At 43.8% G+C, this 144,179-nt stretch overlaps 1 long non-coding RNA gene across 2 annotated transcripts; it reads right to left on the bottom strand.

Annotated features, from left to right (window-relative positions):
* Positions 1-27,716: 27,716 nt before the first annotated feature.
* LOC135316170 (uncharacterized) lies at positions 27,717-107,624 on the bottom strand. Of its 2 annotated transcripts, none has more exons than XR_010375605.1 (4): positions 107,360-107,624; positions 103,831-104,057; positions 98,488-98,586; positions 27,717-29,521 (listed from the first exon to the last, which is right to left on the bottom strand). It is a non-coding gene; the product is annotated as an uncharacterized LOC135316170 (long non-coding RNA). The 2 variants fall into 2 exon arrangements; XR_010375606.1 differs by lacking the exon at positions 27,717-29,521 and adding an exon at positions 92,701-94,414.
* Between the last annotated feature and the right edge of the window lie 36,555 nt (positions 107,625-144,179).

The raw sequence follows: 144,179 nt of genomic DNA on the forward strand, positions 1-144,179 counted from the left end.
CCTTGCCAGCTGTTCCCAACATGAACCTTGTGTAATTAACAGGTGCTGTAAATGAAGGAAAGCCAACATGACAGCCACAGCTGGATTGTCTTCTTTGCTCAGCTTTGTCTCCTTCTGACCAAGTGCAGACATCAGCATCCCTTCCCTTTCTGGGTGCCAGATGCATCTCTCAAACTCCCCTGACTAGCCCAGCTCAGGCCTGGCCTCTTTTACATGATAACCAGCCTTTTGCAAAACAGACGTCTCTGCCCATTTGTGGTGACCTTTGCTGAGTCACATTGGCACTAGCAGCCACAGGCTTCTGCTGACCTTGGGTGACTGCTTCTCCTTTCCAGTCCTGTTATTGTTCTCTGCTGGATTGCTTGCTGCTGCTGAGCTCCCTTAATGTCAAGCAGAAAAAAATGGACCAGGTGGAAATGTGGGGAAATTAACTCACAGGCTATTATGATGGCAATAGTTTAGCCTCAGTCAACTCTACCATTAAGCCCATTACAGAAGCTTGTGGTGTCTAGGGTGCCTCCTCACTGCTCCACCTCACAGAGCTGAGAACTGGTAACGCTCTGCACACCTTCTGTTCACATGGCCAGTTTCCTAGTTCATCCAGCGAAAAGAAGGGTGACTGGGAAAGCCAAGTTTGACTGCTGAGTTCTCCTTTCCGGATGCATGCAGAGTGCTAACAACCCTTGCAGTGGCATGATGCATCTCCCCCTTCCTCCTACACCTTCTCCGTACATCTTCCTTTGTCCCAAAACCTTCCTGTATCTCTCCTTGTGCCAAGCATTCCTGATTTCATCTCTGCTCCACACAGCTTTCTGTTCCCTGCCAAACTTCTGTGTAGGAATTTCAAGCCATTCCCTGTACGAAATCACTCCAACCTGGGGGTGTCCTTCCTCCAATCTGCAGACGTGCCAATCTCAGGATGTCAACGGTCTAATTCAATGTTATTCCTTCACCCACCTGCTGCTGTGGAGGAGTTTGCTGTAGGCCAGTGGTTCTCCTTCCCTTTGCTGGAGGTGGTGGTGTCTGACATGGTCTCTGGGCAGCGGAGGGATGACATGTGCCTGAATGTGACCTCTAGCTGAGAAACACACTGGATGCACAACCGCAGAGAGGGAGAGGGAAAGCATGAAACCAAACCGAAAAACTGCATTTGGGACAACTGAAGGAATTGCTCAGAGTGATGGCAATAACTGGAGCTTAGGATGTTCAGTACAGTCCCATCTGTGCTGATTTCTTCCCTTCATTTTCATGCTTTCCTGCTTTGCCCTTGATCTGCCCTATGAAGTCTGTGTGTGTCCCCTGAGTTGCCAACCCGACAGCCCCTGATGACGGGTTGCTGATCCCATGAATCACAGAGCTCTTAAGCCCTTTCTCATCTTTTCCTAACACATCCCTTCACTCTGGATGACGCAGTGAGCTTCTTACATATCTCTCAGTTGCCTGGTTACCAGGTTAACACTGATAACAAATGCTGGATGACAGTTTGTTTAACACTGCTTGCTCCGTGATCTGGGCTCCAGCCTTCTCCGCTCCTCACCTCCTGCAGTGTCAAGTCTTCAGATGCTCTTGTTCATAGCGTCTCTTTCCAGTAACTAGCCTCCTGCATCCTGTGTTTAGCCTAGTCTATCCTGTACTCTTCAATGTCCTCTGATTGAATTACCTTGTCACATTGTCACAGAGCAGCTTCCCCGGGATCCCTCAAAAAAAATTCTATGATTTAATGCCTTCCTTCTCAAGAAGGCAGTTGCAGGGAAGATCAATGCTTTTCCTGTCCCCCTGCACTAGAAAGAAGATATGTCCATATATCATTGATCCCCTCTCAGCCTTGAGGAGACATGCCGATCCTTATATGTTCACACATGACCTCATATAATAGGATATAGCCTTACTGTTGCAACTGTATTATAAAGGAATAATGTTACTAATAATGTACGTATATGCCAAATGCCTCCTTCCATCACTCGTATGCAGATGACGCCCTTTAAAACATAGGCCACCTCTCTTTAATATATTCATAATGTTGAGCACAATGTAGTTCCTATGTGTGCCTATAATGCAAATAAAATATATCTTTAAACCCAGGTATCCTTCTATCTTGAAAATGAGGAAGGGCTTTCATATTCCTTAGTTTTGGCCTCTGAGTTTTTGTCCTTTGTAGCATCATTGGAGCTGTTGAGTGAATGCATCTGATTTTCTAGGCCCAGAACTCCTTCTCAGAGAAGACAACTCCAATCATTCAAATCTCCCGTAGCCTGGCCCACTGTGATCCTATTGTACCTCCGACATTCCTCCTCTAAGCTAAAATGGGACATCAGTCATCACAGCCAAAAGCGCTCTACAACTGAGCAGTCTTTTGGAGAGAGGTGTCTCAGAGGCTGTATGAGAGGCATTTGTCCAGCTGGCAAAAATACTGACCAAAATATATTTTATTTTTCCAGTGCTGAAGCCCCGAGCCTTTGGATGAATATGTGCTTAACTATTTATAATTGACCTTTGTACAAAAGAACATGAAATTTTTATAGCCTAAAGCCTCATTTATTAACTTTACTGGAGTGTAAAATATTGCTGTTTGCTATAAATTTGTACCAGGACAAACAATATATATGCTAATTAGTGGCTGTGCAGCCATTCAGGGGCGTATGTGCTCACCAGTCATTTCCAACAGGCAACAGAGAAGAATGGAATAGACAAATGACAGTTGAGTAGTTTGATACTCTCTGTTCAAACAGTGAAGTCTGAACAGGTGAATTAATGGTGATCATTATAACAAGTCCATTTCCTTTTCATTTCCTTTATAAATTAGTCCAGGTAACATGCTGTGTCCCTGAGAGAGCCGATCAGAGGCAACCTGCTGAGATGCACCTGCAAAACCGATCACTCCGGAGTTCTTTCATCACTCCTTACTCAGCTTTCCCCTTCCTTTGCCTTCCTTCAACCCACCCATTCATCTTCTCCATTTTGTCCCCTCCATCTGCACTTTTTCCTTTATCCTTTCCCCTATTTTAGTTTCTGCATTACTTTCATTTTTTCCCTTTTTGCTCCCGTCCCTCTTTTCTTTCTTGGTGTTTTTTTTTTTCCCTTTCTTCCCTCACCTTCTCTTCATATTGTCTCTGGGTTCTTTTTTCTCCCCAGTACGTTTTTCTCACCATATATTATCCTATTAGTACTTTCTGGATCTCATTGTTATTTTATTAACTTTGGCTCATACAAGGGCACATATCCCTAAGGCTCATCAAAACTCAGTATGAAATACAACCACAGGGGGAAAAAAAGAGAGTGAGATGTGTTCAGTTTCATGTGACTGAACCAGCTATTTCATGGTTGGTTGGCTTTTGGTAGCAAAGAAGTAAGGTTGTAGAGATAATAAAAGGAGCCTGTTGGAAGCATCTCAAATGGTCCAGGATCTGCAGCTGCAGCTGAAGATCTTCTGTTCCTGCGTTTGTCACAGGTATATCAATACATAGAGGCTGGGAAGATGAGTGGCAACCCGCTAGCAATGAATATGACTGCTCTCGATAGTCGTCCGGGGACGGGGAAATGGGAGACAAAAGTCATTTCAAGGCTGGGTGGTCACAAACTTTTGCATGGATCTGGAATGATGCTCCTCAGAAGGCATCCTCCACTTTCTCCCATTTCCTTGCACCCCTGCAGGTCGCTGTCTACGGGATGTAACGAGCGGGCAGGACCCTCAATGGGGAGCACCCAAAATTACAAACGTGCTCAGTCATCTGTGGGAACAGCAGGAATCAGAAGGGGCACAGAGACACAACCAAGGAAGATCTAAACATCATAAAACCACTATAAAAACATATATATATTTCCCTTGGACGGAGATTCAGGATGCTGGATTTCATGGAATTTGGACGGTTTAAGGAATCTAATAGAGTTCATTGAATTGTGGGAAATTGTTAGGGAATTTTCATCAAAATAATTGCAAAGAAGTATTTGGCTTCTATCAAAATAAAAATAAAATCATCTGTAAAATATCAGCATCACAGAAATTCCTCCAACATTTTCTTTGAAGTAGCCAGGTACAAGCCCTACTCTGAAGCCCATGGCAGAGAATAATGTGCCCCAAAATATCATTATCATGAGGGAAGTTGACATATCTGGAGGACTTTAACTTAAAATTTGTAGCATTTTCAAACTATCCTTTAAGTATTCTGCAACAACATTACATTTATGTTTAACTTTTTCTGCTATCAATCCTATTGATATATTGAAATATCTTAGTGGGACAAGATTCTGCATGTGAATCAGATCTGTATTCTGGTACAAATGTTAAATAAAAACATTTCCCTAAACCCACAAGCTTTCTGCTTCCTGGGGAATAACATAAACCCTGCTGTGAAGCTGTCCTTGGATATTTGTAAAGGTAAATAAACAACAAAATACTTCATTAACAAAACAGTTGTGAAAAAAATAAGTTCAATCTCTTTGAGTTTATACTCAAAGAAAAAGCTTCCTTTAATGATTTTTGTTTTCTTATTTTCCCCATTAATTTTGTCAAATTTTAAATGAATTCAATAATGTACCCAAAGCTCCACAGCTTTCCAGTGCTAACAGAGACCCTGTGCTGAAACTACAGGTTTTGCTTTCTTCTCATGGAAAGACAGACTTTTAGTTAAAATATAAGATTGGGTTTAAGAAGAAAATTACTCTGATGAGCAGGAGATGTGGTTTGGGGTTGAAATCTCTATTGTTATTATAGATTTCTTTTTTTTTTTATGTACAGGTGTCTCCTCCATACCTCAGTTTACCCATAGAAGGGACGATGTGGCATTGCTGTGACATACCTGAAGCAGAGGCAACTTTGGATGGATTTTCTTTCAGACGTCAGTTGTTTGAGGAAGTGAGAGGACAGGCTGGGAGAGGTTTATTCCTATTGTAGTCTAGTCTCATCCTAGCTCAGCAGAAATGTGGCCTGGGTGGTTTGACAAGGTGGAGGGCCACTCCATCTCCATCTCCGGGCTGCACTATTGCCAAGGCCTCAAACAGCACGCACTGCTTGGTTCGGGATATAGCAGTAAGGGAAAGTGTCAGCATGAGCAGAGATAACAGTGTTCAAACACCCACTGCCTTCAGAGATTATTTTTTAAATTGCTGATCGTGAGAAAAATTATGGGCCAAATTGTCTGCTTATGTAGCTCATCTCAACTCCAACAGAGTTATAGCAGGAGATACGTCAACTGCATCCAGAGTATGCCCAGCTTTCGGTGTTCAAACAGCATGAGAATAGCTAAAAAATTGCATGAGGTTTTTGCAAACACATTTTGAATTCTTGTTTATGTGTCTTCTCTATTTTAAATCTTTAGGATATGCTGGGATCATGGTGGGGGGGGGAGTTGTAGGTTGGGGGTTTTTTTGCAACTGCATCTACAGAGAAAAAGCACTGCATGTTTTCTTACACACACACACAAAAAATAGTATTGCTTAATGCATGTCTCCAAGAACTGGGGATTTACCTGAAAACCAAAGAAAGGTGGTAGCTTTGGACAGTGGGATGAAGGAGGAGATGCCTGGGATTTTTGTATACAGGGCGGTGATATGTAAGTACGTTCCTATTAGTCCTCAGTATCATGGATGCTTTCGCCAGCTTCCTCCCAGTGGCACTCTGTTTTACATGAAAGTAAGCTGGAGATCTCTGTGACCTTATTGGCACTTCTTTTCACAGCCTTAGAAGGGAGATTAATATTTAATGACCCAAATTCTAACTTCTATCAACCATTGGACTGGCCCAAATCAGAGATGTGGACCTGGCAACCCCAGCCCCTTCATCGTGTCATCAACTTGGTATTGTCTGCTACATTAAGTTCTTCAATAAAGAATTTAAAAGATCTCCCTCCCATCCTTTTTATTGTCATATGGGAACTGCATTATTCATGTGTCCATATGTTTGAGCATAAACTGAACTTCATGATCAATTCCGTTCCATTTTTTAGGCAAACAGTGTATCAGTGAAGGCATTATTATAAAAACATTGACCCAGTTCATACCTGGCATAACATGCCATTGATTTCAGTGGGGTTGTGGAATTTGGCTCACTGCTATAAACATTTCCCATGAAGTCCTGTTCAACAAATCATCTGGAAAATCTCCTTACTCGTACCTTACATAATTATGGTGCAGTGGCAAAGCCATTAAGACATTTTCCCGTGGTGTCGAAGCTGCTGATTCAAACCTTTCTCCAGCCTTATGCAACCCTCCTGCTTCACCTCTTCCTGGGATGACATGGCTGGAACTGGTGAAGGGGAGGGTGCAATGAACCTGGTATGCAGACATGAGAAAGCTCCTTCAGCACAGCTCCCTCAGTCCTGCTCCTGCACCAGTTTTATCCCCAGTCAAATTAATAATGGAGCGGCTCAGCCAGCTTCAGAGCTGGACGGCTTTTCTGGATCATATTCAGTGCCTAACATGCCTGGCAACAGCATCCAGGTTTTAGCTGTTGTGAGTGAAGGGACCGCTTGCCTTGACTAGTCCTGCACAATGGTTTCGCTGCCACTGCTAATATTTGAACAATGTGTTTGCCAATTACGTTCATACAAACAAGTCCCCTGGATCCCGAGGAAAAGGCTGTGCAAACCCAAAGTGAAAGAGATACTGGCGGTCTGACTGCTCTGCAGAGACTCGTGCTACAAGGCAGGCAGAGGCAAGACAAGGACAAGACAGAGTAGCGAGTTTTCTGCCAGAAGGGACGGCGTGGCTTAGCCAGGCTTAGCTTGGCTGAGTGATGGGCGACTCCCAGAACTCAGGCTGGGATGCAGATAGATGGATGGCATATCAGAGATGTCTGGCTTGTCAGGTGCATCCCAGGAGTCAAATATTGACTGCATTCCTTTGATTTCTCCAGACATAATGTTTCTCAAATTGAATTTGTCCAGGTGAAACATGAAGATAATTTATACTTATTTTCCATCTTTAAGTGATCTGCTCTAGTGTCAAAGGTTGACGTCCTCTTGCTTCTCCTAGCTGCTTTCTTGATTGACCTGTCTCATAACCACTCATCTATGCCTGGTTTCCCCCACTACAATCTGCCATAAGGCCCTGCTGATCTGCTCACCTCTAGTCTGGATAATCAGGAAATCCTTTTCCAGGAGGCAAATATCATCCATGAGTGCTGAGACTGTGAGCTCAGGGGAAAAAAAGTTCCTCCAGGACACGGGGAAGCAGTTGGAGTGTCTGGGATGGAGAGAGGGCAGAATGAACTAGGGAATGAGGCAGTGCACGGCAAGCTGGCAGATGGCAATATCTCCCTTTTTTACCTCAGTGTCCCCATCTCTGTGGACCAGGTCAGCGGGAGTTATGCTCCTCTTTCAAAGGACATTGTGTTTCCATGTCCCTTCCCCTCGGATCAGACCTGAAGTCAGAAAGTAGCCTTGGGAAGCAGGGAGTGCTTTAGTGCACTGCAATCCTTCCAGTTTTCGCACACACACATGCATGCCCACATGCACGTCCTCCCACTGAAAATTGGCACAGACCTTGCCACTGCTGTTGTTCTGAAACAGAAAATACTGCACAGCTGGTTTAATACCCTTTAAAAGTCCCATTTGGAGCTGTTCAGGAGCTAAGCTTCATCGTTACAGATATGCTCATAAAGCTGTCATCATCAATTGCCACCCACTGCCACCACGGTGCCGAGGTCATGTCGCCAGGAAAGGGAAGGCCAGTTTCACCTGGGCTCCATCCCACAGCTGGGGATGTTGTTAGCACCCTTTTTATCCCCAGGGCAGCACTGTTGGCTTCTTTGAACTAGCAGAAAATCCTCCTGCTGCCCCAAAGTTCATGGTCTTCCTGTTCTTGTTTCAGGTCCAAATGCCCATTTGTCTCCAGCCATTTCCTAAATTATGCCTGAGCAGCCTCCATTTGTTTCCTTCTGAACTTGCTCCAATATTATGGGTTTGAAAGTTCACCTCCAACCTGGCCGTTATTGGCTTTGCCTTCCATTTAGGAGCAAATGTGAAAAACAGGAGCAGAGAGAGGCAAACAAGAGTCCTGAGAAAGAATAAACAAATTAAATGCCAGCTGAGCTCTGAAAGGCATTTTCTAGGCCAAACAGAAAACACAGCTTGCCCTTTCATTTTAGATCAGAAATAGGTGGCTATTACTTTTTGGGTTTTTTTCCCTTTTTTTTTTTCCTTTTAATGAGTCATCCTTAAGAAACTCAGCAAGGTGGCTGTGGAAGGGCTAGATGGAGGTGAAATTACAACAAAGTGAGAAACTCAAATGAAGAGAGTATCAAGATCTGGCAGGCTGTCCCTGTCCATGGCATTACTCCTCCCCCAAGTGAATTCTTGCCAGTGTTTCCCCTTGGCTGTCGCCTTCTCCCAAGCTCTCCTCTCTCCATAAATCAGTCTTGCATCTCTGTGCATTTGTCCTACATCCTTTATCCCTCTTCTCTGCCTCAGGCCAATGTTTTGGGTTTTCTCTAGCATATCTGTGCAGCTTTTCTTTCTTCAAAATCTTCAGCTCCAGTCCTTCTCTCAGTCCTTGCGATGCCCCATTCCTTCCCTACACTATTCATGTTTATCAGCAACATGACAGATTTGTCAGTTTTGCCTTTGCATTAAGGCCCTTAAGACGTTGCCTCTGATTGCTCATCTAATCCCCTAATTCTCTTTTCTGTCATTACAATGGTTTCTTCCCCATTGTCATCTCACACAGGCTCCCCTTTACCTTTAGCCCATGGTCCTCCATGCTCCTCCCTCCATGAGCTGCCCTTTGCAGTAGCTTTCCCCTTTTTAGCCATTCAATCTCAGTCTTTTCTATATTCCAGAGTAACACCAGCTTGGAGACACTCTTGTGCTTCAGGGTCCAGTGGTTTGCTGGTATTATACGCACCATCACGCCACGCTTTTCTCTCTGGAACTCACTAAAGGCTTCTCCTGGGTGACCTCCAGTCAGCTTTGCTCTCCATGCTGTGTTTTGAAATCCCAGCACATACATAAGGGAGTTTCTTCCCTCACGTGATCTCTCTCCCAGCGGCCAGCTCCTGAAGCATGAGATTGGAGGTAGTGAAAGTTGTAAAAACTCACTTGCAGGAGAAATGCAGGCAAAACCCAGCCCAGGTCAGGAAACGACCGGCATTTGCCCAGCTGTTGTACGAGTGAGCGCCAGGACCAGCTGTACAAGGAGGGGAAGCGCTTCACTGCTGCGGAAGGACAGAAGTCAGAGGAGTGTCCAGAGGACTGCAAAGAGGCGCACTGATAGATAGTTAGGCAGGCAGATATGGATATATAGATGTATTGATAGATAATATATATTATATATTCTCTTCCTTTCTCCCACCTCTTTGCATGAACACCGTCCTTGGGGTCCAAGAACAGCAGTTCATCCGCAACCAGAGCTGTAACCAGATCTCAACAGCCCAAGCGACAGTGGTCTCTGGGGACTTAAAAATCTGCCTATGTCTTGGGAGACCTTATTTCCACCCTTATTTCCTATGGGTCTTTAAACTCCTACGGGCAATGGGATGCTATATAGAAAGGTGTTTCTATTGATGTTGCTTTAAAGATATGTTAAACGCCAATAATGAGACCAGTATGAAAGTCTACAGTGGAGAGAATGCATTCACACTGATATGATATTGGGAGCAGCTTGTTTGAGAGCTTGAGCAGTGTAAATGGAAAGAGATCAAGCTTTCCTGTAGGTCTAATTAGGAGATCTTCTGATTAAACCCTGATTTATATTTCTTCAACAAAGCATTTCCTCAAGGGGTGAATAACTTGCCAGGATTTCCTTACTTTGAGTTTACTCGTAGCCATTGGCAACCCAGGGGAGGAAGGGATATATCCCCTCTCCCCGCTTAAGGCTTGAGAACAGGGAAAGTAAGTAAAGTATTAGATGAGGCAGTTCCTTGCACTCTCTTGCTGCTGGTATGAGACCGGCTGGGCAGCTCTGTGAATTAGTGGGGCTCATTACTGCATCCTTTAGCATTCAGAGCCTTGCAGACATCTGTGAACCTGCTCAAGAGCCCAGTGGAACATTTAAAAGAGAAGCTGCAGCATTTTCGTTTAAAGAGCTGTTGTTCTGTCTCCAGCTGAAGTGCTGTTGTAGCTCACTTCTGGACGGGAGAAGCCTGCTATGGCTGTGTGACTATGCTACTTCAGCCTGGAGTCCCTGGGGAGCCATCATAGCTGTTGAGACAGCCTAATAACCCAGGCAGCGTTTCAGCAATCCTCCTGCTGCATGGGAAGGGGATGGCCCTGGCACAGCCAGGATACAACCCACCGTGTCCCAGCGACAGTGCCCCGAGGGATGGTCACTTCATGTCTTCCCCTTCGGGAGATCTCTGTATTGGACACCAGCAGAAAGTTATTTCTCTTCCCCCAGAGCATCACATTAGTGAGCACTCGAGCGGCGTCAGCGTACAGGTATTTTCATTCAAGTAGCAGCTAAGGGAGCTTCGCTGCCCTGTGTTGCTCTTTGGTTTGGTAGCATCTAAAGAGACTCCTGTCACTCTGGCTCCTCGGCTTTGCATTCATTACCCACAGCCTCTTTACATGCCCTGCAGACCCCTCTGGCCAGCTCCTCTCATGCATGCAATGATTCTGCCAGGTCTCAGCAGCAGTGAAGGTCTCCTGAAAAAACAGACTGGGTGTCTCTCTAGACATTTTAGATGCCTACTATTAAAAACACCCACTTATTAAATTTCACCCTGGATTTATTATCTACTGTATGACAGTCATCTTTGAGAGCCCATTCCTGACCTCCTTCAAGCCAATAACCAAAACAGAAGTCTGTCTTACGAGAACTGTAATCCTGGGTTTCCCTGTGCAGTAATGCTAGCACGTAGACAGGAGGGGGCGGGGAGAGAAGAAGAAAAAAGTCCTCAGGTCTTGCACACTACTAACCATAACAACAACATGATCTTAACTCTGCAACCTCTGTCCTGCACTTTCTTCAGATCCCTCACCATGTTGTGTATTAACTCAGGGACCAAGAATGTGCCAATGCATTATGGTGGCTGCTTCTAACTTTGGAGGGACTTTCATGATATTTCTTGGCATTTCAAAAAATCCCAGCCCTCGCAGTCATGATATCTTGTGTGAATCCAATCAAGTTTTCTCATTCTCTCTTTAAAATATATTAATATTTTATTTCTTGTAAAGATGATTCTCATGGGTCTGCAATTTTAAAAACTTAGTAAGAAGCTTTAAACAGTTGAAGAGACAAAGCAGAAATGTAGACAAATGCTCATTTTTTTACTAGTTTTTCCCTAAAATATCATAATCCTTACAATGCGCTCTTGATTTTTTGTGAATCTGATGGCTTATTATTGGGGTTGGAAGTGCAACTACCTATTCTGAACAGTTCAGCTTACTCCAACAGTAAACACTAGCTGCAGGAATAAAGATTAATTGGTAGGATGGTACCATAGCCCACACAGTGGGCTCATTCAAGGTACCATCCAGAACTTCTAGATCTCCGTGGGTCTGGCAATGAACCTGAGGGCCAGGGGATCATCAGGCAGGGATCCCACTCAGGAGCATCGTCTACAGACAGGGCTGGTGGGATTGAGACACGGCAGTTTCAGAAGCCAATACCCCTGGAGAGAGCAATGGAGATGCCATGGTATCAAGCCACCTTTCACTCTCTGGTAATGATTAATTTTTCACTTAAAACTAGGTTTCACCTCCTGGCTTTGTGTGCATAGGAAGCCACTATGTGAGCCCTATTTCTGTGCTCATCGTCACACCCTAATCCTGAACAAACATGCAGGTAAATGATAACATCCATCAAATGACCACACAATGTGAAAATCCATTGCAGGGTGTATTTTTTTTTAACCGCGTTATTCAATAAATTAACCAGGTAGCAGAGCAGTAACCTTGAGATAAATGATTAGGTGGTTTTATTTCTTATTTGGGAAAAAAAAAGGTGACACAGTTTTATCATATTTATAATAAAAGTCATTGACATAATAAAACACTCCCATCACATCAGTATTCATTTCTGCAAATAGAGCGCTGACGTTTTATAATATTAACATGTGTTATAAATGTCACTGATATATTAAGATTTTCAGTCTCTCTAACCAAAAATATAGAGAGATGACTGAGGAAGAGATGACTAATTCTAAGAGACTAAAGAGAACATTTTCTCATGCAATTAAATCATCTTCTGGTGATTGTGAGCTGAGGGAAACATACAAAAGTCCAGTTCTGTGACTGCAATTTTCACGACCAGCACAGAATGACCTGGGACACTGAGTAATTAGAGTATTAGGAAAACTTAGGCATGTTGGGAAAGGCATGAGCTGGTGAGCTACTGGGCAGCCTGTGTGTTGCATGGTAGGATGGCTACACCTACTGGGGCACTCTGGACTGCTCAAAACCTTGAACAGAGCCTTTGGGACACGGCCTGGACGGGGGCTGGAGGTCTCCCTCCCATCCCCTGCCATGTAGTGCCAACATTCAAGAAAAGATCCTGGGCTTCCTCCTTTACTGCAGGAATATGAACAGCTGCAGGGAGCTGAGCCCTGAACAGGACATTTGCTGGCTGTGCTCTGCTCCTGGGAACGCCAACCTGTTGGCACAAGCTGTCCCTCTGGCTGTGTGGAAGAGTTTAGCTGACAAAGAGGAATATGACTAGAACATGACAGGGAGATCCGGGGCCAGGACATGGCCTATACTGCAACAAAAACCCAAGGGATGAATTGTCAACAGGGCTAGATCCAGGAATGGGAGCTTCAGTCAATGACTAAGTAATAAACAATGAGCAAGGAGTGGAGTGTCTTGACACTGTGAGTAATTCTTTCTAAGAAAACCTTGGTAAAGTTCCTGGGTCTCATCAAGCTCTCACTGAATTTACAGATCCAGTCAGGCATTGGGCTTACAACAGAGTTCTGGGCTAACCAACAGGTAAGTCTAGGTTTCAAACCCAGCAGCCTCTGGGAGGAAATCCAGAATAAAAGACACTTATGAGCTCTTCTGGTCTTCAAGTCTGAACTTCCTACGTAATCCAATCTGAGAATTTCATTCCATGATTTTGGTATTACATCTGTAATTTCTTTCTGTCTTACTATTTTTATCAGAGGGAGCTATTTGTGTTTCGTACAAGGTCAATACAGAATTTTTACACCAGCAGTTTGTGAGTCAGTTATGGGGACTTTTCTTCTTTTAACCAACAGTTAAAGCAGTGCAGCACCTTAAATGCATTCCCTCCCAGCTGTTTAAATGACATGTACATCAGTATTAATTATTTTTCCTCCTACATGGAAATAACATATATTTATGCAGTAGGTCATTTCCCTAAAAAGCTTACAATCTGATCAGGCAAAAGAAAAAAGAAATAAAAAGCCAGGAGCCAGCAGTTAAAGGGCTGACCCCAAGTCACATAGCTTGGCATTGCAAATAAGGTGTCCTGAGGCACAGGCTGAACTTAAAGATCGTTGTTGCTTTGGCTGTCAGGATCTGATTACAGCAATGCACTGCAGTTCCCCAAAAAGGTACGGACTGCAAAAGGGTGGGAGAAAGGAAGTGAATTGTAGATAATTTTTTTTATATCTATATCTATATATCAATCTATCTGCCTGTCTATCAATCTTTCTTAACCTCCTCTTTTCCACTGAGATGCAGACATCTTCAAAATGTTTTCATCAGCTTCCCAAACAAATGTCACAGACATTGCCAAATTTCAGTTCACAGGAGAGAAAATGTGTGTACTTTTTATTATTCATTTATATTCAGGGAAACGGTGCAGCTGAAATTATGGCTGAGTAGCTACAGGGATATGGAAGGCCTAAATAAATGCATTCCTTGACAATCGGAGCAACTACTTTTAATTAGGTTTGCAGCTTCTTCCAGTTCCATTTTGCCAGTGTTGCAACTCATGGTCTTTGAATGGGAGCAGGCAATGGGAAATAAACCTAGTAAATATGTGCTACAAACACCTTGTTGACCTTCAGCAGTTACATCCTTAGTTACTGCAGAGCATTTGTTTAAGGGTAATTTGATCATGGGAATCCTCCTGGGGTTACTGCTGCTACAGGTCTTGAGAGGGGTCTGGCAGGGTTTATTTGTGTCACTTGTCAGGGTTTCCTCTCCTGGGAGTCCCAATTACAGCGGCATCAGGGAGGTATAAATTTAAATCTTCAGGCTCCGCACGTCTCTGCAGATGAACTCATTGGTGCCTACGAGAACCGCTCCCATTATAAAATATCATGTGAAACGACAGAGACCTTGGACCACTGAGAGCAGAAAAAACAATAAACATCCCACAGAGAGGAAATGAATTTCCCCCCCACACCACCACCATCCGCCTTTCCTTTTCGCTCCACTGCATAACCACAGTGAGTGTTTGGATTGCAGGGGGCTGCCGGGGCCACGGGTGAGAAAAGGAGGGAGAAGTGAAGGCAGCAGAAATGGAGATTTTGTACTTACTAAAGCAAGTTATTTTTCAACCTGCGCTCAGCTCTAAAGTCCACTACCAAATTATTAGGTGTGGCAGGCTTAGAATCTGCTTCAGCAAATAACAGCTATACGTCTTTGGGAAAGCATGGAAGCCCAAAACTTGAGACTGTGGGAAAAGCAGAGCAACTCAAGTGTATGGGCTGGCGCCAGCCACCTTTACACCATCCACAGGAGGTGGTCCATGGCCTAGAGTTCTTCATTCTGTTACTGTCCTTCACCCATGGCAGGCTGCTTGGCTCTTCTCTCAGCCTAGCTGCCATGCGGCGCTGGGGAAGAAGAGATAATCTTGGAGTAGGCAGCCAGAGAAGCAGACAGAATGGATCCTAGGATCTGGAGTCATGTGGAGATTCCTCTTCTAAAGCAAAGGTCAGGATTAATGGACTGATGGGGGGGAAAAAAGTGACATAGCTAATCTTGCACTTACCTAGGTGTTGCCAAAAAAATCCCATTTTTTCAAACCATTAGAAAACACCCAAATGTGCATACACCTGTGCAAACGACTGAGGGGCAGAAATATCGTTTTTTCACTCTTATCCACAAACTGCAACCAGGTTAAACAAGTCACTGTAATAACAGACCCTACTGATCTCTACAGTCAGCTCTCTGTTTATTCTTTGACTGCAGGTGAAATACTTACCATTGCTGACTTGCAAGAGTAAGATCTTGAGGTTTCAGTGTGGTTACGCCACTGGAATGGGGGGAAAAAATCAGAGCTGCTCTTCCAGACAAGCTGTAGACTCGGGCCAGCACCACTGAGAAGATGGTGTTTGATTCACACTGTGAAGATTCCTCCTGCTACTGAAGTGCTGAAGACTTAATTATGTTTTTAGATGATAGCTTAGATTCAGAAGCACAAGCTGTATTGTACAAACAAGGAAGCTGACTCAACGAGACACCCAAGACAACCCAGCCCAACCCCTTCAAATGCGTTGCGTAGAAGATTGCTTTTCCTACAAGATTAAAAACTGAAGCAACATGACGGGTTAGTATGTTTCACAATGAATTCTGATTTATCAAACATGATCAGTGGATTATGAATATGGATGCGATTTCTAAAAACAAAAGAAAGTTCATGTGGTTCATCCTTCTTTAAAAGATTAATTTAAACTCAAGGACCAGTAACAGCAACACAAATATATTGTGTGTAAAGTCAGGAAATACAGAAAAGGAGTGAGGAAAGAGAAAAATTGGAAAAATCAGGTGAGCTCAAGCAGGACTGACTATGTCGAGGGATTTACTTGAGTCTTGTACAGTAAATGAAGTTTTAGGATGGAACAGAGTTGTCTAGAAGCTATTTTGGCGTTTATTATTAACCCTTGTGCTTTAACTGACTTCCAGAATGAGCAGCTCAGATTTGATCGGCCACGCTATTTGTCTTTTTTCTTTTTTCCCCAGACACAGCCCTCAAGGTCTGGCATAAGTGCCCATCTGCAGGAACCATACTGGAGGTTCTTTATCACAGCAGGATTCCCAGAGGCCAACAATATCCTACCAGCTGGTTAAGCCTGCTTTATAGCTGTGTTACATCAGAGGAAGTGCATAAAGGAGTAATTAGGGGACAAGGGAAGGCCCAGTGCAGTTCTAGCAGGACTGCCTGGAGATGAAAAGATGGTGTTTTCAGAGTGTGGAGCTGGATGCAAAGAATAAAGTTTCACACTGGAGGCTGGGGATAATGAAAGCATCTGAGAGCTGGTAGCAAATCTACCGAGGGCGTACTAGAACGGTTAGGATCTGGGACGCTGTAGCTAAGCCAGCCATAGCGAAGGCCAAAACTCCAGGTTTTCTGCCTGAAAGGACAATGAGTCCTGTCTCAGAACAGCTTTCAAGTGCTGCTGATAAGGCAGCACAAACACAGCCAGTGACCATGTTTCTGTGCTGTGGACAAGAGAGAAGGGCTACTCCTCTGTTGTGAGGGTCTTATACCTCTGAGCAATATCATATTTATCAAGATAGCACTCTGCCTAAGCATACAAGGTCTCCTATGCTCATCACCATGGTATCCGAGTGTCTCATTTATTATAGAAACAAACAACTCACTTCAGAAACAAGTTAAGGTTGCTAAGTGACAACAATGTACTTACTTATCACATCATTTGCAAAACCCTCACACTTAAAAGCAAGGAAATGAATGATTAAGGACTCCTAAACCCCTGTACTGCCCACATAATAAATATATATTTTTGAGTTGAGTATGAAGAAATGCACTTTTTATTTTGACAAAACAAGCTTATGCTTAACCTGTGGATTGTTTTCTTTTCTGTTTCCTCTTTTATGTGATATTTTATTGCACTGAATTTGGTGTACAAATATTTTCTTTGAAGGAATATTCATAAGTGGCAAATACAATTAGTTAGATGAAGTATTTCCAAGTACCATGCTGCATTTGTAATAGTGAATATGTATGTGCCCATTTTTATATTAAAAAAAAAAAAGATTTCCACAATATTGTTCTTCTTCAAATCAACATTCATTTTGTAGGTGTGTTTCACATTTTTATAAAGGCTTTATTTTCTGTTTATATTCTAGGAATGATCATAGAAAAGTCTCTCTTTTGGGTTAGAACTAAGACTATTGTGTCTTATGACACACATTTCATTTCATTTGCAAAAATAATTTAGGTAAAATCCAAGTTCATCTAAAGTCAGAAAGAACTTTGACATTGCCTTCAGATGGGTCAGAATTTCACCCTTTATATGTTTTATGTAGGCGATAAAAGATGTATGGTGTTCTTAATTATTTATCTCCTGGCTTTTAAGCACTTGGGGTTTGTACCTAATGCAACAGGAACAAGTGGTGCTGAGGGAGTAACGATGGTCCTTAATTGTAACTTGTTTGAGGAACAAAACTGCTGTTTGTTTCAGGGTTTCCCAGATCTCCCAGAAGTTTATTTTCACTTTTCTGTCTTTTATTTTTGTGTGGATAAATTAAGATCATTTGCAGTAGACCAGAGCTGTGTGACTTAGAAAGAGGTGCATCTACATCATACGAGGAACCTCCCACATGCTGGCACCTTGTACCTGAATAGGCTGGAATAGGTTATCAATTAGTTAAACTCAAGCTGTGACCAGCCCTGATCAAGCTGATAATAACAGCAACACCACATCCCTCTTCTGCCACTGTCTTTGAAATTGCTGAGGAAGATACCTCCATCAGGGACATGAAAATGTCCAGGTCCTTGGCTGGTGACAGTTTCCTGGGCTGCTCTCTGAGCCACGCAGTGGTCCAGATTTCCAAGCAGTCGGGACGTAAAAGGGGGCAGATTTTCAACAGCGGTCTCCTTCCCTCATCCCCACCATTACAGTACTCACAAGAAGAGTTTTGAAAGGACTCAGTACTCTTTGAGCTGTGCTCTTTTGACAAATATGGCCACTCGCTTTGAGGCCTAAATGGGAGCTGGGTAATGTCACTTCAGTTGCTGGAAGAATTAGTCAATGACTGTCGTGGTTTAACCCAGCAGGCAGCTGAACACCACACAGCCGTTCGCTCGCTTGCCTGCAGTGGGATGTGGGAGAGACTCAGAAAAAAGGTAAAACTTGTGGGTTGAGATAAAGACAATATAATAGGACAGAAAAGGAAGGGAAAATAATAATAACGATAAAAGAATATACAGAACAAGTGATGTACAACACAATTGCTCACCACCTGCTCACTGACGCCCAGCCAGCTTCCGAGCAGCAGCCATGCCCCCCTGGACAACTCCCCCAGTTTTTTGTTCAGCATGATGTCGTATGGTACGGAATATCCCTTTGGCCAGTTGGGGCCAGCTGTCCTGGCTGTGTCCGCTCCCAGCTTCTTGTGCACCTCCAGCCTCCTCGCTGGCGGGGCAGTGTGAGAAGCTGAAAAGTCCTTGACGGTGCAAGCACTGCTCAGCAACAACTAAAACATCAGTCTGTTTTCAACATTTTTCTCATCCTAAATCCAAAACATGGTACTATACCAGCTACTAGGAAGAAAATTAACTCTATCCCAGCTGAAACCAGGACAATGACAAAAGGGCAGTCATGGCAGCTCTTCTCCATCAGCTTCCTCTTTTCTCCAACAATATCAATTACGGAAGCTGTATCCCAAGGTTTCAAATAATAGCTATTTCTCCACAATGTTACTATTTTTGCACATAAAAATGCTTTTTGCATGAACCACTGTCAAGGTCTAATCTAATCTATTTAGCTGTATTTACAAGGCACTTATCTTCTGTAGCATCTAAGTGCTCCACATGGATTAATAGAAAACACTGTCATCCAAATATCACATTGTTTCAGTGCTTTGCAACCCTCTGAAAAATCTCCTCTTGAATCCCATGTAAAAAGGAAAGCATGATGAAGACCAGGGCCATGCAGGGATCAAGAAAAACTCTACGGGCCAAAACCTGCTGTCAAAATTCTTGTTGATGTCAGTGGATTTGACACCAGCAGAGGATTTTAGGTTGTGTCACTCCTTGGTGCAGCAGAGGTTTGTGCCCAGCCCAGCACCACTGTTTACATCACCCGTATTAAGGAAGGACCTGGCCTCCCTTGGCATCACCTACTCAGCGTTGTAGCGTCCCCAGCTTCCCCATGCTGTCCCCTCTGGGTGCAAGCACATTTACAAGACAGCTGCTTCTTGAGAGGGGTCCTGGGCTCCCTCCAGCTGTGGGTTTTCTATAGCCGAGAAAGAAATTCTGATCACAAATCTGCCCTACAGCTGCCCTGAAGCTGTCCTGAAGCTGCTCTACAGCTCTTGGTGTTCACAGCGCAAACCTGGCATGGATTTGGTCTAGCCAAATGGCACCTTCCCCTAAAAGAGAAAGCACCTTCTGGAAATAGTTCTCAAGGAAACCATGACCTTTTGACTGCATCTCAGACAGGGAGGTAGGAAAGGAGATCAGGAAAGATCCCTGTTCCTCTGCTCAGGGACAACTGGAACAGCAGGCTCTGAACCGCTGCCTGTGGAAGAGACTCCAGGACTCTGCTGCACACTTCAGGGTTTGCTCCTGGTTTGCTTAGCCCTGCTGTGATTCAAAAGACTCAATATCCAAACAAACAAGGATTTAGCAGACTCATAAATAAAGCCAGCACCCGCAAATTCCCCTTTCTCATTCCAAAGGATTTGTCTAGTTTGTATTTTTAGGATTAGATTTGCCTCTGATGAGTAGTTATGAGACAAAACGGAGAGAGAAGTGTCTTCTTGTTCAACATCTTGTCCTATTCACTCCTCTATCATAGCCAGCATTTTCAAGCCAGCAATGGGCACTATGCCCCTTTCTCCTGAATTCTGTCTCTGGGCTATGTGATATGCTTGGACAGAGAAAGAGAAGGGAAAAGTGGAGAGAAAATATGAACCTTTAACACAGCAGTATATATATATATATTTTTAACACTATAACAGAATAAATTTCTAGTGCTCTCTTTCCTTCATCCTTAATTTCCCTAAATGAGACACCTTCTGTGATGAATTCTCTCCAGGCAAAATAAAACCAGGTTTTCCTCTAGTTTTGGCTGGGTGGGTGAGGCTAAAACTGTCTGACACAGCCCATACACCACAGGTCAGGCAGAGGTAACGGGGGAACAGGGAAAGGGGGAGCTGGACAGCACAACAGGAAAATTAAGTCCTGCATATAGAAAGGAGAAAATGAATGGCTTTTGGTAAGAGAGATAAGGATGATTCTACTGCCAAACTCCTCATGAGAGGTGGCATTGTGTGGGAGAGGAAGAATTGCTTAGCAAGGGTTGGAAGAAAAAGAGGTTATAAAAACTAATGCTGAGATCTCCAGTGTTAGAAATGCAGGTATCTGAACCCAGCTAAAAGTGCAGGCAGGTTTCTCAGCTGCAAGAGAAGGCCCTGTTCAGAGCAGCTGTCACTACAGTCTCCTAATTGGAAATAATTGGGATTCTGTCTCAAACCACAAAGCCCTGAATTAACCAGCACAGCCTCCACCAGGAAAGCATCTGTTGCCATCTCCAATGGCAACAGTTCAACCCCCACCACATCCAGCCCGCTCCCTCCACCCACCAACTGCAGGAGATGCCCGTTCCACCCCGAGCATCCTGCACCTGTGGGCGGCTGAGGGTGCAGAGGGAGCCCAGGGACAGGCAGGAGGAAGGCGAGGGCTACCAGTGGCCTTGAGAGCCGAGGCCGCCCTGGGATGCTGGGGAGAGTCATGGTGGGAGGTGGCCAGGGGGCTGCAGGGGACAGTGGGAGGATGGGGGAGAGATGGCTTGGAGAAGCAGCCCCACTCCCAAGCACTGCTTCACAGTGGCTGTTCCAACATCACACGCCACGAAGGGCTCTGGGAAAGACTGTTGGAATTCATGCTTTTTGCTGACTATGTTAATGGCTCCTTTGTGCTGTTCATATGCTTGTGTATAATTAAGATGTGTTTTATTTATTTGTAGTTGGTTTTGCTTGACAAGGGACAGCGGGGAAAATGGTGACAATAGTAAAGAAAGATGAAAAGAGCACATGAGCCATCTGGGGTGTTTTTTGTGGGGTGGGGAATCAGGAACACATGAGAATCGAAAATATTTGGAACAGGAAAGGGTCACTCCCCTTTGAGCCTTGGCGGGTGATAATGCAATGCAGTGTTTGCTTGCTGAAGGACAGGCCTTTCAAGAAAGCTGGGGGACCAGGCCACCTAGCCAGTCTGGTTGTTTTCCTTCCTCACATCTCCCTGTGGATTGAATGTGCCACCTGTAACCCCTTAGGGTTGCAGCTCCACATCACCAATGACATCGCGGTTCCCCTCCATGCCTGCTTGCGCCACTCAGCCGGCGGAGCTGAGACGCAGAGCTGCTGGCCAGCTGCACCTCCCCTGGTCCCTGAGAGTCCTCAGCCACTGCAAAGCAGGCAGAGCCAGCTGGAAAACTAAGGGTGGGATGGGGAGGCAGCCCATCAGGGAAGTGGGAACTTGGCAAGGCTTCTGTGGGGAATGCACCACAAGCAAATCCTCCCAGAAGTCCTGGTCTATATTTTGTAAGCAAGCATGGGATGGGTGATGTTTTGAAATCCACATGTGCAGACTTTTGCATAGACATCACCCTGTAGGGAAAAGTCTAAAAAGATCATCAAATTAATAGATTGCTACAAAATAGGCTATGCACAGTGCTATGCACTGCCTTCCCTTCTGCATGCTCCAGGCTTCCTTCCTCCCATCCACCAAAGTACTGAAGCCCTATAAATGGGGATTGCAGACAGTGTGTGAAGTAATTTTTATTGCTGAAAAGAGATACAGAGTTAACAGATGCTTTTAAAGCACTTTCATTCTAACCTGGGTGCCTTGGAGCCGTTTTTGCTCTAATATTGCACTTAGAGTTTTTTCATCCTGGAACTTGGGAGACTAAAGAGACTGTGGAGAAGTCTGATGCATCTTGATAACAAATTGGATCAAATTGTCTGGGTACTCTGTGCCTGGGGCAGATGCCAGATGAAGCTGGAAAACACTTGGAAAAACCTGGTTCCCCTCTCTGTAATATCTGCATGATGCCGGGCTGTGAGATGGAGCAAAGGGGGACTTTTCCTCCAGAAATCATACTTTACTGACATTTCTTTGGCTTAAAGAATTTAATAACTGGTTGAGATATTCTAGCTTTCCTGGGGAAGTTCCACTGGCACGCATTTTGCTTCCTACCTTGGATGTTAATTAGCTGAGCAGGTTCTCCTATTTGCTTGCCTGTTTTGTAGTATGTGAAGTTCAGCACTTAACAAATACAAAAGTGATTTGTTTTTCAAGCCTCTTAAAGACTCTAACTTACTCCTCTCTCAGCCTCAGACAAGAGGAGGGGGGATGGAGAGCCTCTCCTTTCCTTTCCAGGATTATATTAGCACCTTCATACCTCTCTTGAGATCTAGGCTGCTTTGTGCTTAGCACTGCAGACCCATGACCAAAGAGATGGTCCCTGTCCTAAAATGTTTACTCAGCAGGGAACAGCTGAGATGGGAAATGAAAAGCCAAAAGCAGCAGAGGAAGGCTTTAGCTAAAGTCAGAGAGGCTGCCATCACAAGGAAATGTGTCCCCTGAGGCACAGGCTGATTTTTAAGCCTTCAGAGACCACTGTCTCTTAGGCTGTCAAGATCTGCTTAGAGCAATGCACTCCAGGTTTCCCCTGTCTAAGAGCGGCACTGACTGCAAAAGGGTGGGAGAAAGGAAGAGAATCTGTAAATCATTTTACTGTGCTTTGTCTATACTTGTATGTAAACCTCACTTTTTTTCCACTGAGATATTTTCAAAACATTCTTATCAGCTCCCCAAGTAAATATCAAATACATTGCTCAATTTTGGTTCACAAGGGAGGAAATTCATGCCTGCCCCAAGTGCCAGATATCCCCCCACAGGGCACCGCTGCGAGAACGCTCTTATAGTTAGTGTTCTAGATCAGTGAAACATGCACACTGGGGATATTTGGGGTTAATTTATGGGAGCAGAGGGGAAGACAATTACAGCTCTGTACGTGAACCTTCTCTCCATCTACCTGATCTCAAACTGTCATCATGAGGTTGTGTATTTAGGCTCTTGAGAACTGAATACAAAGCAGCACAGTCCAGATAGAAGAGCTCTTAAGAGGAGAACTCTTCTTTTTCTCACTACACTGGAATTCAGGTGAATTTACATTTTGTCTTTCACTTAGGGCACCTACAGTTTCTCTTTTTTTTCCTTCCCCTAAATCCTAATCCAGTCTCCAGTTCATGTAGTTCAGGGTACTACTTTCTGTTCCTGACCTCTGTTCTGTAGATCACGCTAATCCCATCTATAAATTAGCTCATTTACTGAACATCAAGCACAAAACAAACAGCGTGATGGCATCTTTATCTAGCCATAATCCCGAATCAATACCGTTTCATTCTTCTGTCTAAATCAGCAGTGACGGTCTGAACCACTGTTTAAAGTGCTAATGGTCCACCTGCTACGTACTTTAAAGATGGGGTCTTGACGTGGGATTGGGGCATCTTTCTGCCTGTATATGTGATACTATCGATATGCCAACAGCCCACCCATTAGGGTCCTGTACACTACAGACATTGCAATCCATCATATGGCCTGAAAGTCCACATTGTTTGGAAGTTGAGCTTTTCAGTCCCTGCTAATAAAAGCTTAAGAAGGAACCGTGTTTAGGAAAAGCCTGAAACAAATCTTGATAACTAGAGCTGGGTATAATGTTGGAGGTCAATTTTTTGTTTGCTAAAAAAGTAAGTTCAGGGTGCAGGAAGCTTTTGACAAATTTGTTTTGACCACCTCAAATAGCTAATCTGAAAACAAGAGCAAATAAAAAAGATAATATCCCATTTTGGCATTTTATAAATGAAGATTGTCTTCAAAAGAAAGCAGGGGTTTCTGTTATCCAAATAGTACTTATTTAAGCTTAAGGATTCCTAAAGATGAAAAGAACTTTTCTGTTTCAGTTGAGCCTAAGAGAAATCACCCTTTCCTTTTATTTTCACAAGGAAAGGCAAACGGGGAAAAAATACATAATCTATATTGGTTCATGTGAATCCTGAGCATTTGTTTTACCCCTTGGTTTGCCCAGGAAAGCAACAAGAAAACTGCAGCTTTGCAGAGAGACACTACTCCTAAAGGATATCCTACTGCAAGGAATCATATTGAGTTTTGAGATATAAGGCTCCATTTTTTTCTACTTTATCCCTTCACAAGCACACTGAAAACAAGCTTTATAAATCAATCAGACACCAAGGACAAAATTGTTTGGCAAGGTACACATGCTTTGTTCTTAGGACAAGGCCTCAGTGTTTGCGATTCTGGCTGGGTGGGACTCATACCTAGAAGGGATGTGGCAGAGAAATCACTTTCCATTTGTTAAGACACTTACTTAACTACACTTGACAGGCGTGTGAGGACAGAGCTAGCAGCCCTGAGCTTCTTGTTAGTCTAAGAAGTCTCCAGAATGCTACAGTGTTATGAGCATCAGCAGAGGCAGCAGAGAACTGGCAAGTCCTGGAGGTAGTGCAGCAGCCCAGGCCAGTCATTCCCAGCATGGCTGCTTCTCAGACATTTTCTGGGGAGGAAAATTACAAAGTGGGAAGACATATTTTTGTACATATTTCCTTCCTCCTCCCTGTCTGGTCTTGTTCTATACCAAAATGAAGTGTACCAGGAGGTGTTCACTTTTAAGGAGGTCTTGTGTTCAGTTATGCAAAATGAGAAGCGATAGCTACTTACTTCCGTTATCCATAATTATTTCTCTTTGCTATCAATCAAACTGTAAGGCCTCCCTTACTGCTACTACTACTACTAATAATAACAAAAATAAATAAAGAATATCAATGTTCTTCATCATAACTAGCTACCAACATCTCCCTGTTTATTTTAAGAAGTGCTAGAGAAGGCAAAGGTGATTTGAGACTTACATATGTACAGCGTCCCATGCTCAGGAGGTAGGAACACCACAGGCTTTTATTATTTTTATTAAGTCTCTTAAGCTACTGTACCAGTCCAAAGATTCTGTCAAAGCATACAGCATCCTAAGCATAACTTAGTGCAACATTCCCCACCTGCATGCAGTCACAGATGGGCTCCATCAGTGAGTAGAAATGCCCAGACTCCATAGCCAGGGAGAAAAATTGGTGAAAAGATAAAGAAACCAGGAAGAAGCTGACTTGCAAAGCCATGCTGAGCCATTGGTCATTTGGTCGTCTTGTGTCTGTCAACATTTTTGGAAATAGGGGAGCTTGCAGGAAATTCTAGTAGCCACCTTGAAGCTGAGACCTCCTGAGAAGAACTGAGTACACAACTGGGAAGGAGTCCAACACCGAGCCATGACAGATTGCATGAAACTCTGATGGCAGCAATCCTGCACAACGGACATACCAGTGCAATGCAGGGTAGCAAAGGCACCTTGGTTTCATCCCTACCACATATGAAGCCCTGAAGGATGCTGAAGGAGTCAGTGGGGCTGCCAGAAACACCCAGGCAGAATATCTACGGGGAAGCAGAGCCCTGTGTCATGGCTTCTTTGGTACAGTACAGAAAGAGGCTGGCTTATAAACTCAGTCATCTACTTGTTTGAATTACTGCTGTAGGCCTGGATTTCCTTAGAACACCCTTTCATGGCACACAGTTCTCAGCTATTTTATGTAGCAAACCCTTCTGTTTGGCCTGGCCGCTCTTCCTTCACAACTCAAGCTTACACAAAACTTGTCCTTGAAGAAATGAACAAGTGACCACCTTTGCTGTGTTCCCAGAGACGAATGAAAAGAAAATCTCAGCAATCCAGCATCCTTTCAGAGTCCCTCAGCTGGAGCTTGTCATGGGTCTGACCAAGGTGGAACAAACCTGACAGTCTTCTGGCTTCCTATCGCCTCCTCTGCCTGATGGCCCCCTCCACTGCAGGCTCAGGAATACCCCACCGCCACCACTCCAGTGCTACCCTAGATTCTGGTCTCCTGGATACCTGGAGATGCTTTTTGGATTCCCCTTCTTGTAAAAGTTCTCCATTGGAGGCACAGACATGGGGAGGAACACAAAGGGCTCTGACTCTATTCAGCCATTATCCACCCTGATTAATTTTACAGCTAATGACTCTCCAGACATGGTGATGTATGGGGCTCTGTCGGTGACAAAAAAAATTGAACTTTTACTAATTAAGTAGAACATCTTCATAGGGTGAAAGGTTTTGCTAACGAAAGTAACTCACAAAGAATTATGTTGGTTAGAGACTGCTGCCGAGATCAGACAGAGAAGGGAGGGGGAGAGACGTATAAAATATTCACTGCAGCTACCAGTCCAAGATTTCACTCCCAGGCTGTCTCTGCACAGGGGCTACTCGCTGACACATTTCCTGGGCTGCAGCCCACCTCTCTCTTAGAAGAACAAGTCTGACACTCTAGACATGCACCCCCTGTCTGCGTGATGAGCACTGTTTAATGAAATAGCCTTGGTCCAGCACCAGGAATCTGTGTTATTTGTTGCCATCACCGTGCAAGGATGTACAGGATGGAGTGAGGTCTATTGTGGTGCAAGAATGTGATTCTCTGGATTCTCTTCCTATGGATGTCACTGGAGGGCAGCCATAGGTAAGGCCATGTTGGAGCAGGTTTACTTCTGAAGGGGCTGTGGCCATCGGTAAGGCCACGCAGGAGCAGGTATATCCCTGAAAACATTGTGACTCATGGAGAAGGCCATGCTGGAACAGGTGCGCTTCAAAGCGAATGTGGCTGTGGATAAGCCTATGCCACAGCCGGTACGCTCCTGAAGAGACTGCGGCTCATAGATAAGCTCCATTCGGAGCAGGTACAACCTTAAGGGACTGCAGTCTGTGGGTAAGTCTAAGCTGGAGCAGGGGCAAGGTGAGGAGTTCATTGCAATGTTAAACATGATGGTCTGGTCCAAAGGGACCAGGGGTCGAAACAGTAATGGAAATACCTTTAAATTGTTGAAACACAGGATTTGAGTTGCATGTTCTAGGAATTACTATAGCAGGAACCATCTGAACCAAAGGAGGGCAAGCCTTACAAGAAGCAGCGCAAGTGCAGCAGTGACCCGACCTGAGCTGGCTTTGGTGCTCAGTAACTCCACCCAACACACCACCTCTCCTGTTCTGAGAGACCACTATAATGGATGAAGCCCAAAGTCATGGACTAAATTAACTCTGTGGCCATTTTACAGACATTTTACGGGGCGGTCTATAAAATAGAGGAATGATATCTGTGTATTGTTTCAAAGCATGGGAAGAGAGGTGGTTAATGAGGATGTATTGGATAGTGTGGGACCCAAGCATGATGTAAATGGTATGGAATATAGGGTGGAGAATGTGATGGTTTATGCTGGGGTGGGATGAAAGATGGAAAAAAGGTGGTAGTAGATACGTGCAGGTGTACAATGGCCCCATCATATGTTGAGAGTGGAGAAGCACCACTGCAGGCTGCACAGTGAAAGGGCAATGGGTCCCTTATGGCTCTTCCTCATGTGCCCACAGCAGTGTGGGGACTCTTGATCCTGGGGAGCTGGAAAGCTGAACCATAAGCTGTGTTTGCTCCACTGAGCTTCTCTGGCTAACGACTCACTCTGAACTGCTAGAGCCCTGTTGTAGCATGCACGGGGATCTTGATCAAAGTAGCATAGCCTGGCCAAGCTATGGAGGAGCGAAACTCTGCTGTGCTTTTATACAAAGGATTGGCGAAGGGTAAACCAGGAACCTGTCTGCGTCTTTCCTCCCCAGTAAGCTCTGGAAAGGAGCACTTGAAATGAGTCAACATTGACATCATGGAGCAGTGGTGATTTCCACCTGATAAAGATATGCCCCCATGTTCTGCAGCCTTGCCGCTTTTCTTTCCCCTCCCTCCCTTTCTAACAAACTTCCCACTTGCTGCAACGCTCATTACTTTATAATTTTATTGTTGCCCTTTCGTGGAGAGATTTGTGGTGTTTTAACCAAGAAACCTACATTAAAATATTTAAATAGGTCATTAAATATTTATTTTCCTTGAGCTACTTGTGAAGATAGAAGGAAATCGGGGAAAAAACTGTCAGAAAGGAGCATAATATTCACATTTTTTTGAAAAGACTGTTTATGGTTATGTTGCCTGAGGGACCTGCAAAGACAGAATCACAGAGGCCATGGTGTTAGCTTTTCCTCCTTGCACTCTGTCTCCCTATCCAGTGGCCTTTTTCTATTCTAGGATTCAGCTTGTTGTGCTCAATTCTCCCCTCTCCTTCTCCAGTGTAAATCAAGGTTAACTCCATTCAGGTCAGTCAGTGAGGCAGCCAAAGACAGATTCTCAGCCAGATGGAAATGTGGGGATTGACCCCCACCTGTCTGCCCCTGAACAGTTCTCCTGCGACAGGCCCTGCTTCTCCTCTCACGTGCGTTGATAGAAACCACGAGCAGCTCCGCCAGAGGCACTGGGGCTGCGCTGACATAAAACTAGTGTGACACCTGTGTCGAGCCCAAGGTCTACACTTTTCCAGCTTCTGCACAGGCTGCTCATTCCTTTTCCAGCTGCACATGAAGGAAACACGGAGATTGTGAAAGATGGAGGAATTACCTTCACAGGTAGCAGGCAGCAAATCCTCATTAGACAACACTTAACTCTCCTAGGATGAAGCTACCAAAGGATCTCTAATAATGCTACGTGCTGGGATCTCTGATAATGCCAAGTGCCAGGTAAGAGGCTGCTGTGACCGTAGCTGGCGGCTTCTTCATAGATTTGCCCCTTAGCATGGCTTTAAGGATTTTCCCTGGAATTCTGAATTCTTATATCCACATTAACAACTTCATCTTCCACAGACCTCCTGCATGACAAGGCTGAGAACTGCAGTCAAATTGCTTCTCTTTAGCCCAATAACTAATCTTTATTATCAGAAAGACCCACGCATGCTGCCACTGTGCATGCAGTAGAGACAGACTCAGTGTGCTGCAAGCCCTGGCCACTGAAGAATTAAACTTCCGCCTTCAAGGGGATGTGGTCTCCAGTTATAAATAGTCCAAGAACATTTGATTGCGTTTCTCCACTTCTCTAATAAACACACTTTCTCTCTCCAGTGTCGGGCGCTGCTTTTCTAGGGTGCTTAACAATTTACTTATGCAGCCTGCTTCGCTCTGTGCTCACACACACACACGCACACTCCTGGACATGCTGGATTGTTGTCACCTGATTGTCAAGGCTGTTCATTTTCATCTGCATGCGACAGATAGCACCAAAGGAGCCAAATGATTGTGGCAACAAAACTAAAATAACCCAACAGTTTGTGAAGCAGCTGGTCGGCACAAACAGCAAATAAATATCCACTGGAGCTTGTTCTGCATGAATTCACTGGGCAGCCTGGCTTGTGGGTTAAAGGGCAGGGAAGGCTGGAGCTCCTGCTTGGTTCATCTATCTCAACACACCTGTGCATGAAGGTCAGGGAAATTTTCTGGGTGAGGAGCTGGAGCACAAAGCAGCAGCACTGATATCAGACACTTTGCATTCAACATCTCAAAATTCAGGACGTGCAGAGCTGTTCACAGAGGCCAGTCAGAGGAAGGGAGGACATCTCACGTGTAGGATGCTATTGCAGAGACTGTTGCAGATTCTGGGTCCCAGTGTTGCATCTTTTTACTCTGTTACCTGGTTAAAATGCATCCCTCCTCTTGAGAAAATACCAAAAGGTGCTTACATCTATCAAGGGTTGATCAATGAAGAAACTGAAAGAGAAGGAAAAATAGTGATCCCCAGAATCATCTCAGCTGCAGAAGATTTAAAAACATGCATTCATATATAAGGTGTGAAAGTTTTTTGACAGCCTTGGTAGCTGCCTGGACAGGGACCCTCACTGTGGGGAAGCCTGCCCATGGTCATGCTAGGCAAGTATGCAGGCAGCGGGTAGTGCCAGGGCAAGAGCTATGCTGCAGTTTGGGGTGGGGGAAGCACCCCAGAAAACATTGAGCCCTATGGCAGAGATGGAGTTATTTTGATTTTCCACCACATTATATCAAGTGCCTTTTTCCCTCTCCATCAGTCCCTAAATGTGCTTATAATACGTAATTTGCCTTTAGAAAATTAATCATCATTGCCCAGTAGTTCCTTTTCATTGAATCCCCACTCAGGTATGACTGTATTTTGACATGCAGAAATTAAATATTTCACCCCCCAGTCCGTAGACCTCAGTTTCAAAAGAGGATTTTTTTTCTTTTTTCTTCTTTTTTAGGACTTCTTTTCAGTGCTCATTTTTTTTTGACAAAACAAATGAGCACAGAAACAATACCAAGCTGGCACTCCCTATGACATTTTGTAATAATAATTAAATGAATTGTTTTGAACTGCTCGGTACTTTGATGTGTTTCAAGTGCTTTTTCCCTTGTCTGTCTGGAAAATGGGGGAGGCTATGCCAGGTGTTGGCCCAGGTACAGGGGAATAGGAAAAGGAAGATTTCTTTGAGACACAAATAAGATCCACATTATGCATGACTCAGCACCTCATGTCAAAATTTGGCCCATATCAAAAGGAACACAAAAGGCTGATCACAATGAGCAATAATCCAAAAATACGCTGGCGAGAGGAGCGTACTGTGGATTTCGGAGCGGGGCATGACAATTAGAGCTGTGCAAGATAGTCACAGGGACAAAAATAGATCCAATTCCAAGTGGAAGGTGCCTTTGAAATTTGGGATTTGTATTTTTTGTGTGCATGCTTTCAACTCAAAAATAGCAACTTGGTTAAATAGAAAAGGCAAAGTGTGAGGATAAAAAAATATTACTTTATTTTAACAATAATATATCTAAATCTGGAAGAAACCCAGGAGTATTACTTGTGCAAGATTTAACACAAAGGATTGTGCTCTGTTTTGTTTTGCTTTAACAAATCCATTTCTAATTCTAATCACTATAAGAGAAATACCGTGGCTCCTTTCCTTTCAGCAGTCAGAGAAAAGACCTATTAGATTAAGAGGATGGCCAATGATATCAGGAACCCATGTGCATGTTCTTGATCTTCCACTGACTTCTGGGGGAATCAAATGGCCTCAGTTTTTTATATGTAGTTAAGTAGCTAGTGGGATTCTCAGATGCACTTCAGAGCCTGACAGCCACACACGTATTTCTTTGCATGTTTCGCTCTCTCTTCACCACAGGTGATGGGGATGGCAGGCTTTCCTCAACTCCCATGAAAAAGACAGTGAAATGCTTAGGTAGTGCATTGATGAAAATCAGAGAAGATTTAAAGACAGGTATAACCACCAGCTTTGAAAGAGCTTGGTTAAAAAAAAATAAATTCTCCACTTTTCACCCATGACAATCCAGCCTTTTGACTTTCTCCTACTGGCACTCATCCAGGGAGGGAGACAGGCGCTGCCTGGAACAGGGTGTCCACCCAAAGCAATTCAAAGACCTTATTTGCAGTTCTCATTATCAATATTTTAAACTGGATTTTAAAGATGCTTCCTGCAGCTACTATTTTGACTCTTTCAGCCCTATTCTGAGCACTGAGCTCTTTTGAAGCTACTAGCCTTTGCTCTGCTGTGAGAGCCCCAAAGGTTCAACACATTAATCAGCTTTCCCTCTGCTTTCTCTCAGTATAGGGATAGGAAATTTCCTTCCTAATGTCTCTTAGGAAGTGGCCTATATGTGGGCACCGTCCCCACCCAGCTGCTGGAGTCCTTGCCTGCATCCCTTTTTCAGCCCTCCAGCTCTTGGCAGATAGGTTCTGCCTCACATCGAAATGACTTCATGCTTCTCCTGTGTTTATTCTGTTTCTTGCCTCTAACAACATTTCCCAGGGTATTTCAGGTGGCTAATACACCATTAGGACGCACAGCTGATGCTTGAAATTCTAACATTTTCCACATTTTGTAAAAAAGCTCATTACCGAAAGGGTGTTCCTATGCTGACATTTCTCTTGTAACTTTTTCTCGTTCTCACACTTTTGTCCCAGACCTCCAGATATATCTTGATACCTTATTGGTGCTTTAACATCTCTCACTGCTGGTTCCTTTTCTACATGGAGGGGGTGAAACAGAAGAACTTGTTCATAAGCAGAAAGGGATTTGGTGTCTATTGCTCTTGGGACCATCCAATCAGTCATACTTTTACTGGACTCTGTCAGCCCAGTGATCTATTCAGTCTTAGACACCATTAGATACAAAAATCCTTAAACCAAATCCCAGGGCAGCAGTAAGGAAGACCACACAGGCAAATCCTAATGCTGACAACATTCATCAGTTTATCAGCTTTCTGGTAAAACAGAGGAGAACTGGAGCCCACACTTTCCATCACCTTTCACTGAAAAAGAAAATCCTGCTCTTATCAGAGTTTTGATTTGATTTCATCTATTGGAGTGGGTGGGGAGGCTGTGTCTTATTCTGATTAAGATGAACAGGTCTTCTCTTTCCCCACCCTGGCTCTCTCACATGCTGACGTTTATTTGGAGAAATGAGGTCATTCTGGGGTATTTTGGAACGAGGTAGCTGGCACATTTCACAGCTGAAAGGAAGCTCTGGCTGGGGCCATGTCCAGTGGTGATGGATTTTTGCAGAGACCCCAGGTCATTACCAAAAATTTGGCCACATGTGCCAAGGTCAGCCTACAAAAGGTCACTGTGATAAACAAACCTGATCGGAGTATTATTTGATGGGGCCTGCAAAACAATCCCCCTCTAAAGTAACTGTTTTCAGGCCAATCAAATGACAATGCTGCCGAGCTCAAAAGCATGCCCAGCTCATTGCGGTACTGCCTGCCTTGCCAGCCTTATTAACGCCCTCAGAGCTCTGGATAGGGATAAGAGAGGAAAGAGAAAGGGTTGAACAGAGCCCATGAAAGCATCACTGACCAGCCCAGAGCTCTCTTTTGCCCTCACCTGTTTCCCATTTTTCTCCTTCCCATGTTCCTGGGGTTGTGAACGAGTCTCAAAAGCAAAGAGTTGGCCACCCTGAGGTAGATGAGGGAGAGTACTCCCAAACTGCCTCCCGCACGGATTCTTGCATTTAATTGCATACAAGATTGGATATCTCACCCATGCTGAAGACAAGCTGAAGTCCATCCCACCCACAATGTAAAAGGCAGTTGCTTTGGGCAGTGTTTCTCCCAGGGATGCAGAAATCTCAAGACAGATGCTCCTTGTGAGCATCTCCAATGACAACTTCTATCAGACACCTCTGATCTGAAGAACAACTGACCACAACACCGCAGAAAACCTCTCCTCTGCCTCTCCATACCCCATAAACAGACAGACACACTAGTCATGTTATTTAACACCTCTTTTTTTTTCATCTTTCTTGGGTGACAAATTGCATGAGACAAACAGAGGAAGGGTGCGGTGGTTAGAGCTCAAATCTGAGACAAGAAAAATGTCAGTGGTTATTTTTACCTCTGCCTCAGACAAAACACATGCCTCAGAGTGGCCATTCGCACATTGGTTTTTTTTTTCTTCAGCTCCCTCTGTAGCACTTTGGAACTGCTTAGGTAAAAAGGTGAATTGTCATCACTTTCTACACTCCTACACTCATCTCTGGGGAACTGGACCACCTGCACCTCAGGAAGTTTAGCTTTTCTTATGTGACCCCCCAGAAGTTCTGTTCTGAATATCAGGAAGCTCAGATAACCCAGCTGACTTCTTTTCCTAAGTCTGTCTTTAATTTAATTGTCCATACTGAGAAACTCTGTCCTAAAGGATCCCTAATATTTCAACCATCAGACTCTCTCTAAGCCAAGGGGCAGTGGGAAGTCCCTAAATCCTTGTGTATTCTGGAAGTGTGACGGCAATTATGGACCATTTTTCGAAAGAATGAAAGATGTCCATTGATATAGTGAAAGATAGAATTGGAGTTAGAGTTAACCTTGAATTGAGTTATCTAGGAGAATAAACCCAAAGGTAAAGCTACCCTTACTCTGTGAGCCACCACTATTTTTCTCCCTCTTTCCTTTTCCCTTCCAAAAGGCATGAACTTGACAGAATGGCAAGGAAAAAAAAAAAAAGAAGAAAAAACAAGCTACCACTACTACTACCACAACCCGCTACTGCAAAAGCCAGCCCTGAAAGTTTGTTGCGATGTCAGCAGGAAAAGCAATTTTGTCCTCTGAAAAATTAATATGATGCTCACTTGCTGTCTAGTTCCTCCTCTGCTTGTCAATAATCCTGTTCATTCCACGAATATTAAACCTGTTTGCCAGAGCCCTTAATGTGACAAGAAGCTGATGCCTGAAAGCACGATTACTTTCAACTACACATCATATTTAATTTATTACATAACCGGGTGTTATTGCTTTTATTGATGAACTGTACAGTGTAAAATGATTATTTGTTAAAGATTTCACTGTAGTAAAGGAAAAGGAAAAAGGAAGAAAAAGCCAAAAATCTTTACTGCTCAAAAAAAGCTACTTGTAAATGTTTTTCTGAAAAGATTCAGGAATGGGAGTTATTATTATTACCTGATTTTTAGCTTCACACATTCTTTGCAGAATAGACCCACTTTCCTCCATCACTTAATTCAATCCCCTTACTGAGACAAGAACAAGCAGCAGAAGAGCAGAGTGACCATCTTCTTGATCAGATGATGTGTATGTAACTCTTCCATGCTCTTTGTCATTAAACCTAGGTGGTTTGTTTGGGCAGGACAACCTAAGTCCAGCATCTAAGCTTAAGCTCCATTGGTTCCTTTCTGTTACTGTAATGTGATAAGAGCTTATTGATATCAGTCATTTTTCTCTGAGAGACCATCTTTTTGGCCCAGCTATGATGTAAGTGTGTCATGATACTGCAGATGGGCAAAATGAAAGATGAGTTTCCCGCCTTGAAAGAACATATACTGTGATTTGAAAAGGTAGGAATAAAAAGGGAGTTTGTTTTATGTATATGAGAAACCAAGGACGAGAAACGTGTTGGAAGTAGCTCATATTGCAACTTAACTTCAATAAAGGTACCATTTCTCTGGCTTACAAGCTGTCCACTGCAGTGGCCTGTATTTTTATGGACTCTGAAGGAAGTAAATATCTTACTTGACTACTGTAAATGCCATATGGTTGAGTCACTGGATAATCCCAACTGTCTATTTCCCATTTTAGGCTTTCATTTTGGAGGCATAAATGACAAGCCTGAAAAATGCATAGTCTCATTTGGGCAAGTTAATGCTGAGAGGCTGTGGTCCTCCTCTGACTTTTCAGGTCTGAGGACAGGACACTGACTTGCAGCTCTCAATAGCCATCTGGACCTTTCATTGAACTTCTATGGGTCTTGTCTTCCTAGTTCTAGACCCCAAACCGGTGACTGTGAATATCCTATACAAAACTGATCACAGCAGGAGACTGCACAGAAGCCAAGACATCCCCAGTATAGTATTTTAGTCTTAACGCCATCCTCTTCCAGACTTACATGGTTTCAGTTTATTAAGAGGGGGGGAGGGGGTGAAGTTCAATTTATAAGCAAATGGATAAAAAAACAAAACACAAAGGAAATGCATTACTCAGTCCCAATTTTTAGAAATTAATTTTCTGCCAAATCCTGAAACCATGATATCAGCTGGAGTTTTATCTCTGGTTACATTCAGGTAATAATACAGCATTTTGAACAGAAGAAATTTTGAAGTCTGCAACCTAAATAGAGATGTCCTCCCTGATTAAAAGGTGCACTGCATTTCCAGAATACACTGGGAGAAAAGCAGTCTCAGAAGAATTCTTGGAATGGTTTGATACTGAAACAGATGTAATGAAGAATTCAGCCTGCTGCTGAGAGACATCTCTCTTGCTAATTGGTTATAAACAATACTACTGATGGCATCAATATATGAAAGAAGAATTAAGAAATAAGGAAGCCTGGGCTTGGATCCCTTTCTGTCTCATGGCTGATTGCAAATACCAGTTGAAAACCTTGTTGTTTGGACTTTTCTAAAAGAGCTATTTCTCTGTAGAGTTTTTCTTTTCTGAAAGTCTTGGACCTCATGCTGCAGCTTCCCTCTTCACCAGGAACTTCACAGAATCTCCTGATTCCATCCAGCTGTCCGACTCCAAAAAACAGAAGCCAAAAATATGATCATTTTCTTTGCAGGGTTTTGACCCAAGTTCTATTTCTCTAGGTGAAAGGAAATTTCAGGGGTAAAAAACAGAAATACAAACCCAAATGGTCTGCATTTCCCAGAAAGACTTAATAGGAATGATTCGACTTGCTGTTTCATTGCCTTCACGACCTCTGCCTCTTTCTGCCTCCCAGACGCCAACAATCCCTTAACTGGGATTCTGGGAAACACAAGAGACCTGCAGCCTCTGATCACATAAAAGGAACAGAACAAGAAAAAGAAAAGAAGGAGGAAGGGGAAAGCAAGATAGAATAAAGCAGGTGAGCAAAAAAAAAAAGAGCTACAGAGCTGATAAGATTTCTAGATGGCCAAAGGAGTTTTGTTCATACCCAAGACATTGGTGTCCCTCTGAGTAAGGAACTTCCTGCTCTGTCACATGAGCACAATTTTCCCTCCTTCCCATCCCCTGGCTCCATTCCCTCTTTTTCTTTTCCCTTCCAATTCCCTTCAATAGCAATGTCTTCAAAATGAGGTCTCCTGCTTTCCAGAGAAAGTACTGAGTCATGCAGGCCACTGAGGTGAACGGGAGATACAGTGGTTCACAATCAACTTTGCCAAGCAGGCTCTGGATTGTGATTAGTTTTACCCCAAATACGCTGCCCCTCCTGGCAGCCCAGCCAGTCCCTCCCACACACGTGCTTAGGTACGAATGCAGGTCTCTGCCTGGCACAGCCAGTCTGCTTTCCGTTCATATTCTGAAGGACGTGAAAGATGCCTCACCGTTACCTGTTTTTCTTTCCTACATACCCATCCCTGATTCTAGCCATCCAAACTGAACTCTTGGGTAATTAAAAGGAAAACAGATATGGAAGTTCGGGGTTTTTGGTATGGATTTTTTTTTTTTAAAAAAACCAAAACTCTCCCTAATCTCTGAGGAATTTACCCGAGTTGATTTCTCAATTGTTGTTTTGACTTCTGTGACGGCGCTCTTTGTGTCTGGGATGCAGCATCGACCTCCAGCAGCAGAACTTTCGCTTTGTTCCCAGCACTGTCCTGAAGCGCTATGCAACTCATTGAAAATCCATTAATTCTGTCTGTGCCCTATCAGATTAAAACTTCTCTTCAAATAACATTTCAAATATCAGTTGCTTCACCTTAATATCTTTCTTCCATAACATTTCTCACAGCTCCACACACACACTCCACTCCCCTGGGTAATTCCCTTTTCTATGAGTATTGTTTATTCTTTAAGAACACACACTCTCTGCTCCCTCTTTTTGCTGACGTTCTCTGCTGCATATTGCTCTCTCCTACCTCATCCCCACTTTCTCTTGTCCTTATTCTATTTTCCTTATATGATCAGAAGCAGCAGGTCTTTTCTACAGTTCCCAGAGTCCCAAATTACAGCCCCAGTAGAGACTTGCTGTTACCAGAGACTTTCTACCTGGTCAGCCTGCAAAACTTACTCAGCTGCATGTTTGTCAGAACAGCAGCCACTGAATTTGCTGGGGCCATGTATGTGAATACACCAAAACGTGTTTCTGAGTACCCCTGGAAGACCGACCCCGGTGATTTCCCTACCAACAGAGACATCCCCATTTCCACTGGACTGACTTCCAATCCATTATGGCCAGGCTTCAGCTCCAGGGAACGGGGAGGCTGTGAGGTGTTTCACACCCCGCCAACCTCACAGACAGGCCTGGGCTATGACTCCACAGCCTCAGTCACAAGGCTTTTGTGGGTGGTAGCTCGTTTTCATTTCCATCACTGAGCCCCAGAAGTTATGGATGCAGCATGGAGATCATGACTCAGTACATCCTCCCCTTCCTCAGCCAACACCCTCCAGATTTGGAACAGCTAGGCTTGGATGTAGGTTTGGTGTCAGTAGGCATGGGCTTGTGTAGGAGAGAGGCAAAAAGAGATGACAAACACTTGATGCCGTTAGAAACTCTCTCCTGACATCATCGACGACCTTCCAGCCTCTGCCCAGAGGCAGAAATTATCCTGGGCCCAGTGGAGTTTGTTATGGTTTCTCCTTTCTGTGTTAACACTTGTCAAAGTGCTTATCTCAACTTCCCCACTCCCTTAATCCTCCTGCTGCTTGGCTGGCAGAGATCTGTATCTGCTTTGGTCCAGGTGGCAGGAGGCTGGGGCAGTGCTGATTGATAGACAGTCAGGCTTCATCCCAGGGAAATATAATAAAGCAGAAGTCAGTGAGAAGGAGCCTTGTAGGCAGCAGGTTTCTCTGCAGAGGAAATGGTGATAACCCATAATAATCATCTCCCACACAGGCAATAAGTATGTTTACCCAGGAAAAGAGAGTAGAAACGTGGTTTAGAGGAACTACATATCACGGGGGTCGTAGAATATAAGGGCTGGACCTTGGTGAGATTGCCACCTCCTTGCAGTTCCCCCCCCCGCCCCAGCAGGGAACTGGACAGCACCCTTGGCCTCATGGCAAAGGTTGGGTGGGACACGGACATCTCGAGCGAGCCTTAGGAGCTGGTTTGGGGGATCCAAGCAGTGTCAAACGTGGGGCACAAAAGCTGCTGATGAAGAGATCACTCTCAGCTCTCCTTCCCCAACCTTTCACTTTTGCTAGAGCAACAAGCCATAACAGTAGAGCCAGAAAACACACCAGTCCTTTTGCTTCATTTATGTGCTCAGGGTACTTTTATCCCCACGTGGAGTGAGACTCAGCTAACCTCCATGCCGATTTCCAACTGTCATCTCTCCAATAAGTGAAACTACCACAGGTTGCAATCCCTGCTGATTCTACAGGATTTTAGGATATGGTGCATCCAAACATTAACGCAGCTGATTATTTTTTTGCTGGGTGACTATGGCAGGGGAGTTTGGTGGGTCAGAATTATCTAACATGGTCTGAAACATTCAAGAGAAACAGCACAGATCTCTGCATATATTTCATTCAGCGTATTTGGGAAGAGATTCCCCACAGAGAGAAGGAATATCCATATGGATGTAAACTCGCACAAGGTGGAATGGACTCAGCTGAGTGAGTAGTTTACAATATAGTATTTATCAGATGAGTTTCTCTTCTGTTTTTGCTTATGGTATTCCTCAGATCATGATTTTTTCTTACAGTCCTTCATTATTCTAGCATATTTTTGTGTATATATACATATATATGTACGTATCCATAAAATCTCCCAGGATTTCTCAGAAGAGGTTTCAGTTGGTCTTGGTGTTTCAATTGCAGTGGATGAGTTGAGTCATATGCCCCTGGTCTTATTATTCATAATAGGAGGAAGCTGCAATCACTGCTGAATAGCCACGCACATTAATTTTGAAATTCACGTTCATCTGGAAAAATTCTGTGGTACAAATGTTTATTGCTGTTGTTGTTATTATTGCTTATTTTATAATAACAGGAGGAGCTCCATTGTCCCTGGCCTCCTGGTGGACACAGAGGGGTGCGAGACAACTGAAGGAACTTCATTATATGTTTGGAGGATGTATTAATACCAACATTACCATTATATTCTTTCTGCCTGATATTTTTTCCTGAACTGAATACTGAATTCTTCTTCAAGGACCAGCTTTAGCATATGCAGGGCCCTGTGTGAAATCAACACAGCATACTCATAGAGGGAAATTATATTGAGGGGAGTATTGGAGGCTGGAATTATGAAAGCTATATATAAAAAAAATTTGGACCCATGCTGACTTTTTTCTACTTCTAGGCATTTACCTAGACCTCGTCTAGTGGCACAAACAAAGAAAGAATTAGTTGGATCTGCTCCATCACAAAGTGATCTTAAAAGAATTTCTTTTGCAATTTCTTAATCATTCCATCATTAGTAGCTCAGTCAATAGTCAGTTTGTACAATCTGCTTTCACGTGGTTTTGAAATTTGAAACAGGTAGAAGGTTCTTTCACACTAAAACTGCTCCCAAAGGCTGGTGATGCCCTGAAGTGAGGTGTTTTAGAGGGAAGGATAGCACCCTTGAAATTGGCTTGCCTTATCCTTCACCACTCAGAGAATCAGGACACAGGAAAATATTTCTCTGTGCTTCTCCTAGAGCATAGACCCGTGATTTTCACTGTTTTTGGTCTAGGGACTGAAATCTTAGCCCTGTTAAAAGCAAGGCATTTCTGAGTTTTGCCATATCTCCTAATGATGTCTATAGTTTCAGAAGGACAAAAAATAAGGGGGGGGTGGGGGGGTGGGGAAAAGGCAGAAGGACTTCCTGCTATGACTAATAAAGCAGCCACAGACTGGAAATCAAGTCCTCTTTGAATGAAAGCTGGGATCTCCAAAATCTAAGGTATACTTCTTCATTAGTCTCTTCTGCAAAATATAGGCAACGATGTTATCTTAAGGCAGATCTTGGGTTTTGTTTGCTTGTTTGTTTCTGAGCAGCCAAAGAAAACTTCTCCAGGGACCTGTTTGATTCCTCTCTGCAGTCTGGGCCGGAATATTGATCCTGGAGAAGAGATGTGTGCCTTCTAGATGTGTGTATGTGAGGACACACAAGCTTGTAGGAATGCAGAAGAGATGAGACAAGCTTGGATTTCACCTAACAGCCCCATCCCCTCCCCACAGCACATCTTGTCCTCCTCTCTCAGGGAAGCTCATGTATTGCCATTGCTTCAAAACCCAGATGCAATTTTCTGGCTAATAGAAGACGTATTGATAAAAGTTGGCATTAAGTGGAACTAATTACACTGTAACTGCTAAATAACTAAGAAATAACTACCTTGTAATTTATGGTGTAGCACGGACTCTGTGTAGCAACTTTCAGAGCCATTGTACGTGCACAGAGCTCACTGGTGCATGTGCTGCAGAACTTTTCCCCTGCCAGTAGGATCCAGTCGATGTGAAACTGCTGGCTCTGCAAACACGCATTGCCATGATTAGAGCATGAAGCCAGTCAGGCTTCCCACAACCCACTACAGCCCTCTTCCAGAGCAACAGGATAAATGACTCCTAGGATGCCATTAATTTTATCAGTGATTTTCATTTAGAGTCCTAATCCCATCTGGGACGTCCTCCCTCCCTGCAAGTCAGGAGTCCATGCCACCTCCTGAAACCCTGGACTGGTGGCTCTCCATTGTGGATACCAAGGGCTGGGGTACATAAAGAGGCTGGTGTCTGGTCAGGTTTGCTGCCTGTTGCAGTTGTGGCAACCAGCATCTTTCCTCTACTGAAATAATTTGTCGAATGACCCATTAACCATACAGCTGGGAGGAGGGGAAGGCATGATTCACATTTTCACTGGGGTATGCCAAGGGACAGGGGGAACCTCTTCCATACATCACTGTCACACAGCAATATCATCAGCCAATTCAGAAGATACGTCTGAATGTGCCTTGTTCCATCTGATCAAACTCAGGATTTCGTAGGACTCATCATTAAAGTTGATGAGAAAACAGGCGTTCTGTCTCCAGAGAAATCTAGCAACTAAACATTTGTTTATATCTCAGATAAGACCAAATCAGAAAATATGTTTTTCAAACATTTCTCTTCAGAAGTTATGCCACCACCTACTGAAATGCTTCATTTTGATACTATTGAAACACAGTTTAGTACTGCAATACTGGATGGTATAGAGAAATGTAACAGAATAAAATTAAGATTCTAATATAGAAGTGAAAACAAGTGGGAAATGGAGCAGGAAAGAGATGAAATAATAAAAAATTTAAAATCCATTTTGATTTCAAATTGATTCAATATTTTGCCTTTGAAACATCATTGGAATTAGAGTACTCCAATGAAGCATTCACGTTTTACCTATTACCCAAAGAACAGGCTTTTCCCAGGAGGAAAATGTTCCCACAGACCAATTTGCAGCCAAATGCAAACCACAAAATTTTTAGAGTGGAAACTCTTCACTGCAGAAGTCAGCACTTTGTGCTTTGGTTGTACAGCACCAAGCACAGCAGGGCAGGTCTCCAGACAGCACCTCAGCAGAAAGCACAAATAATAGAGCTGTTGGTCAGGGGGTTTGCTGAGGAGTCCCAGAGGATGTTATATTGTGCACAAGAAAAATGGAGAATTTGTAGGCAATGAGAGAAGGGAGAGAAAAATCACCCTGCGTTGGAGATGGGAAGACAGAGAAAAGAGAGAGAGATTGCAACGATAGACAGTTGGGGAGAAAGAGGGAGAGGTGCAATTCAGCACCTGCTTCTGCCTGATTCGTTCCACCTCCATTATCATGCACCAGAACAACTCATTCTTCTTTTTTCCAGAAAGTGTAATAATGCTCCACAGGTGAAGGAGTTATCTTAGCTTTTCTTTTTTTCAGCAAAGCTAACACTCAGTACATGAAATAAAGGTTATCTTGAAAAATAGATGCTGCAACTCGCATACAAAGGAGCCCTTTCCTGTGACAGGGAGTCTTTTTTGAAGGGGTATGCTAGGTTTCGTGCTCGGAAGAAGAAGGAGAAGAAAATGGAATTGACTGCTTAGTCCGTCTACCAGGTTTCCAAATTAACTTTTGACGAGGACCTGGGAGACTCTCTCCCATGCCAAGACGTGCAGGTTACCCCTGGGGAGACAGCAAGGATGGGGATGGAGCAGAAGGCAACACTGCTGGCCACACCAGGGATCAGAACAAAATTCACCTTTCACATCTCTCCCAAATCAACAAGGTCAGGCATGCTCTGAGGGGCGAAGACCCTGTGTGCTTGCAGAACTCCAAATGCACAATAAGGGGAAAGGAAAACCAAATTTCATGTGTGTCATATGTCAACATGGCTATGAAACAACCCCCAGCTGCCCACTGAGGGGAGCAGGGCATCAGCGCTGGCGGTCCAGCCTGTGTGTTCACCTGCGCGGTGCTGCTCGTCGTCCCAGTGCAGCTGCCCATGCCGGCAGAACGGTGTGCCTTTACGCCTTTTGCTGCTCCCTGTGTATGGCATTCAGCATGACAGGGCCGTGACTGTGGCGGCGGAGTCTTCTAGCTATTACTGTTACTGAAATAACAACATAATGTGTGTTTTGATACATTTGCTTTGCAGCTGAATCTGGGCATTTTTTAAAACAAACCTTCTAAGGATATCTGAAGAGAAGCAGCCCATTTAAATGACTAAATAAAAGGTCTGGCTGTAGTTTTTAATGAAAGACCTGTGTGAACTAATACACTTTGCATTGTGCCCTGCAGCTCATTAAATAATGGGCTAAGCCATGCAAAGTGATCTACAGAACACTGCACTGGTATTTTTCCTTTTAAGTGTCACTGTGCTGATCAGAAGTAAAGAGGACAGCTTCTGGGCGGCATCATCAGGGATCTCAGGTGTTTATTTAGTATGCAGCTGGAATAGGTCTGGGCGTGTTCATACCTAATTTCCTTGCAACAACCTCCTGTCACTTCTGTGTTCTTGGATACCTACAGAAATACTTACAGAAGGGATGTATTTATTTTACTAGCAGTTCCTGTCATTGTGGTCAGTCCTTGGGTGTAATATGGATTTTTATTTTTATTGAATTTTGTTCTATTTTTAAATAACTGTCAATAATTTTACAAATCTCCAGAAGTTTGTCTGTCTTTACATCAAAATTGTTGGAAGTTTCTGAATAGCTCTAATGCTACTAAAACCCTTGAAGTGTTGACATAGCACAGAGTGATATCACACACCTTGGGCTCAGTCATGCAGCTTTTGTCAGTCAAATATTCTCTTGTTTCAAAGGCCCTGGGCACCAGTGTGGATGTTGGTGAAACGCTGCCATTTCTGGACTAAAAAATGGGGCTCTTTCAAAATCCTTTCCACCCCTCTAAGGATCCCTTCCCATTGTCTGCAGTGATCTGCAGTTCAAAGACTGTCAGAGCACATAAACATGACACAGTAACTGAGAACATCAAAGAGCATTATGTTTTCCATACATAAAGAGTGACAAGCTGCCTAACTCTTTATATTAAAAATTCAGACAAAAAACAATTCAAGAAAAATCAAAGTAATGTCTCCAAGAGAGAGTCAGATGCCACACATTTCAGTTACATAGTCTTATCATTTTTGCCTAGCAAAGTGGCCTTTAAACTCTGCTCCTAAAATATATATATATAAAACCTAATTTGCAGCAGTTATCTTGCTGTCTACAGAGGAAAGGAAAGGTACATGAGGAGTGTAATATTTGGAGAGTCAGCTTCTGGAATGGAAACCTCTGCCAACCCAGTAGATAAAGTTGAAAGAAAGCCTCGGAGACAGTGAAGTCCATCAGCACGCCCAACATTCATGACTGAGTCCCTTAAAGCTGGATCTATGGACTTAGTTCTGGTGCTATAAAGAGATGATTCAGGCACCACGGAAAAAAGGAAAGAGGAGTGTCAGGACAGAAGACATGAGACCCTCTGGCAAAATAACTGAATAAATTATTTGTAGAAACAATGGGAAGCAAAGAAGCAAATGTGTTGGTGGAAGGTAGAATCATACAATCATTAAGGTTGGAAAAGACCTCTAGAATCATCAAGTCCAACCCCCAACCCAACACTACCATGTCACCTAAGCCATGCCCTGAAGAACCACATCTACACATCTTTTAAATACCCCCAGGGACGGTGACTCCCCCACCTCTCTGAGCAGCCTGTGCCAGGGCCTGACCACTCTTTCAGTAAAGGCATTTTCCCTCATCTCCAACCCAAACCTCCCCTGGCGCAGCTTGAGGCCGTTCCCTCTCGTCCCATCACTGGTGACTTGGGAGCAGAGACCGACCCCCCCTCACTCCAGCCCCTCTCAGGCAGCTGCAGAGAGCGAGAAGGGCTCCCCTCAGCCCCCTCTGCTCCAGGCTAAACCCCCCCAGCCCCCTCAGCCGCCCCCCAGCACACTTGTGCTCCAGACCCTGCCCCAGCCCCGCTGCCCTTCTCTGGACACGCTCCAGCCCCTCACGGCCCTTCTTGTCCCGAGGGGCCCAAACCTGAGCCCAGCATTCGAGGTGGGGCCTCCCCAGGGCCGAGCACAGGGGCCCCATCCCTGCCCGGCTCCTGCTGGCCACACCAGTGCTGACACAAGCCCGGGCGCTGGTGGCCTCCTTGGCCACCCGGGCACTGCTGGCTCATGCCCAGCCGGCTGTCAGCCAGCACCCCCAGGGCCTTCTCCGCCGGGCACTTCCCAGCCCCTCTGCCCCGGGCCTGGAGCGAGCGTCAAGGCGGCTCAGCAGGTCATAAACTGCTTCCTCCTGGATTATGGGGTGTTTATTCTGTGATCTGTCCCTGCCTTCCAGCTCCAGGGGCTGAATACCACAGGGTTAACTGGTCTGGTGGTTAAAGGCTGAGGCAAAGAAGGCATCTAGTACCTCAGCCTTTTCCTCACCCTCAGTGGCAATGTTCCCCTCCGTGTCCAATAGAGGATGGAGATTCTCCTTGGTTCTCTTTTTGTTGTTAATGTATTTGTAAAAACAGTTTTTGTTATCCCTTAGATCACTGGCAAAGGTAGATGCGTGTTAAAAATGCAGAGGCAGAATATAGCTGGTTCTTTGCCACAGAAGGCCTTGGCATGAGCTGGGCACACTTCAAGATATGATGGAAACATTAATGGAAACATTTAGTTTCAAAGAACTGAAAATCATAGAGAATTGGGATCAAATTTAGTCAGGAGTTTTGGACCAAAAAAGGGAATGGAAAGGATTTTGTAAATCTTTAACCATTTCAAAACTTTGTTAAAAGATTTATTTTAAGTCTTTCTTACTAAGCTTTTCTTTGTTTTGCATCAGCATTTTCATTTCAAAAATCAGCCTAAAGGACAAATAGGTGAAGAGAGTAAATATCTTTGAGAAGAGAACTTAATTTCTTAAGCAAATGTAGCACTCTAGATTAAACACGGGTTTGGACTTTCCTTTAAATTGTTTCCTTTCCTTTCATTCTCCTTTAAAACATATTTTCTAACTCCAAATTATTTTAAGTCTATTTTCACTTTAACAATTTTTTAACTTCTTTTTCATATACACATTAAAAAAAAATTCTTAACTTAGCTTTAACCACTGATAACTCCTGGAAAAATACGTAGTACTAACCATTGTTTATACAATACTTGAAAGAACTTCAATAAGACACCATTAATGAAATGGCCAAAAGGACTGGGTAAGGCTCAGGAGCAAACTATTATGTGAGCTTCCACTGGAGCATTGCAACTGGTTCATCGTATCACTCAATTTTCTACCTTCTCTGCACATCTTCCCTCCCAATCTTCTAAATGCCAGCGCAGATTTAAATATCACCTACTGCCTCTTTAGTAAAGAAATGAAGCCCCAGGTAGCATTTCTGTGCATAAAATGACTACCTGGTGATGGCCTCAAGCTTTCTCCTTTTGCAGCTTGTACTCCTCCCTCCGAATCCAGCTGCAACAGCTTTTCCGGAGATTATTGAGTTTTCTCCATCCTTCATGCCCTCTAAGCTGTGCCCAGAAAATCAAGGCCTTTGGGGACTGGCACTGGAGCAACTAAAGCTTGTGCACAGAATATACCCAGCTAATCCAAACCAGTGGCACCCGGCCAGTGATTTGACTTGATTTGATTCTTTTTTTTGTTCTTCTGTGCGTGGGGCTCTTCTATCTGTTCCTATTTACAAGCTAGTGGGTATTTGAAGTGGGTTATTTATTTATTTATGTACTTCTATTATCACAAAAACCAAATTGCAACCTTCAAGGAAACGTGTTTGTGAAGGATGGGGGTGGGGGTGAGGCAACAGTTTGAAGCCAGAGAAAGGGGGCTACATCTTTATCAAAAGACAACATCAAATTAATTTCTCTCTGGTCTCAGGAACTCATGTAAAATTTATAGGCTGTTTGTTAATTTTCCTGTAGTGCCAGCAGCACGGGTGTTTGTGATTCAGAGGGAAAGGATGGGAAGGAAAGAGAGAGGCGGGGAAAGGGGAGGCAGAGTAGAAGTGCAGCAGCCTTGGCCGGGCTGACACAGTTCCGTACATGAAGCGACCTTGCTCACGTGCCAAACCTCACATGCAACACGAACAGGGAGGCAGCAGGATGACAGGGTTTGGATGGGGGCCCGCTCACTCCCCTCCCTGGTGCAGCCTGGCTACTTAAAATTCAAGTGGTGTCCCCAGCTCTCCGTACAAGGCTGCCCTTTCAACACCAACACAATGACTTCTCTTACATAACCCAACAGGCAATTTAGCAGGTTCACAAACCAAAATAGAAGGAGAATTAGTTTTGTATTAACACACCTTCTTTCTCCTCTCCCCACCCTCCCCTGCCATCATCTTTATTTTTTGTTAGGTTCTGGACCACCTCTGTGAAAGTGTCCAGAAGATTTGTGCCCTTTCCACCCCCTCGGCAAGACTGGACAGCAAAAGGGGCCATGGTCTAAGGCAGCTGGAAAAAGACCGGGAGGTATTCCCAGTGTCTTCACTGAGCTGAGAGAGCGTGGTCCCAACACTGGTCTACAACGGCAGGGTCATTTTTATTAATGTTCTCAGAATTCTCTTCTGGAATTAGGGACTTACAGCTTTCAGGAGCTTTTCTGGCTTTGACAAAGCCCATGTTTGTGCTGGAGCCACCAGGAGCAGCAGAGCCAGGGGGGGATCAGCAGCAGGGATGGCCTGAGGTCTGTACAATTCCTGCATCTTAGGCCCAGACAGAAATGCTTTCGGAAACACTGAGAGATTTTACCTTTAAAATCCCAGTATAATCTTGTACGTCTCATAACTTAGCAAAGGTTAGTATTTTCCCCAGCAATGCTTAAAAGCTGAAGCCTAATACTACATTAGCAGCACAAAACAAACAAACAGAAAGATCTGCAGGAATCATGTGAATTTCAGTTTCATGCCGAACTTTCGAGCTCTCACAGAAACATAAAGCATCTGGTTCTTCATTTTAAAGACATGAGCTGGCAATACTGCAAAAATTCCCAGCTGAATGAGAATACATCTTTTTAAAAAAGGCCTCTAGCCTTGATTTAAAGACTTCAGCAGCCCACCACTTCCCTTGTTAGCTGTCCTAACATTTTAAGAGCCCTGCTAAGCAAGCATGTGGCTTACTTAATTTTTCTTGTCTTTTTTCCTTCTTTTCTTCCCTTTCTCAGTACCAGAGTGTGTAACTTCAGCTGCCAGCCCAGGATGCTCACCTGGCAGTGAACCCTCCTGGACTTGTATTCTGATACCCCGTCTCCCATTTCCTCACCAGCTACAAAACAGGTGCACAAAACCCAACCTATAGATGTACTGGAAATGTTCAAACCAACACAAGGTCGAGGTTAGCTATGATGGCATGATTGGCTGGGTAGATGAAAGGAGAGCAGCGGATGTTGCTTACCTCGACTTCAGCAAGGCTTTTGATGCTGTCTCCCATAAATCCTTCACAGACAAGCTACAGAAGTGTGGATTAGATGAGAGGACAGTGAGGTGGATCGAGAACTGGCTGAACAGCAGAGCTTAGAGGGCCGTGATCAACAAGGCAGAGTCTGGTTGGAGGCCCATAAAAAGCGGTGTTCCCCAGGGGTCTGTGCTGGGTCCGGTCCTGTTCAACATATTCATCGGTGACCTGGCTGAAGGGATAGAGTGTAACCTCAGCAAGTTCGCTGATGATACCAAGCTGGGAGGAGCGGCTGATACACCAGAAATCTGTGCTGCCATCCCACGAGAGCTGGACAGGCTGGAATTCAACAAAAGCAAGTGTAGGGTCTTGCACCTGGGGAGGAACAACCCCACGCACCAGTACAGGTTGGGGGTGACCTGCTGGAAGGTAGCTCTGCTGAGAAGGACCTGGGAGTGACCCTGAGCCAGCACCGTGCCCTTGGGGCCAAGAAGGCCGATGGTATCCTTGGGTGCATCAAAAGGAATGTGGCCAGCAGGGCGAGAGAGGTTGTCCTCCCCCTCTACTCTGCCCCAGTGAGACCACATTTGGAGTGCTGTGTCCAGTTCTGGGGCCCCCAGTTTAAGAAGGACGTGGAACTGCTTGAGCAAGTCCAGCGCAGAGCTGCCAAGATGATCAGGGGCTGGAGCATCTCCCTGATGAGGAAAGTCTGAAAGACCTGGGTTTGTTCAGCCTGGAGAAGAGAAGGCTAAGGGGGGATCTCATCAATACCTATAAATATCTGAAGGGCGGGTGTCAAAAGGATGGGAGTGGACTCTTTCCAGTGGTGCCCAAACACAGTCCAAGGGGCAATGGGCACAAGTTGGAACACGGGAAGTTCCCCCTGAACATGAGGACAAACCCCTTCCCTGTGCGGGTGCCAGAGCAGGGGCACAGGCTGCCCAGAGAGGCTGTGGGGTCGCTTCCCTGGAGACATCCACCCCCCGCCTGGACGCGGCCCTGTGCCCCTGCTCAAGCAGGGGGTGGGGTGATTTCCAGAGGTCTCTTCCAACCCCCACTATTCTGTGATTCTGTGATTAGATTAGGTTAGAGATTAGTTTAAGAAATCATCCGTTGTTCTCCCCAGGGTATTGATTTTACATGTGCTTCTATCAAGCTACTTTATCATTAGACATAAAGAAGGAATGTCCCTGCCTGGGATTTAGCGTGTTCCTTTCTCCACTCCTTCCTGCCAGGAGAGGTGTGTAGTCATCCTCACAGTAGCCCACGGAGGGGAGGAAGAGTATGCCTGCCAACCAGGGGCAATTTCTTTCCTCCACAGCTATGGAGAGGAACACTGTTTTTTATAAACACACTTCAAAGATGCCAAATAATTAAAAATACATGGACATCATGTGGATCTAAGCTAAATACATATGGCCTTTGATTGCCTGGCATTTTCAATTCATACAGGAACATTACTGCTATGCAATATTTATGATCAGTAGAATTTCAGTCTCAAACTAAGGACATCTCTTCCCACTTTTCCCTTGCATGCAGCACCCTTTGCTCAGAGACTGAACAGTTTAATTAACCTGTGATTAACTGTATACCAACTCTGACTGTCACTGATTTAGTTCTGGAAATGCTACTGCTGTGAGTTGAGCACTGCACTGCTGTGCTGGTTTAGGCTGAGGTAGAATTAATATTCTTCATAGTAGCTAGTAGAGGGCTGTGGTTTGGATTTGTGCTAGAAACAGTGTTGATAACAGAGATTTTTCCTTACGGCTGAGCAGGGCTTACAAAAAATTGCTGGGGATGCACAAGGGGTTGGGAGGGGACACGGCTGGGACAGTGACCCCAACTGACCCCAAGGATGTCCCCCACTATATGACATCATGCTCAGGATAAAGCGCTGGGGGAAGGGGAGGATATTTGGAGTGATGGCATTTGTCTTCCAAGTAACCATTACAGGTAACAAAGACCTGCTTTCCTGGAGATGGCTGAACACCTGCCTGCCAATGGGGAGGGGTGAATATATTACTTGTTTTGCTTTGCTTGCATGTACGGCTTTTGCTTTACCTCTTAAACTGCCTTTATCTTAACCCCCAAGTTTTCTCATTTTTACACTTCCAACTCTCTCTCCCGTCCCACCAGAGGGGAGTGAGCAAGCAGTTGGGTGGGACTTAGTTACCGACTGGGGCTAAACCACAACAGCTGTCAGAGAAGGGGCCCCACTATCAGGGTAGCTCCCCTCTGGGTGTCTCAGCTGCTCACCACACATGCCAGAGCATGTCTGTCCATCTGAGTTTAGCTGGTGGGTGCCATGGCACAGCTAAAGCCATTTGCTGGATCAATGCACCCACATGATGCTCCACAGGGGAGAGCAAGGATGAGGCATGCAGCAAAAGAAAAGCAGGGAAGGGGACGCATTTTTAAGCTTGAAAGGACTTGAATCTGTGGGGAGAGGAGGTGGGCTGGGCCACCAGCTGTGGGCTCAGGCTAGAAGGGCAGCAATAGGAAAAAGCCTCCCTGGCTCAGTCCTGTCATGGAGGTTGGTGTTCACACAACTGTGAGCTTCCCAGCTTGCAGTCCTGCGGGGACATCACACTCCCTGGGCACTGCTGTGGGCTGCAGCTCAGCTGGGCTGGCCCTCACCAGATACCCTGAGTTTTCCTGGACAAGCTCACATCCTTCCTCTCTATTCTGCTTCAGAAAGCTCAGGTATCTTTCCTGTTCTCTCCCTTGCCACCTTCACCAGCTGTTGCTTCCCTCCTTCTTGGCCAAAAGTAGTTTGACCCTGTGTTGTGTGTTGCACATCCCCTGCGTGCTGGGTACATCACGCCTGCTGCTGACATGCCGTCCCCGCACACATTCCTGGCTGCTTTGGGGAAACTCCACACAAAAATGCTTGTGTCTCTCTGGCTGTCATTTTATTAGCAATTGCTCACTCTGACTCAGTCTCCCTCCCCCTTTTATTCCTTTAAAAAAGGAATTCTCCAGAAGCAAGAATTTGGAAGGAGGAGAAGAAGATTTGGAAAGAAAAAAGCAGAATCATTACAGCTGAGAAACAGCTCTTGAAACTTATTAGCTCATGACTCATCTCTCTGAAAGGAGCTAATACCTTAATTTCATATTTCTCTGCTCAAATGGAGACCAAAGCATAAACTGAAATGAAACTTTACACTAATGGCTTCTTAATTACACCCATCTAAAAGCAATTACCTGAGGATTAACAGATACAAAGTTAGGGTTGATGCGACCACTAGAAGGGAATTGTGCTGCAAGTTTGTCTGGGATGAGATGGGCTATGGAGAGGTGTAATGGCAAGGTACCGCAGCCTGGCTGCCTCTCCTTCCTCCTCGCTGCTTGCCCTCGCTGCGCCCTGACGCTGCACAGCGGCTCAGCCGTACTCTCTTGCAACCTCCCTGCGAGCATGTGGGTAGCACCAGCCAAGTATCCACAGAGAAGAATATTCCTCAGGAATTCACTTGCTTTTACCATATTGGAATTGAAACTCAGATCCTAAAATTCCAGCATGAAGGACCTGGCAAATGTGGTGCCAGCAATATGTGGTAGATAGGGTAAGGGAAAGGGCAAGTCTCTAGGAAACCAGAGCTCCTGCATCCTAACTCCTGCCCAATAACCCTTCTTTCTGCCACTTTGGTACCTGCAGGAGGAGAATCATTCCTACCAGTCTCACAGTGCATTTTAAGAACTTCTTAATACTTATTGAAGGTTTTGAAACTATCAACAAGAAGTCACCACAGGAGATGAAGGTAGTGGCATTGCTTTTATTATTAGGACTATTATTACTACTACTGTGGGTAGAATTCAGCTGTGTTTTGTTCACAGTTTAATGGTTTGGCACTAACAAAGGGACTTCAGCAAGCTGGCAGAGTCCTTGACACCACGGTAGCTGTGTAGCTTTCCTGTACAACGTCTGGGAGGAATTAGCTGCCAGGAATGGGATTGAGCATGGGCAGTACACAGTGCTGAACCACGTTAGCTGCGCAGTAATAACTGCCGTGGAGGTAGACTTTAAATCCCAATTGTCTCTAGAGCTTTAGCTGATCTGCAATGAAACAGTCCCCTCCCTTCACGGTTTACAGCCCAGAAGCCTTAAGTAGATTTAGGTACCTTCTTTCCCTTGGAAAAAAGCCTGGGGACGACCTATTCCTTTCCTTCAGAACACTAGAAATGGAGTGCTAGGTGGTGCATCCCACCTCAAAGGCGGGTATATATTTTCTTTAGTAAGTGTTTAATATCAAAAAGAAAAATAATCTTTGCAGCAGGAACTCAAAGCTGTATCCCCTTTCCCACAGGTGCTCCAGTCACCACAGACATACAATCTATGTCCTTGTTCTTTTATTGCCATGCTACTACTGAACACAAGTCTCAGTGATACCTGCCAAAATTAGTGCTACAGGACTCCCAGGCCAGCCAGGCTTGTGAGCTGGACACCTCTTTCTTTTCCTGAAGGAGCAAGCAAAATCTTCTCCTCACTGTTATGCCCTGGTAGGACCATATCCTAGGAGGCAAAGGAGAATTATTTAACTTCCTGCAGGAAAAAGTAATAACAAAACCCAGTCTTCTGTGTATCAGGAAGATGCAGCAATTATTGAACTACTGGCTAAAAAGGAGGGGGTGAAGCTGTTTTCTTCCTTGGCCACAATTTTGTTTAGAGCATACAATGTATTTGGAGCAGTCCTGATGGCTTAGGCCTCTCTAGCAACCTCAGAAGAGATCTGCCCACGTTACCAGCACCAGCAGAACTTGGCATTGCTAGATCCCTGGCAGGAGCCAGCACTGCTGAGACTGATCAAACTCAGGACATGTGATGTGTGACCATCAGCAGGAGAGAGGTTTTGAAGCTCATTATTTTTGTTTTGGATACACAGGGTGGGGCAAGATAGCCGTTCTTAAGTTGTCTCCTGATCCTGTCACTATACATGTGGAGGAAATGACCCTAAAGGTACTAATTAAGACCTAAAGATGCCAGTTAAGACATGCATAGCAAAGGCAGGGTTCAGGCGGCAGTTTTGCAGTTCACATACAAGCAGCAATGACAGCCACAGACCAACCCCTCCAGCTTCGCAGAGGTCTTGCACCAGCACTGTGAGGAACAGCTCTGCTTGCTGCCATGTAGCCTCCTTGGTGCGAAGGGTTCCCCATGCCTGCCCAGCACCATCGGGTCACATGGAGACCCACAAACAGCTGTAGACATCAAGTTGCCTGCCAAAGACTCAAGGACCCACATCATTTTTGCGAGGCCTTGCACTGTGTCTCACCACTGAATGAGATAATACAATTATTGGATAATTAGAGTCATCAGAAAGCATTCTGTAATGGCAGGCTTTTAATTGACTTCCCCATTAACAGATAATGATCAGGCTCTGCCTCCTGCCAGGATGACCCCCCACTTCTCTTCCCCCCAGGGACACGTGGTTGACCTGAAAGGAAAAAAGCACAGCTGTCCTGAGTTCATTCATGGCTAACATATCCTTCCAGTTTGGTCAAGGAAGCAGCAAACAGACTAATAGAAAGGATAGAGGAGGTTTCTTAAACTGGCTGCCAGCTGCAGGGTGGGAAGACAGTCCATCCAGAGGAGTCTGATTTTGCAGAGTCGGATGAGGCTTGCAGCCCCCCTCTGCACCAGCGCAGCCCCTGCACCGGGGCCGGTACAGCAGTACGCGTAGCAGCAGATGTAATTGCACAGCCTCATCCGTCTCCCGTCAGCTCAAAGCTCTCCCCAGCGCTAGCCCAGGAGCCTGATGCTTTCCTCCCCTCCGGTCTGTTTAGTAAAGAAGTCAGGGAACATGAATTCAATTTCACAGCTTCTTTCAGGGTGCCAAACACCTGGTGTTCCTTTGCACTGGAACTAAAGCTAAACATTTCCATCATATTTCATGAAACATAACTGGGCTGAAAGCTCTTGTTTTGGAAAAAAATAGTTGAATTCCCTTTTTGAGTTGGTTTCTCTCCAGTTAGGAGTGATTTTCTAGCCTCACAAAGACCACCAGATACCCTTCTGTTGAAAACTTTCTCAAAATAACACATGCTGTGATGCCTTGGTGTAATGGGATCTTATCATAAGAAATATTTAATCCACATGCTAAGCTCTCATTTGGGTACTGAGCACCTGGGAAAAAGAAAGAAGCTACCGTATCTGAGCACAAATCTTGGTTAGGAATTTAAGTGCCTTTGTGATCCATCACATAAATAAGTTTTTCCAGCAGCAGTGGGAATAAAGCCAAGTTTCCCTTTCTTCCTGTAACCCAGTAACCTGGGTTCCCCACCAATGACTCCAAAAGACTCCAATTCCTCGTGACTCTTAAGCACTGGTGGGGCAGGAGGCAGCAGCCTCGTTAGCTAAATGGCATCCAGACAGAACGCATAACTGCTGAACTCGTGCGTCGGTCAAGAGCAGCACTAGTTTAAGGCTCTTTTCACTGCCAGCTTCACAAAATAGGTTGGCGTTTCACGTAAAATGTGCTTGAAACTGCCTAATTTATGTAAAAGTTACTTGGGAAGGACTGACAGACGAAGAGAGAACATGACTGTGGAAACTTGGTTTCCTTAGGAACCAATTTAAAAATAAACCAACTTTCTGCCAAGGATGTGGTGCCGTCCTCAAGAGCCCAGTGCTTTCTACTTCTGTAACTGCAGCTTTTCCTTTGGTGTGGGGAAGGTACGTTGTCCTCTCTCACATGGTTTAAACACAGTAATAGTACGAAGGAGAGGATTTACTAATACACAACAGTTGAGATGTTCTTGGATCAGATCAACTGAAAAATCAGTGCTGAAATCTGCAGAGCCTGATTTATACCAGTTGAAGACCTGGCCTTCTCTGTTTCTGGAAGAAGAGCAAGCTGCAAACAAATATCTTCTGGTGCATTGATTCACTTTCATTTCAGAGCATTAGCTGGTAAATGGAACTCAATTCAGATGGCTGTAAATGCAAATTTGAAACTTAAGCTAAAAGGCTTTGTGGGAAAATGCTAGATGCTAGTTATTGAGAATTCCTGAAGTGAGCCGGCCCTAAGGAGCAGCCAGGAAGGAGGTGATGAAGGCATGCAGCCAGCTCTCCAAGCTGGCAGCAACTGGAATCTCAAGACATCCCCAGATTGCACAATTAACCTAACTGAAATTCAGGTATATCGATGCTATGCTGACCGTAGGACATTACAGCACAAGAAAACTTAGTGTTGGCATGGAAGCTTAGAGGTACCTCATGAAAACCAGTATACAGAAGCCTGCATGTTTCTACTGTGCTCACTGCAGCCTTTGTTGTTGTTGAGGGCTCAGGGCTTTTTTTGCTGAGGACTCACCCAACATACCCGGGAGGACCTGGGGTGTGCCCCTAGTCTTGCACAAGCAACTGTTAGAAAGAGAAAGAATATGAAGAACTGTCAGGATCTGGTTTTTTAATTCCTTTTCCAGGCAGGTGGATAAAGACGGAAATAATCCCAAGCCCTGTCTTTCCTAACTGCAGGTCAGCAGAGAGAGTAAATGACCAGTAAAAGCAAAAAGCCCCAGTTCAGCAATAAAGAAAAATGGAAGCAGTGACCAAACTGTGTTTCTATGGCACATTATTTTACTGTCTAGACTGGTTGTCAGATGTTGTTTTGTTGTTCTGTATGCCCAGAGGCCATACCAAAGCTGGGATCCCCATGTACGGGCTGCTTTGTTTAATGAGAGACCATCCTTGTCCCCAGGGATCTGTAATCAGAATGGGCTGGACAAACAAACGGAATAAAGCTCTGTCTTCATCTCACATGTACCAAGGGAAATAGGACCCCAAAGAGATTGAGTGGCATGCCTGACACCACCCAGAAAAACCTGTGGCAATGCCAAGGGAAAAACACACACACATTCTCCGAATCCTAATACTCAGATTTGTCTCCAAGACTGATGTGTCTCCCTATTTCCAGAAGAATCCAGGGAGGTCCCAGTTAACACACTGCCACTGTTCTCCTAAAGCTGCATTTCTTTCCTGAGAAATCCAGCACATCAGCTTGCTCCTTTCTTACAGAATCTACAGATGGTTTATTACCTCCCTCGAGTGGGCGAGAGATCCTTCCCTGAAGGCACTGGGAGGAGACGGTTGAAAGGGGTGGGGGGAAGGAAAGTCACCAGCCTTTCTGACGCTGGAATGTAAATAGTGTTTTGCAAAAGAGCCATTTATCAGTGAAATTATAGAATCTGTTTGAAGATTCCCCTGGAGGATGCACTAAAAAGATGGCTTGTATGGAACTTAACGAGAGGTTTCCTGCAACACGCCTGGGCTTCATGTAGGCAGGAGCACTTTACTGAGAATTAAATCTGCGTTGGAAATGTTAATAAATGCAGACACATGTTCTTGTTTGTAGGACGCACTGTGCCTCCTTTATTTATTTCCTTCATTTTATTCTTCTGGATGTAGCTACAGTGCCCACCCCTTTGCCTGACACATCCCTGGGGGAAAAAGTTGCCGTCTCTTGTTTCCATCCCTTGGGCTGTTCTGCAGTCCTTTAAGCCTATTGTACTGCTACCAAGCCCCTAGCCAGGAAGCACAAAGGTAACCACAGGGGACTGGATGATTTAGTTTCTGGGCAGATATCAGCTTTCACTGAGGACTGAAACAAAGGATGAGGGGTGTAGACTCAAGACTAGCTGAGGCAAAACTTTCCTTCTAATCAAAGCTGTGCAAAGGATTCCTCCATCTGCTCTGCTAGCAGAGGGGTGGAAGGGAACCAGGATTGGTTTCCAAGCAGAGATATCCACCTGGATTGAATCTCCCTCTCCCATGGCTGGAGCCCCAGGTGCATCCCACACAGAACAGCTGATCGGGTGTTTCTGCTGTCTGGAACACAGGATGCTCTCCAGCACAGGAACAATTGGAGAAAAAAAAAAAAACAAACCAAGTAATTTTTCTTCCTCACTGGAAGAAAACCTAAATAGACTCATCAGCTTTTCACAACCCTAATCTTTGCCAGACTCAGACCAGCACCTTGGCCCATTTGCACCTTCAGACAAACTCTGAACTGCCTGAAGGACCGAAGCCAGCACTAGAAGGATGGCCTGTCCCTCGCGTCTCTTTCTAGGAGCTGAACTCACCCCAGGGAATTCATTCAAATATTATCCATTTATTTCTTCCTTTTTCTATTCTGGCAGCTCCACTAGGAAAGAGTTTGGCCTGATTTCTAGAACATAGGAGGTGCTAAAAGCTCTGCAGATCTCTGCTGAGGTGCTCAGCTTCCTTGAAAATCACATATTTCTATTTAAGATCCCAAATCAAGCATTCATAGGAAACCCTTTGTTCTGTAGGGAAATTCAAATCCAACTGAATCATACATGTGTTTAAAAGAAATAAGATATACCTTGTAAGACTCTATAGAAATTATACCTCCATTTCACCAGCAGTCTGCCAGGTGTCCCTTGCCCCCTCCCCACCCAGCAGTGAATGGTGTAAAAGGCTACAGAAGGCTCACCTTGGCCTCTCCATGTAGTACCTTCAGTATCTGCCTCCTAATCTGCCCCTCCCCTGTAACTTCGTTTGTGTGATCTTCCTCCCCACAGACCATTAATTTGATCACCCCCTTCGCTATCAATTCCGTATTAATCACCATGTCTGGATGATTAATATTCTCCCTTTCCTCCCACCTAACACAGTTGTAGTCCTCCAGCATCCCGTCCCCGCAACCCAGCTTTTAAGGGTATATCTGGGCAAACCCCCTCACATCCCCCCTGCAAATGGTGTCATTTCTCTGACACTCTCTCAGGTTTCAATTTGAAGCAGATTTCTCCCCCTCCCCCTCTCCTGTTTTTCTGCTCCTCTTTGTTGGCCCTATTTATTACAGAAGGAGGAAGAGATTTATTAACCAGACCCGTGCCTGTCTGAGGGCAGTTCAGCCCAACTCATAGGCCCAGTAAAATCCAGGAAAGCCAGTGATTGAAACTCAGCCTTGCAACTAATCCTTTTTTCAGTTCATATTATTCTCCCTTTCTGTAATTTAATTTACAACATAATTTCATATACCTGCTCTAAAGCAGGAGAACTTCTCTTTTTATATGTACATATATTTTTTTTATCCTGCCAGGTTGGATTTCTGTCTGATTTTATTTTATTTTGTTAAACAAGGAAGCTGAAGTCACTTTGTTTCCCTGAATGGAGCAGGAGGATAAATCCTTTCTGGAGATGTACTGAGGTATCTTTCCAAACTGTTACTCTTAAGTGGGAATGGAAGAAAGTGTTTTAATCAGGCTTTTTGGCACCTGAGCCTGAATGAGGAATTGGCCTTTGAATGTTTGGAGTATTATATCTATTGAAGCATATTACACCACATTAACAAGTATTGATTTTATTGTTCCTTCTGGAGCTACGAGAAATATTTACAGGTGTATGAAACTGCTGAAGAGGTCAGAGACCTTTATTACTTCCTTAACTAGTTCTTTTCTAATTATATTCTGGTTTACAACTGGGAATTGGAGTCCAGAGCAAAGTACAAGTAAACAATAACAGTGACCACAAACTAGTTGCAGGCAGATACTGAACAAGGGGTCTTGTGGCCCTTCCCAAGTGGCTTTTCATTGCACTTTCCAGGTCTTTCACAGTCTGAGTAAATTTTGCAAGGAAAAGAGCTGTGAAATCATTTGGTGTGCCGTGGATGAATACCTCTTTTTTCCCCTTTCTATTAACACAGTATCAGACAAATATGCCTCCAACTAAATGAAAAATCCACTTGCATTGTATACCGTATTCTGTTTTTGCCTAAAGCTTTGCAATATCTGTTTACTGTTCAAAATTAAGTTTAATCCCAACAAAAAAAAAAATCCAAATCCCAAACCCTAAAATGATATTTCCCACCCCCCATTTAAAACCAATGGAGAAGAATCATGAATTTTTCAAAGCAATCCAGTGCTTTGGAAAAAAAAAATGTGCCCAAGTTAGCACTGGGGGTTCAGGTGAGAAGTTTTCTAGGAAGATTTTAGAGAGATCAGACAGTCCTTTGGCTGGCCCTTCTTCTAGCAGTCCTGGGACTTCCTGTCTTGCCTGAAAATCTCGTTATTAAGAAGAGATGATTCTTCTAGCAGAGGTCAGTTGTGACATCATGGTGTGTAAGCATCCCTAAGCACCAGTGGTACAAACCAGGTATTTGTGGCCTAAGAAGTCAAAATTCTTTCATTTTGATGCATGTAATAGTCACACCTGCTGGTAAAAGCTATTTATAAATAAATACTCTTCTCCCAGCCAACAAAACTGCTTCTTCCATTTTTCAGAGGGAATCACTAAAACCATTTCAAACAAGACAGCTGCTGCTGCTACCAGCCTTAGGAAAAAAGAACCAAGAACACCTTTGTGTCAGCACTGACATGTCTACTGTAGGGGACATTTTCATATCATTGAGGTCAATAGTATTTTTTTCTTTTCCATTGCTCTGTAGACTTCTTTGATGAGACATCTTCCCTATAAACTGAAAGTTTTAAGCATTTGAAATTTTGTCCTATTTTTCTTTGTAAGGGAATTTATTTACCATTTGCTCACTTACATCCTAAATGCTATAATCTATTCTTGAAATATCAAGAAAAATGTGTTACTGTGACAGTCAAAGGAAGAGCAGGTTATATATGTAAGGTCTGATCAATATCTCAATATTGAAATTGTCCCTTGGCCACCTTTAACCTCAGCTGACAATACCAAGCTGGGAGGAGTGGCTGATACACCAGAAGGCCGTGCTGCCATCCAGCGAGACCTGAGCCGAGGGGAACCTAACGAAACTCAACAAGAGCAAGTGCAAGGTCCTGCCCCTGGGGAGGAACAACCCCACACACCAGGACAGGCTGGAGGCGGAACTACTGGAAAGTGGCTCTGCTGAGAAGGCCCTGGGAGTGCTGGTGGGCAGCAAGCTGACCCCTCAGGGTCAGCACCGTGCCCTTGGGGCCAAGAAGGCCGATGGTATCCTTGGGTGCATTAAAAGGAATGTGGCCAGTGGGGCGAGGGAGGTTGTCCTCCCCCTCTACTCTGCCCTAGTGAGACCACATTTGGAGTGCTGTGTCCAGTTTTGCACCCCTTAAACCTTGGTTTAAGAAGGACGTGGAACTGCTTGAGCAAGACCAGCGCAGAGCTGCCAAGATGATCAGGGACTGGAGCATCTCCCTGATGAGGAAAGTCTGAAAGACCTGGGTTTGTTCAGCCTGGAGAAGAGAAGGCTGAGGGGGGATGTCATCAATACCTATAAATATCTAAAGGGTGGGTGTGAGGATGATGGGACTGGGCTCTTTTCATTAGTGCCCAATGACAGGACAAGGGGCAACGGGCACAAACTGGAATGAAGTAAGTTCCACCTCAATATGAGAAAAAACTGCACAGGTGCCAGAGCAGTGGCACAGGCTGCCCAGAGAGGTTGTGGAGTCTCCTTCCCTGGAAGGATTCAAATCCTGCCTGGACGTGGTCCTGTGCGCCCTGCTCTGGGTGTGCCTGCTCAAGCAGGGGGGGTTGGACAAGATGATCTCGAGACGTCCCTTCCAACCCCTATCGTTCTGTGATTCTGTGATCTTTTTGCCTGGCCACCAGAACACCGGTCCAGTTTCATGACCATGTCACTTCTAACATCTCTGTGCAAGAGGTCTACAGGATCCGCTTTCCTACCAGATTTTATTTGATGGACCCCGGCTCAGTGTCTTGCATTAAACTCAAAATGGGAGTTAATATTGTGCCAAATGGCTTCCATCTCTATTCTACCATCTAGACAATTGATTCATCTCAGGCCAAGCCAGTGTGACAGGTATATCCATCCATACAAGGACATTTCCCAGGTAGGATGAGCTGCTAAATGAATGCACCAGATTGCAGCTGACACCCATAATGCTGATTTTCCCCTCTCCTTATAATCATAATGGGATCTCAGCAATAGAGATGGATTTGCTAATTTCCATCTCCTCTCACTTTCTCTTTTAATCAGTCAGGCATAAATTAATTTCTGCTTAAAGAGCTTTCAGGTAGAGATTCTGTCATCGCATAGAGCACTTAATGGTTGTAAATCAGGGTAATCCCAGAACATTTCCTTTCAAACCTGAGATTTCAGAGCATGTAAATATGAGTCATCCAAGCAATGTCACAGGCCTTTTACTGGGGGTAGGGGAGAGAAGGAAGAAAGTTGAACTCTTAGGGTGGGACTTTCAAAAGCAAGGTGGAAACTGCTACTAAGTCACTTGAGTGCTGCTTCTTACATTCCCTTCTCAGGCCCGTCTTTATCCCATCTCTGTCAAACAACAAATCTAAGAGTACAGTACTGTGCTTGTATCCATTGAAAGCAAGGAGAGCAGACTACCCAGAAGACAGTTCATCCCTTGTAAGACCTAAATTGCCACCTAGAGGACCCTGTTTTTCTTCATTGCTTCTGAGGCTGACTGTACTTCTCACATAAGGTGGTTTAAAGGTATTTAAGTGTAGGCAGGGTGTATCTGAACTCCAGCATGCTGCACTGATAGGCCGGGAGAAAGCAGTAAGCTCTCTTAACGAAACCAGAAGGAGTAAAATCATTAAGAAAATATATCATTTTTCTTAAAAAATGCTAGTGAATAAGTTATCATTCCTTTTCATTAAAAATTCAGTGGAGATGAAACTGTGTGTGGTGATAATGAGCAAATGTTTATATTTGCAGAGAAGTGTAACAGCATAGATAGAAAGTTATTGATTTATCCACAGCTTTAACACATTTTGTGCAGCTACTTGGATGGATGTCTGTCCAGCTGGCTGCACAACTAGCAAAGGAAGAGTTGTCACGTCCTGAAAAATGGGTACAACTCATTAAAAATTATTTCCTGAGGAAATTGAAACTATCTTTCACAGTGTCCTATAGGTTGTTCTTTTAAGAGAAGCAAATCTGAAGGCAGCATCTATGTCATTTTATCCTTCCAAATTTTCAACAACAGAAAATATAGGGGGGAAAAAATCCCACAAACCTTTCCTCAATGTTTGCTTGTCTGAAAGCTAATTTTCATCAACAAAAGCACTGACAGTTTAAAAATTACTTTCCAATTTTTTAGTTTATCTATTCAATTCTCACCATAGATAGGTTATTTATTCACTTACACCATCACCAACACTTACTAACAGGAGGTTGTGGGAATGCAGAAACGCCTGAGATTTTTTTTTCTCCCCCTCCACCCCATCAGGTTGGTGCTCTGTGTCTCTCCTTCAGAAGGCCTGTTTTTCCCAACCCAGCCATCCCTGGTTTTCTACCCTCTGGATTTCTAGACCTTCCTTTTCATTAGACCCTTTCCCTTCTTTCCCCATCCTTTCCTTCTCCATTAGTGCCTCTATCCACCAAGTCCCTATGGCCCAGGCTGCCTGCATCTTGCCGGCTATGAGGACGGTGACTCAGCCTCCCAGGTTGTGGCTAATGGCAATGCCCTCTCCTTTCCCCACCAGTAGCGTCTTTAAGTGTTTTCAAACGATGCAGTTTCCAGGCTCCCAGACAGCCAGTTGGCACTTTTTCAAATGAGCCACTGAATGGCAAATGCAGAGATACACTGGGATAAAATGAGCTCCTCTTATTGATTTTCCAAACCAATATGGCACTGACGCTGCCTCTTTGTGCCATTTCCCTCTTCTGCCAGGAGGCATTCACACCCCTTCCATCATTTTAATTAGACATTACACCTGACACAAATGCCGAGTTGATTAACCTTAAAGGAGCTGAATAGGTTCTCTGATCGTTAACACGGGGCCCCTGACATACTATAACTCATGCTAACATGTGCTGTTGCACAAACTCACAGCTTCTTCAGCTCACTCTCCAAAGCCACAATGCAATGTAATAACATCTACAGAGAGCTTTTTATGAGACTGTCTCACATAATAATGCTATAAAAGTGAGATTTAAAAGATGGATTGCCCTGGACTCCACAGACTTCACTTTTTAATGTTTACATAAATGCACCTTTTCTACAGTGTTTTCAGATAACAGGCCTTCCCAAGTCATGGAAGTAAGGGCAACCATCAGCTTCCCCTTCCCTCAGAAGTGGCTCTCAGGAGGAAGCAGGGTACTCTGGTGGGATTCTTCTGCCACTTCCTCAGTTCCACTTTTACTTGGATGGGGGACAGGAGGAACAAAGCAGTACACAAAGACTCATTTGCTACAACCATAGCCCTCCTGTGAATTCCTCATTTGTAGGAAGAGACTCTAGCGTGAACAGAATGCATCCAGCATTAATGTGCCTTTGCTATGCCACACTAAAGACAAAGGGAGAAACATTAAGTTGTGATATGTTTAAGAGTGTTGCCAGAGGAACTGTTTTCCTGCTCAGACGTGACTCCCTGCTCTGTGCAGCGACACACTTTAATTTGCCCATGACTGGGATAAGCCTAAATCAGCCACTGGCTGACATAGCGCAAGCGCACCTGAATCGTTGCAACCTAGACAAGAGAAGCCATTATTTGCACAAGTTTCATTTTATGCCCGACAGCCTCAGAGAAAGAAAGTAGCCCAAGCTGCAACAGTGCCAGGCCTCCCGGTTCAGCTATGCCATTTGGTGGTGTATGAAGGCTGACTCTCAGCTATGGGTGTGACGTTATCCAGGATTTTCCTGCCCTCATGTCAGTCAAATCAGAGTCCAGTTTTGGAAAGAGCAAAAGGAGAGCTGATCCTTCCTTGCCAGCAACAGGAGTAGGGGCAAGTGATTGTGAATGTATCTACCAATCTGTATTGGTGGGGGGAATATATTTGGTTTGGCTTAATTGATCTGGGATGAGGAGAGACTCCTCATTCAGCAGGCAGAACTCCACTGAGATCAAGAAATTGCTGGAGATGTATGAATTCTGACGAGATCCCCTGTTAGTTAATCGACAGCACTGATTTTACCGTGCCTTCCTCTTTCACTTGTTTGTTTATCTTTGCCCTGCATTAAAACCTGTCAAGCCTGCAAACAAGACAATGTTTTTTGATCAGGCTGCTCATTTGACAATAAACCAGGGCCGGGAGAATTCCCATCTCCAGTAAAACAGAAAGGTGGTGTGTGATCCTATTGGGATACACCTAAGGTACGTCATTAGGAAAGGAACTTTCTGGATTGCTTGAAGTTGTCCACAATATCAGGTCAAAGCTGCCTTGAGCATCATCTTGAGTCTAGAGTATCCCACCATCCATACAGTTCACAGACTCAGGAAGAGCTGTGGAGTTTTATGGAAGAGCCAGCTGTCTCCACTCTAAGTTGGAAGTGCACAAGCCCGGGATCTCATGCTTAAGTCCAGCCCTAACTTGACATCCTGCACACATACAGGGAGTAGTCCCAAGGCAGCGAGGCCTTCGTGTTATTCTTTCATGGTTTGTTCACCTGCATTTTGGAAATAGAATGGCTTTGTTCACCTCTTTCAAAAAAACAGCTGATAATCCAAACTCAGACATTAGCAGGCAAGACAGGTTTGTTCTGTGAAGCCTGGGATGTATAAGGATGAGACAGAGTTGATGCATTGTCAGTATCTCATTGTACTCCACATGCTCTCCCTGGCATCAAAGAAATCTTGCTGTACCCTGCTGCACAGGACTCCACCTGCTAAACAGTGGGGAGAGGGAGAGAAGATGACAGCTTTTGTTGCTTTCATGTAACTGGCTTCTTCAAGGTCTGTCCAGTTCTACCTCCTAGGCAAGGAGGCCAAGAATCATTAATTTAAAATTCTAAAAAGCCAGCTGCCATCTTGTACAGCAGCCCCGCAGAATGGAGGGAGAGCCACAGCTGGCTGCTGCAGCTTTCCTTTGAATTCCTTCTCTGCACCAGGCAGGCAGATGTCTTGCCAAGCTGAATGAGCACAAGTGGAAAACAGTGAACAGAAACACATCTGTGGTGGTGTCAGACATAGGAAGGTGTTAGTGGTATAAGATGACAATATTACTCTACCCTCTTCCCACTAGGAGTAATGAAGCTATGTTCTCCAGGCATTAGGAGGGAGAGAGGAAGAAAAATTGCCATGCAGCCTGGGGGATAGCTCAGGTTGGTAGATACCAGAAGGGCTCAGTTGTACATAACAGGCTTTTTACTGCACCTACCTGCCTTATCACCAAGCTAGAGCCCCTCTGAGCAGATGGGGAATTTGAGGGAGGGTCGCGAGTATGTCAAAATGCTGGTTTTGCACAGGGGTAGTGAGACAGACCTGGGACACGAGGAAGGACAGGAAGGGTTGAGGAATAATCAGCCAGAGAGTCCACTTGGATTTGCCAGAGCCTCCCTGTGTTGTTTTGCATGAGTGTGCGACACAGAACAGCCGCCAAACTCTGACTAGGAGTCACTTGCCCTGAAGGGCTCCTGTTTATGTCTTTTCTGGAGAGAAGGAAAACACGTAAGTGATCACACTTCCTTTGTGCAGGCCAGGATTTTTGCTTCATGGAGAACAGCTCCATGTTTTTGTTGTCTCCTCCAGTCAGGCAGCCTGCTGCAGAAAGCCTCCTTCTTTCCCCTATTTGCATAAATGAAGATGCAGCCATCCTAATTATCAAGGGAATCCACTGCTCCCCCTTTCCGGCACCTCCCCCCTAGCTGCTGCTCTTTCCCTGCCACGGGTTTTGCTGGCAGATGGGACTGGCGCCTCCTCAGCCCACTGGCTCTTCCTTGAAGAAGAAGAAAGTGACAGCCCTGCAGGCAGCCGAAAGCGGCCGAAGCATGGCAGCATGACTAATCTGTCAGTCGGTAGCATCCCAAAGGCCAGTACCAAGGCTGTGCTCACACAGCTAGCTTTGCTGGGGGAAAAAGGGTGCCGAGTATGGGCCAGGGGCATTATTACCCTCACACAGATCAAGTATGCCCCACACACGCCGCTGAGCTGGGGAAGCTGCCTCTTAAGTCCCTCCTTTTGTACTACAATCTAAGGTTCGGGGAAAGTTAGCTCTAAAGCATCCAGTTTGGGGGTAACCAGACAGCCAGGATATTAGCAAGCTCATACATATGGAAGGATGACCTTACCAGCTCCACTCAGTGTTCACTCTGCAAATCAGATGTGATTTGCAATCAGCCATGGCCATGCTTTTCTCCATTTCACCCTCGAGTCCTGTCCTTACAGCACTGCTTACATATGTTTTTACCCATGTTTTTTGATTTATCTGCCCTACTTCTATCCCCATAACCCATTACCTCAGCAGATTAGCAGTTACCTGCAACGCCTTTTTCACCAGGTATCTCTTGCTTTGTTTGTGTTAGGACTAGGTCTTTCATGCAGGGGAAGATGTATTTTGTAGCGGTATTTGTCTGCCTGTAACACGATTGCTAGCAAAGTCCATACAACAATAACTGGAAGGCCTGTTTATCATGGTCTTGTCGCATGTAGCTTTTTTTTTTTTAAAAATGTACATAGCATCAGATGGCCTACCCATGTGATCACCTTTTTCTGTATGCATGGAAGTGCTCCAAAGAGCTGATGAACTAATTGGGATTATAGACAAGAGTGAGTTTAGTTATAGTCCCTGGGGGAAAAATGAGGCCTCTGTGGAAGTAGGACAGGGGAGATGAAAATAGTGTATCAGGAAAGCAAGCCAAAAACCTGCCAGAATACCAAGCAAAATGCAAGACAGCCTTCTCCCTTACTCCAACCCCATGGGCTCCAGCATCCCACAAACCATCAGCTGAGCTGTCAGTACACAGTCAGCAATTCTAGGACATCCATTTCAAGACCCAGAGCTGCAAAGCGTGAAAGCCAAATTTAGGGGTGTGGAACAGAATGGGGGAGGACGGCAACCATGCCCATTTCAGAGAGTGCGAGGAGAGACTGAGCACCTCCTCCTCCTCCATCCTGGCCAAGACTCTTTCCCACATTGGACTCCTAGTTCTGGTCTGAAAGGACACCAGCAGACAAAAATCAACCACCCCCTCTAACAGCAACCTTCTGCATATGGTCTTTCCTGGGCATAGATCCAGGGCTGAACTGAACTTGATTAATGTTTTAAGGCTGTAGAGAGCCTGCACCTCATTCATATTTAGAGACCTGGCTTCTAGATCCATGCTCAGAGATCACCCTCTGTTCTACCTTCTTGTTGGGTTTGTTTTGTCATTTTGTACTTGCTCACTTCCTTCCCCAAGCCAGTACCTCAGCTGGATCTGACATGCCCCATCTGCAAATATCCCAGTCCAGCCCCTCCAGAGTAGATGCATAAGCATTCACAGTTCCAGCCAGGGAGGAGGTAAAACCCTTCCTGCAGATGGATTCCACAAGAGTCTTTCACCAGGCCCTTGTGCCACAAACGCTGGCCAGATGGCCTCACCACATGGTGTCCCACCACATTTTGTAAGTAGCAAAGGTGCCAATTATCTCTTCCTCCTCTGCTTTGAAATCCCCGCTCCCCATAACACATACACTCTTTCAGTTGTCCTGCTTTCCACATTTCAGGTTGGCAATTAGAATCTGCAACCTCTGAGCTTCTCTGCAAACTGATGAGCTGCTAAAAATACAGCCCCTGCAGGCACCTATTCAACTTCTATTTTTGTATTTTTTATTATTTATTTTTTTACTTTTACTTTTTTAACCAATTTAAGATGAACAAAGCACTTCAACAAAAGGAAAGAGAAAACGCTGTGATCGTGAAGATGGATTGCTGCCATTTACTTTGTTCATTTTAATTATACAAAGTCATCACTTAGTGGGAAGCCTCAGGATAGGAAAAGAGAGCACAAAGAAGTTACCATACCCCACCTCTTTACTTCACTCACTCCATTTTAAAGCTTTCTCTAGCATCCCAGGCAACAATACCTGAACAAACACTTCTATACTCTTAAAGCCTTCTACATTTTATAGGTTACTCACCTGTTGTGTCTTCAACCTGGAAATCCCCAAGGGTCCCAGTCCTCCTTGTGAAATCATAGTGAACTAGCAGGAACAAGCCAGACCTTCACTCCTCCCTAAAACTACACAACACCAACCCTCCCAAAGGGCTGTTGGGCAACTTGTTTATAAACTTCTCCTGACCAATCCTCTCCTGTCACCCCTCAATTGGCTGCAGCTGGGAGCTGAGGTTAGCAACCATTACAAAGTTTAAGGACAATTAAGAAGTTCAAGACAGAAAAGTCTTGATGTTTGGGTAGGGTTAGGAACCAGTACTGCCTCCCTCCTATCTTTGCTGTTAACTCACGCTGCCACCTAGGGCAAATAATACTCCCTTTGCTGATTCCCTGTTGACAGACTAATAATCAGCTAATTCCCCTGAAGTACTCTGTGTTATTCAGACTGGCATCTGTCGCTTGGCTGATGCCAGGTGTTTTGGAGGAAGCTATCAAGCTGAAGCATCGGAACCCACAAGCTGGAGTGTCTAAGGCGGTTGTTGCCCAGCTGCCTGCTCGCTCCCTCTGCCAGCACAGGTAGGAGCGATGTGTCTCAGCCAGACGGACACTGATTTCAGGCTAACTCAGTAGTCTTGCAGGGGCTGAGGGGAGCTGCTGCCCTCCCAGTCTTGCAACAAGGCAGTGACACCTGAAAAATGACAGCATGCCATTGGAATGACTGAGCAGAGACCTGAGCAAAATCACTGCCTTGCGGGACGTTACGGCATTCGGTATGGGCTTTCCACCAGGGCATACTTTCCACCAGTGGCAATTCTGCTACTCTTTGGGGTTTTCTTGCTTGTCTGAACCACTCAGGATTGGTTCAGAGGATCAAGAGAGCTCCTTGTGCCCCATTAGAGCACTTGTGCAGATGGCAATCACTTTTGGTGGGCCCCTTTCTGATGCCAACATTCCCGACTCTAAGTTCTCTGTTACTCTCATCCGGTTGCAGCAAACTGTCTGGCTGTGGGGGACCGAGGGGAATTCAGCCCTTTCTCCCTTTGAACCCTGCTGTTCCTCAGAGATGACCCCAGCTCCTCAATACAAAATGTCATAATTCCTCAAATAAATTCTTTCCCTTATGGTTCCCACAGCTGCCCAAGAGGTTTCTGGTGGGCCAAAAGAGCTTCATCATCTTTGCCCAAGATTTCAGCTCCATCTTTGCCTTCCTAAAAGTTTGGACTTTCCTCAAAGGTCTGATTTGGTTTCACCCTTGAAGATCCCCTTCATTTTCACTCAAGGGCTGTTTCTAAACTCTTAGTGGCTGTTGCTGTCAGTTTGCGGCTTTTTTATTGAGTGGCTTTGGTTTTCACTCAGGGATTTCTCTACCCATTTTCTGAGTATTTGGGTCTCTGTGTTTAGATATTCTCTCCTCTCACACCCATTGCCACCTTGTTCTTTGTCTGACGTAGATTTTCTCCCTTGTAGTTTTATCTTCAGTAAGCTGTTGCCTTTCTTGTTTCACTAGAGGGTTTACAGGCATGTCCTTTCCCTCTAAGGCCTGTGGGTTCCATTTCCATTTGCTCTGCTGCTTCTGGCATCACTATTAACTTTTTGACAGACAGGATCAAGTCCTTACATTGTTTTTCACATTCCTTTCTAATATTTTATATATACCCACCACATTTTTTGTAATTAGTAACATTGTCTAACCTTCAATATCTGCAGGCTTCAACTTTTAATTCTAAGTTTGTTCCCACACTCCCTTATTAACCCCCTTCTTTTTGGATTGTGTTCAATAGATAAGACCTTCACAGACAACATGCTGCTACTGTTGTGGTTGCTGCTATTTGCCTTCAAATATTTACAGCATTCCTTCCAAGGTTTCTTTCCTTTCCTCCCCAGTCTTACTCGGTAAAGGTTTTGCATTAACCTTCACGAAAAGTTGTTTTGTTTGGGTTTTAATCATTCCACTCATTTTTCTTTCTTTTTTTCATGCATGGGTAGAATTAGATTTGGGTAAGAGTCAGAATTTCTATTTCTAAGAGAGCTCTTGCAATTTTGTTTCAAAGAAAATTTGATTCCTGAAGATATGCCAAATTTTTGAAACTCTTCACAAAATGACTTCACTAGAGCAAGTTTTTAAACAATCAAAGTGATTTGTTTGGAAAACACTGAAAGTAAATTTTCCTTGGAGGTGGATCGAAACATAAAAATTGTCACTATCGTGAAAGTTGATCTACTTGGTCATTAAAAGTAATACCAAGAGTGACAGAGCTCTAAATTTTAAAATAATGCTGTTAAGAATGAAGGCTGAGGTGAATGTGACAGGATCCAGCAAGACAGTCCTACAGAAAGACGAGTCAATCCCCTCTTCACAGCCTTAAACCCATCCTTTTCTCTACCTTGCTCCCCACCATCTTTGCCTCTACCATCCTTTATCTTGTCCTTTGCATGGTGTTAGTTCTTGTGGAGGTCTGACATGACTGTGGAAGAGCTGACAGCCACACCACCTCCACGATCTGAAGACATCCCAGCTATGTATATGTCCCCACTTTGCATCTGAATGACTCCTCTGAACCACTCCTGGTCTGAAGCAACCAGTACTAGGGAGCAGGGGAAAGAAATGAAACCCTGTAAAAGAAGATGGAAACATGTTTTTATCCAGGGAGCAGAACAGCCTGGTGAAAACAAGGTTGCCTCCCTTTGAAAGCCCAGAATAGTGCCATGGAGTTCATTTGGGGTCCTTCAACATTACCTTTGTAATCTACTTGCTGAAAAGAAGTGTCCTTGGCTGACATAGATACGATACCGGAAACCTTTACCTTAAAAAACCAAAACTCCCAGAACATAACAGTTGTAGAAGTGGAAGGCTATCTTTCACAGAGCAGATGTGGGAAAGGCTCTCTTTGTGGCAAGCAACCAAAAATGACTGAAAGGAGGTGTTAAGGACCATTCATTCAGATACTCTCTCTGATGGACCACAGACAAGCGCGTCTATCCCAGCTTTCAGAAAACAAGTGAATGTGTATCCAATAAAACCCCACACTTATTTATGTCTCAGCATGCTCCTCTTTACTTCAAAACCATCAGATTAAGTGTTTACAACAGCTTGTTATCCTGGTGATCCTTCAACTCACTGCCCAGACAGCAGAAAGGACAAGTTATGACTGTCAAGAGAGAAAGGCAGCAGCAGCCGGGACAGCAGCTCAGTGCACGAGGCTTCAGGAGACAGCACTTTGATGCTCAGCTTTGGCAAGCTGCTCTTACCTCTTTATGCCTCAGTTTCCCTACCTGCAATAAGGAGAATACCACCAACCTCCGATGTAAAATGCTTTGAGACTCCTGTGTCCCAGGACTGTCCCGTGGTACTTTGTGAGGCTACGCACCGTCTGGGATTTGGTCTTTCCCCCACTGTTTCTTAGAGTTAGCTGTGGCATTTTGTGTTGTTTCTCATCACTAAGAGCTATTATTAACACCATTCTGGAGACATGAAGTGTATTTACATGCACCTCTGATAATTAGACTAAAAATCCTACTAGCACTGATGCAGCTTTTGCAGAATATATTAGGAGTAAAACCAGCGCCAAAAGCTTTTTGGGACTTAATAAACACACCTGAGATCAGAAAAAGCCAGGCAGAGGGTTTTTGCTGCACAGAAGATGGGCAGGAAAAGGTGGGAGTGAGGAGCACTGCACGTAAGGACCCAGCCTTTTGCCCCTATGCGGCTGTTGCCGTCAGTCGTGCCCAAACACCCCCTCACCAGCAACTGCCAGCCTGGCCTGCCCTGGCCCTGGCACAGGCAAGGCACTGAGCAGAGCCATGGGCGTTTTATTGCGGTGAGCAGCCTGCTGTCACAGGCTGTACCTGCTTTGCTCACACCTAGAGCTGGCTCTGTGGGGAAATTAAATCTGAAAGGAGCCACATCCACTCCGTGACTCCCAAAGCCACGCATGACTTTTAGCAATCCTGACAGGTTTAGCTTTGCTTCACTGACCTCTCTAATTCAGGGGCAGATGGTCAAGCCTGGTACGTTTGAGGGGGGAGACTCAGAGCCTCTTTTTTGCAGTGAATCCCTCTTGCCTCTCCCCTACTTGGGGACCCCATTTCTCAGACACGACTGTTCTTAGATCTGTTGAACAAGCACCTTCGCAGGCAGAGTGGGAGTAAGACAGCAGGACTGGGCTGCTGGAAGGCAGCCAGCCTCACCTAAGGACCCCACGTCCCTTGCTCACAGCTTCTGCATCCCTTCTGTTGCATCCTACCCCCTGCACTCCATCCATGCAGGCCCAAGCATCGGAGGGGAGGAACAGGTTGTTAGGGAGAAATAATCTGGGAGGAAAGTACGCAGAGTGACTGTGGTGAACCCCCTTTTCCTGTGGCCACCCATCAAAGCAACGCAAGTCTCTGGTGAAACGGGCAGATGGGCGATGCTGTATGGATGGCTGAATGCTCCCCTCTTCCTCCCACACATCACAGCTGCAGCGCTGCACATACCGACTAGCCAGGATCTCGCAGGCCAGAATCCTTGAAAGGGAGGTTATGCGGAGGAAAATGACATCTATAAGTGAAGAGCAGCACTTCATTGCTTTTCAATCCTTCTGCTGATGCCAGTTCACAGCCTGCAGCGGACTCCAGAATACACCTAAAAATAAAACAACACCTGGGACCTCTGCTGCTGGAGAGAACAGCCACGGTTTGCAATCAGCGGCATTTGTGAAAATGCTCTGAGCACAAGGGAGCAGGCAGAGGGTCAGCCTGAGGCCCTCTAGTTCTGACGCTGATTGCAAACACGGGCAGTATCTCCCGTGGACCACATTTCCCTGCTGCTTTAGCTGACGTATTGTCATTCAAGTGCAGATCTTTGCTTTGATCATAGTCATACACCGACACAGAAGAGGAACGTAACGTTAATGCACTGAGCCCACCGGCTTGGAAAACACGCCTGGGAAAATGAGGTCTTTTCTTAACAGGTGGGACATTTTTGGTGTCTTCTGGTTGTGGCTTCTGTAAGAGCAGCATAATACGAGCAGCAAAACAATGGCAGACTACACTGGTATGCAGGCAGGATGGGATACGTCTCTAAGCTCCAGGGAGAGGGGGGTGACTGGTACATGTGCTATGTATTTCGTTGATACCTTAGACAAGTGACTCCCAGACTGGGGGTCATGATGCTCACAGTTGCTCTAAGGCTGCATGACAGGAGGACTTTGTGTTGTCATGCTCTATTTGGCAGATGTCACGACTCAGAGGCAGGAAGCAGGTTGAAAACTGCTCTTTTAGCAAAAACATCAGCATTAGCAAGGACTCAGTGTGTGTGGGGATGAGTGACAGAGAAAGGGAAATCAGGGAGACTGCTTCTTTACACTAAACAACCTCTCCATGGCAGTCGAGGTGAGTGTAATATTCTCAAAACAAAGAAAACACACAGATAGGGAACAAATACTATTAGTCAACCACAGGTTGGCCCAGTTGGGTCACCACATGTAAGATCTGTGTACAGCTGCATAAACTGACTGCGATCCTGGCGCCAAGCAACGTGGTTACTTTGGGTCAGTATAAGGGAGCTATGCCTTCCTTGCACTTCCAGTGCGTCATCCATCCTTGCACCACGCAGCAAACATCACCCTGTCTCAGATGGGTTTAAGAGACAACTTGCTTCCAAAAGCAGGAATTTTTTCCACCTCTAGTGTATGACAAACTGCAACAAATGGTGCCTGTGAAATTTATACTGGGGGCATCATTTTATTGGACCCCAAGATTCAGCAAATTAATGATATACCAGGTTGATCAGCTACCTAGAAACTGCTAGACAGAGAGCCCGTTTGAAGCTATATTTTCACAACTGAGTGTGCAATCAGATTTCTGAGACCTCTGAGATATTGTTTGCAAAAAACTCCACGTGAAAGGGAATAGAATATTTTGTCTCAAAAGATCACAGGATAATGGCAAGAAAAGAAGCAAAAAGGTTGTCTGATCTGCTACTGCAATTCTGATAAAATATTCACTACTGGATGATTCAGAAGAAGGTTTAACAAACCTGCTCATCAGCTCAGATCTAACACATTTAATTGTGCATTTTTTTCCCATGGGAGGTCATTTTTGCCTAACCCTGTCTGATAATTAGATTATGTTGTAGCGATTTAGTCATTATAATTTTCAACCTGTATCATGTTTTGTCTGGACATAGCTCTCAATGAGGTTGCAAACTCTTTGATTCCTCCTAAATAATTCATTTCGGTAATATCCTGTGACAATAAATTCCACAGGATCAGTTCCTCACATACACGGAAGGTTTTCCCATAGTGCCTATGCTCTCTATGTTGTGTCACCCTCATTTCCTTCTGCTGTGTGACAGACTGCCAGGTGTTTGGGGCTGGATTTCTCAAAAGGAGAGTATTTTTATAGGCTAAGATGATCACCTTCTCCATAGCACCACCCATCATTATGGGCTTATGTTTACTCTGCAAACAGCCCAGGGAGAAGACTCAATCTTTGTATATACTGGGTAGTAAATGTGTTGTTCATCTTAGCTGGGAAATGGGTGGGGGGTGGGAAAGAGGTGGAGAAGCTCAAATACAAGATAGAATATGATGGCACTGTGGAAGCCAGGGTGAAAGGATGCATCTCATCTGCTGAAGTACATTGAGAAACCTGTCAGTCACGTAGTGGTTTACAGGCAGCTTTTAACTTAATTTCAGCTAATATGCAGCAATGTTTCTAATAACAAGCTGTCAAAGGAGCATGGGAACAGACAGGAAAACAGACAGGAGAGAGAAAGAGGAGGAGGAAGGGGGAAGGAAGCGTGAGAAGAAGCAGGCCAAGTTGATGGTGAATCCTGGGCTAAAGCACCCTCCCTTGCGCTCGCACAGCGACCTGCACACCCACGGGCACAGAAGTGCACAAGCAATTCCCACCTCTGTCTGCTTGCTGGCAGGTAACTGCAGACCAGAGAGATCCCCCAGTTAGATGGCACCCCAGAGCACCCCAGAGGAAAGGTGGGAACAGCGGATGGTGCAGCCCTGTGGCTCTAGGCAGGAATGACTCTGCCATGAAACATGGAAAAGCTTGGGGAGTTCTAGAAACCACATGAAGGGAATGCCACAACGACCACCAGCAGCTGCCTCTGAGAAGAGCCATTCCTTCAGATCTGCTCAGGCTGGGTCCCTCTCCTGCCCACCCCTGACCTGACCTCTTCCCAAGAGCATTGCACCCCCGTTGCAGTTTTCACTCTATTTGCCTTTCTCAGCCTCCTTCAAGCCCATGCTTCAGCCTCAAGTGCTTTATCTGTGCTCCAGCTTTCCCTTCACCTTCCCTGACAAGTACTTCTGGATCCCAGCCATGCCGTGCCATCCTCCCATCCTCTTTGCTTCCCAGAGACGTCTCCCAGCTCCGGCACTGCAGATCCAACTGACATCCCTACTGCCTCTGGACTTTCAAAGAAAATCCAGTCTCTGCTCCCCGGCTTGTCCCTATCAAATCCCCGCTCTGGAAGAGACAGTGACTGCTTTTACCATTAGCTACCTCCCTGCTACACACTTTCCTCTCCTCTTCATTTCCTCCTCCCCTCAGGATATTGATGCTGGCTGAAGTTTCCCATTAAACCAGCCACTCTTGTAGAAAAGGGAGCTGACATGATTAATGTCATTCGGTGGGGAAGGCAGCAAGTGCAGCCAGAGAACAGGGAGACAGGCACGTTCCCATCAGCCAGTCATTAGCATTTGCCCCAAAGAGGCAGCAGGCACAGGATGGACACAATTTTTCCAACTCTGTCTTGTGTTGGATGCAAACTTTTTAGGGCCAAGAGGGAAGAGAAGCTTCCTTCTCTCTATTTCTTTTTAAATTTAATCTCTACCCAAACAGTGCTGTCTTGGGCCCAGGTACAAAGGAAGAAGTGACCCTCCTGAGCCTGTCCTGGTGGCAGCACGGAATACACAATTCAAGCTTCAGATTGGTCTCAGAGGAGGTCAGTGTTATTTCTGGTCTTTTTAATTTTTAGCAGCTGTATGTTTTCTCTCTCTTCATCCTGTTACCTCTTTCTCTCTGCCATTTGCAGCAGGTCCCCTGTGAGTAGCTCTATTGACAAGCCCATTCCCTGTGATTTTCTTCACTAACCGAGAAAAATCCCTAGAGAGGGCATCACCTTCTCCTGACACTGCACTACAATCATCTCTGAGGCTCGGGAGGAAGGCGGTGGGTAGTAGCCCCCAGCTAACACTCAGCTGACTGAAGCTCCCCTTACACTCACTGGAGAAGAAAAAAGATCTCTGCACATGATTATTAAAAGCAGGAATTTGGCTTATGTGAGTTGGAGAGGTGTGTTTTCCCTTCATTGACTAGCAGAGGAGTCTATGGTGATTAACTTTTGGCCTTTACAAGCTTCCCCCCCCCATCATGTGATCAAGATCCTACATCTTCCCGTAATAGTTTGCTCTAATCACCCTCACTATTTAAATAAGCAAATCAATGAATAAGTAACTAAAAAAAGGAAATCTCCTAGTTTTTAAATTGTTTTTGTTGCCTTCAGCTTCCAGCACAGATTCTCCTTATGCCTTTTCCAGACTGAAAAGCCTTTCAGTATCTAGTACCTCCTCCCCATGCAGGTCCATGTAAAGAACTCTAGCAGTTTCCAAATCACCTTTCCTTCCCGTTGGTGGTTTTACAATACTTTAAATAATTCATGAAAAATATTGAAAAATAGCGGTTCTGGTACTGATCTCTGTGTAAACCCTTAGAAATATTCTTGTTGGGGTTTTTTGTTGGTTTGTCTGTTTCTTCCTCCATGTTAACCAATGTCTTTAAGACCAGCAGTTATCCAGCTTCAGATGTGTAAGTGCTCTTAATCTATAGTGAAATTAGGACCATGAAGTGCCGGGGGGCTGGGAATTACTTAAAGTCAGTCCATTATATTCGTCCACGCTTTTATCAACCAAAACCGCAGTCTCAAATAAAACTAATTCTTGTTGAAAAGATCTTTTTCTACAACATCATGTTGACAAACCTTATTTTTCTTTCTACCCTTTGATTCTTTATCGATCGGCACCAGCTTACGTGGCATTATTTTGCCTAAGACTGATAACATGCCACCTCTTACGTAGCAACAGCCTTCTAGCCTTTTTTAAAAATCGTATTATTATATAATGCTCACACAATTACTTACTATGCTGTGAGTTTTTTTAGAAACTAAAGTCCACAGACCAGAAGGAAGTTCACCTAATTCTTCAAAGGGTCTTGGTGCAAGTTTTCCATTTCCATCTTGAATTTTCATATGCAATCCTTATGTATGGTTATAGATTTCCCGTTGCTCTCTTCCTTTGTAACAGATCAAGGCTTGGATTCCAGCCAAAGTTTTCTTCTTATTTCATATGAAATTGTGGTGTTTTGGCTATCTAATAAACTACTCCTACAGAATCCCCAATTTGCAATCAGCATTTTCTCTGCCTCCTATTTCTCTTCTAATCAATTTTGCTTGCAATTTTTTTCAACTTTTGAAAATTAATGCTTTTGAGACAGCAAATGTACTTATTACTAGTTACGATCCTCTGTTTGCCCATATTGAATCTTTCTCAACTATGCAAACATCTGGTAAACAACGAATACAGAAAATTGTCCAGAAAGTTCTTACAAAACATTAACCAATTAAAAAAAGGGCGGGGGGGGGGAAGTGTGGTAAAAAAGCAGCTTCTTAGTAAAGGGTTTTTGGAATTAGAGTGGAGGAGAATTTGAATTTGAGGCAACAATTACATGCCTTCGGAAGAAAGCAAGAAAAAAAAAGACAGACACCAAACTGTCATAGCTAACTTCGATGACAAATAACATGACTCCTCCACTCGACTTGTGCTAGTGCTTTGGCTTCAATACTGTGCGTGAGCTTTGGGTATCACCTTACAAAAACTGTAGTCACAGAATCATCCAGGTCAAAAGGGGCCTCAGGGTCTCCTTCAGTCCATCCTCCTGCTCAGAGCAAAGTGAACACTGAATATCGGACCAGGCTGCTGAATTCAGACCTGCTGTTTTGCCCAGTCAGGTCTGGTAAAAATCCAAGAACAGCGATTCATGGAGGGATGGAGGAGAGTTTAATGGTAATGTCGGAGCCTAGAAGTCAGTTAAGAGGGAGGAAGTGGACTGGTTAACCCACAGAGCAGAAGGCAGATGGAAGATATCACTGCCGTGGGAATGACATGCAAAGTAAGTCCTGCCTTGGGGCACAGATGTAGACTAGGTAGTCTCTCAAGGTCCCTGCAAATTCCTTTTCCTATGACTCAATGAACACTGCTTAAGCAACTATCAGCTTCCAGTCCAGTGAGCAATTTATCTTTATTCCACATAATACTTCCTTTTGCAGAGGAGCTACAAGAAGTGTCACACATGACAGAAGCTGTCAGAAAATTGCATTTTTAAAAGTTATTCTAACATTTTCATAGAGGTTTCAGGAGATAGGCTTCACACAGGAGGACCTCTTGTGCCTCTCCCCTTACATATTAACACAGTTTAGGTTGCATGTGAACAGTGCTTATGGAGAAACCCCTTCTGCTCTCCGGACCATAACTGAGGTTTGCTGAAGATCACTCCTATGCTTCATCTGGGCTCAGTTATTATCTGAGGTGGCAGTGATATCGCTCCACCAAAATGTATGCACTAGTTTTTCTCCCCTAGTTAAAAGCTAGTCTGTCCTGGCTCCCTTTGTAGGCAATGCAGAGAAATTGCCACGCTTATGCATGGTTCTAGGGGAGAATAATTGTTTTAATTAGACTTTTTATTAATATCTGAAGTTAGGGACCTTGCATGTTTCTCACTTGATCTAAATGCACGGCAGAAGCCTGGTTTCTGTGTTATCAACTACACTGAAGCTTCTATCTTTTGCACCTCCCTCACTTTTACCTATAGCTTTTTCCCTACATTATGTGATTCAGCCACTGGATTTCAGTTATGCCAGTTAAAAAATTCTCTTTTCTCACTAAACGCTCACTTCTTGTTTGCTAGCCAGCATGGGGACCGAGATAATTGATGAACTAATTTTTGATAGTTACTCCAGACTGAAACATTTGCACTGTGCGGTTCATCTGAGAGCTTCCCAACTACCTTGAGTTGGGGCGTTGGCCCTGGTCTCTCCTCCCTTTCAGCTCCTCCACTTTGTTCTTCCTTTAAGCACACTCTGAGGTGACATTCAGTCTGGTAAGAAGCTGAAGTTCCCTCAGCTGTGAAGAATGAAACCCAGTGACCATTCAGCATGTTCCTCCTTTCTTATGCAAATTACCTTCGTATGGATCGGGAAGTGGCCTGACAAATACAATAATCAGACACATAGATGAAAAGAGATCGTTATCAGATCTATGCTCCTGACTTAGATAAATAAGCATTGGACATGATTCTCCACTCATTAAAGTGTCTTCCTCAGGAGATGGCTGACAGTTCATTAAACAAGATGAAATCTTATTATTTAAACTCAAGACTGATCACACTGGGTGGAAACTTAGTCTACTGTATTCATAATTTCCTGCATTGACACGCAAGCTCTTGAAAACATTCCTCTGAAGTAGCTGACCCACACAGAAATTAAGATACTGATGTAAATACTAACAGGGTAAGTCCTCTTCTTTAAGCAGTGCCAGCTCTGTGCTTTGGGAATGGATTTCAAATATTTATCCCCCACCACCAAAGATGATTGGTGCTGCAGCTCCCAGCCCAAGTGGTGCAGAGACCACCCCATCTAGTGTGAGTGCACCAAGCTAAGCTAAACCCACATCCCAAGCTCCAGTCATGTGGCTTTCCATTTTCTGCATCCCAATAATTATGTCTTCCAGGCATCTTGCCCCTTCCTCCCATACCTGTTATCTCTGTCCTACAGTTTGTCCACAAAGCGGGACTCAACAGTAACTGGCAACACCATAAACTGCCAACCCAGAAGGGTCACCCTTATTTATGTTACTTCATTTTATGCCCCAAATTCAGCTTTTTAACTTCTTCTCTGAAGAGGCTCTGTATCTGATACAGGGTGATTCATCTTCAGGACAAGTGCCTATTGATCAGCTGCTATCCAACCTACAATAGGCATGTAATACAACCTGATCTCAGAGGGCTCAAGAGGGAATTCAGTGGGGACCAAGGAAAGCACCTTCTATAAACTCTTCAGTGCAAGCAGAAAGTACATTAGTAGAAGCTGTGGCTTTACATCAGAAACCCCAGCCCCAAGCACAAGGACAATATAAGAGCAACAGGGCCATTGCTAGAAGAAATACCCTCGGTACCATCCCCACCTACAGCGGGGTGTGAGCATTTCTGATCACGTTTTCATAGTAAAAAATGGAGAAATTCGTGCCCAAGAAACTTTACAGATAGAGTCCATTAATGTCTCCTAAACGCTCTGTAATATGAAAGGGTTATACTTTTTCCGCCCCCCCGAACACAAAGAGCAAATATCTACTTTCATGAAGAGTGACCTTTACATTGCAGTAGGAGAATGAAAGAACAAGGCAAGAATAGAGGCAGGTCTTTGTGCAAGGGGATCCACACAATGCGTGCATTGACTCTCAAGGTTGGTGTTGGACCGAGCCCAGAGAGGGTACTTGTCTCTACAGACAGCAGAGCTCTTCAGAAAAGGTGTACTGCCTTGAAAACAGAGGTGCACTGACAACCTGGCTCAGTGACAGCAGAAGAGCTGCCTGGGAACTTTTCAATAAGCCTATTATTCTTTGGAAAAGTCCACATCTTTGAAATCAGAACTGTTTGTAGGTAAGGGCCAGTTTTAATAAAGCATCCTTTTTTTTCCTTTTTTTTTTTTTTTAAAGAGAAATTGCAGTCATTTTTAAGTTTTCTTTTAGTTTTTTTTTCCCCAGATTTTAATATGTTTCCATACAGCATTTCCACTAATTAAAACTAAGCTAAAATATCGATACGACCAGCAAGAACAGGACACAAGAAAACTACACCGAAATATATCTATTGCCATAATCATACTGTAGCTTTGCAAAAACTTAAGGCTTTCCAGTTTTCATCTAGATATTTTCCCTGGGACAAGATCTGTTTCCTGCAGCTCAGCATCATGCTGTTTCTTGTAGTAATTTTGCAGGACATGAACGCTGATGTTATGGGTAAAGTAACTCTATTTTGCACCTTCCTCTGATTTCCTTTTTCCTCTTTGATGTTCACCTCCTACTAGAACATTTTCACTGATATCATTCTCAGGCTGAATGCGACCTGATTCACATCTCATGCCAATTACTCTGACATTGTCAGAACTAAGCCAGTTTACACCAGCTGAGGAATATGATTATTTAGCAGTAGTATCAGTCCTCTGCCTCCACCTTCAAGATTTCTGGCATGGGTGAAGGCTTTGAATGAAAGCTAACTCACTCAGAAAAAAAGGATAAGAAACTGCATTAACTCCTGTATTTGTTAAAAAGAAAAAGGAAAAAAATGGGGAAAAAAAAGATTAAATCATAGCTGAAAAAAGTGGATTTCCTTTATGTTATTCGTGATGCTGAACAAGTGAACCTGTATCCCTCCTAGACCATATTCTCCTTTATATTAGAAATGCAGAACAGAGAGGATGATGTACAACTTGGCAAACCCCATTCCTCATAGGCCAGGTCTCAAAAGTCACAGTGGCAAACAGAATTAATTGACTACACTGGTGGCAACCTCTATCAAACCTGCTTATGACTAGCAACGATCAGAGCTGAGCAAGATGGAAAAAACCCACAAAACAGAGGTGGGAAGGCTCAGGGTGTCACTGTCTCGGTGCTTTGTGGATGTGAGTTATACAAGGTTGTTTCACAGTTACCAAAATAACTACAGAGAGAACTTTTGCTGGAGGTTCCTGGAAGGGGAATAGTGGCACTTGGGTAATGCTCTGTGGAGGAAAAGCAGCATCCTCATCAGGTGAGAGGAGCAGGGACAAGCATCCAGTTCCTTCCAGAGGAAGAGGAGGCAGCAGGAGCCTGATCCCAGGCAAGTGTGTCTGGGCTGACAGCAGAAAGGAAAGAGGACTGCCAGCAGTTTGCACAGCAGGAGGAAACAGTGACTGAGCAATGTGGAGGCAAGAGGGGACTTCTTTCGCACATGGCAGAAGCTGCTTAGCAGCCCATTTCACCTGCTTGGGCTGCTTTTCTATCTCACAGGTTCCCTCCGGTTCTCAGCTCACAAGGATAAGAGAAACCTGCTCCCAGCTGACTTCTCTAATCACGGTCCCCAGCCTGCAAAACAGCTTAGGAATGACAGGGTCAGATGAAGAGGCCACTCCTGGGGCACGGACAGCTGAAGCAAACACAGTTGCTCCCCTGTGGTCTTCCTCCTTTCGGCACTTTCAGGTGCTACAAGAAGCACCGAGAACTCTTTCCTTCCTTCAGATTGCAAGGAGTCATTCTTCTTCTACCACCACTTGCCTTCTGCCTCACAACCCTCAGCGGCCCCTCTGTGCTACGGGTCTGCTCTTAGGGACCCCCCCTCTCCTTTCACATCTCCAGCTGTGGATAGAGAAGACGCAAGTTGGCCCCAAGATCCAACAGCAGGCTGGTGTAACAGACCACGTCCAAAGCACCTGCGCCCCAAACAGGGCTCAGTGCATACCTGTCTGTACTCAGCAACCCTGTGGTTCCCCCTAAAGCCACCTCTTTCCTTCTCAAATCATTATCTTAATGTTCTCCCTGTCATCTCCCACCCTTCCAGCAATGTTTTTATTCTGACTGCCCCCTCCCCCATTATCCCATCCAGCTTTTCAACAGCTGAACACCCTCCCTGATGTGGCCAGGGCTGGCCGAGTGCAGATAAACACAGCACCAGCTCAGCACACACTACCACATGGTAATTTCTCAGGGGCAAAACCAATTTAGCATAGTTTCCCACCCTGGCAGTGTTTTCCTGTATTGCAACTCAATTTACTGCTCCAGCTATATGGAGGCAACTGCCTGAGGGCTGTACTGACACTGGACCGCATTTAAGAATAAATCTGTTAAAACTGGTCCACTTGAGCCCCTGAACAGGGTTGCACTGATGTATCTGCCGGGCCAGCAGCTTGCAGCATGGGAAAAAGGGAGAATTGGCCAGAGAAGGGCAGGATCCTCTTAGGCTGCCTTTGCTGCCAGAGACATTGTAATGCAGAGCCATCTTCTGCCTTGTGTTTTGTCTGTCTTGTTTACCTTTGGGCAAGGACTGTGTTTATAAAAAAGCAAATAATTGGCATATGTTAGATACGCATCCAACAAAAATGACAATTAGGGGGAACAAGAAAGTGGATTAGAAGTTTGTGCCTAGATCTGCACTCATTCCACATTCAGCAGTGGACTCAGGGATCTAGCTTCAGTTTTATTTGTGCATTTGTTTGCTCACCTTTTTATGTGTTTTATTTCATTTGAGCTAATAAATGCAGACACAGACATGATTGATATGAATCTCCCCAAATTTCAGGATATAACTTTAGCCTTTTGATCCAGGACCCATCTGAACTCGAACCAAAGTAAATGGATTTTTTTTCCTTGTAATAACTATGTTAAAAAAATACACAAAACCCCCAAACTAATAGTGCTGCCCTTCTACCTTTTGAAAGCACAAGGCTGTAAATACGTGTGACTCGACGCCTAACATGCGACAAGATTCACAAACAGTGATAATATCTTCTATTAAAGCAACGGATATTGTTAGAAAGAACTTTAGCGCACATCATTTTCTTTGAGACCTGCACCATTATAACTGCAACATGTTTGGCATATACACAAACTCGGGGGCTCTCAACCCCCGGTGGGTCTTACAGGCACAAATCCATTATCACAATATCCCAAACACAGGAAAAAAAAATTGTCAGGGGGTAGCTGGGAGGGAGGTTTTTTATTTGTCTTTCTGTTACGGCCTTCAAATTGAATCTGACACACAATATCCAGATTATCTGCTCAGCATGAAAACAAAGAAAGTTTTTTTGCCTTTTTTTTTAATGAAAGCGGAGGTGTAGACTAATGTCTTGGGGGCTGAGAGTGTTTCAAGCACCTATTACCATAAATTAGCCCTAAAATATTGGAAGCTGGCAGCCATGCAATTATCTGATCTCCCTTCCCCAGTTCACAAAGCAAGGATGGAGGCACATCGATGCGAACACTCCACGCTCCCCACTGGACTGTGTCATTTTGTGCGAGGGGGAGTCTTAGCGCGGCATCTCGCGAGGAGGCTTTGTTTGTTTGTTTGCACATTGATCTGTGCCTGAGCGAGAGATAATCAAACATCACCTCCTTATCAAGCGAGAGAACTGAAGCCTGAGGTTTTGATCCAAATATTTGAAGTGCGAGCCTCAGAGACCTGGGGGAGCAGGGGGAGGAGAGGAGAAGTCCAACACTGAAGCTTAAACCCTTCCGTTACAAGTCAGCCACTTTTTCTTGTGGATTTTAGCCACATTCTCTTTTGTTAATCAATTGAGAAATTTCAGACAAACCTTTTTGACCAGGCACCTTTTAGAAGCCTGCAAAGCTTTATGGCAATCAGTGAAACTTGTACGCGTCTCATTCCTCCAGCAGAGGACAGCGACAGGCACGCACACAGCCAAATTCAGCAAGCCGAAGGGGAAACCTGCCCGCAGAACTGCCTCCTGCCAGAGAAACGCACTCTTCTTCCCCCAATAACTCCAAGCGAGGGTGACCTCGAAAGGGCTGCTGTTTGAGGACCCGATAGGGATCCTTCATCCCAAAGATGTTTCACTTTTATTTGGAAAGTGGCTTGGCAGCAAGTCAGCTTCACCCTCTGCATGGAGATGCCCTGCGTTACGCACGCACGCGCACACAGGGGCGCAGGCTCCAGCCAAATCCGTGATGCTGCTCCGCTCACAACGGCGAAGGTCGGGTACCAGCGGGGTGACATGGCAGCGCTTTATATCCACGTTATACTCACTTTTTACCGGTGTAAATGCCTTCTCAGAGGAGAGGGCAAGCTCCAGCCTGTTGTCTCTAATGGTCCTGAGCAAAGCCTCTAAGTGCATGTGTGCATGCATACAGCCAGATAGGATAGTCCTCCACACCGTTAGGAGCTATGCATAAAAGGCACATGCCATCTTATCCTCTACCTGGGTACTCTCAGAGCTCTCTAATCCCCGTCACCCACCAGGATGTATTATATCCATACTAACTAATTTCACAGCCTGTAAATTACAGGCATACTCTGCGTTTCTTCATCTCATTAGAGAAGGTTAATTTAAGCAGACAATCAACAAAAATACAGAAAACTAGTTTGGAAAGAGGATTTTGCTGTGTCTCTGGCAGACAATGAATTCACAACCCCAACATCTGCCACCACTAGAGAGAAAATGCTGTAGGGAAAAAAAAAAAGGAAAAAAAAAAAAGAAAAGAAAGAAACTCATTGCTATTTCCTCTGATGAATGGTGAATTTCCAATTAGCATTTTAATTACTCAAGCCAGACTTTCAGCTGGTTTGATGATCACAAGAAACTCCATAAGCAACAAGTCATCTTGGTTTGACAACACTTGCTGGAGTAATGCACGAGACACCTACGGGAGTTAGTCTGTGAGGCTTGGTGTATCTCCTGGAAAAATCCTGCAGCATTAATTGCCCTTAAGTTTTTATTTATAGTTTTATATACACCCTTGTCCCACCCAAGAAAGTCCTACAAGAATGTTGTACCTGAGGCCGTGGGTACAAACGGTCTAGCTTCTTGTAAGGCATATTCTGACAGGCTCCACTTTGTCTTCAGGCAGGTCCTACAGCAAATCCATCAATGGGACCCTACACATATGAACCCATACTGCTTGCCTGAGCAAATCCTGCAACAAATCAATCCCCTAGCATTACAGACGCCTTCTCTGTGTCCTTCACCTGAGCTAATCCTACAGCAAACCTGTCCCAGGGGACTGACGGATGGGCCCCTCTCCGCAGGAGGTCTGGTGATGATAACCCAGCCACGCCATTTGTTTGTGTAACAAAAAAAGAGCAGGGCATTATTTTAAGTACCTGCACAGCATTAGAAAATGCTGTGTCCTCTGGGGAAGCGGGGTGAGCAGGGTTATGGTCATCCGTGCAGATGAGGATTGCAGCTTTGACTCTCTGGAATATTTGCTCTCTGTTTCTGCACCATAGTAACATGTTTGGGTTTCGCATGGGACAGGCTCCTAACACAAGCTGGGATTTAAAAAAGCTTAGGAATTTCATTACTAATAGAGATGCTAACACAGACTGCTCCTGTAATTCCAGGCACTGGCTTATTCACCTCATGGTTTGCCTGGAGGGGAAAAGCCACTAGGTGGAAAGACGCACTAAGCTTTGAACCCTCAACTTGGTGCTGAGGATCCACAAACATCTCGGTGAATGGGGAACTGACATAAGCAAAGATCAATAATATGCTACAAGAAATCAGAAAGGTCTGAGACTTAGCTTTAAGGCTCAGAATGGGTGATCGGGAGATTTTGGTTACTCTAATAATTAATTTTAACAAATCTGGACATGGATCAAGCTGAGGACTGGGCTGTTGTAGATCATCATTCTTCACCTTGACTGTCAGTCCACTTCAGTAATTTTTTTTCTCCCATTTTGGCTTGTTGTCTGGTGTTTTTTTGTTGTTTGTTGTGTTGTTTTTGTTTCTGGGAAGACTTCATTTTCTCTCAATTTTTTATATGATTTCACAGCCTTAGGAAGACATTTGATGTTCACCATACGGCAGCCTTCTGTGGTGTAAAGCTACCTGTGCATCCTGGGTATATATGTTATCTATGAAAAAATAACCATTTCTCCCCAGTAGTAATAATGAAATACCAGAACTAAATCTGTTTGCCTGGAAGAAAATTACACATGGGACAATCATTTATTCAGAGCAAAGAAAACCAAACAAACCAAACCAGCAGTGCCCGTTTCATTAGCTGGACAAATGGAGTTTTTTTAAGTTCTTGGCAGTCTGATGAATAAGGGTAAGGTCCCTACGCTGTCCGACAGTCCCTTCAGATGGAGGTACAAACAGAACAGAAGGAAAAGGTTGGGAGGAAAAGCAGAGTTGTGTTTGCAGAATGAGGGGATCTGAATGGGAGCGTTGGTTTCTGCGTTGCGGTTATACACAGAGCACGCAATGTTGCCGAGTATGTACCCAAACCCTGACACAGGACGGACACTGGTCCTCCGGTTGCTTTTCTTTTTTAAAGTGATCTTGTGAAATAAATCATTCACTGCAAGTGAAACCTAATCTTTCCTTCTTTCCACATCCCGCTCCCGCATTCCCATCCTTTCGTTCTGAATGAGGGTGCCCAGACAAGCTCCCTTCTTGCAGTTTATGTTCTTTTTCCCTCAAAGGCCTAAATGTGGACACCACTCAGTCACTTGGAGAAGCTCCACCAGGAGCAGAGCCATGTAAATCCCACAGGGAAGTACACGATGCTTTTCCATGTGAAATGAGAAACCAAAAATTAGACATTTTCTCTACCCCAGCAGCCTTGCTTCCCCTACCTCCCCTTTCCCCTTTCCTCCTTCCAATTCCACTCCTTGCCCCATCTCTGCCTCCAGTCCCTCCTTCTCACCAACCGCTTGGTAGGATCCCACCAAAGCAGGCAAGTGGAACACCTCACTTTCAATCCCTGAAAGAGGCCAGGGCACAGAGGAGTTTATTATATCATAAATTAGAACATGAAAAGCTAATACATTTCATACATTTGTCAGAGAGAGAGAGAGGGATAAAAAAAATCTTTGCTGCCAGGTTCCTTATAGCAAATCTGTCACGTTGGAGAGAAGCTGCTGAAATAGAAGTATTTACAGACAGATAGAGCCCTGGCGCAGAATAGCAAAGCTTGCTGCTGGACGCTTCAGGGCTGTATCAGGAGCCAGGATAGAGTTCTCAAGCCAAACCGCACACAGGCCCGCTGTAAGCACCTTAGCTCTTCTTGTGTGGGGCTAAAATAATGCAAAGCAGAGAGCTGTGGCAAAGCTGCCTGTGCCTACTGCGGGCTTTCAGAGTGCATGTCTAAGGACTCGGGGGACTCTGCTGATGTTTGCACTCTAAGTCTGAATTTACCTGGTGCTGTATTACAGCAGAAAGGCAAAAAAAGTCAGATCCCAGATAGGATAAACCAGATGAATTTTCTGGGAAATCTGTTCTACCTGCCAGGTGCCCAGCCCCCTGCCTTCCTTGCTCTGTGCTCATTCCAGACGGATGGTCCCATTTCAGCTGAGCCTTTCCCCAGTTCTGCTGCACAACGGGTCCCTATGGCACTGCGTTTCTGCTGCCTGAAGGACGGAGCTGCCTGGCACACCCAGTGAAGATGGCTTTCGTACCTCTCTTTCCACAATTCAGAACTCAAGTCAGGAAGGCATTTGCCAGACATAATCTCCCTTGAAATAGTCAGCAAGTCAGACTTAATTAAGATAAAGAACAGCAAAAAGCACCCATAATTAAAACTTAGAGCTGTCTGCACAGATGAAAAAGTAAAAGGAGCTAGGTGCTGGAAGGAGCGTTGTGTCTGAAGTTGGTATTCACCCACAGCCAGGTTTTGTGTCCAGGAGGATGTACCATGGAAGATGTCAGGGGCGGTGCCTGACAACAGTTTAGTTGAAATTGCACACAGATGACCTTATCTGATGCTTGCCCAGCCTGATCATGCAGCTGCTGAACTGGTTAGGGAAATGCAATAGATGCTGCTTTGGTTATTTCAGCTTTCACCACCCCCAGCCCTCACGACACAGCTGGAAGCAGACCTGTGAGACTGGCTTTTGGGAACATTTATCTCTAGAGATAGAGGTGTACTTGAAGACAGCATTGATAAAAGGATGGCTTGTAACAAGAACAGCCATGGAAATCCATCTCACCTAATCCATCTCTCCTGACATCAGCCAATAGCTAAAAGTAGCATAGGAAGAAGGCAAGTATATAGGGATTCTTCCTCTGAATGGTCTTCCAGCCTCTGCAAAACTATGTGGCAGCAGCTCCCTGAGTTGCTTTAACTTGTCAGTCCTTCACGGATCTTTCTTCTTTGACTTCTACCCTGGCTGTTGGTGCAGGAGTCAATGCATAAACAGTTTTCAGATCTATGCTACTGGCATCCAGATCTCTCTTCCCCAGAGCAGTCTCATTTCCAAAGAATTTTGCTCTCTCCACCCTTCAGACTCCTTCCTTTGCTCCTCTTCCCCAGCCCCTTTGCTCCACCTGGGAGAATGAACATTTATAGTCCCAGAGCACGGGGCAGACATCAAAACACGCAGCTGTGGAGAGGAGCCGGACCAGTCAGCTGAGCTGTGCTTCACCACGGCTTAGATCCGTCTTATCTCCAGAGCTTTGCTCGACCCCAGAGTCCCGTCCTCCTAGCCAGGGTGGTTTATTCAGGCACTTACAGAAGCTGCCAGACAAACCACTCCAGATTAATTTCACTCTCTTCCTCTCTCTTTTTAGAAACTTTTAATTAGTCCCCAACTCAGCACCATTATTAGTATTTGTTATTAAGTATTAAAATCACTCACCCCCAGCTCCCTCTCCCCCTGCTTCCTTCTTCCAGCCCTTTGTTTTAATTGTTATATTTTTTCATCAGTGATCAGCCAAGCTTCCCTAATGATGTAGACTCATTTAAAGGGTTTATAACTCCGGCACAAAACTCCAATAAAAAAGCGGCAGACTTGCTGGGAACCTCCTGGGGCTATTCAACAGCCAGGAACACAAACTCATTTACTACTTGCCTGTTCCCCCCTTTCCATAGTCACCATCACCCATTCTGTCAAAATATCCTCCTCTGCACACACAGAAACCCCTCACTTTTCCTTTTCCACATCTTCTCCCACCCCTTCTCAGTTCTTTTTCCCTGCGGATCAAGACAAGGGAACTGGAAAAAGCAGTTGATGGGCACATGGTGAAGTTAACAGCAAACAGACTAAATCCACTGTTTCTCCCAGTCTTTCCCCCGTCGATGCCAGCATTCCCATCCCCTCTCAAGAGGAAAAATATAAAGTGTCACCGTGAGACTGAGGAAAGAAATGATCTGGCTTTATTTCTCTGTGAGTATATTTAGCAGTTGCAAGTTACCCCACTAAAGATCTTAAAAGCCTTTTTTACAAATCTGCAAGTCAGAATTGTTTTTTCTTCATTGCTTTTTTCACTCTGCTATAGGTTTACACACCAGACAAAGGGTTGTTTGGTGAACTCTCGGTGTCTTGGCCCAGCTTCCCATTAAGTACAGATGTTGCCTCCAAACCTGTGTTTAGCCTTGCGCACAGCCAGCAGTAAATTCACGGGGACCCAAGCAGGAACAGGAGTGCAAGCTGTTCTCCGTGGCCATAGGCACACTTATGCTAGGGTCTAATCTGACCTACCGGGCTTCTTGCCCATGGCCTTGGGCACTGGGCAGTTAGCCAGTTATAGGGGCAAGCCAGGAGGATACATCTTTCCTCCAGTGATCTCCTTGTACCAAGCTATTCTCTCTATATGTACACAGAAACCCCTTCTGAAATGGCGAGGAAGGAAGGGAACACGAATGGCAAAAAGCGACTCAAGTAAAGCTAGGCATATGTGGAGGCAGCTAGCTTGCACAGGGTGGATTTATGTCACCTGCCTTTAGACATCTGCCACGTGGATGCTTACATCTGAGCTAGTCACTGTAAATGCAATAGGGAAAATAAGCACTTTTAACATCCTGGTTATCCTGGCCTTGTAACCCAGTGGAATTTTGACCCTCTTACACTGAAAACCCCAGTTCTTCCAGCTGATACATTTGCCAAAGCCTTCCATTTCAAAATTATGGAGCAAACGATGCCATTCAACGGTCTTGCTTTGAAGTCACTATTACTCCCAGAATTGTGCCTGACAACATTACAACTGTGATGACCATCTGAGTCACAATTGTATTGATACAATCTACAAGCAGCCTTTTGTTCTCACTTGAAAGGGGCTCAGCTGAAAAGCCCATCAGTGTGTTCATTCATCTTCAAAAAGCCGGAATTATTTGGTGGGAATAAACAGTTGGAGCTCTTCATTTAGTCATTTGAAAAGGACAGTTTCCCAAGGAACCTTAGCACTATCCTCCCTAGTGAGAGTGCTGGACTCCTCTGACAGATGATTTCTGGAGCTGGTTGAGCTACTTTGACACAGGTTTCTCATCAGCAGTTTGACTTTTAGGGAGAGAGAAAAATAGCAAAACAAAACAAAACAACTCACCCTAATATTTCATGAAAGGTGGAAAAATTTAATGTTTGGGGAGTTTAAGCAATAGTAACAGGTTTTCAACTTGGACTGAAAGTGCAGTACACTAAATAGTGTCTATGGAGGATGCCTGCAATTAGAGACTGGTTGGTGATACAAAGCTGTCTTCTTGTTTCCAGCTGCTACATTTAATTAAAAGAAAGCTAAACAATCCATTACATTAAATTACTTTCTGAACATTACTTTTCCACATAGGCAATTGTAATGGTTGCCACAGGGATGTTATCTGACCACAGATTGGAAAGGAGATAACCATTCCCGAAATTATTCCATTCTTGCTTGAAATATCACCCAGTCGACCTGGTCAGGAGTTACTCCCCACTGTGTGAGGGACTACAGAAGCTGGTGGGGATTTACCGAGCATATGAGGGGCATTAATGAACTGTAACCCCAACCTCATCTTGTTTGTTCCTGCATCATGTCACATGATGATGAAGATGCCAAATCACTATAATGTCGTGGCAACCAAAAGGGGCTTCTTTCATGTTTCCTCTCTCTACCCTCTGTCACCTTCATCATTGAACCTGCAGTTAATAAAATCATACCATGAGACAGTCTCTACCTCAGCTGCTTCCTGAGAGTTTCTAATCAGTACCAAGCAGTCCAAATATCTCGTTTCAGCTTCTAGCCAGAAGAAATACTCCATCAATAGTGGAAGCTAAATATGACAGGGATAGCTTGAAATATCACGTGGAAACAGAATTTGTAGGAAAATTCCTTGTCCCTGTGGGTATTTTGGTTTCAATTCTTATTTGGAGAAGGGCAAAAAAGATTTGGAGACTTCCTCAGCAGAGCATGGATGTTGCAGTGAGCCTCTAACTTATCAGGCCACAGAGCAGACTTTGCCTCCCGGAGAGCAGCTGCAGTTTTCCCTAGGAACAAAGCCGGTGCCTGGACTCTAGCAGGGAAGGAGGAGATGGCAGTTCCAGTCCTCCGACTGCCGTTGTGCACTGCAGGCAAGTAACCACCTTGCAACTCTGCCACTTTTATAATGTTCAGTTCTCAAAGCAACTACCAAAGTATGAGTGGCTTGTGGCAAAACCAATCTGGGTTGACATCAGGAGCAGAACTGAACAAAAACAAAATACTGGCTCAACTCTGCCTCCTCTGTTACAGCTATGCCCTTACTTTCTGCACTCCGCACCATTTTTCCTCTGAGAAAATTGTTGCCAAGTGGCTATTTTGAACATGGTTGAGTGCAGATTGTTAGAGGAGAGACAGGCTTCTGCTTCTGTCTTGCTGACTATTTTTGTTTTATTCCCCATCTCAGGCAAAAACATTCAAAGGGTAAGTATCTGTTTACTGTTTGTGCATAATGCATTATGGTATGAAATTGTCTTTTCTTCCCTCATTTACAGCATTTGCACCTCATCCTGTGATGACCTCGCAGCAGCAACATGGACCTTTATGACCACAAAGCGCCAGTGCTATCATTCTCTCCCTTAGCTGGCCTTCCAGAAGTGAAATGCCATTGGCTTTGGTTTGCTCGGTACAAAAGCATAAATGCGTTCTCTGGTTGGCACCAGTGTGATAGTTTCACTCTGCCTCACATTTCCCCTGTTTGAAGCCTATAAACTGCTGGACTGGGTTTTTCAGTTATCAACACCCTCTTAACCCAAGCAGCATTAGCTAAGTCATTCAGAGGTCTCATCCAGGCAAGCAACTTACTCAAATACCAGACACCTTGCGAATTATCCCATCCACTCTCTCAATTTGAGGGCACAGGGAGTACGAGACAGGAATCACAGATTATGTTTATGGTCATGAGAGAGGGGACATTATCAGAGGAGGAAGAAGGAAGCTCAGGTTGAGTCTACACTTTATTATGGTCATAGTAAACACCAAGATTTTGGTTTTACAAGAAAAAACATTACCAAATAATCACCCACATGAGTAGCATTCAGCTTCCCCTAGCTCACATCTTCATGAAAAGAAGTTAATCCTACAGCTTTATGGAAACAAGAAAACCATACCTAACACTGGAGACTACTGATTTACAAAAGAACCAGAACCCAACCTGAAAAGCACTAGGTCGATCCTGTTAACATCTGGGGTTTTTTTCTCTCTGCCAGTCTGCAACACCCTCCCCACCCCCCAAGCAACATAAGCTGTTCCTCCTCAAAGTTTTCAGCCTCTTCTTAAATTTCAGTGGTCATTGTACTTGACTGTATTTGTACCTGTAGTTCCCCGGTAGCACTGGGTAAAGATGGAGTGAAAGAATGACAGTTTTTAAGTCCTGCAGTCAGGTCCTCAATGTTCTCAGCATCTGACTCTAGCCTGCAGAGGTGTGAATCAAAGTCTGGTTTCCCATGTGGTCATGCCAGATGGTTGGCTCAAAACCCATCATTTCTTTACAGCAAAACTCACTAGACACAGACAGTAACCATAAGATATATTGGAAACTTGATTCTTGTATAATTTAGACTGCCAACACCCATGCAAAAGATACTTCACCCTACTACTTGTGTCAGCTCTTCAAGGATGGTTTCTTTGCTGAATATGTCCTGAAATATTTCAAGGCAATGATAAAAATAAATTCTTACAGTTAGCCTGCATCTTCTCATTCTAAAAGATCTTGTTGTTACTTCTGAACTTTGATTGTTAAATTACATTCAGGGATCATTTCACATGCCTTAAAAGGCAGTATCACTTCCAAGGAATCCTTGAAAACAGCAACGTCAAACAACAGATCACATGCTAACATTACTTCATTGTCTGTGGCCCTATTACAGTGTGTTCTGCAATTTGTCGGGGGTGGAAGTCTCCAACTATGTCACATTGTACCTTCTACAAAAGAATTAGGAATGCTGAGTAAGTTTCTGCCCTGGTGAAATTGCGAAGGGAGTGCTGGAGATAACATTATTCAGTAGGGCAAATAAAAGTTTAGAAAGGAGACAGTGTACTGAAAACAGTCACATGCTTGGAAAACCTGGCACTGTATATTTAGTGACCACAAGAGGTCAGGACATCAGTTTTCCATTGCATCATAAAAGCAACATCTCTAAGAGCCTGGAGCCAGAATACTATTTTAGGTATGATTGTTCAGTTAGGAATTTTAATCTTTAAACATTCCTCAATAGCATCTGTATATGTTTCTTCAGCAGCAGGGGTTACTGCAGGAGCAACAGTCCTCTGTTCGCTGCGCTTGCTTCTAGCAGTGTAATAATCAGGCTTGTCTTTCTTCATGTTCTAGATCCTGCTCCTCAGCTTGAAGGTATAAAACAGTATTAGATTTCTTACTAAAAGCCACAACCAACACTTCCACTTCCCTGGCACAATGAAACTCCATTCATCAAGAATAAATCACGCTGGTCACAAAGCTGTCTCAGATGTGACCCAACGTTGTAGAGTTTCCTCTTACAGAAACAGTTAAGCATCACAAGTTTCCCTTTTCTCCCTTCCAAATGCACTCCTCCAGCATGAATAAAGGTCAGTATATCATAGCAAGTCCATTACATATTTCAATTATTAATTCAGACATTCTGGTACAAATGCAGTTCTCCGTCTATGAGGGGTCTGTGGTAGAGAGAAAGAGGAAAAAGGAGCTATACAAACCAGCAATATTTATATATATGTATTTATTTAACTATAGAAACTATATGACATCCTACACACCCGCCCTCTGAGAACCACTTTCTGCACCACCTCTTTTTATTAATGTACTTTTTCTAGAGTGTCCTGCCCAGGCACTAACTGGGCTTGGCCCAGTTTAGTGTATAAAACCAGGTGAGATTACTGTCTGCAATCTTAGGTGATGATTTTTTCATATGCAGGCTTGTTTCACTGGAAGGCCCAGCCTTGGTCCCCATCTCTGGCTGCAGCAGGTCCCCTTTAACAGGTCCTGCTTTGTGAAATTGCATTTCTTTGTTTATTCTACATGGTGCCAAGAATCGCCTTTTTTTTTCATTTTTCTTTTTTTTTTTTAAGTGAAAGTTATTAAGCTACTTCTAGTATAATACCTCTAAATGCCGAGTCCGTGAGAGGGAATTTTAACTTGCTTAATCTGACACAAATGAAAAACTATTCAAGGCTTGAGATGACTGTAAAGTTTAGTGTCACCGCTTTTTCAGTAGAAAAAAAAGGGTTCTCAGCAAAATTTCATTGGAACACTGGAACTTAATTATTTCCTTTAAAATAAAGCATTGGGCATGTTTTAAAGGCAGAGCAGCAACTGAACTAACAGTCCAGCTTAGTGTTGGGGGCTACATGGGGCAGAAAGAAGATCAGGAGAGATGGAGAGTGTGCTGCTGAAGTAGGGCGGTGGGTATCTGTTCCCACCGTGTGACATTGAGCCCATATGCTCGCTCGTGGCTCAAATGGAAATGTCATTCTCTTAAAAGCTAAATTTCAACTGAAAAGACTGCCATCATTTCTGTGACTGTTACCTACAGAGGAAAACGGGAAGGAGAAGCTGACTCAGATATAGAGACCTCAGCTGTCTGAAATCATTCCTTTGCTTGTTCAAAACCATTACATCCGAATTAAAGACATCTTGGGGATGCTCCTCATCCTAAAACTCTTTTTCATTTTTTATTTGCATGTCTGGAGGCAAAAAGAAACAGGATCTGCCAGAGTTAAGCTATGCCAGTGCTCAGAGGGGCGGCCCCAGGACAGCGTTAGGCCAGTGGATAAGCTTGAATGTCCAGGGAGACAACTGATCAGGAGATCTGAGGACCATTTTCAGAACTATGCTGTGATCTGGTGGAGTCTCAGCACCTTTTTCTCCTTGAAGGAGTGAGGGGGATGAGTTTGTGTTGTTTTCACTTCTCAGCAGCAGCTGGGATAAATGGGCTGAAGCTTCCCTCTACTTTTTGCTCCAACAGTCATGTATCAGGTTTTCCACAACTGAACTGAAACCCATGATTCATAATCAGTTTCGTTTGCGAAATGTTCTTCTAATTGATCAGACGGAGACCAATTTCAGTGTGGGAAACTGAACCCTGAGAAAATTAATTACCCGCCAGGCTAAACCCATTTCCTTTGGCCCAAGTACAGCTTATTGTATGTTACTGAGAGATGACCTAGCTGTCGAGAGAAAGGCAATGCTATAATTCTTTCTAGGACACGCTACATTGGAAGCAGATAAAGTGCTGCTGGCTAAGGGCACTGGCTATGCAGAGTGGGGAGCTAGCATGGGGAAAGGGGTAAAGGGACAGTAAATACATGACAAAAAGGCTCAGAGGGAGTAGAGATAACAGAAAGTAGAAAATATACCAATTTTAAAATCCCAGAGTCCCCTGGGGATTAGTCACTACACAGGTTGCCTTTGGGGACAAGGGGTTTTAACATTCACTGTGCATATTTGGTATGCATTTTACACCTGTGAGATATGGAGGAATGTCACAGACCCTGGGCAAAAGGCATAGATGGAGAGAGGTTTTTTTGCTGTGGTGCTCCAGTAATGAGCCAGTGCACTTTTCAAGTCTCCACAGCCTCAGGGCGGGAAGGCTTAGAATAAATGCTGTAACTGAGCAGAAGGCATCAGGGAGTAAAAGTAGGCTCTTTCCTCCTTTAGGCTGAAGACATGCAGAAGATCCAGGGACTCACAGGTGGCTCCAAACGAATGCGAATGAGAGCCTTGCACAGTGATGCAGCATAACCCATTGAGTCTCACTACATGGAAATTGCTGCTCTTACGGCTGACTGCCGTTCCCTTCAGTTACAAGGGCCCCTGACATTAGGATACCAAACTCAAAGCCCTCCAAGACAGGAGGTGTTACAGATTTTTTAATTAAAGTCAGTTGGGTAATGAAAGTAGCAAGAGTATATTCCTACAATATAAATGGATAAATTAAAGCTCACAGCAAAGATGACAGGCATGGAGACTGTGAAGGGACCAGATCTTAGATGGAAATTCTAATGACTGCCATCTTTAAGCTAATGACATCCTGCCCACACAACTCTGCCAGCTTCGAGGCTAGCAAAATAACTGCAGAACATGGTTCTCCCTCTTTTTTAGACTGGGGCTTCAAGAATAAAAAATATTAGTCTTACAGGATACTCAGGCCTGCAATCCCCTAACAGTAAGAGCCAGCTACTCCTCAGATGCTCCAGGTTAATAGAAATACTTCCTTGGCTAGACCCCAGCACAAAACAAAATAGGATTTATAGCCAGAGTAAAGCTAATCAAAGAAAAAGGACAAAGGTTTATCAGCAGCTGGAACTTTTGGGAAGCAAAGAATTTAGTGATGTCTGGGTCAACAATATTCTCTTGCTTCAGAGCACCCTCAATGCAGATTGCTTGGGGAATACCTTAACTTGATGAAAAGTTTTAGCCCTTTGACTTCTGACAGGACAAGATTTAGATTCAGGTGTATTTACTGGAAAACCTAAGATTCAAACAAAATAATCTCTCTGTTGCTGTTAGCCTTTTATCAGCACCTGTGTGGATATGCTCTGGAGCTCTGTGTAAATGCAATATACTTAAACGAAGATTGAGTAGAATGACCTCTTCAAATGCAGATGTTGGGCTTTTTTAAAGCCCTGGGGTTCAAGGATCACAAAGCTGGGCTAAGGCTCCTGGCCTTCATTCCTCCCCTGCCCACCTTTTTCTCGCTCTGAGAAAGAGGATGACATAAACTGAGAGTCAGACTCAGTGTATTTCTCAGAGGGAAATATATTTCTACAGCAATTCCTAATGGTACACTGTGGAATTTTCCTCTTAAAATAGGATTTTGCTCTTCACATACAATGCTTCAGACACCTCTGTTCCCAAAACCTCAGATGCTTAGGGCTCCACCTCCCTAGGTCAGTTGGGAGCAGGCAATAAACTGCTATGGAAGAGGGAGGGAAACCTGTGCATGAGTAGTGGCGAGGTATGGAAATAAACATGTAACAAAGAAAATTGAAAAAAGTTTCCACCAAATTAATAATATTGAGATTATAGCTATTCTATTTAGGACCTCTTATTTTGGCTGCGACACAGCCAAAGTGTAATATAACTGGAATCAAAATGGATGGAAGCTGATCCATTGATGTTTATGGCTACTGTTAGATTCTGATAGATCCTGATAGTCTACTAAGTAAACACCACACTATCTACCTCTCAAACCAGATTTCACAGCTTCTTGCATCTCTTGCAGCAGGAATATTTTTATTTTTTTAACCCTTTTAGTGCCCTGTTCAACTCTTTTCCTTCTGTGGGTACAACAGGAACACTCCAAAAATCAGAGATCTCTGAACTGAAATACCGGTTTTGAAGGGGGCAAATCCCATTTACATCATAGCTGTGAACCCATTCTTTTATAGGCAGCTTTGTGTGTCTGTGCAAGTATAAAATCACCCAAGAGGATGTTGGTGAGTTACGTCAGTTTAGTATGCTACCACCCACCAGCTGAGCTACTGTAACAGAGCTTGGGTCCACTCATACCCCTTAGCCCTTGGAAAAATTGCAAAACCATATGGCTTGGCTTCAGCTTTCCTTTTCCACGTCTCTCTACCCCTCACCTGTTCTAATTTTCAAGACGAAAAGAAAAATAAGAAAAAATAGAACATTTTTTAAGTTTTCTTCAAAAAGATAAAAGCTATTTTCTAAGCTCTCATTAACTTTAACATCTGGAAAAGTGATTAAAAAACCAACATGCACTTACTAAAAAGAAATTCAGGAGACAGTTTGAGGTGAACAGTGACTCTTCTGGAGAATGTTGCTGGTCCAAGCGCGGTTCCCCTGGCCATTCATCCAGTGCCCACTGAGGGGGAAAGGAGATGAGATATTACTCCATTATAGTCTAGAATTTATAATTCATACAATGCCAATGAAATAATGATAAATGACTGGATTGTTCACAAAGACCATTCTTCATACTTTAACCCATTTAAAAAAAAAAAAAAAGATTTTTTTTTTCCTTTTCTTAACTTTCTCTTAATGACTCCCTTCCTTGCCTTCACTTCCCTTGCAGCCATTTGGCAGAGATGCTCTAAAGAAAACACTCGTGTGAGAAGCCTAAATCTCCCCCTCTGTCTCTGTCCTCATGGACATCCCAGCATGTACATACGTGTGAATGTAAGTATGTATGCAGCTAGCTCCCTTTATGCATATCCCTCTACCATCTGAGCTGTTTAAGATAACCTATGGTCATGATCTTTTCATGTGATTTGTATGCACTTCAGTTTCCACCTTTTTTCAGTGGAGAAGATGAGTAGGAGTAAGGAACCATAACATTATATTATAAATCAGTTCTTGGTTTGTTTGGTCGGTTGTTTGGCCTATGTGAGGACAGGAGCACGTGAGAAACATGAGGTTCTTTCATATACACTGCACTTTTGAGTCCACAGAACCAAACCACTGCACTATAAATCCTTGGGCTGGGTGGGAAAGCTTTTCCGCTCCTGGTAATTCACCTGCTGCTAATTCACCTGGCCCTGTCTGAAAACAGTTGTTCCTTATCCTTGGGAAAGGCGAGCAGCAGATGAACAACTGCTGGAAACAGGAGTTGGTAAAGAAATCGCACCTTGAAGAGCCACAGCTCTGTTGTTAGATTGATCGTGAGTGGTAGAAGTATTAGTCATCCTTTGCTCTGAGCTGTTGTACAGAGGTAATCTAAACCTGAAGAAAAACTTGTAAAGACCATAGCACACAGATGGATGGATAGCTAGCTAGATATATCATAAGAAAAAATAACAGTTTAAAATTACATTTCTGTTTGTGACCTCATTTTCTAAAGTCCTGAGTGTTCATTTCAGTGGAACATGCTGTGGGAGCAGTCCTCTGGGGAATTAGTCTAGAGGCAGGTGTCTGCACTTAGAGACCTATTTTTGCAAATCTTAGTTATGTATATTTGGAAAGGTGAGAAAGCACCAGCCAAGGATGTTTTCTAAAGGTCAAACCTTTCTTTTTGCTGGAGCTTTCCCCCTCTGCTTGCTTTTTTTCCCAGGTACTCCCTAAGGGCAGAATAAAACTCCATAGCTCTGAGCACATCCTTTGTCCTGCTTAATCATTGTCAGCAGCCCAAAAAATGAGATAATGGCAACCCATCTTGGGGACTCCAAGATCCTGATTGTTCAGAAAGGTCAGAGAAAAACTAAGTTTCTAATCTTTGCAAAAGAAGAGATTAGCAGGCAGCCTTGCTGAGCTGTTGAGGGGAAAAAAAAAAGGAAAAAGAGAAGAAAGATGATATAAGGCTATTTGGGTTTGACTTCCATAGAAGGAGCTGGGAACCGTGAAACAAAGCCATGACACTGAAAAGAAAGCAGGGGGAAAATTCCTCTGCAGAATACACTAGTGAATACACAGGCAGCATGAGGGACAACTGGGAATACAAAAAGACACGAGCTATGGGGAAAGAATATTCTGGGATAAAACTAGTCAGGATGCTCTTTATTTCTCCAACATTCAAGGTTGCTAGCCTTCACCTCTGATTCCTGCAGGAAACTAGTATTGTAGCTGTTGTGGCTGAAAAAGGAATAGGACAGGTAGAAAGGATGGATGGGATTTCTCCCCCATGGACTCCCATTCTCCCCAACAGCCTAGGGGTGATTGACAAGATCAGCTAGCTGACTGGGCTTCCCCTGTAGTCCACAGAGGAATCATCACCCGTGAAAGACAATTCCACCCATCATAAAAGAAGTGACAAATGCAAAGGGAAGAGATGAATCAGCTCTGAGGTACTCATCTGTTTTCCCTGGTTAAAGGGGGGAAAAAACCAAAAAAACCAACCATGGGATAATTTCAGGATAGAGGGTTAATCCCACCTGTCCTGAGTGAGAAAAATCCCACCCAAGAGCCTCTGATGAGTCCCTTCTGGCTGGAGCAGACGCTGGAAGCACAAAGGGCCCTGCCCCATGGTCTCATCTCATGCCATCTGTTATAGAAGGACCAGAAAGTGCCGAAGCAGAGATCAGATCTGAAAGGCTGTGTCAGACACACCATACAATCACCTTGTCCAGCTCTATTTTGTCTCTGTAACACCCAAATGATAAAGGAATTTGTAGGGATTGTGATTCCTGTTCCAGTTTTGAGGACATTCTGGCAGCAGATGAGAGAAGAATTTGGGGCCAAAGACTTAAAACATTCAGGCCCAGATTTCAAGCATTTGAGGTTTTAAGTTATTTTATGCTGGAAGTTTGGCTTGAACACATCTTTCGTAGCTGCTAGAATCAGAAAGAATCTCCAAACCTTTGGAAGTATTCCTAGTGCAAGAAATTACCAATTTCCATATTTTTGTTGCTCTTGATGTTTTTGACACTCAGGAACAAACTGTCTTCATTTAAATGAGATGAGAAAAGTATCTTCTGCAAATTATGCCATTTCTTTTCTCCATTATGTTTTTCTGCATCTTCTGGCAGCGCTGTTACAAAACCAACAGCGAACGGTCGAGTGGAACAGCAAAGACAATAACTTTAATGGAAAGAAATTGGGAACTGGAAGATGACACAGATTGCATTAGAAAAAAAAAGTGAAATAATATTTAATTTCCCTGGTCATAAATAATATGTCCGCCCACATTACAAGCACATCAAAGATGACAGGAAAAATAGTCAGTGACATGAGAAAATATCATTATTTCTTCATTAAATGTTTTATATATTTATAACGGGGGAAAAAAATTAAAAAGGCACCCTGACAAGCAGAAATACAACATTTGAAGGGCCATTGAAGAAATGAATTAGGACTATATAAGTGTGCAGATGCATAGATCAAAAATAAAGAATAAATCTGCCCCAGGCAAAACTTTGACAATTGTTAGAACCAAGTTCTGTTTCAGAACGGGAACGGAACTGCTGCTGGTGGACTCTGGACACCATTCAACAACCAATATGCACCGTATGTTCACATCAGGGCTGCCTTTCTGATAAAGAAAGGAGATCTGGTCTCCTTAATATTTTTGTGTACTGACGGCTGGGCAGAGAGGCTTCTTACACAGCAACCGCTGTGCCACAATACCTTGCAGAGTGCATCAAGCCAAACATAGAACATTGGATTTTTGATGTTGGTTTTGCAGGAAGCTACCAGAAATTTGGGAAGGTTGTGGAGGCTGTGACTGTAAACTTAAAAGTAGTGCCAGGGCCCAGCAGGTGAACGTCAGGAGCACTGCAGGTCCAGCTGAGCTGCTTTATTTGCAAAGGGATTTACACTCTGTGCACGTTACTAATAATCTCGATAGATTTCAGTTTCTTGTGCACGCTATCGCTCACCCTTTATGGAGCCCAAAAGTACCAACAGTGGGTCAGTGAGGGCAAAAAAGGCTCCATATGAAAATGAGACCTTTAGGGGAAAGGGGATCTATACTCCTGTATGGCTTTTCTTGTGCTTCTCCTCTACCCTCAGGGACAGTACCTCTGTAAGAACTCAACACTGAGACGCTGATTGTTTCTGCCTCTCTAATGATCCATCCTCTTCATCTCTCTCCAGCCCTGGTGACCAGAACTCATCTATTCAGAGAAACATTATCACTGTCATTTCTGCTCCAAGACACACAGCATCACTCATCAACAAGAAGTCAAGGTCACGACACCCCCAAACACGCAACACACAGACTCATCTCTTCTGGTCTCCATGCTGCTGAGAACCTCCCTCCTCACACACGCACTAATGGCACCATTACTGCTCCCCTCCAGATTGTTTAACAGATGCTCTTGATAAATACCAGAGCAGCTGAAAATCTGCAGGAAATGAAGCGCGGCTGCCCAGCCGCCACGGTTGCTAGTGAAGGATAGGAGACACTTACAAGGTCTTCGAGATGGGTATTGCACAAGCGAAGGTATTTGGCCTTTTCGCTAGGACTGAAGGGTCTAGAGTCAGGGGGTGGAATGGGCCTGAGCAGTACAAATTTTATAAAGTATTATCAGCTCCCAGGTTCCTGGCAAGGGTGGGTTCTCCTAAAGGAAACGTTATGAACTGTGCCAGGCTGTAGGGCTCCCAGCTGCATCTGTGCAAGCAATGAAATCACTGGAAGCTAGCAAACACAGAATTTACAGTTCGAATAAATATACACAGTGTGTGTATATATGTTTATATTTATGTGTGTGTTTATATTTGAATTTTAGTGTTCTCAAATAGCTATGTAATGTATTTGTGAAGACAAACTGTAAACAATCCATCTGGGGGACAGCAAGCTTGTTACAGTCCTTTTTAGCTAGACAGCCAGAGAAGTTTCCCGGGTGTTCTCTCCACTGATATTGAGTAGTCGCAAGTAATGGATAGATTGAAGCATTAAGATTTTTTTCCCCCTTTTGACTTGCAAAAGTCAATCAACCTTGCAAAATGCAATGGCCCTGTGAAATCCGTATTTCATCGAGAGAAAAGGTTCTGTTTAAAAGAATGTGCCTCTCACAAAGCCTCTGCTGACCCCAGAAGAAGTGTATCAAAATACAAGGGGCCTAGTAACTGCAAAGACATTCCTTGTATGAAATGGAAGAGTGTTCTCTTCCTCTGCTAGTTCCCCTCCTTCCTTTTCTCTTCTTTGTCTGTGCCCCATATTGCTTCACTTATAGGCTAATCTAATCTAGCCTAATCTTTGTAGATTTTTAATTACTTTGTATTTAAACTTCTTCCAACATACCTAGACAACATGTCTAACGTCTTTTTTATGCAGTTTCTCTCCCAACACACTTACACTTTTCCTCCTTATCCCATTTCTTATTTCCCTGGGCCCATCTGATCTCTCTGACTGTTGGCAAACGCAAGACACCATGTTGCATGAGCAGCGAGGGAGAGGCTGCTGCAGCTGTCAGCTCTCCAGTAGAGAGAGAATAGGGTGTGCAGGGGTGCCTGCACTGCCTGAGCATGGTTGGTGGCCAGGGAGAAAATGGAGCTGTCGGGAGGGTGCAGAGGGGTCTTGCAGAGATGGAGAAGCAGTGTGTAATGGAATGGAAATAGGAGAGGTGAGAGAAAATGAGATGGAAAAACTGAGATGTACGACACGGAGGAATTTAGCTGAAATGAGATTGTCATCGAGTCTGCCAGAACGGGGGTTAGAAGGGAAAAAACAAACCTGCCACCATAATTCCTTTGTCATCATCATCAGCAACTCTTCCAGAGCGTGCATCCCCGCTCCCCTACTACGTACACACATCTTCTCCACTCCTCTCAACTCTTCAGATGAGATTCTGTCCTTTGTCCTTTCAACTTCCTATTTCACTTCATCTGCTCTCTTTCCCTCTTGTTACTCATATATTCCATTTACACCCATTTTCTTTCGCAGGTGACATGATCACAGACCTAAACAGCAGCAACAGAACAGAGCAGGGATATTGCAGACACGACTGGATGTTCATGTATGTATATATACCCATACACATTGTGTGTGTGTGCGTATATATGGACTATGGGCATGAAAATTCATTGCACTGGAGCAAAATCTAGACTTGATGTGACCACAGCCCTGTTTCATCCCTTCCTGCTACACTCTGGTTTATATCTACACCTTCTCTTTTCCTTGAAGTACAGGAGATTTTTACTGAGTGTACTAAGGATAGGAAGGAGAAAAGAAGAATGAGGAAGGAATGCTAAAGACAGAGAGAGCGAAGAAGAATGGTGAATATCTTGAGAAGGGGAAGGATGAGTTGCTGGGGTAGTAACAGTAGTTAGAAAAGTGAACTTCCATTTTTACAGGAAATTCCTCTTCTGCATTGGAAACAGAAGCCTAGGTTCTCAAACTTTCCCACAAAAGAGAAATTGTGATTAAAAAAAAAAAGATAAAAATCATATGGAGCCATCAAATTGCCATAATGTGAAGCACTCTATGCTACTACAAGCTATTTAAAATTAATGCCTTAATGTAATGTAAAATCCATATAAATTATACTGGAAAAAAACGTGGAAACCTAGTGTTTTTCTGTTCTCAAAACAAAACATTTTTTCATTACCAAAATTAAATCAGAAGTCCAAGTAATTCATTTTAAGTATTCTCCATCAAGCATTTCATTGCAATTGACTTGTTCCTGTGAAACCTTGTAAAAAACCCTTTAGCGTCCAACAGCAAACTGCTCCTGCTAATAACAGTTAAACAATAGCGAAAAAGTAGTGTTAAAAAAACCCTTTGGCTATCAAAACGTGACTAAAAGGGAACAGACGCTGGAGTTCCTGTGGTCTGGACTGGGACCTTGGTAATTGCTTTTGTATTGGAGGCTCTGAAAACCACAGATCAGTGTGTTCTAGCCCATGTCAGGAATATCTTTGAATAACATCCCAGCCTGTAAATTACTCCTGCTAATCCTCTTCAATTCAGCCTTGTTCCTCCTGCTTCTGTGAAATCCTGCAGAAGGATTACCAAATGCCAACAAAATGCAGCCCTCAGATGGCATCAAATGCTACCTTGTGCTGCTAAGTTACACGCTAACAGAAGAGCACCTTTCCTTTCACTTGGGATGTCTTTGTGCAGGGACCTAGTGAACAATCTGTGCCGCCACTCACTGCCAGGTCTCTACAAGACCCCTCTGCACTCTCCCAACAGCTCCTTTTTCTCCCTGGCCACCAACCATGCTCAGGCAGGGCAGGCACCCCTGCACACCTTATTCTCTCTCTACTGGAGAGCTGAGAGCTCCAGCAGCCAGGACGACATGGTATGAGTCGGCTGCTGTTTCACTTCATGGTAATTAACAGCCAGGTTCACTGACTATAAAGTGCAGTTGACTTCCAGTGAGTTCACAGATCCACATGTCCGCCTCCTGTCTAAATTAAATTAGCAAAGCCACTGGGAAAATTATCCTAAAATACTTCATCTTAAAATGCACTAAAGGCCACAGTCATGTGCTGGAGTGAGTCTTTTGGGTCCAAGGACTACACTCTTCTGGGAATCAGGCCATTAAGTACGGTTTTAAGTGCTTTGCTTTAGGCACTCAGATTTAATTTGTTTTTGTTGTACAATTTACCATGGCACTCCTTATGCATTTACGCTGCCGCCCAGGAGAAGGCGATGTCTCTCAGCCCCGGGTGGCTGCATTCACAGCTCTGAGCCAGCCCCTTTGCAAGGCTCTCCTCTCATTTTTGCAGTCACCAGAGCTCCGGATATAAAGGCATTGTCTGCTACAAGCAGTGCCTTTGGCTGCTGTCTGCACCCCAGAAAAACCCAGTCCTGTGGCATCGCAGAAAGGCAAGGCGGCATGGTGAGAGCTGGGCAGCCAGTGCCACCACCAGTTGAGGAGGCACAGGCGTCCCCACTACTCTGAGCTATAATAACAGTTTTGTGCACTGAATTTAACCTGTTTCACTCCATTTGCTGCGTTGAACAGCTCACATTTTAGTTCACTGCAGGCTGGCGTGGGCAAACCCTCCAGATCTCAGCCGACAGTCGTGGAAGGGACAACTGAGAGGGGAGATGTGCTCTCCCCCAAAGCTTACTTGGCAGTCCTAAGAGGCAGGCTGCTGCCTTGCAGGTGACCCTGGGCATTGGCTTGTCCCCGAGATAATTTGTTTTTTCCCCTCACGTTGGGCTGCAAGGAGCAGCTGGGCAGGAGCTGTGTGCTCAGCACTGGTGATCCTGCACCACTGGAAAAATACCACCCCCGCCCTGCTGGAGTGTCACTGTTTCTTAATTGCTGCCATTGAATTGGTGGCCTTTGCTCCCCATGTTCAGCCTGCTCTGGGGTGGCAGCTCTCCATACAGGGGCTCTGTTTCCCCCTGCCCTGAGGAATCACAGCACGGCTTTGGGATAGGCTTTTGATTGCAATTAATTAGGTTAGTCTGGCCTGATTGCCAGAGTCTAGTGAGCCAAACTCCCTGGATGCAGGACTAAACCCTCAGATGCCATCATATTTGGCATTCACACCTCCATCTTGCATTCAGATTTCAGAGCTCATTTTTTTTTTCTCAAAACAGGGACTAGGCAAGGATTTTAAAAAATCTCTCAATGTCTTCTTTTGGTCAGTTTGCAAGTACGAAGACATCTACTGATCCCACTGTTGCTTGATACTGCAAGAGCCTTGAAAATCAATGAGGTTCTTACTGCAAGATACATCCTGTAAAGTGTTCCTGGTCTTTAAGACAAAAAAGGGGACCGTCTTGACAGGATAAACCTGTCAGACATAGTGTTTCCTGAAACAAAAACATCTTTGTATGCAACTGAATTCACTCTGATAAAGTGGATTTACTAAGAACAGGGGCAGGAGCCCCTGAGCTGACAGGGCTTTGACAACAAACCAACCACAAAACCCACAAACAACAACTTTCCATCATTTTAAAAGCTTCATGGGAGAACCAGGGAGGTCCAATTTGCACTGAGGTCTGTTCTCTTTCGCCTCTGGAGGTAATACCACAAGCTCTTGGTTGGAACGCCTCAGATGGCTCAGCCACGTTCATGTCACAGCCTAGAGAGGCAGCGTGACAAGGAAGAGGCAGAGACTAACATTAACTTCCACCTGTAGAGAAGCTGCAGCCTCAGGACCTGGACGTAGCAAGGAGCTGTGTTCTAAATAGGGGTGATGCTGTGCGTTCTTTATGAGACGGAGGTTTGGTTATGGAGGTAAATCCTCAACTGCTGTAAATCAAAAGCCCTCTTTGGAAGGTAACAGATTGCACGCACCTGTGTCGTGGTGTAGCCGGCAGCTCAGCCCCACGCAGCCGCTCGCTCCCTCCCGCACCGGTACACGGGGGAGGGAATCCGAAGGGTAACGCTCGTGGGTTGGGATAAGAACAACTTAATAATTAAAATTAAAAGAAACAACAACAGAAATGCAATGGAAAGGAGAACAACGAGAGGCGCAAAGCCCCGGGGGAGGGGGGAAGGGAGGGGAGAGGGGGAACGAACCGCCGGAACGAACCGCCCACGCCGCAGCCGCCCGCGAGCCGCCGCCTGCCCCCCCTCCATATCCTGGTCACGGTGTCACGTGGTATGGAATGAACATGGCCATTGGCCAGTCGGGGCCAGCTGCCGCCGCCATGGCCCCGCCCCTCCCAGCCCCGCGCCACGCGGCAGAGCGCGGGAAGCCGGAAAGGCAGCCGCCCCCCCCACGATGAGGAGAATTAACCCCTTCCCAGCCAAAACCAGCACAACCTGGTCCCGCTCCTGGCCCCCAACTGTGTCCTCAGTGCTAAACATCTGTTGATTCTGGACAGAGCAATACCCATTCACTCTACAGCCAACTGGGCTCTTGCTCTCCACAATTTACTGCATTTGTATTTCCTCTTTTGTCTCTGCCTTTTCTCCCACCTCTGCCCACATTCATTTTTCTATTTACATCGTTTTCCATTCTCCCCTTTTTCCTGGCTTCCCACCCTTTTCCCCCACAGTCCTTTGTTCTCCATTTGCCCCTCTCCTCTTCCTTGTAATGACTTCTCTCTCTCACATACCTCCCAGTTTGCTTATGGTTTCTCCTGTATTTTTCCTCCTCCTCCTTTCCTCTACACCTTCCCCAGGTCCCTATTCCCCCTCTTTCATCTCCCCTCCTCCCCTTCCTCTGTGGCTCTTTCCTCCCCGTGCTATGGAGGGATGGTGGATATACCACTGTCGATAGCTGTGATTTCTGCTAACTGCTTGGCCAGGGTCAAGGAGTTTTTTTCATTATCTTTTTATTGCAAACAGCCTCTGCATACAAGAAGCTCCATTAGTAAATATCGATGCACAGCAGGCTGGGTGCACATAGATTACCACGACACATCAAACAGCAGAAATGACAAATAGGCAGCTGAGCGCAGGCAGTAAGAAGAGCTGTGTTAACGTAAGCAAGAAAACAGAGCGAATGCAACAGGGGAAATAATTAAAAACAAATACATTGGCAGCTTCCCACCACTGGAAAGGCAGACGGGAGATGGGGACTTCCAACACAGGAGTGGAATCTCCCACCGAGAGACTGCTGAAATTCTGAGTATGCCTTAGCATTTCTGCAGCTGCTTCTCTCACTTTGCGGAGCCTTGCAGAGAAGGACTCAGCAAACTGATTTCCAGGCAGAATTTGCTCCTGAACGCAACGCTGTCACAGAAACGTTGGTGCTCTCAACTAGGGGGTTGAGTGGGACTGTGTTCACACTGGAATCTAGTGGCTTTGACCATTGCCTTTGGTGGGTTTTATGTCCAGGGCATTACCTCCCCTCAGCATGGTCATATATATGTTTTGGTTGAAAATACCACTAGATGCATACTAATATGAAAGGAGCCAAACAGAAAAGAGAGACAAAAGAAAATGCTAAAGAAAATAAGGGAAGATACTAGGAGGAGGGAAGGGAGGCAAGCATTGCAGACAACTGAAGGAGAATGAAAGGAAAAACTGGAGAAGTGGGGAGGCAGAATTAGACGTTAAGGAGAGAGATGCAGAAATCAACAAATGCATGAATACAAGGTAAAAAAGCAACACCCAAGTTTCTCACTGGTGTGTGTTGGTACAGCTCCATCAAACCCTACTGATTTATGTCACCCATGAGTCCAGCCCACTGACTTTCATGGAGCTTTTTGGATTGACACCACCTCAGCATCTGGCTCAGGTGCTGTGGGCTGTAGTCCAAACAAGGATACATGATACATAGTATGATTCCTTTCTAGGGCACAACCTCTTTATTGCTCCCAGTTCCCCAGACTATTAGCTAAATATAACTGGCAGGAATTTCTGCTATTGTCAGCAGGTTTCCCATTCCCGTCACCTCTCCAGACCATGTCCTGTGTCAAGCACAATAGCCAGTACTTCAATGTCTGTCCTGAAGTATCAGATTTACTCACCCCTACTTATTCTTTTGTAGACCAGTCTAAAGTTATATTCTAAACTGTTCTGCACATCCCACTTCTATTAACTCTTCCTTATACCTTTTAGCTACATCCAAGTCTTTGAAAACTTACTTCATGAAAAGTCCTATTGTTTCTCACAGAGAGAAAACCTGAGAAATAGGTGAATAAAAGCATAGTAGAACCTTTTAAGAAGAGAAAATTAAGTGGGTCAAACCCTCCTTGATTTTCTTTAGACCTTGGTACAGGCCTTCATTTGATCCATGCAATTAATACATTTCTTGGTTTCAGACACTACCAGACAAGTGTTTGGCCTTGTATATTAATCTCAGGAAGTATCATGGAACGGAGCAGAAGCTGAAAGGAGATGGAGCAGGGCATGCAAGACTAGTCTTAAGTAAAGGAAGGAAAGCCCGCTCTCTAAGGTATCTTTATTGCACTGTGTTTGTTTCTGAGGCCTCATGAATAACATCCCTCTTCCCTGTGTGTGGTTTCCTAACTCCCGAGTTCTGCATGACTCATTGCCCCAAGCAGCAATGAATTGTCTGCCAGCTTGCTACTTCTGGAGTATTAACACAATATTGAAAATCTCATTCCTGATCTCCCTTAAAACCACTTGGTAAATGGATCTGGCTCACAGAAAGGATGAAAATAACGTGTGCAATAAAAAGGCCCCCAAAAAAGGAGAGAAAAAAAAAAAGAAATGAAAGAAAAAGATGGGATTTCCACAGAGTCCTGACTGATCTCCACTTCATTATTGAAAGATTGGACTATTAAAGGGACACAGTAGGCCTGAAGGAATTGTGCGATCATTTGTGCAAATGGTAATTTCAGTGTTCAGTCTATCATATCCATAAACATAATGTGGCTGGGACTGACATGAGTGATAGCAAATCCCTTTCCCAGGAGGCTCCATGCCACTTTGATGCAATGCCTGAGAACGTAGAGAGCTGGAAAGTAAGAGATGTTTCCTCCCTCCCGTGCTCGCTCTCTCAGCTGAGCTGATGGGTGAAGCCACTCTGATTACAGCAGCTTTGTGGAATTAAATGGAGGAGCCATAGCACTGACAAAGAAACTGTTCCAATTCCAGGAAAGCTCATCTCTGTCTTGTACTTACTCGCTCACACAACCGAACATGCAAAATCTGCTCAGTAAATAAAGATGTGTTACACTGGCTCAACGCACTACTTTGCTGAAGTGCTAATCCCAAGGGAAATGTATGCCAAGTACTTCCCCCGCTTTACAGATGTGTTGCTTGGCTATATGTGTCCTCACACACTTGTAGGTGGGGGAATACACATCCTAACATTGAGACATCTCTCTTCTGCTCTTTGTGAACTCAGGAGCAAGCAGTGCAAACTGGGATTTTCAGCTCTGTCTAATAAAGATGAATGCCCTAATCCCATTGACCTTAATCTCAATCTATTTGCAAGAATTGAGCATCCTTTCTCTGCTCTGTGTTCTTACAGTCCTGGACATAATCTGAAGCTGCTGTGTAAACCTGTGATGTATAAATTCACGTCAGCCACTTTCTGGGATTCCTATGGGAACTACAACCTCTGTTAGGGCCAAGTGATGTGTCTTCCCTGTGTTATCTCCATCTACCCTTGCTGTACATTTGGCTCAGATGACTAAATCTTTAGGGCCTTGGCCATCCATCTGGGCCAGGACCTGGCCACAGAGCACCAGAGACCTGGCTTGTTTGCTTGTGTTTCCCCAGTTCAGGAGTAAGACACAGCAAAGACCAAGTATTCAATGGATGCAGACAGCATGAGGACCACTTTTATCCATGGGCTACCAAATGCAAAAGTGTTCTGTGGAGCTGAATGAAATTACTGGTGGGATTTGCATCTTCAGAGTCCAACTACTACGCTGATGTACACTCAGTGAAGTAACAAGATTAACAAGCTGAAAGAAAGCCAAAATGGAGTGCTGTGACATCCAGATATGAGAACTGAAAGCTCTCAGACTGTTGAGACCCCATCAGCAGTATTGTAGATTCACCTTAACAGACTAAAACCCAATCCTGGATGGGAATAGCCTTGAACTTAGAAAACAATCTTGTTCTGTTTCTGACCCATACAAATGAAGCTTTCGCACAATTTCTGCATCGAGATGAATAAAAACACGCTCTCCCAGCTTTATAAAGGCAAAGGGCAGAAATTTGTGTTTTATATTCATTGGTTCTGGAAAAACCAAAAAATTTTAAATGTCACAACACTACAGATTTATTCATATAGAACCCAATTTCTTGGATTCTTATTTGTGCAGATTTTTTGAGTTACTTCTTTTCGAAGAAGAGGGGCAACATTGCATCAAATCCTGTGGCATGTTCTGTATTTGGGGCAGTGGTTTACTTGACAAGAGACAGCCTCACTGGATTGCACAAAAAAGCGAAGGGATGTGGGCTTTTTTTTGTGGAGTTTCTTTGGAAAGACCAAATAATATACTTTGCTCACTGATTCGTCATAGACCTACACTTGAATACCCCACATACCAGGTTCACATTTCACCTTAGTCTCATATTAACATCATAAAGAGTACCTAAGATATCATCCATTTCTCTGCAAAGGGGTGGACTTCATTATTTTTACTTGGTCAGGCACCATTACCCTTGATTTTTCTATTAGTTCAGTTTGAAAACTTGTCTTCTTTCTTTTTTGGTTTCGTTTTTCTTTGCATCTTATCTTTCACAAGTTAAGAAACAACAACCAATTAAAAGGAAACATTTTCTTTGTTCAAGGGAATTTGACTGCAGTAGCTAAGGGAGAGATCTGTGAACAGATAAACATGTTTCTCATATCCCAGGATCCCAAAGCATCAGTGGGTTTGAAGACCATGTGCCTATGGTGTTTCTTCCTCACTACGTCTTTGGAAGGTTTATGACTTGCAAAGGCAAATCTTTGTGTCCTGCAACATGGCTTAAAATACAAATGATCTTCATACCTCAGACCTTCCTGCATGTGGTGTTTCTAATGGGGGCCTGGGCTTTCTAGAGCAACCAGAACAAAACACTTATAATTCCTGCCTCAGCCCACGGAGGACATTTAGTGACAGGCAGACATGACTCTACCTCTGCCAAGACATCAACCTCATGTCTGAGCTGGTCTGTAGATGATTACAAGTTGTTGTTTGCTGTAAACAACAGCAGGTGGCTTCACCAGAGAGCAGCTACTACGGATAAGAACTTACAATGGGATTTGGATAGATGACTGGTGTAGGCAAAACTCAGAGGATAAACATTTACTTCTGCAGGGCCTCCTGATAGCTCCAGACAAAGCAAATCTGGGAGCAGATACGAATGAGGGACTCAGCACTGAGCCTGATCCAAATAAGAGGACTTTCCTGGGGCAAAATTTCATGCATTCCATGACAAGGACTGCCAGAAATCTCTATCAGCCATGAAACTAGAAAAACAGATTGGATAGAGAGCGCTGGAGAAAGCTGCAGATCATTAGTCTGCTTTGCCTGATTGCATGTGGTTTCTCCCTTGGCTCAGCAAAACCAGCTCAATTCCTTTCCCTGTTAGACATTGGCCCAAATTACAGAGTTTACATCCAAACTTTACAAAGGATTAATATTTAGATGGTGGGTTATGTTTCCATCTATAATGCCTTTAATTTTATGGGAAAATAACATATATTCTAGTTTAAATGTCCTGGTTTTCAACTGCTTGTCTGGTTTCTCATCTGATTCCCTGCTGGTTCTATTCCACTAGTGTAATTTCCTGACTCGATGGAGTAGTACCTGATCTTTGTCAGAGTCGAGGAGACCAGAATCAGGTCTCTTTTCAGCTGGACAGTGTGCTGGCTTCCAGAGTCAGGGGCACAAAGGACCTGAGCCCAGTGGCTCCTGGGACCTATCTTCTGGTCCAAGAATAAAACTGAGACAGTTCCTATACTTGAAGAGAAAATTCTACCTTTAACTGAATCCCTTGACACAGGAAACCAGGCAGGTTTTTTTTGTGGTTTTGTTTTTAAATGTTCAATGGATAGAAACAAAGCTATTCTGGGAGATGAATTTCAGTTCCCAGAGACAAACTCTGCCTCCTTTGTGTAACCCTATGAAAACAAGGACTGGGAACAGGAAATGTTGCTATAAACTACAGTGTCGTTAATGGGTGACTCTGTAATAATCAGGTGTATTTATAAATCAGGAACAACTTTCCCAGCAAGACTACTTTCCATCACCTCCCACTGCATTATTGTTCCCTGCCAAATCTGTCAGCTCACACTTGCATTGTTAATTAAGTGAACCACTCGAGGCAGGTGAACAGTGAGGAAACAACCAGTAATTTTCCCTGTGATCATTTCTCTTTGGGTCTCTGCACTTGGCTGCCTTCTTTCCACATGACCTGCTTTCTTCCCAACGCAGAGGTGAGCCTGTGAAATGCACCTGTGGGGAGAAAGGGGCAGCGAATCGGGGGGAGAGAGAGAAAGCAAGAGTGAAAGGACAAAATTTGCAGAAACCCTCACCTGTAGCTTTCAGCATCTCAGGCAGATCTTTTTACTGACTTCAGAGTGAGGAGGGTAGAAATGCTGTAAGTAAAAGGATCAACAGAAAAAACAACACTTCTCTTCCACTTCCCTCCTTCCTTGCCTCTTCAACCCTTCTTCCTCCTTCCTCTGCTTGCTTGGAAAATTGCTGTACGACCAAAATCCACAGGCAGCTTCATCTCCTTCCCCTCTCTCTTGACCTTTTCACAGTTCTAAGCGTTATTTAATGAGCTTAGAAAAATAATGCATCAGTTAATGGCAGAATCCCTGGAAGGGCAGCATTATCAAGTTTCCCTTTCCTCCTCCTCACCCTCGCTGGGGGCCTCATCACCTTCAAACCTCCACTTCTAGCTTTCTTTCTTGCGTACTTTAAAATGTCTTCAAATTAGTACCACTTTATAAAATGGAGAAAGAGATCAGTGAGAGGCCTGGAAAGGGGCATTTATATGTTGCACTTTGAAAAACATAGTCACAGAGGTTTGATCTTCTTAAGCTAGTGAGAATGAAAAATAATTTCTTTAAAATCAGGATATAACAACTGGTTTACATCAGGAGACATACTAATGTAGTCACACTATTATATCTCATAAAAAAGGCCACTCCACACTGTAAAATAGAGAGGTTATAGGATCACCTATTGCCAAAAGATTGGTAGAGCTTCATCCACACTATAAAGAGCTCAGCAATCCACACAAAATTAAGAAAATTTGTTGTAATAAATCTAGATTCAGTTTCAAGGGACTGGAATTCAATAATTCTGCCCCTTCTCCAACAGAGACAAAACCTACTGCCCACAGGCACTATGAGCGACTCATCTTTCTTCCCAAAATTAAACTTCCCATGATTTCCAATGACACCTGAGACCATGTTATAATTTAATGCAGAATCCAGAAGCTGCACACAGTTAAGAAGATAAAACAGAATACTCTTGGCAGCCTAACCCTCCTTTCGAAATATTTTTGGGCCTTAAATGAAAGAAAAAAGCTAGCTGTAAGGGTATTTAAAATGATATCAATTTGCAGGACCTTTCAAGAATCAGACTGATCTAAACCAGAATTGAGTCTTCAAATGTATGCATTTGCTCTTGCAGGTAGCCACTCCATGTAATATCTTTAAAATAATCATTCTTCATCTAACAATTAATCGGGCCATTCCATTTGTAGATTCACCCACCATACTGTCAGGACCTAACTGAGGAATCAGCAGTAGATACTAGTTTACCTTAGACCTCAGGTCAGTGTAAGGAGAGACATCTCCAAGCTGATTCAGTGCACCCAAGATCTGAGTCACACCCTGGAGGAGGCTTTTTACATTAATTATAGGGGAGTCGAGTATGACTAAATCCCTAGGGTAAGTACTTTCATTTAGTGTCTGTAGTTAGGTGGGATGAATTTCAGGTTTTCTCTCCCCTAGAAAGGCTTTGCAGAAGAGCTCTCTCTCCTGCCTTTGAGAAGCCTGCTCATATTTTTCAGCTTGAATTTAATCATGGCTAGTTGACATTCATTTCTTCTGTGTCAATGTTACCCTTGAGATTAACAAATCATCTCCTTCTCTGGCATTTTGAATCCTTCTGTTCAACTTCTCCACATACCCTTCAACACTACGTTTAGCAATAACAATTGTTTACTTGTCTTAAAAATTCAAGACTTCGGCTCTCCATCCACTTGATTATCCTATCAATCCTTTCCTGAACCTGCTCTTATCTGAATTAGTCTACACTGGACATGGATGTCTAGAACTGTACATAGACTTACGGATGAATGCGTACCAGGCTTTTATAAAAAAATATTTCCATTTCTCTTGCTTTATTAGACACACGTAGCCTGAGGCATCTTAGAATTTGCCTTTTCCTGTTCCATCACATACTCATACCTCAGCAGACTCTTCTAAGCTTGTCTAACATATCCAGGTATTTCCCAGGCTCATAAACATTGTTTTTCCCACACATATTTCCCAGTTCACTTGTCCAATGCTCATCAGCACTGTGGCACAAGGAAATTCCACTCAATTTATACCAGCTTCTTCTAACATAGTTCAGTGTTTTGTGCTAATTTCCATTATTAATGAATATGTGAAGTTGGATCAGACAAGAAGAATTTTACTAGTAACCTCCCCCCACTGAAACCCTTCCCTTCTTGGAGAAGTTATCTCTTTTTGTAAGACTCTCTGGTCAGATTTCAATTAATTTAGCCTGGCTCTGCCTCAATGAGTATTTCTCATATTGCACGTATCAAATTTTCTAGCTTATTTGGATACAGATCTAAATTACATCAAATAGATAGGAATTAGTTAACTTCTCAAAGCAAGATACAACGTTATTGTTTCATGGTCTTTTCCCAGAAAGAAAAAAAGTTGTGATCCACCTTACACTGTTTTAATTATTCTACCATTCAAAGTTGTTTTGCGTACTACAGGTCACACTAATAGACTTACAAAAGTCTTGTTCAAAACTTTCTAAAATACATGTGCTCACTATTCCATCATGTAACATCAACCTGCTACTGAACCAACACTCTGTAAGACAGCTCCTTCAGATATCATCAATGGAGGCAATTTGTTCCTCTCATTATCATCATATCAACCAGTTTGAATTTTACTTCTACCTCAGCTATAGTGATTTAAATGTCCATACGCTCTTTCCCATTCATGTCCTGCCTTTATGCCACGGTCATTATCAACATCCTTACTGAAATTGAAATAAAATTCTTCATTTTCTTTTGAGGATGAACAGAGATTACTTTTAAACTTGGTCGCCCCCAGTATTTCTTCTCTCATTATATTCTCCTTATTTCTATGGGTAAGGAATTTCTACTGTTTGTTTTAATTTCCTCTGCAAAGAATTTCCTTTGCGAGGAAATTAAAACCTTGACATTTTGCAATTCGCACTTTATCCCCACAGCTCATCTGAGATGTTGTTCTCATTGCTGATCAGCCCCTTTCTTTATAGGCCTACTCATAACCCAAGTGGGTATCTGGAAACCTTTGATTTTTCTATTGTCACAGGACATTTATCCTTTTGACTTTCTGAATCCACCTAGTTGTCTGATGGTTTTAATCTAGAGAATTACACAATAGATACCCTTTTATCCTAGAATCTCCAGCTATTTCCCTTGAGTTAATGTAGCCAGTTACATAAAAAAAATTAATAGAGTTATTTCTAGAGTTAAGAGAATGATCTTATTCCACAGAACTTCCAGGAAGAGGAGGAAAAAAACCAAAAAGACATATACTCACTCTAATTAGAGGTCCAAGTGCTGCCCAGGGTATTGAATAGGGCTGGAGTGATTTATCCAGTATACCCAGAGGATGGACATTGTAACACAGGTCAAGTTCATCTGAAAAACATGGTTTTGAATATTGAGGTCAGATTCACTCCTCTAAAGGGAAGTGAGCAGAAATACTTTTGTCCATGAATTACATAAGTTTAACCAAAATACATTTATAGCATATAGAGCAGAGAATGGCTTTTTTTCCTAGTGTTCTGCACAAAGATGACTTTCACTTTAGCAGATAAAGCCATTTCTTGCCTCTTGGTCTTTAACTGAAATGCGCATCTGAAAAACTAGATTTAACTGTAGATATCAGCTGGGAAAAATCCAAGATCTACACTAGATTTTAATTCAGATCCTTATGGATCTGAATTTCCTTTGCTTTTATACTTTCAATATATTTTAAAGTTAGACCATCCAGTGGCCAGTCAGCTCACTGCCCAGACAAGTCATTTTACTTTACCCTCCAGTACCTCCCATCAGATCTGGTTGTTTGGGAACACAAATGAAACACAGCAGCGACATCACCATTCAGCCCCTCTAATTTTTGTGTTTACTGGGTTCCCCATTGACTGCTTGTACCGGATATTTAGAATACGCATTGTCACTCATTCTGTACAATTCCCTTTCTAGTATATGTACTAATACACAGCATCTGGTAGCATATACACAGCTGTTCCACAAAGACTGGGTAGTTTAAGGACTGTCAGATGACTGGGGCTGAATTACCTAGGGATTCCTTCTCCTTGAGTTATTTCACAATGAAATTCTCATCTGCAGGCTGCAAAGGGGAAACGACAGGGAGAAAAGAAACAGCTTCTCCCTGTCTAAACTTTCTGAGGAGCCTGTCGTGCTAAGTACTGGCCTGTCTCCTCTCGTTTGCATTAACAGTGTCTAAATCACTCTTTCAACTCACTGCCTTCCACAGGAGGAGCTGAGGCAGCAGCACAAATGGATCCTTAAGTACAAGCAGCCAGAGTGAGCTATTTCCATATATACTTGGAGGTAGGCAAAAAAAACCAACAACCCAACAACAAATCCCAAGTACTTTTATCTTCATGTTTCCATCTCTTATTTCCATTACTGCACGCCTAGAACCCCCCAGACCTTTATTCTTGTATTAAATACAGTTCAAAATGGCTTTAAAACTGGTCTGAATCTTAATATCAAAAAATAACAACATGGAGAGGAGTTTTGTTTCCACCCACCAGTGACCAGTTGATATGATGATGTTTTAGCTGCAACTCTTATAAGCTCCTGGCTTTGGTCTCATAAAGACCAGTGTGAGAATTAAGACCAAGGTCTGAGCATACCTAGAGCTCACCTGGCCCTGAAGATGTTTGCCTCATGAAGCAGCATTCAGGTACACTTATGAGGAGCTGCCTTTGCCCTTACCTTTAGTCCAGCTGGTAGATGAGTGTAAAGAGCAAAAGCTGTGTCCTCCAGGGCTGTCAGCTCAAACATCCCTCACCTATTTCCTATTCACAGAGGAAAAGAAACCCATGAATGGGTATGCAACAGAGCTTTGGGGCTTTAATCTGGCCAATAAGTTGATCCAGCTGGATCCACACAACAATAAGGCAAAGAAAAGCCAAACTTCACCTCTTGCAGGCTTAGGTGCTCTGAACACTGCTTTGTCTCTGTTGCTGCTGGAAGCTTTCTCTTTGGAGCGTTAGAGTCACCAAAAATGAGACTAAGGCCACCTATGTGCTCTCTTGCTAAAATTGCTTTCATTTAGAACTATTTATCAGCATTTTCACACCATTTTTCAACCACTCTCCTCAGCTCTGTGCAATGCAAATACCTCCAAGTCATCACTGCAGCCTGAAAGGCCCAGCCTAATAAAATATAACACACAAGACAGGGAAATTAAATTACAACACATTGGCTGTGCTAACCCCAACTTTTTGTTGTGCTTCAAAGGGGGAAGAAAACAGGTAGACAGATTTTCTAGACGTGTGTACAGTCATTTTTGCTGCTGATCTCTCAGAGGCAAAGTGATGGGTAGGTTTTCCCAAGAGTGGGAGAATTTAACTCCTGTGATATGACCCACTACAAAACCTGAAACTTCATGTCAGTCCCTCCTGAGCTTGGTTTTGAGGATTTACATTAGGCAAATTTCACCCTTAAACTCAGCTCAGAGCATTCGTAGATTAAATTTGAAACATTTCTTTGATTTGAAGCTGGAATGGTTGAAAATATTTTCAGTCATAGCACTAGGGCAAGTAGGGAAATTTGCACATCTGCCTTATCAGTCATTACACCAGGTAAGTAAAAGTCACAGGTTCTCTGTGCATATTTCTCAGCATATTTGAAATTAACCCCAGAAAGTTGAAGACCAGGTAGAAGAGTTATTCAGTGTTATATCAGCAATATGCATTACCTGCATCTGATCAGCCCTCCAACCATATTCCCTTAGCAACTGGCAGGACACTTACTTTACCATTGCACGCCAGAATACATAAGAGTGTGTAATGAAATTCCAGGGCAGAACTGTGATCCTGGTGTGGTTTCCAAAACATGCAAAGTCTCCCTTGTGGTACTTTCCTAATTCAGGACCTTCAGTGTGCAGCAAGAACAAAGATGTCTCCCTTACGATATTCCTTTAAAACATAGTACAGTCCTATGGTACAGTTCAAAATTTTTTTTCTCTTTTCTGAATACACTCATGCATATGTACGCATACATAGATTTTTTTTTCTGTCCTTTGAGTAATTATTTTTGTTCCAGCAGAATCAGAACAAGCAGAGCAGCTACAAATATCTCAGAAGCTTTTAGAGAACAGGCAGCAGCCCACACACCAAGCTGCTTGGGAGAAAAGAGAAAAACTTGACATGATGAAATTCAGATGCATCTTCCCAAGAGGGAACTGCAGCCCGGGCAGCCTTCGAGCCAGGGTGAACCAGGGAGCAATGAGGCACTGCGTCTCATGTCATTGACTCTACCGCTTCCAGACCTGCATCCATAACACCAGACACGGGCGGCTGAGTCGCTCCCCACTTTGCTACAGTGAAATGGTTCCGTGGGGGAATATGGGGAAGGGAGACTAATGGGAAAATAGCCTTTGGCTTCTAGGATGTGAAAAGAAGGAGCTGACAACATTTGCTGTACAAGCCTGTGCTCAGGATAACACTGAGAGTATCCATTTCTTCTGCTGCCATGGGACCAAGAAGTTAGGAGTCTCTAGCATGGAGTTATATACGTCCAAAATCTCTGCGACATTTCAGCAGCACATCCAAGAAGTTGTAGCACATTACAGCGACAGACCCTCCAGCACTCATACGTGTCCATTAGAGCCCAGCTGCATCCCAGGATCCAGGAACCTCCTTTGCCGAGACATGTGCTCTTTACCTCTTCTTTATTACCAAAAACCAGCTCAGAATCTCTGACTTTGAAACATCTGTGAATAACCTATGCGATCTTCTGCCAGCCGCTGCCAGGAGCTCCCCCAGCCAAGCCGCACATGCAATTTGTTAATTCTAACCGTACCTTCCTGACGTGCAAAGTCTTATTACTGCTATCCATTACCTTGGATAAATATTGGAGCAGTAGCATTCAGAACACAATGCACTGGGTTGCAAACATGTTCAGCCTCAAGCCCTAAGGATCCTACTGAATTTTTACTCAGGAAAACTGCTCTTTTGAGACCACGGTGATACAAGGAATTAACTTGGCCACACCTATGGAGCTTCAAGGACATCGACATGTGGCTGCATTGCCTACTTGTGACAAGGTTTAAGCACCTGCTTAATTTTAGGCTGGTTCTTAAAGCTCACAGAGTTTGCACAAAGTGCTTTTCTAAGGGGTGTTTTCCTGTCCTGAATGCCAATGCAGCTACAGCTACATCAATGAGTATCAATAAGAGAAGAGAATCCTTTATGGGGAGAAAAGTTTTGGAAAAGCAGATGTAAAGGATCCGTTGCCTCACGCTAATATTCCACTTTGGAAAGCCAATTTATTATCCCTAAGGTTTTGAACATTCTGTTATGGGAAAGCAGTTGTTTGAATAGGTGTGTGTGAGAGAAGACACACCCACCCACACACACACCCCTCACACACAAGATATTGATTTGAACTGTATTTATGATTCCTCAGACCTTTAAGAAATTGATTTTAGACTATTCTCCCTTTCTGTGTCTCACTCCAGCTGAAAATCAAAGCTCAGTGTAGGATCCCTTAAAGAATTTTTCTGATAGAGAAAAAAAAAAAAAGACTTTTCCTAAAGTTTGTGTGAAAAACCAAAAAACCCAACAACAACAAACAGAAAAAGAAAGCCCAAGAATCCTGTGGATTTGGTGTTCAATATTCTGTCAACTGTCTTTACAAAGAAATAGAAAACTGAAAAATGGCATTTAAAAATAAAAAAAGCAAACACAGCTCCATTCTTTCTTTCCTTTTCAAGTAAAGTATTGTATTTGTTTTCAGTAAGTTCAGATAACAACTTGATTTTGCAATTCTTTCTCTCTCACCAAAGTCTTCCCTGGAATTCAGTGTTCTCATTAAGACATTTTTTCAGAGACTCACACAAACTTAAAGTTACAAAATAACCCCTGTGCCAGCCATCTGCACTGGCACATATCTGCCAAACTGAATTCAGACTGAAATTCAGGCTTTGGACCTAAATAAACAATCTATCTTTATTAAGCAAAGTACTTAAGTGTTTGCTCAACTTTAAGCCTAGGTTTAAAATAATGCTGTAATTTTGCTGAGTTTTAAATATTGTGATAAGCAAATGCACAAAGCAAGTGCTTGTGCTTTGAAGGAGTTTGTCCTCTTAGCTGGTGTCAAAACTCCTACAGACTCCAGCAAGACCTGCATTAATACCAAGTCACCATAAACTCAGCCTCCAGCGTTTGACCACAAGTAAGTCTTACTTGGGCATATAACATGAGAATAGTTTTTCAGGTATAGACCGCAGGCTTCTTTTAGCTCCTTCAATCTCCTTCATTTTTATTGGCCCCTGTGCTTTCTGTCCAAGTCAGTGTCTTACCCATCCAGGGGATCCACTTCATTTCATTCTAAGCACCAAGCACCAGCTAATTATAAACCAAACACAAATTAAACCCATCTTCCCATCCTCCTCTCTGAAACCCCTAATTGCCCATTACCCTGTATTGTGCTCTGACACAAAAGTAATTCTACTAAGTGGGGAGTTTTGTTGTTGTTTTTTCTTTCATAAAAACTGTTAATTTGCTATTAAATCTCTTGTTGAAAGACTAATAGCTTAATGAATGCATTAAACATGTGCAAATTAGGGTTTTTTTACTGCATTACTTAGCTGAAGATTGAAAGGGTATGATACATCATCGTTGGTTCAGTAGGATTTAATGAGGCATTAGACCATCTTCTGTCTTGGAGGCCAGACTTACGAATGATCCCCGAATTGCACAGGCAACACTTCTCCCAGGTCCCTCTCCTGCTAGCGACATATATTTCCCCCTTGCCTGTTTCTTCTCCTGTCGGCGCTGATGTACGTGAAATAAAAATGTAGTTTCCAGATCAGTTTTATAATGAAAAGTAGCCCATTGCTGATGACAAATGTTGTTTACAGTCACCAGAAAAGAGGGTGGAATGGTGAGTGAATATATTAGAGGAGGAGAGGATAGCTTTTATATTCATTATACTGCCATTCTGGGCCTGCGAAGACACATAACCTTTCCCTTTCTCCCTCCATCATACAGTCACTTTCAGATGTCTACATTAAAATAAAAAGCTGCAGGCGGAGTGCTTTGCATTAGCTACTATCAATGAAGACGACGTTTTCCACCAGTCAAACAGAGCTCCTTGTGGGAATACCATCCTTCTAAACACACTTACTGAGGTTTTCCTGGATGCTTTCCCTACTACACTCCTCCCCAGGCTCCTTCTGCTCTACACAAAAGAAAACCTGTGTAAGACAACTAATAAAAGCCAGTGCAAGGTCTTGATCCTCATCAGCTAGGAAGGAGAATGGCATTACCCCATCAGGATGATGTAGGACAGCAGCAGTCATCAGTGCCTTCTTGAGGAGAGGGCAACATCTTCAGAGAAGGTTATTTAGGAAGATTTTGGCTCTCTGGGGTCTGAAGTGACAGTCACAAGCCCCATCTGCTGGGGATAGGAAGAAAGTACCCTGATTTCCACCAAAAATTGCATCTGAGTTGGTGGAAGACTGGTGGATGGCCTCAGGTGGACATGGTTTGCAGAAGCTTGCAGGCTTCTAGCATGGGACCAGGAAGACACTGTTCCCAGAGAGGAAGATATTGAGTGTGGAGAATGCAGATATGAACAGATTTGGAGGAAAATCTCTCCTGTGAGGCCTAGTAGACTTTGCTGCTCAGGGAGAAGTGGGGACAAAAGGAGGAGGTTTGTAGAAGAAAGAGTTTTATCCTGGCAATTACAAAAATGAAACTGTTTTGAGAAAAGTTAGATAAATTAAATTCCAGGAAAAGAATGCATAGTTTTAATACTTCTGGGGTTGTGCTTGTGCCTGTCAATTAACAGAGGAAGAGGCCTGTGGAGAGGCAGCTGCAGGACAGCCATGAGCTGAGATGTTCTGGAACAAACCCAGAGTCAGACAGGCTGGCACCTATCCCACCCTCATGTCTTTACTTATAACTACTCTGTGATGTGATCAAAAGGCTGTCAGATACTAATAAAGTCTTAATGCATCATTTCTCATTCACACTGATTCATGTGAGACATCTTGGGCATCCAAGTTTAGTAGGTCATATTCCTAGGCTCTTCCATAGCCAGCAAAGAAGGATTAGCTCTTCCAGGTTCGGAACAGATAAGTTAGGATCCTGGCAAAAATTACCATTTTTTCAAGTCTTTCTCTGTTGATTTTAGAAGGAGCTTTAGGGGTTCCAGCCAGTTATCTCTGACACCCAAGTCAGATGTCTGAACTTAGACAGTGAATATCTTTATAGGACTATGATTTTATTAATCTTTACAAACACAAGTATGTGAAAAGCAGCAGGGCTCAACTGCTGCAATTAATGGCTTGTGGTTAGACATTATCTAGGGGCCAAGAAGAGCCACAGGGCACAGAAGTACTGCTATACCTGTATGTTTTCATCTGAGCTGGTACCCTCCACTGGCCTGAAAAGAATCTCACGGAAAGGGCATGTAAAGGAACAATAGAATGAAAACAAAGTTCTGATTGTATGCAAATCTGCAATGATTTGGCCATGGTATCATTCCTGGTGCTGTCCAGCTGTGTTTATATTGGGAGGAACCTCCTGTGGTTTGCATTGAGACCAAAGCAGATAGACTCAAATTGTCAGGCAGTTCCTTTCTGAGGGATCTAGATTTTAGGGGAATGTACATGGGCAAGAAGGACTGATGGCTGTTCAGGAAACATTCATGTTCTACTGAGTACTAAAGACACGCCTTATTTAGCCCCAGTCCACTGACACATTCATTAATATGTTAATTAATTGAAGCATAGCTTCTAAGCTACATTTACCTAAATAGAAGTTAAGGGTTTAGTCTCGCCATCCCCTGAAGGTGCATCCAGACGCTGACGGACATCTGTAGAACACAGATTATTTGTCCCATCTATCTGGATATCAGAGTAGGTATGAGAGTAATCATTGTATGAGATGTATAATGCTGTGCACAGACTTTAGAAAGATCCTGAACTAGCATCCTAGACAAGATATCTAAATCTCCAGTGGCTAATGAATTGAGGTGGATCCCATCCTACTGACACTGGAGAACAGCTCCATTAGCACCCTCTATTAATACACTGGCAGTGTAGAATAATACCATCATAAGTTCAGCTAATCTTTTTGCACTTCATAAGTTATGAAAATGTTTTACAGGTTATCAACAGAACTCACTTCTCCCATAATTAGGAAACATTGGATTTAAAAACTTGCATGAGTGCCAATCTCCTGGGGGGAGAAAAGGCACTCCATGTACTTTACAATAGAGTTGTTGAAAGCACCTACACCCAGACACAGAGAGTAGTGGAATCTTGTAGTTTTTAAATATTTTAAACCCAAAGGTTCATGTATGGGGAGTTACAAAGAACCTTTTTTTTTTTCAGGACAGTTAGAAATCAGAGGTATTCATTCAAACCTTAAAGAACTGTGAATAATTGTACCTTATACACAGGCAAATACTGGCACATGCACTATGGAAGAGGATGTGTCCCTGCTATTCAAACTAAACATTTCTGTGTTCATATTGCTTATAGTCTGTGCTCACATTGTTACCTGCATAGAGTACAGCAACGACATGCAAGGTCAGTGGTAGACTGCACTCCTGTTGTTAGTATTTGAAGAGGGAACATTTTATCCTTCACAGAAAATCTACATATAAGCTATTAAATGAAATACAATAGCCTCACTACATTACTTCATCCATTAGCTAGATGCCTGTAAGAAAAAAACAAAACAAAACAAAACAAAACAGCAGTGTGTTTTTGTATGATCCATTATGGATTGGGAGGTAAACAACTTGCATTCAGGGGAAAAAACTGGTATATGATCCCAAAGCTTCCTCTTCCTCCCCAGTATTCCTAGTATCCCTCTGAGCTCAGGACCCAGGTGCCATTCTTCAAAACCTGATGTGCAGGCAACACTTCAAGGACGTAATCAGAAAACGTCTTAGGGGGATGGAGGAGGAAAAGATGCTGACACAGAAAAAGACGTTCTATTTTAAGCAGGCCAAGTGCACGCCTATTCCCGCACTTCAGATTAGCAGGGCAGCCTGCTCTGTGTGCCATGAATCACCCCAATCTGGCTGGGGGGTTAGACTTCTTTCCCCAGCCTTTGCAACAGCATGCTGAAAAGGGTGCAACAAATCCCCCGTTGGGGGTTAAGGCAGCTGGGGTCGGTTTGCTGGCTCCGGCTGGAGCAGCGAGCGGCCTCTCAACGTCATCGGGAGCTGTGGCACAGCAAAGGGGATGTATCTGGCAAGTCAAGGGTGACTCGTGAATCTCTTGAAGATGTCACTGAAGTGGCTGTAACTGGCTAAGAGCTCTCATCACAGCAAGCGCTGCAGCAGGGCTGCTGGGGAAAAGGGGGCAGAGGAGGGATGATGGGAAGCATTTGAGGAGAGGAATGAATTATACGCTCCTGGCATAGGCCTTTCCTTGTGGCTAAACTCACACCCTCCAAATGTTTCCCGTTAATAATTTGATGTTCTCCAATGAGGAACACCACGTGTGTCTTTGACCTGTGAGAAAGCACCACTGTACAGGCCAAGGAGAGCTGGGACTGGGCTAGCATAACGGCTACCCCACTCGTGATCCTGCTGTGACTGAACTGGAGCAGCGCACCCCATATTTTGGAGCAAACAGCAAGTGAGTAAAACTACTTCTATCCTGCATAAGAGGGAAGACATCTATTTGCGTTATAAACATAATCCATAGGTGGGCAGGGATTCCACCATTTCATATGCCCAGAGATCACATCAAAACAGGAGCTGAGACTGGAAAAGAAGCTCCCCATAACCTGTCGGTGCACACTATGTTTACTCTAGTCTTCTGAGCATGTAATCCTACAGAGCAGCACTTTTTTCTCTCTTTTATTCAGGATTCAGGAGGCATAGGAATGAGAAGGTGGTTGGTCTTCCAAACATTGCACTCAAGCAACTCTTCAGTGTGGAGGTGAATCAGACCTGTGCCCAGTTAGGCATGTTAAAATGGTGCACAGTGAAGGGCAAATTGTCTGCTTCACAGCACTCCTGCATTATGTCACCATCTAGTATTTGTCCCTCCAGGTCTTTGGGAACCACTTCTAATTCCTAGAAAGAAAAATCGGACACGTTCTTGGAGGAAGGATGGGTTAGGTAGCAATCTGGGTTACTTATTGGCATTGCAATTATTTGCATGCTCTGGGCAAGGAGTCTGAGGAGAGTAAACAAAACCTGAAGGGAAGAAAAACAGAATTATCACAGCAGACCTTGTTTTGAGGCCCCCAGAATATGTGATTGCTTTTCGTATGGATAGGAGAGTGGCGTGAACCGAATGTCACCAAGTCTGAAGCAGAAAACATTTGAATGACTTGCCCCATACTGAGACAGAAATTCCTGTGAATCAGGCATATTACATATAGCTGAGACAGCTCAGCCCTTTGGCATGTTTCTGAGCCTGACTCAGTTAAAACAAAAAGCAGGTAAAACCAGGAGGAAAACTCATTGTTTATTTATCATATGTAAAGAACCTGTATAGCCTTCAGATTAAAGCTTGGCGTTGTGAGGGCTTCTGCCACCTAGGCCCTGCTCTAATAACAGGCTGCTAGGAAACAATGCCACAGAGCGGATGGGCAAAGACGCATCGGGGTGACAAGGCAGGAGGCAGGGATCCCACAGGCTGATCTTGGCTTTGAAGCTACTGAATGCAATAGAGAGTCACTAGAGCGTGAAAAGCACACCGTCCAGCTGCAGCTGAATTAACTTTCCTCCTGCTGCCTGTGAGTCGAGCAAAGCCTGTTTGATGGCACCTGAGCTGACTAAATTCTCACTGACTATGAAACTGCTGGCTACCTGCATCCCTTCCCTTAGTGCCAGGAGCCTAAGCAAACATGAACCTCACTGTCAGCAAAACTCCCGACATTACCGTTGTATTGACTAACCTTTTAACCAAAACATACATAAATCGGCATTGGACAGCCATACTATCCTATTCACCCACTCACATACCCAGTTTCTGATTCGTTAAGTGTTGCCCTTCACTTACCACCTTCCCTCCAAAATGCTTCCATGTATCTGTTAAGAATTTAGCTGGAATCATCCCCCTAACTAAAATAATCTAGTGTCTCTGATCTAAGCCACTGCTCAAAATTCCTGTCTAAATTAACACAAAGTTTTCTGCACTACCTTAGAGCCATGTTCTGGTCTAAGGCTTGTTTCACCATCCTCAGCCTACCTTTAGCTTCCATGGACCAAAGCAACTTTCATGGCATCATATTCCCTGGAGCCAGCTTGTCTCCTGAAGCTTTTTCCACTGCCCCAGCATCATCTACCTTTCTGCCTCTTCAGATCTATTTCTTCTGCAAATTCAATTAAAGCCTCTCTGGGAGCCTCATGATCAGGTCAATACAACGGCCAACGGTAGGATGGGTTAAACAGGTTTAAGGCAAGCAGACGTGGGGAACTGATAGGAAGGCAGGCTTTGTTATTAAGAAACTGGAGAGGCAGGGTTCATCACTCCTCACTTAACACTGTACAGCGTAGTGGCTACTTTTAAGGTAGGTGTCTATGCTCCCACTACAGTCATTACAGATCCAGCCGATACACTTGTATCCTCCAATCTGCTGACCATACTAGTAGATCTCCATCAGTGAGGCAGGAATTGATCAGAGAAATAAGGGGGCAATATCTCATGCCCCATCCAATTTGGTATGTGATTCTGGGAGCATGAAATAAGCTCATCTGTATGGTCTGTACAGTCTTTTCTCTCAATTACCCTGCAGCTGTATCTGTTCCAAAAATAACAGCTAGCTCCTTTGCATTTTGTGATTGTGCCATCATAATTAAAACAAATTCCAGTCTCCAAACAGCAGTGGTAGGAGCCCATCAATTTTATGGGGGAGAATGGACAAATGTTTTTTCCAAATTATTTTTCCTCCAGCCTACCTGGTTTCAAATCTGTCTTTGATTCAATTTTGTTGCTGTGGAAACAGCCATGACATCAGACTTGGGAGTCATGACATCGTTGAGTGAATAATCATATGCTAGAGAAGGCAGCAGGAAAAAATGAAGTAAACAAATGTGTTTATCCACAAATGCTCCTACCATGAGGAACTGGAATCTCCAATGGTAATTTACCACACGTTGCTAATGGGTTTGTTATAATATATTTCTTAATTCTTTTTTCTCTTATTTTGGCTGAATATGAAAGTTCATCAGGGCTGGAACAAACAGGGGAAGCATATTGAAATGAGCATTACAGATCTGTCGTGCTCTAGTTTATGGTCTTTTCTCAGTGATACACAGTAAGTAAAACAAGCACTGATTGAGTCAGCTGCCTCCTGGGTGTTCAGTTGCTGTAGTGTGAGGAATATTAATGCTAAGTACATCCGCGTGCATCAGGAAAGGCAGGAGGAGGCAAGCAGATTACCCCGGCTTAGGGGTATTATACACGCGTCTGCAACTTCCAAAGACACAGAGAGGAAACATTTCTGTGGGGTTTTATCTCTTATCTTCTTACAGTCTTATAGATTTTGGAGATGCATTGCACTGGAGTTTTAATACTTAGAGTTTTCAGGGGGGATTGTGATTATATTTTTTTTAAATCCTCCTTTTTACAGAAAAGAAAAAGCAAAAAAGCAAGCACTGAATTTCATCAGGATAAAGAAAAAGCAGATTCCAAGAGAAGAGAGAACAGATGAAAAAGAAAAGTTTGATTAAAATCCCCTCTTGTTCCATGTGTTTGATGTAAATATCTTCACACCTTTCTCTTTTCCTTTGCAACCTCAGCAGAGGGCTCAGCCCGTCACCAGGGGATTGAGTTCCAAGCTTAGGGCTTTGTAGTTGCTGCTGCTCTTGCTGCTGTTGTCTAAAGGGATTATAAGCCTTTGTAAAGCTTGTGTTAATACCCTGGAGGGGAAAAATGAGTTTCCAAATAACCTTTTTTGTGTATCTCCTGTCTGAGGTACTCTAGGAAAGGAAAAATTAGGAAGTATTTTGGCTTCAAGAGGAGGTCATTTAAAGTTCACAAGCAAGGTCTCCAGCCTTTCTGACCCGGTCTCTCCCAGTGCAGCGATGGCCCTTGTCGTTGTGTTGCTGACACCACGACCTGTTAGGAATAGCAATGCATTTCTTTGTTCACCAGGGAACATGTTTTTAGACTGGATTTTTAAAAAAGTGCCTGGAGAAACTGAATTAGGTGCTTAGCTCCCACTACATCCTTTGGTAATGTTTGTGTACTTTATATTCTATACCTTCTTTGGAAAATCGTAGCTCAGGATCCAACTCTACAGCTTCAGACTCACTTTCTGTATCTTTTCAAACCCTGTTTTTTTTCTGCAGGAGGATGGTTTTGAGCCACGTCGCAACATTTCCCTTCAGACACAGTTGCCATTGCAAAGGTGCAGAGCTACTTGGTATGCAGGGAGCGTTGGTGGCTGGGGGTCATTCAATATTCCAGTATGAGGAGTGAATTGCTCAGCAGTCCAAGTGTGTGCCACCGCTCGGTGTCAGTCGGTACCCAGGACTGTACAGCTGTGGATTGCTCAGTATTCCTAGGGTGTGCTTCAGGTGCTTAAGGGCTGTCACGGAGCACTTGGGTGCTTGCCAAGATGAGAGTCTTTCAGTATTCACATCTGTCTCTCTAGTAAGGGGTGAGGCACGCAGCCATCCATTCAATTCTCTGCCCTACCAGGTTTTGAGAATAGAAATGAAAGCGATGGTCAAAGAGAAAATTATGATGGAGAGGAGAGGAAAAGAGAAGTGGGGAAAGAAGGGAAGGGAAAGAACGAAAGGGCAGTTCTTTAGAAAATCAGACCTTTGAACCCCTCACATGGGTACTTTCCAAGATCCGTAGTTTAGGTTTAAATTAAAAGGGTGAAGGCAATGCATCCCATCTTTGTAAGACTGCTCTGTAAGGCAGAGCTGTCCAGATACATTCATTATCACATTTTTTTGTACTGGTCAGTATTAGATTATGTGTTAAGAGGCTAATCCCCACAGGCACAAAGGAGGACAGCAGGAGGTGGAGGAAACCCAATGACACAAGTAGAGAAATGCAGCAGCCCCCTGACTCCACTCCTCCCAGGGCTGCCACAGTGTCCCATCGCTTGGCTGAAATCCACCATGACGAGTGGATGGTTCCATCATGACGACTGGGAGAGGTTCTTCAGACCACCCTCGCAGTGAGAAGGTTTACTGCCGACAGGGCTATGGGACTTATTGTAGACACAGAGATGACCCTTCTGGGACTGTACTAAACTTTGTAAAAATCTATTTCTAAAATTTTCTTAAAGAAATTTGTAGAAATTTTGATATGTTGTGTTTCAGCGAAGCAAAACTCCCCAGTGTGTTTTTTGGGGGGTTTTTTGTGGGTTTTTTTGGTTATTTTTTGCCAAATTATAGCAATTTCATAATAATATTGAAACATGATAATAATGATTAAAATAAAACTTTTTCATTCACCCAAATAATTTTCTCTTATCAATTCTCCACTAACAGTCATGCTTTTTCAGAATAAGATTCAGATTTGGGACAGAGAAAAAAGAATCTTGAGTTTTTAGATAGGAGAAAATGTTCTTTTCACAAGACCATCCACTCCTTTGTTACCAGATGTGAGTTTATAGATATCGTCATGGTTTAACCCAGCCGGCAGCTCGGCACCACACAGCCGCTCGCTCACGCCCCACACAATGGGAATGGAGGAGAGGATCAGAAGGGTGAAAGTCAGAAAACTCGTGGGTTGAGATAAAGACAGTCTAACAGGTAAAGCGAAAGCCGCGCGCACAAGCAAAGCAAACCGCGGAATTCATCCCCTCCTCCCCACGGGCAGGGGGTGCTCAGCCATCGCCAGGGCAGCCGGGCTCCATCACGCCTAACGGTGGCTTGGGAAGACAAACGCCATCACCCCAAACATCCCCCCTTCCTCCTTCTTCCCCAGCTCTATGTGCTGAGCTTGATGCCATGTGGTGTGGGACATCCCTTTGGCCAGTGTGGGTCAGCTGCCTTGGCTGTGCCCCCAGCCCACTCGCTGGTGGGGTGGGGTGAGGAGCAGAAAAGGCCTTAAGCCTGTGCAAGCCCAGCTCAGCAGGAATGAAAACATCCCAGTGTTATCAACACTGTTTCCAGCAAAATACATGCCAGCTACTACAAATGACAAGCCAGCACTGTGTGCAGGTACTTCTGAGGATGCCTAGCACATGTCTGAACAAATGGACCGGCTGTGGAAGTGGGAGAAGAAGTTCTGTTTTGGAAAACTGAGAATGGGAATAGAATCTACTGTCTGCCATAAGGGATGTTATACCACGACGAGAGTGGAAGTGGCCTGTAGCTAGAGGGGGCACCAGTTAAAGCTCACCCTGTGAGAGACCTGACAGCTGAGACCTCACCCATCTCCAAAAGCTATTGATCTTTCTGGAGTGAGTAACAGTGAGTCCCGGACAAAACTATATTTCTTCATTGCTAATAGTCAGCATTTTTACACAGTTAACATAAGTCTTAACGGTTCTCCAGATCTCTCTTCTGCAAATCTGTGCTTCACAGCCTCCTCCCCTTTTCTCCTTTCTGGGTATGCCCACTGATCTGGAAGGCTTTGTGTGTATCTTTTCTTTCGCCATCAACCCTTGGTCTTAAAGCATTAAGTTCTCTGGATCTGCTACACCATGAAAGTATTTAGTGGATATAATGTTTATTTGTGATTCTTGATTCACTCAACCCACTCTCCAAAGGAATCTCTCCCAACATGCCCTCAGTACTCAGCTATGAAAATTACATTCCCTTCCCCACGACTTTGTCAACGCAGGGAACATCAGAGTCTGCTTTCAAATGCTGCACTGCACTTCTCAATGGTATTTTATGACACATTTTTCAAATCAAATTTAAAAGCATAACTGAGTGGAATTAAATTAATGCCGCCTGGTAATGTCAGCAGCACCAGAGCTGTGCATGGCTGGCTTAGCTTCTAAACCTCTGGCAGCTTCTTGGGACTTATTTCTGACTTCAGGGAAATAGTGAGTGTGGTGATGCAAATTTTTTTTTTTAAACTATATATATGGAAGGGAGTGTGTGGGAGTAAATAGATGGTAGCTATGGGTAGGGTTTCCTAAAGGAAGATATCTTTAGGGTTATATGTTGCTATGTTTCTGGTACATCTGGGAGAAGGGGGGCATATGAATGTAGAATAAGTATCCATGTGAGTTTTAGTGTGATGGATGCATATCCAAGAGGCCTGAGAATATCCCTGAATTACCCAGGCAGACCTTATTAAGTCTGGGTTTTGTGGGTTTTTGGGTTTTGTGCTTTTTTTTTCCCCTCCCCTCACACTCCCAGTACTGACTGGTAATGAAGATGATGATTTAGAATGGCAAAATGTTGCATCACTGAGCAGAACGTAGAGTTTGTACCTGTGTGTGTTTTCATCTGTGCATAGTCAGGAGAGACTGCTAGTAGCTTTTGAGCTGGAAAACTCTTAACACGACAGTATTCATACAGGATGAGAAAAGCGAGTGTGTTTATCGTGTGTGTGCAGGGTCATGGACACACGCAGGCTAATGCACTGGGTGCCCATAGATGCTTTAATGCTTATTCTACTAACACAGAGTCCACATATATCTGTCTGATATGGTGTCGGTATAAACACAGCCTCACCTGTGTACTCCAACTTTTTTCTTTTTTCTCTTTCTCTGTTTTAAATGCAATGATTCCAGTCCCCCCCGCATTGTGAAAGCATCCCATAATAATTTTAGCCTAAGCAGATCCCGATTGCTCCAGGACTATATAGCACAGAATGTACTTCATCAGTGCCTAACAATATTTTTTATTCCTCAATGACTTTACATTTTCTTGTCCCATTCAAAGAGGCATCGATTTTCTGTGCCTCTTTACCTTCCCACGCAGGCAGTAATTGAAATGTTCTCTCCATAGAAGAAGAGCGAGAAAATTTCTGCTGGCAAGGCTAGATTAGAACTGCGCAGACCCAAGGTGGGTCCCAACAAGCTCTGCAATCTAGTAAGTGTGCAAGTCTCCTCTTGCCCCACTAAACACGCCAGCTGCCGTTTGAACTTGGGTTCACATTGTGGAGGGAGGATGAACTACATTTCTTCTGGGATAAATTGCCCCAGGTGCAAACTCCCGCTCGGTCCACAGGACAAGACTAGAGCTTGTCTGAAGTAACCCTTCACGAAACATAAATAAAATGACTGTTGGTCCTTTGCTGCTTTTTGTTTGTTTGCTTGCTTTTCACCTTTATAGCCTTAAAGGAAAGGTATTTGCTACGAAGCATATAGTCCTCCCTTTATGGAAAAGGTCATAAGCAAAGACAACAGCCGTCTCCCATAATGCACAGCATGTTTATAGTGGTAACCTCATCACCTTAACGCCATGGTGACTTCTCCCGATTCCTACACTTGCACTATAGGTTTTGGTATCTTTTGGATGCTTTTGTGACAAGCACACTTTAAGGTCAAGTACATTTGTACCGGTATATAGACCACCAGAGATGTTTATGCTTCTCTATAAATAATAAAGCTTTCTTGGATTTACTTGGAGATGCAGGAGTACAGAAAGAGGGAAGCGTAATAACAGAGGGGGAAAAAACCCAACCAAACAAAAAGAGTCAATGAAAACTTATACTAATCCTGCCTAAGCACGACAATGATGAAGCCAGAGGAATTCCGTACATGAATGAGAGATCTGAGATTCAAAGAGGAAAAAGAAAGTTTGTAAAGCTGCATTGCTTATTCTGAAATACTGTTTCATAAGCCACAGAGAAAGACTTTTATTTCTAGGTGCCTAGTTTGAGCATGGAGTTTTGCTAGAATAACCAAAGGAATTTGTGGGACCTGGGATTATCCCAGCATTTCACATTTTATTTTTAAAATGTCAAAAAAAATGGCTGCGTAAATATTGTTTTCTCCCCCTTTTGTTTCTCAAAGCTTGGACTCAATCAGTGCTGTGCAAGGTCGAAGTAGCTTCATAAACAGTTCATAATGCACAGGGATTTACACCAGCTAAACTGCTGAGATTTTGTACGCTAGAGAAAGTAAGACTCATTTCCTTAATTTAAGCTTCTAGGTGTTCAACGTCTAAGTCTGTTCTAGCCATGCCAGGCTTCCTCTACAGACAGCAGCGAGAAACAGGCTCCCCCAGAAGATGTCTCGTTTCATTCTCAAGAACAGGGTCTAATCTGGGTCAGATGAATTGCCTGTGGAGGTACCCACAGCCCCAGACTACAGAGAGAGATTGGGGTGATTATCTCAGCCCTCTCGCTGTTAGGCTTCTAAAGAGACGGGAGATGAATCCCAGCCTTAGCAGCTATTACATTCCTGTGGGTTAGGGTGCTTAAAAATGTCTGTCTTTTTTACTAGCTTGAAAGACTCCATCTCTCTCACCAAGAGACAATTTCATGCTCTTAAACAAAGTACTAAGGCATGAAAGTACAATTTGAGTCTGTTCTTTCTGTAGGGCTGGTTAAAGAAAAGGGCCATATGACGTGCTTTGGATTGAACTGAGGAGCTGACATTGGTATCTGGGAAATGTTCCAGTAGACTAAGCAAGAAGGCTGTGCTCAGTGCCAGCATCAAAAGATACAATTTTCATGGAGATGCATCCATTTACACCTGGTCTGCATTTGGCATGGGGAAAAGAGAAATTGCCCCTTGATCAGGGCATATTTGACATATTGAGTTATCTCTCTCATGAGTAATGGAGAAAAGATGAGTGCACGTTTGATATGTTATGGTGACTTCCTATAAATATTAAAGCAAAAGGAAACTTCACAGACTTATGGGATGGAAGCACCTGCAATTCATCTGCACAGACCATACTGAGTTTGAGGTGACTGCCAGAAGCAGGCTTCCATGAGGGATCATTACTAGCTCTCTCTGGGCTTTGCCTGCTTGCTTTTCTGCTTTTCCAGGGTCTTTGTGGCTGGAAGGAAAATTTTGCCTTGCTCAGCCTCAATTTTCAAGGCAGCTGAGCTCTCAGACCTCTTTCTACTGTGCTTAGGGAAAATGTGAAATCACCATCACTGGAGGTTTTTAAAAACAGACTAGACAAACTTGTGTCTTGAAAAACATTGATCTTCCTGACCCTACTGGAAAGCAAAAGGGTTGACTAGAGGTCATTCAATAATTTGTCCACTTCTGTTTACCACACATGTTCTCAAATGATATGATCTCCAAAGAATGATTTCTCAGTCTGTGGTCTGCAAAATACCTGGACACATTGCATGAAATAACTGCAAAAAGCAATTGAACTAAGAAATTAAAATGCACTTTCACATGCTATAAACCAGCAAAATGGTGAGGGAACAAATTAATGAGAGAATACTCAAAGGTTTAGCCTCATTTCTGTGTGGCTGTACATGAAAATTGCATCAGAAGTTTCATTTTTGTTTTGCTTTAAAAAAATTTTAACGATTCTCCATCTGAAAACAGAAACAGCATTCTAAAGGCCGGTCAACTGGATCAATACCACAAAGCCTGGGAGGTGGCAAGCCCCACAAGCAGCTCAGTGAGTTTTCTGTTATTAATCACTAATTCACTGGTAGAGCACCATGAGAGCCTGGTATCCCCCAGCCTCTCTTTTCCATGTTTTTATTGTGTCTTTCCACTGCAGATTGCAGGGTAACACATCAAATAATCCCACCAGAGGAAGACTGGTCTCAGCAGGGTTTGCTGGTGTCATCTGAAGTCATCTTCCTCCTCTTCCTAACCCACTCTCTTGCTGATTTCTTGCTAGGTTGTTTACACTCCACAGATTTCTGCTGCACCCCTGAAGAAAGGAGCTGTAATTGCTGATCCAGCTGTTAGATGTTCCCCTCAGTACAATCTGGAAGTCAGTAAACAACTATGTGATGTTTATTGTCGTGATGCAGAGGAACTGAGTGGTGCTGCCCGATTCCTCCCTGGAACAGAGCGGAGGGAGCCCCGCACACCTATGTGCTCTGTTCTCTGCTGGCTCAGCATTTGCTTCCAAGTGCATTTCAAAGTCAGAGTCTGGGATTTTTCAAAGGTACTTGCTGAAAGGAGTGACTTTCTGACAGCCAGAGGGTTGTTAGTAAAACTGGGAAAATGTGTCCTCTTGCTAGGAACAATGCTCATCTCTTGATTTCCCTGGATGGTTTTGCGCAGCTACCTGTCCTAAGGCATGGAGTTAACTGAAAGATGCAGAGGTCACTAAAGAGCTGAACAAGAAAAGTAAAATGATAAGAAGTGTAACTTCACCTCAGTGGAGGTAGCTTCAAAACAGTTGGCTCAGCAACGGCTCTAATTGCATCTACTATTTTGGTTTCTTTTTTTATTTATTTATTGTGTTGCTGTGAAGAGTAGCTTAAAGAAAGGGGAGTCAAGATAAGTCAGACAGGCAACTGCATGTGTCAGGGAGAAGTGTGTCAGGTTAGAACATATAATCTGACAGAGACAGTTGTGAAAGCCATAAAAGGCTTCCCCTTACACAGAGATGGGTAATTCACCAGACCTTTCAACCTGATTTTAGCAGAGAGAAATATATCTGTGAGTCTCCCCTCCCATGACTTTCTTCTTCAGCCCACATGCACTCTCACGCACCCTGTATGAGAGCTCAAAGGACAAGTATCAGAAGTCATTTTGGGAGCTGAAGATTCTTGAAAGTAAGCAGCTGTGAGGCTCAACATCTGGCTGTCCCAGGCACCGAGCAGGGGAAGCACAGTATTACACTATGAGAGAGGTACAAGTTGAAGAGGAAGAGTCTGAAACCACACCAAACGTAAGACCCCTGAAAAGAAAGGTGCGCATCGTAATTAGCAATACTAGGATATAAATGGTGTATGGCGTGTGATACCTAGAAAGCTGCAGGTAGAAATATTTAGGAGTCCGCTGACAATTGAGGAAATGCATATTAAGAATATAGAGAGGAGATACACTTCTCTAGAGTCACCCTTCTTTCTGCCATTCTTTTTTTTTTTTGGTGTCAGCTTTCACTATGCTGATGTCAATGGGGAGCTGATACGAAGAAAACAAACTGACTGGTCCTTTCTCCAGTTCTGACCAGAGTGAAGCCAAGGGTACTGCTCTACCACTAAGAACCACGTAGGGAGGTAGCTTCCATAAATCACCCGACAGCAGCTTTCCAAGATCCATATCACCTCTCAAAAATGTTCACACCTCACCACAAGTACATGTTCTGTGGCCAAGCAGCAGTCAGGGACCATTACGTTTCAGAGACTAGCCAGCAGCTGGGTGTGCTTCCACCCAGCGCGCCCGTGAGCCGAGGCGCGCGTGCAGAAACCCATTAGAGCCGTAACTCCCGGTTGGTGCAAAGCCACGTGCAGAGTCACTGCGCCTTGTGCTCTTTGCGGCATGAATCTTTCTCCCCCCCCACACACCTCCAGCGTAGTATCAATCTTTAAATCTTGTCCTCACCTCAATAAAATTATAAGTGTTCTTTTATTACTGCCGTATGTATTGTCAGACACAAACCTCTATCGGCTGCCTGGAGACAATCTGAAAATGGCTCTTGCAGGCTTGGCAATAACCAGCTGAAAGCCCACCTCTGCTTAGACCAGGTGTGAAGCTTGAGAAACCCCATTTGTTTCCTTACCCTTTTTCTAGATTTTCACCAGTAAGAGAGAAACAAAATGAGTTTCTTAATCAGCAAGGTGATTTCAGGTTTTAGTGCAAGACCTGGATGCAGTGGACAGATTCTTGGCTGCTGTAAGTCACTGTGTCAATTTATATCCAGCTCAGGTGCCAGTATGTTGTTAAATCAAACTCTGCATCTGATAAAATAGTTCTTTATGAAATTAAAATTTGGTTTTAACATCTGTAGCAAACAGAGGATGTGCTCACATGTCACATCTGCACCTGTGCCAATGCCAATTAACCCAGTATAATTAGTTACAGTTTTTACTCATTACCACTAAGATCAGAATATAAACCAGGATTTACTCACTCATGTTTTGATTATTTGCTCTCTTACAGATCATGATCTTTCTATCACTAGAGTGGGTTGGACTTTTTATGTAGATGGCCATGTGGGGCAATTTGTTTTTTTAAAAATAAAGCCAAAAGCACACACACCAAAACCAAACCCTCTGAACCAAATTCCCAAGAGCTCAGCACCTGAAATGCAGACATGATTTTCAGAAGAGTACGGTTCTTATGTAACCACCCAAAAGAAGGGGTAAATCTTTGGCCATTCTCTGCCTCTAGCAGTTTTACCATGGTGCAGATCATCAAAAGAAATCAATGCACAGAAAATGGAGCATTTTGAGAAAATTTGGCTCCTACTGTGAGCCTTGAACCCTTCTGAAAATGGTGACAGAATGTGGCTATTTCATCACGGCATGGGGCTTTCCTGCCCTACTTCAGATTTTGTGAAAAATACATGTTATATGAAAAGCAACAATGCTCCCCCCACATTATTTATCATTATTCATTAATCACACCTCAGCAATCAGCTATATTATTTGTTATTACTCATTACTTTTTGAATTAATAATAACCATAGCAGGGACTACCATTGTGAATAGCATGGGGAAGGACAGGATATTTTTGTAGGTCTTTTCACATGTAAAGTACTAGACTCCCATAGACTTTATTTATGAAGAAGCGTGCTGTGGCTATGAAGAGTAGAAAGATTATTGTAGCTACTATGATTTAAGTGAGGAGAGGCTTGTGAGAAGTATTACTGATTATTATCCTAAATGATATAATTGAGGATGGGGGTAAAAAAAAAAGTCAGAAAAGCTTTCAGACACTGAACTTTTCATTAAAATTGAAACAGGAACAACAAAAATTGCTTTTGGATGCTATTTTTTATCATTGGATTGAAAGGAATGGATTAACATCCATTGTTAACATCCTCATAGGTACTCAGAACTCCTGAGCACTAATTTCTGTTTGGTGATTTGGGTTTGTTGTTTTTTTTTTTTTAATCTATTGCACTGTATGGAGTTGCATCGATTTTGATGGAGCTCTGGCAGAGAGATTTGTCTCCAGGATGGCTTTCTGATCACTTCCAAAGGTAGAGACTGTGATTCTGATTGAAATAGAAGTCACTCGAGAGCTTAAAGAAAAGTAACATCCCTGATCTAGATGTCCATCAACAGAAAGCCTGTTAAAGTATTCTTAAAAGCACCCACTAATGGATAGTTCATGTTTGTCCTTGCTAGTTGTCTTAAGGGCTAAAATTCCTTCATCTAACACAGATCATCTTTCTGTTGGAAATTAAACCTACCACTCATTGTCTTACACCCTCAGAGAACTGAACCTCTGTTAAAATGTCCTTTAGCATATTAGAAGGCTGCATTGTGTCCTCTTTAAGTCTTTTCTTATTAAGGCTTAACTCCTTCAACTTTTCTCATAGGTCCTGTCTCCTGAAACTCTTCTCCTCCTTGATGGTGTCTCTTTGACTCTCTCCAATTTGTCCACATTATAAAACGTGATACCCAAAAGCCCTCATACTCCATCTGAAGCCTCCTCAGTGCCCAGCTAAGCAGAATATATGATCTGCCTGGTGTTACTTTCCAGAGTGAGATTTGCCTCTTCTCACTGTTAATTCATATTCATCTTGTACAGTATTATAACCCCGTGATCCCTTTCCACTGTACTCCCATCAAGGCAGTTATTCTCTGTTTCATGGACATAGCTATGATTTCTCCTTCCTAAGGAGTCATTTGCACCATTGTCCTATTGAATTTCATCTTGTTGCTTTCTTACTGCTCCTCCAACATACCAGAATCATTTTAAATTCTAATCCTGTCACCCAAACTGCTTGCAGTCCCTTCCAGCAAAGTGTCATTTGTAAATTTTATAGATGTTCACCTTAATACATCATCCACATAGATAATGAAAATATTGAAGTGTGGGTCTCCAATTCTAATGTCCTTCCAGTTTAAAGGAGAACTATTCATGTGTGACTTCTCAGCCAATTGCGGACCCATCCTGATCTAGGGGACTTCCTCTAGATCATATTTTCCTACTTTGTTTATAAGAAAATGAAGTGGTGTCATATTAAAAGCAAGATACATCACAACTACTGCATCCTTCTAAACCACTGTGGCAGGTGGCTCTGTTAAAGAAGAAAATTAGGTTGATATGACAGGATTTGTTCTTTGCAATCCCATGTAGACTTTCATCATTCTATTATCCTCCAGGTGCTCATAAGTTTATTGTTTAATAATTTAATCTATTGTTTTTCTGGGTTAAGATGACTAGTCTACAATACTCTGGGTCTACCTTCCGCCCTTTGCATATGTAGGAGCTATGTTTGTCCTTCCCTCGTTCTCTGGGCCCTCCCCAGTATCAGTGAGTAGTTGAACAGAATTACTAATCTTGCAGACCCTGCAGTAACAGTTTCCTTGAGAGTTTTGTGTGGTTAGTCTGACTCATATGCAAGTCACCTGCGAGCTCTTCAAACAATTTGTCTCCTATTGTAGAAGACCCTTGTACTTCACAAGATCCCTGTTATTTCTCCTCCTTGGTCACCTACACAGTTACAAGTCTGTATTTCTCCCTCTGCATCACTTCCAGAGTCTTTCATTTGGAGGTTGAACTTCTCCAATTCTCTCCTTGCTTGTTTGCACTAGTCATTTGTATCTTTGTGTGTCTGCATTGGACTCTTGCTTTTCTTCCTGCACTGCTGTAATTTACTACTGTGCCTTTAACATGGTTGCTTTTAGCAGCTGCCAGGTACCCTGCATCTCTTCCCATTTGTGAAGTTCATTTATCAGTTTCCTGCATTTGCTCTACTCCGCTCTCCCTGTTTTTCTGCTTTTCTGCCTTCTCTTTGAATTCTGAATCCAATAGGTTTGTTGTCAACATTTTCACAGAGGCTTATTTCCACCATCTAATTCTGACCAAGTACTTCAGGTTAGGACTACATTAAACAGTGAAATACACAAACAATCCTGAGTGAAGACACCAGCGCTGTAAGTCTTTCTCTTCCCGTACGATTCCTACCAACCATTATTCCCTATCAGGGCTTCAGTAACTGATTTTAATTGGATATGCCATAAAGATTAGAGCTTGTTTAATTGGATCCTTCAAGTCTGGCAGGTGAATAATTCAGCTCATGCATGTTTTCATCCATCTGTGACATTTTACATCATCTAGGCCTACAGCAGTGTGTGCTATAGGTTACCATTTCCTATAGGGAGACATTACTTTATGTAGATTTCTTAAGAATCGCATAAACTACATTAAGGAGGGGGAAACAACCAACACACGAAACCAAAAAGACTTTTGCAAAAAAACCAACAGATAGTCATATGGCTAACCACTCTAGGGTCTCTTGAAATCTTTTTCTACTACACTTCTGTTGTGGTTTAACCCCAGCCAGCAGCTCAGCCCCACTCAGCCACTTGCTCACTCCCCACCCAGTGGGATGGGGAGAGAATCAGAAGGGTAAAAGTGAGAAAACTCATGGGTTGAGATAAAGACAGTCTAACAGGTAAAGCAAAACAGTAATAGTAATAATAATAATAATATAATGAAAAGGAAAAGCAAAAGCCACGCACACAAGCAAAGCAAACCGAGGAATTCATCCCCTCCTCCCCACGGGCAGGGGGTGCTCAGCCATCGCCAGGGCAGCCGGGCTCCATCACGCCTAACGGTGGCTTGGGAAGACAAACGCCATCACTCTAAACACATAACTCTAAGCACAGGACAATAATAGTAATGAGGAAAGAGAAAAGGAGGAAAATTATAAGTTCAAGAGGAAGAGACCTCTGGAGTCAGGCCAGGGACCTGTGCCCCAGCCTTTGTGCTTAGAGCATGTCTGACTGCAGGAGTTTGTTTCCCCCATTGCTACCAGTTTGATATTCTGCATACAATATCCAAGACCACTTCGAGTCAACTCTCGGGGAGCTGGCAGAAAGACCTTTTCCCATCCTCTCAGCACATGTTGATGCACAAGATTGTTTTACCTAGAAGGTAAATTACACTCAAGTAAAGCATTCTGAAGTTTCCTTACCCTGTGTTTGGTGCTACCAAGCCAATAAGTGAAGTTTGCATCCAAAAGTCTCGGTTTGCCAAAAGACCCCAATTTCCTTTTGCTGTCTGTGAAATGGTCTCTTCCCCAAACAACCAAGCTGCAAGACAGGAAGGGCATCCTCTCTTTAAACCATAAATCATCCCTTTAATTGGCGATCAGATGCTGTGTGAGAGACCTGGCAGGTGTCAGTTCATCGCTGCGTAATTGAATCCAGCTTGCTCGGGTGCATCCCTGCCCCTCATCTCTGCAATATGTTGGAGAATCAATGCAAGCCTTAAGTGTGACTTACAATGGTAAAGGGGAAAGAGAAACAGGAGAACACAGAAGTTTATCTTCCTCCAGAGCAGTGTCTGGGTGACAGCTGAGGCAGCCTGAGTTGAAAGGCATCTCAGCTGTGCATCAAGATGGTTATCTGACATCAGAGAAACTCCCAGTAACTGGCTGTCCTCTCTCATCACTGTCAGCGGCTGGAAGGAGATGGGTGTACATAGGATTTCCACTACACGGACTGGAAAAACAAATGAAAGAAACTTCTGTGACATACGCTCTCCCTCGGTGGAGCTAATGTCTCCTTTAGTTCATATGCTTGATCTTTTCTTTCTTCGATTTCTTTCCCCCCCCTCACACAGGGTGGAGGTACACCATCATGCACGTTGAAGAAAACCCACGGTTTTGTGTAACCACTCTAAAATTTCTGAGAATTAGAAGAAACGTGCTTTCCTTCAGGATAGATATTTAGGCCTTAGATATTTTGGTTGCCTCAAGATTTCAGTCACCTAATTCCTATTTAGGCAACTAACTCCTATTTTAATCAGAAAAAGCTAGGTACTTAAATAACTTTGAAGAGCTGGTCCCCAGTGTCTTCCAGCTACAGGATCCAATCACTGATTCATCAGTCTCTGGATCCAATCAGCAGTGATTGATTTAATGATGTCAATATTCCTTTCCACTCCTCCATAATTTCCTGTCCCTGCCCTTTATGACTTACTATAGGAAGCAACCCATTATGATAATTCAGTATTCTTACTGCAGAAACTATGCTGAAAATGAAAACCAAAATTCTACACAGACCCAAGAAGCATCTGTAGCTGCAGCATCAACGTCCATGCTGCTATTTATTGAATTGTTTATCTATAATGCAATGCCACAGTTTAAAAAATTAAATTAGTCTAATTATCCTATTTAAGGAGATAACTCTCCTGTTGCTACCACTCCCATAATTTTCCTCATTTCCATCTCCTAAATTATCCACTTCTAGGTTTTTCTAACCCGTATGTACCTGAAAAAAATATCCTTCAAGGTATAATTAACTTTTTCATTCAGAATCCTAATT

This window comes from Phalacrocorax carbo, chromosome 18 (genome assembly GCF_963921805.1).
Source record: "Phalacrocorax carbo chromosome 18, bPhaCar2.1, whole genome shotgun sequence".
NCBI classification, from domain to species: Eukaryota; Metazoa; Chordata; class Aves; order Suliformes; family Phalacrocoracidae; genus Phalacrocorax; species Phalacrocorax carbo.